General features: G+C 42.1%; 2 protein-coding genes, 1 long non-coding RNA gene and 2 other non-coding genes across 11 annotated transcripts; 3 read left to right on the top strand and 2 right to left on the bottom strand.

The window, feature by feature from the left end:
* Positions 1–27327: 27327 nt before the first annotated feature.
* On the bottom strand, positions 27328–27401 carry Trnas-cga (transfer RNA serine (anticodon CGA)). Its single transcript has one exon. It is a non-coding gene; the product is annotated as a tRNA-Ser (tRNA).
* Positions 27402–27629: 228 nt separating this feature from the next.
* Trnas-cga (transfer RNA serine (anticodon CGA)) lies at positions 27630–27703 on the bottom strand. Its single transcript has one exon. It is a non-coding gene; the product is annotated as a tRNA-Ser (tRNA).
* Positions 27704–65444: 37741 nt separating this feature from the next.
* Positions 65445–68930, top strand: LOC126213072 (uncharacterized). Of its 2 annotated transcripts, XM_049940661.1 has the most exons (3): positions 65445–65545; positions 67524–68287; positions 68377–68930. In XM_049940661.1, the coding sequence occupies exons 1-2, from the start codon at positions 65495–65497 to the stop codon at positions 68265–68267; spliced, it is 795 nt and encodes a 264-aa protein (XP_049796618.1). In that variant the 5' UTR covers positions 65445–65494; the 3' UTR covers positions 68268–68287; positions 68377–68930. The 2 variants fall into 2 exon arrangements, with proteins under 2 accessions (XP_049796618.1, XP_049796616.1); XM_049940659.1 differs by having other exon boundaries at positions 67524–68930.
* LOC126213074 (uncharacterized) lies at positions 68034–139970 on the top strand. 5 transcript variants are annotated; one of them, XR_007541064.1, is made up of 5 exons: positions 68034–68107; positions 136311–137903; positions 137979–138142; positions 139417–139558; positions 139824–139970. XR_007541064.1 is itself a non-coding variant. In XM_049940662.1 (5 exons), the coding sequence occupies exons 2-4, from the start codon at positions 137723–137725 to the stop codon at positions 139468–139470; spliced, it is 399 nt and encodes a 132-aa protein (XP_049796619.1). In that variant the 5' UTR covers positions 68034–68107; positions 136311–137722; the 3' UTR covers positions 139471–139472; positions 139824–139970. The 5 variants fall into 5 exon arrangements, 3 of the variants coding, with proteins under 3 accessions (XP_049796619.1, XP_049796620.1, XP_049796621.1); XM_049940662.1 differs by having other exon boundaries at positions 139417–139472; XR_007541065.1 differs by lacking the exons at positions 68034–68107; positions 136311–137903; positions 137979–138142 and adding exons at positions 69631–69718; positions 69794–69957.
* Positions 113632–136285, top strand: LOC126213076 (uncharacterized). 2 transcript variants are annotated; one of them, XR_007541067.1, is made up of 3 exons: positions 113632–113794; positions 113934–114044; positions 135478–136285. It is a non-coding gene; the product is annotated as an uncharacterized LOC126213076 (long non-coding RNA). The 2 variants fall into 2 exon arrangements; XR_007541066.1 differs by lacking the exon at positions 135478–136285 and adding an exon at positions 114153–114235.
* Positions 139971–144179: the final 4209 nt, after the last annotated feature.

Raw genomic sequence — 144179 nt, 5'->3', positions numbered from 1 at the left:
TTCGCGCCACGTGATCGGTTAGAGCGACCGCCACATTGATAGTGTACTTTCGGTCTCAAAATGTGTAGTAGATGATGAATAATCATACAGTTGTGGGCGAGTGTAAAATAGGGAAATAATAATCTTGTGTGTTGGTATGTTTCTGGTTTTCTGTTGGCTACCAAAACTTGGCCACGTGTGTGAAATAGTATGTGCTCCTCCCCCCCCCCCCCCCCCTCCTAAGTATTTGATTTGCTTGCAATGTTGTGCATTACGGAAAATACACGGTTTAAGCTCGTGCACCTAGGGAAAGCTCCAGTTTTAATGCCCATTGATTGGATAAAGAGTTACAAAATACTCTTCCGCCCTGACCTACTTCACTTGTAGCGTCTTTGCTGAACTTGTTCTACGTGACCTATAGCAATTAAATACCATAAGCATGGGTTTAGGTGTAATTGTAAGTTTGCTTATTTTGCATCGAAGCCAGGTCTGCGCTCCCCTCTCCCATTCCATAATCATGTGGCGAAACTGAACCATGGTAACTAGACACACCAGTTGTGATAAGGCATATTGCAACAGAAACACGGCTAGATGTTGAAATGCCATTGGTACTGAATAAATATCAATTAATCTATACCCTTGACTGATTATTTCCTCCATCCATCATAAAGAATCCTGGGCCATGAAAACAAATAAAAGCTATATATTCCCTTTTAATCACGGCACAGGTGCTTTCTGTAGTGGTTATAAAAATATTGCGTTATCCGTTGCTTTCAAATTTTTACCGGTTGGTTAAAAACCTTTCGCTAGAAATTATTAATATCCGGCAATAACTAGCAGGAGCCAGTAATTTCGTGGACCACACGAATTTGTGAAACCATTTACTACAGAGCATAGCTTGCAGGAGCTGTGGGACATGACAAAGCGACGGTAATCTACCTACTAGGTCGAGTTTTACCACCACCAGTACTGCAAGGTTACGTTGCAAAATTATTGGCATCAGAGAATGTGATGTATCCATCAGGGAAACTGCTGTTCGTGCGGGACGAAGTATTTCGGCAGTGCAACGGGTGTGTGCAGGATGGTTCACGGATGGCCGTAGAGCACGAAATCGGTCAAGTCCCACCCCCAGACCACCCCCCCGAGAACATCGAACCCTCATTCGAACGGCATTGGAGAGCAGATCTGTGTCCTCGGCTGTGGCGCAACAGTGGAGCAGTGGAACACGTCATACACTGAATGAGATTTTCACTCTGCAGCGGAGTGTGCGTTGATCTGAAACTTCCTGGCAGATTAAAACTGTGTGCCCGACCGAGACTCGAACTCGGGACCTTTGCGTTTCGCGGGCAAGTGCTCTAGCATCTGAGCTACCGAAGCACGACTCACGCCCGGTACTCACAGCTTTACTTCTGCCAGTACCTCGTCTCCTACCTTCCAAACTTTACAGTTCTGCAAGTTTCGCAGGAGAGTTTCTGTAAAGTTTGGAAGGTAGAAGACGAGATACTGGCAGAAGTGAAGCTGTGAGGACAGGGCGTGAGTCGTGCTTCGGTAGCTCAGATGGTAGAGCACTTGCTCGCGAAAGGCAAAGGTCCCGAGTTCGAGTCTCGGTCGGGCACACAGTTTTAATCTGCCCGGAAGTTTCATATCAGCACACACTCCACTGCAGAGTGAAAGTCTCATTCTGGAAACATCCCCCAGGCTGTGGCTAAGCCATGTCTCCGCAGTATCCCTTCTTTCAGGAGTGCTAGTTATGCAAGTTTCGCAGGAGAGCTTCTTAAAGTTTGGAAGGTAGGAGACGAGATACTGGCAGAAGTAAAGCTGTGAGGACCGGGCGTGAGTCGTGCTTCGGTAGCTCAGATGGTAGAGCACTTGCCCGCGAAAGGCAAAGGTCCCGAGTTCGTGTCTCGGTCGGGCACACAGTTTTAATCTGCCAGGAAGTTTCATATCAGCGCACACTCCACTGCAGAGTGAAAGTCTCATTCTGGAAACATCCCCCAGGCTGTGGCTAAGCCATGTCTCCGCAGTATCCCTTCTTTCAGGAGTGCTAGTTATGCAAGTTTCGCAGGAGAGCTTCTTAAAGTTTGGAAGGTAGGAGACGAGATACTGGCAGAAGTAAAGCTGTGAGGACCGGGCGTGAGTCGTGCTTCGGTAGCTCAGATGGTAGAGCACTTGCCCGCGAAAGGCAAAGGTCCCGAGTTCGTGTCTCGGTCGGGCACACAGTTTTAATCTGCCAGGAAGTTTCATATCAGCGCACACTCCACTGCAGAGTGAAAGTCTCATTCTGGAAACATCCCCCAGGCTGTGGCTAAGCCATGTCTCCGCAGTATCCCTTCTTTCAGGAGTGCTAGTTATGCAAGTTTCGCAGGAGAGCTTCTTAAAGTTTGGAAGGTAGGAGACGAGATACTGGCAGAAGTAAAGCTGTGAGGACCGGGCGTGAGTCGTGCTTCGGTAGCTCAGATGGTAGAGCACTTGCCCGCGAAAGGCAAAGGTCCCGAGTTCGTGTCTCGGTCGGGCACACAGTTTTAATCTGCCAGGAAGTTTCATATCAGCGCACACTCCACTGCAGAGTGAAAGTCTCATTCTGGAAACATCCCCCAGGCTGTGGCTAAGCCATGTCTCCGCAGTATCCCTTCTTTCAGGAGTGCTAGTTATGCAAGTTTCGCAGGAGAGCTTCTTAAAGTTTGGAAGGTAGGAGACGAGATACTGGCAGAAGTAAAGCTGTGAGGACCGGGCGTGAGTCGTGCTTCGGTAGCTCAGATGGTAGAGCACTTGCCCGCGAAAGGCAAAGGTCCCGAGTTCGAGTCTCGGTCGGGCACACAGTTTTAATCTGCCAGGAAGTTTCACATCATACACTATCAGGGCTGACAGTCCGTCGCCGTTTATTATGGCATGGATGACGTGTGTGCTGTCCACTTGTCCGCCTACCTTTGACGAGTGTGCAGAAACATGCTAGACGACAATGGTGTATAGAAGGACGTCACTCGGGACAGGAATGGCATAAGATAGTGTTTTCGGACGAATCAAGATTCCGCAAAATGATGGCCGCTTTTTGGTTCGCCGCAGACAGTGGAGCGGCGTCACAGTGACAGCATTCGAAGAAGGCATACAGTGCCAAATAAAGGGTCTTGTGGTATGGGGAACTATTGAGTACATCCACAAATCACATCTGGTGCTTCTTCAGGGCACTGTGACCAGTGTGACCTATGTGAACTACATCTTGCGACCAGTAGCCATACTCTTTGTACGCAACAGTCCAGACGCCATTTTTCAGCAAGACAATGTATGAACATATGTTGTTGCTCTCCTTCAGTAGAAATACGTAGTGTGGTATTCCATATCAGAGTATACATGTCAACTTCAGGTGTGTCTCACCACTCCTCTGCACCACAGTATACCACTTCCTTCCACACTTATCTTTCTGGATGATTCTCTTAAATTTTAGCCTACTCTTCATCGTTTTTTGATCAAAGAGTATATATATATATATATATATATATATATATATATATATATATATATATATATATATATATATATATCAAAAAAGTTTTGTATCACCTCGGTTCTGAGGATTCCGGAAGCTGTACAGAAAATTGGAATAGATATCAACATAAACAATATTTCCGCCTCTTTTATTGCTCGTGAAAACCACACTTTGCATGTTGTACCACCATACAGCGAGACCTTCACAGATGGTGATCCAGATTGCTGTTCACACCGGTACATCTAATACACAGTAGCACGTCCTCTTGCACTGATGCATGCCTGTGTTCGTCGTGGCATACTATCCACAAGTTCATGAAGGCACTGTTGGTCAAGATTGTCCCACTCCTCGGCGTAGATCCCTCAGAGTGGTTGGTGAGTCACATCGTCCATAAACGCTGTTTTCAACCTACCCCAGGCATGTTCAATAGGGTTCATGCTGACCACTCTAGTCGAGTGATGTCCTTATCCTCAAGGAAGTCATTCACAAGATGTGCACGATGGGATGCGAATTATCGTCCATGAAGACGAATGCCTCGCCAATATGCTGGCGAAATGGTTGCACTGTCAGTCGGAGGATGGCATTCACGTATCATACAGCCATTATGGCGCCTTCCATGACCACCAGCGGCATACGTCGGCCCCATATAATACCACCCCAAAACAGCAGGGAATCTCCACCTTGCCAAACTCGCAGGAAAGTGTGCCTGAGGCGTTCAGCCTGACTGGGTTGCCTCCTAACACGTCTCCAATGATTGCCTGGTTGAAGGCATGTGCGACACTCATCGGTGAAGAGAACGTGATGCCAATCCTGAGCGGTCCATTCGGCATGTTGTTGCGTCTCATCTGTGCCGTGCTGCATGGTGTCGTGGTTGCAAAGATGGAACTCGCTGTGGACGTCGGGAGTGACGTTGCACATCATGCAGCCTATTGCACACAGTTTGAGTCGTGACACGACGTCCTGTGGCTGCACGAAAAGCATTGTTCAACATGGTGGCGTTGCTGTCACGGTTCCTCCGAGCCATAATCCGTAGGTAGCCGTCATCCACTGCAGTAGTAGCCCTTGGGCAGCCTGAGCGAGGCGTGTCATCGACAGTTCCCGTCTCTCTGTATCTCATCCGTGTCCAAACAACATCGCTTTGGTTCACGCCAAGACCCCTGGCCACTTTCCCTGTTTAGAGCCCTTCCTGGCACAAAGTAACAATGCGGGCGCGAACAAACGGCGGTATTGACCGTCTAGGCATGGTTGAACTAAAGACAACCCGAGCCGTGTACCTCCTTCCTGGTGGAATGACTGGAACTGATCGGCTGTCGGAGCCCCTCTGTCTAATAGACGCTACTCATGCACGGTTGTTTACACCTTTGAGTGGGTTTAGTGACATCTCTGAACAATCAAAAGGACTGTGTCTGTGATACAATATCCGCAGTCAACGTCTATCTTCAGAGGGGTGATGCAAAACTTTTTTGATGTGTCTATACAGCGTAAGATGGCGGCGAAAGAGGGACTGATGTGCCCTTGCTCAGTTTACAAGTTTACCTGAAATTTGGAGGCGTTGTTAAGCGTGAGACTATTCTATATACTCAAGATTCGTGCACGAGTGCCTAGTGTCGTATTAGAAATTCATTTTCAGTATATGGTACGTCAGTTGGCTCTCAGAATGGAAAACCGTCGAGGATCGTGCAGCACCATCAAAGGCCAGGCTGCGGCTGTTTGCTGATGATGCTGTGGTGTACGGCAAAGTGTCGAAGTTGAGTGAATGTAGGAAGATACAGGGCGGCTTAGACAAAATTTCCAGTTGCTGTGATGAATGGCAACTAGCCCTAATTGTGGAAAAATGTAAGTTGATGTGGATGAGTAGGAAGATCAAACCCGTAATGTTCGGATACAGTATTACTTGTGTCCTGCTTGGCAGTCTCGTCGTTCAAATACTTGGGCGTACCATTGCGAAGCATGTGAGAACCATGATAGGTTTCATGGGAGAATTTTAGGAAAGAGTGGCTCACTTGTAAAGGACACCGCTTATAGGATTCTGGTGCGGCCCATTCTTGAGTACTGTTCGAGCATTTGGGGTCCGTACCAGGTTGCGTTGACGGAAGATGTTGAAGGAATTCATAGACTGCATGCTAGATCTATTACCGGTACAACACGTAAGTGTTACGGAGATACTTCGGGGACTCGAAGGCAACGTTCTTTCGAAAAACGCTACTGAGAAAATTTAGAGAAACGGCATTTGAAGCTGACTACTGCCGCCAACATACGTTGCATGTAAGGACCACAAAGGCTTCATATGGAGGCATACAGACCATCGTTTTTCCATCGCTCTGTTTGCGAGTGGAATAGGAAAGGAAATGGTAAGTAATGGCACAGGGTGGCGCGCGGTTTAACGCGCTGTTTCCCGAGCGGGAAGGCGTGCCGATCCCAGCACGAATCCGCCCGGCGGATTGGTGTCGAGGTCCGGTGTGCCGACCAGCCTGTGCATGGTTTTAAGGCGGTTTTCCACCTGCCTCGGCGAATGCTGGCTGGTTCCCCTTATTCCGCCTCAGTTACACTATGTCGGCGATTGCTGCACACAAACACTGACTCCACATACGTGCACACCAGAATTACTCTACACTCGTCTGGTATGAGACGTTCCCGGGGGAGCTGGCCGGGGGGAGGGGGGGTGGGAGGGGGGGAGGGGGGGGGAAGGCGAGGGGTACATTTGGGGCTGAACCGCACACGAACCCTGGGTTTGATGTGGGGTAGCGGTAGGATGAGTGGACTGCTTTAACTTGTTGTGGGGTTGTGAACCACTGAGGTCTACAGCGGCGACGAAACCATTGTTTCTAGGTCCCCAGTTCAATACACAACACACAATGGTACAGGGTGCCCTCCGCCATGCTCCAGTTCGGGATGTAGATGTAGATGCCAGGAATGCTGAGCGACGCGTCAGGTTTGAGGTTGATGCCACTCTACAAGCCCAGGAGATGCTCGGGCTCCTCGTCCTAACCATAACTGGAACTGTCGCAGTGGCAGTGATGGTCAAAGTACAGCACACTCGCGAGGTGAATGGGAGCGAGGTCTGTGCTCTAGATGAATCATTAAAAGGAAATGAGCACAGGGCACAATTGCTCGAACAGAAACTGGCTGGGAGGTCTGACGAATTTGAACTATATAAAAGACGCAATAACATCATACTATTCAGAACTCCACAGAATAGCAGAGAGAACACAGATGAATTAGTGACGAATCTTGTCTGTGAGAAACTACGCCTGCAGATGACATTGAACGATATTGACAGAAGTCATAGAGTGGGACGTAGAATGCCAGAATCTATAAATACTTGAACCAATAACAGTGAAATGCGTGTTGTACAGGATAAGATCCGAAATCTTCTGAGAGAAAGAGGAACTCGGGAAGTCGTGTCTCATCTCACTTCTGAAAGATTAAAATTTTTGAACAACGATTTCGAGGTTTGAACTACACAATGTATGGGCAAATGTTGTTCGTATAATGGTGATGGCTGGATATGGAAAAAGATCAGTTGACGATGCAATCGAACTTGGAAGCCTGTGATTTAGGAGCTAAGAGCATCCCAACTCTTACTGCCACAAGTTTATGTGTTTATAGTGTTCTTGTAGATTACAGTTAACCATAACTTCAATGAAGTCTTAACTGCTATCTTTTTCTTCTTTGTTAATTCCTGATTTTTTTATTATTTTAAATGTACTTTGTCAACTATTGTACCATCTTGCCTGCAACTCGTGGTCTGGTGGATAGCGTTGCTGCGTCTGGATCATGGCGTCCCAGGTTCGATTCCCTGCTGGGTTGGGGATTTTCTCTGCCCGGGGCCTGTGTGTTTGTGTTGTCCATGTGTTGTCCTCTTCATTTCTTCATCCTCATTATCATTCGTGTAACGGGGTGGCGACAGGAAGGACGTTTGGCCACCCCCTAAACTAACCCTGCCAAATCTGACCATAACCGTACCGACCCAATGACACAGTTGGACAAAGGTATCAGGAAAAGAAGAAGAATTATTGTATCATCTTATACATCCATTATTATTCAGCAGTTTATTAGCATATTATTGTTGTGACTCATAATTATTGCCATTAATTGTAGACTTCGTTTTTATTCTGTTTATCTCGCTTTTAATTATTCCAGCTCTGTTTAGCGAGTTTCTTTTCCTGCTTAACGACCGCTGCAAAGCTGGCTGCACAAGGCCTTCCTCCCCCCTGCAGAAACCTAAAACTAAACTCCGCCCGAAAAGGCCACGAAGGCCCAACGGTACCGACCGGCCTCCGTGTCATCCTCAGTACACAGGCGTCACTGGACGCGGATATGTAAGGGCCATGTGGTCAGCACACCGCTCTCCCGCCCGTATGTCAGTTTCCGAGACCGCAGCCGCTACTTCTCAATCAAGTAACTCCTCAGTTTGCCTCACAAGGGCTGAGTGCAGCCCGCTTGCCAGCAGCTCTCGGCAGACCGGATGGTCACCCATCCAAGTGCTAGCCCAGCCCGACAGCGTCTAACTTCGATGATCTGACAGGAACCGGTGTTACAACTGCGGCAAAGCCGTTGGTCCCTGCAGGTACCTGCCGCTTTCAATTTTAGGACCCCGCATTCCCCTATCTTACAAGGGAACCTCCCCATCGCACCCCCCCTCAGATTTAGTTATAAGTTGGCACAGTGGATAGGCCTTGAAAAACTGAACGCAGATCAATCGAGAAAACAGGAAGAAGTTGTGTGGAACTGTGAAAAAAATAAGCAAAATATAAAAACTGAGTAGTTCATGCGCAAGATAGGCAACACCAAGGATAATCTTAGCTCAGCAGCGCCGTGGTACCGTGGTTAGCGTGACCACCTGCGGAACGAGAGGACCTTGGTTCAAGTCTTACCTCGAGTAAAAATTTTAATTTTTTTATTTTCGCAAAGTTATGATCTGTCCGTTCGTTCATTGACGTCCCTGTTCACTGTAATAAGTTTAGTGCCTGTGTTTTGCGACCGCACCACAAAACCGTGCGAATAGTAGACGGAACCGAAAACATTTGATCGCAAGGTCATAGGTCAACCGATTCCTCCACAGGAAAACACGTCTGATATATTCTATACGACACTGGTGACGGCATGTGCGTCACATGGCAGGAATATGTTGTCGACCCACCTAACTTGTACACTCAGTGAATGGGTAAAAAGATTCTTCTTGTGGTGTCACCGCTAGACACCACACTTGCTAGGTGGTAGCTTAAATCGGCCGCGGTCCATTAGTACATGTCGGACCCGCGTGTCGCCACTGTCAGGATAGCAGACCGAGCGCCACCACAAGGCAGGTCTCGAGAGACGTACTAGCACTCGCCCCAGTTGTACGACGACGTTGCTAGCGACTACACGTACGAAGCCTTTCTCTCATTTGCCGAGAGACAGTTAGAATAGCCTTCAGCTAAGTTAATGGCTAAGACCTAGCAAGGCGCCATTTGTACCATTGCATGTATCTCAAGATAGTCTCACTTGTATCATCAAGAATGCTGTATACCAAAGGACGATATAAAAGTTAAGTGTTCCAGTAGCTACGTTCTTTTCTTTATCACATTCATTACGAATCCTGTTCCAGACTTCGCGCCAGTCGGCGTGTGTGTACGCGTGCCCTTTCGGCTACCCGTCTCTGTGGACTGGCTGCCTTGTCAGTCCACTACACTTCTACCTTGCCCGATTTTGGTTTTCTTGTGGATGTGATAATCACTCCCAAAAAAGTGATGAAAACATAAGAGTTTGTCACGTAAACTGCAACAAATGAATGGAACAGTTTCACAGTTTTCCCTGTGCTCTGTCAAAACATATGTTTTTAGCGTTTTCAAATTTTTCCTTGTGTAGACCGTCAAATCCTGCATATGTCCAAGCAAATCTGAACATGTCCTGGAATTTTGGAGAGCGAAGTTGATTATGTGTTAGTACCTGAACTTTGATAATTGTCTGAAAACAAAAAATTAAACTTTTCACTCGAGGGTAGACTTGAACCAAGGACCTCTCGTTCCGCAGGTGGTCACGCTAACCACGGTACCACGGCGCTCCTGAGATCACACTATCCTCGATGTTGCATATCTTGCAAATGGACTACTCAGTTTGTATATTTTGCTTATTTTTTTCATAGTTCCACACAACTTCTTCCTGTTTTCTCGATTGATCTGTGTTCAGTTTTGCAAGGCCTATCCACTGTGCCAACTTATAACTAAATCTGACGGGGGTGCGATGGGGAGGTTCCCTTGTCAGAGTGCTTTGCTTCCCCACCAGCACTGACCCAGAGTCGCTAACGACCAGCAATGACGCCTGTACGTACCAAATTCCACATTGCACATGCAAGTGCCCAATCTCTGCCAGCTTGTCTCGACGAGTTCCACTATTTGTTTCAAGACATACTGCTGTCGGAGACCTCGCTCAGAGCAAGTACTGCCACACGTAGTCCACAAAACTACCGTGCAAAATCCTTGACGTTCATTTGTTGATAGAATCTTATAACATATTCTGAGCTCAAACATAATTAGGTATCTTGAACAGAATGACCTTCTCAATGCCAACCAGAATGGATTTCGAAACCATCTACCTTGACAAGCCCAATTCACACTTTTCTCTCATGACATCCTGCAAGCGTTGGATTGAGGCAAACACGTAGGTACAGTGTTTCTTGATTTACAGAAAGCATCTGACTCAGTACCACACTAACGCTTATTGTCAAAACTGCGATCAATAGGGAGCAGTGAAATTTGTGACTGGATTGAGGACTTTGTGGTAGGGAGGACACAGAATGTTATGAGGGAAAGAAATTGTGAGATGTAGAAATAACTTCAGGTGTGCCCCAGCGAAATGTTTTCGGACCCTCACTGTTCATGTTGTATATTATTGATTTTGCAGATAATATTAGCAATAAAATTTGGCTTTTTGCAGGTGATACAGTTATCTACACTCCTGGAAACTGAAATAAGAACACCGTGAATTCATTGTCCCAGGAAGGGGAAACTTTATTGACACATTCCTGGGGTCAGATACATCACATGATCACACTGACAGAACCACAGGCACATAGACACAGGCAACAGAGCATGCACAATGTCGGCACTAGTACAGTGTATATCCACCTTTCGCAGCAATGCAGGCTGCTATTCTCCCATGGAGACGATCGTAGAGATGCTGGATGTAGTCCTGTGGAACGGCTTGCCATGCCATTTCCACCTGGCGCCTCAGTTGGACCAGCATTCGTGCTGGACGTGCAGACCGCGTGAGACGACGCTTCATCCAGTCCCAAACATGCTCAATGGGGGACAGATCCGGAGATCTTGCTGGCCAGGGTAGTTGACTTACACCTTCTAGAGCACGTTGGGTGGCACGGGATACATGCGGACGTGCATTGTCCTGTTGGAACAGCAAGTTCCCTTGCCGGTCTAGGAATGGTAGAACGATGGGTTCGATGACGGTTTGGATGTACCGTGCACTATTCAGTGTCTCCTCGACGATCACCAGTGGTGTACGGCCAGTGTAGGAGATCGCTCCCCACACCATGATGCCGGGTGTTGTCCCTGTGTGCCTCGGTCGTATGCAGTCCTGATTGTGGCGCTCACCTGCACGGCGCCAAACACGCATACGACCATCACTGGCACCAAGGCAGAAGCGACTCTCATCGCTGAAGACGACACGTCTCCATTCGTCCCTCCATTCACGCCTGTCGCGACACCACTGGAGGCGGGCTGCACGATGTTGGGGCGTGAGCGGAAGACGGCCTAACGGTGTGCGGGACCGTAGCCCAGCTTCATGGAGACGGTTGCGAATGGTCCTCGCCGATACCCCAGGAGCAACAGTGTCCCTAATTTGCTGGGAAGTGGCGGTGCGGTCCCCTACGGCACTGCGTAGGATCCTACGGTCTTGGCGTGCATCCGTGCGTCGCTGCGGTCCGGTCCCAGGTCGACGGGCACGTGCACCTTCCGCCGACCACTGGCGACAACATCGATGTACTGTGGAGACCTCACGCCCCACGTGTTGGGCAATTCGGCGGTACGTCCACCCGGCCTCCCGCATGCCCACTATACGCCCTCGCTCAAAGTCCGTCAACTGCACATACGGTTCACGTCCACGCTGTCGCGGCATGCTACCAGTGTTAAAGACAGCGATGGAGCTCCGTATGCCACGGCAAACTTGCTGACACTGACGGCGGCGGTGCACAAATGCTGCGCAGCTAGCGCCATTCGACGGCCAACACCGCGGTTCCTGGTGTGTCCGCTGTGCCGTGCGTGTGATCATTGCTTGTACAGCCCTCTCGCAGTGTCCGGAGCAAGTATAGTGGGTCTGACACACCGGTGTCAATGTGTTCTTTTTTCCATTTTCAGGAGTGTATAATGAAGCACTATCTGAGAGAAGCTGCATAAATATTCAGTCAGGTCTTGATAACTTTTCAACGTGGTGCAGAGATTTGCAATTTTCTCTAAATGTTCAGAAATGTAAAATTCTGCACTTCACGAAACGGAAAAACGTAGTCTCCTATGACTATAATATCAGTGATTCACTCTTGGAATCGGCCAACACATAAAAATACTTGAGTCTAACACTTTGTAGGAATATGAAATGGAATGATTACATAGGTTCAGTGGCATATTAAGCAGGTGGTTGACTTCTGTTTATTGTTTACTGTGAAAGTGTAACCAGTCTACAAAAGAGATTTGCTTGCAAAATTATTCGTGGGGTCGGTTCTAGAATAGTGCTCAACTGTGAAGGACCCATACCAGATAGGAGTAACAGTCCTGAGCCAATGTTGCACACATTCTGTACTATCTAGCTAGTGTCATCAGCAGACACTTACTTCACAACTGACCATATGGTTTTAATTTTATCCTGAGAATTAGGCATTCTATTTGCACACCACATACTCTTTGCCTTCTTAATAACATTTTAAACACCTTATAGTACTATTTGTAATGGACAGCTGTAGCATGATTGTGACTACTTCCCACATTTTGATATAATTTCCGCTTTGTTCTAAATGATATCCTTATTTCATTAGTCAACCACCCAAAGTGCCTTTTACTGCTAGTATATCGTTTAGAACGTTCTAGTGGAAAGCATCTCTCAAAGAGCATGTGAAATGTGTTAAGGAAAGCATTGTATTTGTCATCTATGTTATCGGCACTATAAAAATCCTGCCACTCTTGTTCTTTAACAAGATTTAAAAACCTGTCTATTGCCATTGGATTAACTTTCCTGGATAGTTTGTAATTATATGTGACATTTGTTTGAGTGCAAAAGCCTTTTAGTGTTAAAATTTGTGCATCATGGTGTGAAAGGCCATTCACTCGTTTACTAAAAGAACGCCCATCTAGTAAAGAAGAATGAATGAAAATATTGTCTATGGCTGTGCTACTGTTTCCCTGCACACTAGTTGGAAAAAACACAGTGTGCATCAGATCATATGAATTTAGGAGATCTACCAACATCTTTTTTCTTGCATAACCATATACAAAATTAATATTGAAGTCAACACTAATTTCTGGTACTCGCTAAAAAGTGAATCAAGAACCCTCTCTAGGTTGAGTTGAAGGGACCTATAAACAACAAAAATTAGAAGTCTAGTTTCATCAAATTCAACTGCCCCTGCAAAACGTTCAAATATTTGTTCAGTGCAGTACCGTGATATGTCTATGGACTCAAATGGAATACTGTTTTTTACATACATGGCCACTTCCCCACCCTGCAAGGAACTCCTTGGAAAACAGCCAGATAATCTGTATCCTGGTAAACGAAGCCTCTGAATTGTCAAATTATTTAATTGGTTACCTATATTCCAATAATTTCAGAGTCAACATTTATAAGCAGTTCACTAACTTTATCTCTGATACCTCTTATATTTTGATGAAATATGCTAACTCCTTCTCTACTTGGAAACATGACATCTCCTTAGGTACTCCTTTTAAGCAGATATACCTATCAGCTGACTTCAATCTAAAAAAGGTGTGGCTCTAACACAAACTACTACAGGAATTTTTCCATGAGTGATCCCAGCACCCTCCACTACACTGTCACCTACAAGCTTTGCCAGCCTCCCCTTCTCATACCTATTGAGGTGCAGGCTAGGCCTAGGGAAACCCGATCTACTGATAGACTCACCTGGCACCATTGTAATGGTGGGCGGCGTGTGCAGTTGGTGTAGTATGGGCTCCTGATACATATACACTCCTGGAAATTGAAATAAGAACACCGTGAATTCATTGTCCCAGGAAGGGGAAACTTTATTGACACATTCCTGGGGTCAGATACATCACATGATCACACTGACAGAACCACAGGCACATAGACACAGGCAACAGAGCATGCACAATGTCGGCACTAGTACAGTGTATATCCACCTTTCGCAGCAATGCAGGCTGCTATTCTCCCATGGAGACGATCGTAGAGATGCTGGATGTAGTCCTGTGGAACGGCTTGCCATGCCATTTCCACCTGGCGCCTCAGTTGGACCAGCGTTCGTGCTGGACGTGCAGACCGCGTGAGACGACGCTTCATCCAGTCCCAAACATGCTCAATGGGGGACAGATCCGGAGATCTTGCTGGCCAGGGTAGTTGACTTACACCTTCTAGAGCACGTTGGGTGGCACGGGATACATGCGGACGTGCATTGTCCTGTTGGAACAGCAAGTTCCCTTGCCGGTCTAGGAATGGTAGAACGATGGGTTCGATGACGGTTTGGATGTACCGTGCACTATTCAGTGTCCCCTCGACAATCACCAGTGGTGTACGGCCAGTGTAGGAGATCGCTCCCCACACCATGATGCCGGGTGTTGGCCCTGTGTGCCTCGGTCGTATGCAGTCCTGATTGTGGAGCTCACCTGCACGGCGCCAAACACGCATACGACCATCACTGGCACCAAGGCAGAAGCGACTCTCATCGCTGAAGACGACACGTCTCCATTCGTCCCTCCATTCACGCCTGTCGCGACACCACTGGAGGCGGGCTGCACGATGTTGGGGCGTGAGCGGAAGACGGCCTAACGGTGTGCGGGACCGTAGCCCAGCTTCATGGAGACGGTTGCGAATGGTCCTCGCCGATACCCCAGGAGCAACAGTGTCCCTAATTTGCAGGGAAGTGGCGGTGCGGTCCCCTACGGCACTGCGTAGGATCCTACGGTCTTGGCGTGCATCCGTGCGTCGCTGCGGTCCGGCCCCAGGTCGACGGGCACGTGCACCTTCCGCCGACCACTGGCGACAACATCGATGTACTGTGGAGACCTCACGCCCCACGTGTTGAGCAATTCGGCGGTACGTCCACCCGGCCTCCCGCATGCCCACTATACGCCCTCGCTCAAAGTCCGTCAACTGCACATACGGTTCACGTCCACGCTGTTGCGGCATGCTACCAGTGTTAAAGACTGCGATGGAGCTCCGTATGCCACGGCAAACTGGCTGACACTGACGGCGGCGGTGCACAAATGCTGCGCAGCTAGCGCCATTCGACGGTCAACACCGCGGTTCCTGGTGTGTCCGCTGTGCCGTGCGTGTGATCATTGCTTGTACAGCCCTCTCGCAGTGTCCGGAGCAAGTACGGTGGGTCTGACACACCGGTGTCAATGTGTTCTTTTTTCCATTTCCAGGAGTGTAGATACGACTCTGACAAGTGACACGTACGTAAGCATCCTGTCTGATCACCTGTATCCATTTATGTCCATTGTGCATTCCGATGGACTTCGGCAATTCCAGCAGGACAACGTGACACCCCACACGTCCAGAATTGCTACAGAGTGGCCCCAGGAACACTCTTCTGAGATTAAACACAGCCGCTGGCCACCAAACTCCCCAGACATGAAAAATTGTTGAGCAAATCTGAGATGCCTTGCTGGCCGGGATGGCCGAGCGGTTCTAGGCGCTACAGTCTGGAACTGCGCGACCGCTACGGTCGCAGGTTGGAATCCTGCCTCGGGCATGGATGTGTGTGATGTCCTTAGGTTAGTTAGGTTTAAGTAGTCCTACGTTCTAGGGGACTGATGACCTCAGATGTTAACCCCATAGTGCTCAGAGCCATTTGAACCATGTTGAGATGCCTTGCAACGTGGTGTTCAGAAGATATCTGCACCCCCTAAACTCTTACGGAATCATAGACAGCCCTTTAGGACTCACGGTGTGAATTCCCTCCAGAACCACTTCAGACATTAGTCGAAACCATGCCACTTCATGTTGTGGCACTTCTGCGTGCTCGTGGGGGCCCTACACGATTTAAGGCGGGTGTGCCAGTTTCATTGGCCCTTCAATGTAGCTGCTCTTCATTATGTGAGATATGTGTGCTTGCATCGTTTAATACATTTCATGACACCGTACCATCAGCTTACAGGAATCCATCCATTTTTATTTTCCAGTAAATCTGACGATAAAATTAAATTTTCTTATTTAAATAAGTAACCGGAACATTTCATATACTGCATTGTTAATGAAAAATGATAACTGCGTAAGTCTCAGTCCAGGGAAACTACTGAGCAGCCTCCAACTCTGACTCTGACTGCCGCGCGGGGCAGCCGCGTGGTCTGGTGTGCCTTGCCACGGTTCGCGCGGCTCCTCCTGTCGGAGGTTCCAGTCCTCCCTCGGGCATGGGTGTGTGTGTTGTCCTTAGCGTTAGTTAGTTTAAGTTAGAATATGTTGTGCGTAATCCTAGGGACCGATGACCTCAACAGTTTGTTCCCACAGGTACCTACCATAAATTTCCAAATCATTTTCCGACTCTGATTCCGACTAAACCACCTCCGCTACATCGTTTTAATGATCTGCTGGCTGCTGGCATTAAAAGTGATAACTGGGCGGCCTATGTGAAATACGATCGCCTGTCATAGACTTACACGCAATGTGAACCCTACTTTGTCACTGCCTCCCTTGTTATACTTTTTCTCGTTTCTTTTAGTTGCATGCACCGCACACGAAAACTGACAACGGCCGGTAGATCGGTGTGCTGACCATGCAACCGATGACGCCTAAGGCCTGAGGATGACGCGGCGGCCGGTCGGTGATGTTTGGCCTTCAAGACCTGTACGGACGGTGTTTGTTTTGTTCTAGTTAGTTGGCTCAAATGGCTCTGAGCACTATGGGACAACATCTGAGGTCATCAGTCCCCTAGAACTTAGAACTACTTGAACCTAACTAACCTAAGGACATCACACACATCCATGCCCGAGGCAGGATTCGAACCTGCGACCGTAGCGGTCGCGCGGTTCCAGACTGTAGCCCCTAGAACCGCTTGGCCATCTAGTTACTTGTGGGGTACATATTAACTTCAGAGGACTAATACTGACAGTTCCACCACTTAATCCATTTTGTCATCACGACATCATCATTATCTTCCTTCCAAGAATTAGGTTGTTGCACGTTCCGGACTCATAAACAAAATCATTCCGATCTTTTTCGAGGCCTTCCATCGTCCCTCTTCCCATTCGGCTTGTAGTCCAGGATTTTCTGGAGAATTCTGTGACCTGGAATCCCCATGAGTTGTTGTCTCCAATTTTCACGTTACCTGTGAATTTCTTTATTCCTGCTGGAAACGTTTAATTCTGTTCTAAAATCTTCATCTCTAATCATATACCTTTTTGTGCAGCCATTCATCTTCCTTAGGTTCCTCATCTTCGCTGTTTGGATTTTATTTTATTTTTTATTTTATTATACTTCTGTCAAAGTTTATTTTTTATTTTATTTTATTTTATTTTGCTTTTTTTTTTTTTTTTTTTTTTTTTTTTTTTTTTTTTTTTTTTTTTTTTTGGTAACCTATCTTTAGCGCCCGTAGCGTATCGCAGAAATTGCCATCACCTTATATGATTTCACGATGGGCTCTTTCTGTAGCCTATGGCCCAATGTTTTGCTAATGGTACCACAGGCAGCTTTGAATTTGCGTATTTTTTTTTTTTTTTTACAATGTCAGAGACAAAATAAAAACTTATAGCACAGCCTAAATAAGAGATTTGAGAGACTTGTCGAAAAACTAAATTATCCATAACGATTTTTGATCTGACTGGATATTTTGCCGGCCGGTGTAGCCGAGCGGTTCTAGGCGCTACAGTCTGGAACCGCGCGATCGCTACGGCCGCAGGTTCGAATCCTGCCTTGGGCATGGATGTGTGTGATGTCCTTAGGTTAGTTACGTTTAAGTAGTGTTCAGCGCCATTTGAACCATTTGACTGAATATTTTCCTCGGAATATCATTATTTTCGTTTCATTACCACAAATTTTGAAACTGCATTTTTCTGCATGTTTCGTTCAGTTGGTATACTGATCTTTGGAGGTCATCTTCAAATGGCTCTGAGCACTATGGGACTTAACTTCTGAGGTCATCAGTCCCCTAGAACTTAGAACTACTTAAACCTAACTAACCTAAGGACAGCACACACATCCATGCCCTAGGCAGGATTCGAACCTGCGACCGTAGCGGTCGCGCGGTTCCAGACTGTAGCGCCTAGAACCGCTCGGCCACTCCAGCCGGCAGGTCATCTTCATTCTTTTGAAGTAAACGAAGGCACATTCAGGTATTCCGTTATCTGACTTCCTTTATTTACTTCACATTTCGTTTTGCGAAGAATGAAGTCAACGGAAGTATTTAAAAGGGTAGGCGATAGTCCATATCCTTGTTTAACACCTTGGTTAACAGTTATTTATTGTAATCAGTTTCTACTTCTGTTTATTACAATAGGTGTCGTTTTGGAAAGGTTTTTCATACTTCTGTTTTGTGATAACGATACCCGCATGCAGACATTACCTTCCGTAGCCTGTCAAAGCTCACACGGTCAAAAACCTACTCAAGGTCGATAAAGGCCACAAAGGTTTCACTATTAAATTCTCTCCGTTTTTCTGTAATGTTCTCAATTACAAACACCTGCCATTTCATGGCACTAACGATTAGACTTGTCCGTTTGATTTTCATTCGTTTATACATAACTGCGCCTCATTCTGCTTATACAGTTTCATTTACTGAACACAAGAACTCAGGACGAGTAGTTTACAGCTTGTTCAAAGTACAGTTAACTGTTCCTGGTATATCCTTACTTCATTACGTGAGAAAAGTTGTCGGGAGATGAAATTCCACTCTTCTGATACTCCACATACGCGATGGACGGCCTGATAACGGTACTGAGCGCAAGTCACGTACAGACGCCGTTATGTGATAAGGGGCCCGAGTTACGGGAAAGTACGCAGTTTTTTGCGGCTTTTCCATTCTTCGAGCCTTCTCACGCGACTTACCCGTAACTGGCACTATGTTTTCCTTCTTTTTAAAACAGTCAATTTCTACTGTGGCGCAGCTTTCAAGACGCGCCTATATCAAAAAGTCGTCGGTGTCTGGAAAAGCGGCGTGATGCTGGTTGGCTCAAACATTGTGATCGGAAGAGAAGTTTTACGCATTCATTATGTAACAGATGTATCTGTGCGAAGGTGCTGGTCGTTAGAATTCGTTGTGGGCGTGTAGGTGCCGGCACGGTAGCTCAGCGTGTTCGGTCAGAGGTAATAATAAAATAAAATAAAATAAACCTGAGTGAACGGATCAACGGTGAACTTGAACAAATGCAACGAACAAAATGAGAGTGATAAAAAAATGAAAATAAAAAAAGTGAGCTTCGTAAAACGAACGCGTCCGAGGCGACGGCTCGATTCCCGCTCGACCTTAACTGTGATGTCACCGCCAGACACCACAATCGCTAGGTGGTAGCCTTTAAATCGGCCGCGGCCCGTTAGTATACGTCGGACCCGCGTGTCGCCACTATCAGTGATTGCAGACCGAGCGCCGCCACACGGCAGGTCTAGAGAGACTTCCTAGCACTCGCCCCAGTTGTACAGCCGACTTTGCTAGCGATGGTTCACTGACAAAATACGTTCTCAATTGCCGAGACGACAGTTTAGCATAGCCTTCAGCTACGTCATTTGCTACGACCTAGCAAGGCGCCATTATCAGTTGCTATTGATATTGTAAAGAATGTACAGACAAGAGCTACGTTCAACATTAATAGATTAAAGTTAAGTACTCCACCAGCTACGTCCGTTTTTCTAAATTCTAATTTCCTTGTCCTGTTCCAGACCTCACGCCATCCTGCGTGAGCTAAAACGCGTGCCTTTCGGCTTCCTCTATTAAGCCTGGGTTGGCTCTGCTCCCAATCCACAACATTAACTATCAATCTTTTTTCCATTGCTGACATTATTATTTCTTTTATATAACATCTGAAAGGTAATGTAATGAAGAGAACGAAGTGTATTTGCATGAAGTTTCGATTTATGTTTTCCATGTGCATATGGCAAATACCATCCTGCAACGTGTGATGCCGAGAGCACATACTCATCTACATCTACGAGGATACTGTGCAAAACACATTTAAATGTCTGGCAGAGGGTTCATCGAACCGTCTTCACAATTCTCTATTATTCCAATCTCGTATAGCGCGCCGAAAGAATGACCACCTACACTACTGGCCATTAAAATTGCTACACCGTGAAGATGACGTGCTACAGACGCGAAATTTAACCAAGAAGGTGCTGTGATATGCAAATGATTAGCTTTTCAGAGCATACACACAAGGTTGGCGCTGGTGGCGACACCTACAACGTGCTGACATGAGGAAAGTTTCCAACCGATTTCTCATACACAAACAGCAGTTGACCGGAGTTGCCTGGCGAAATGTTGTTGTGATGGGAGGAGAAATGCGTACCGTCACGTTTCCGACTTTGATAAAGGTCGGATTGTGGACTATCGCGATTGCGGTTTATCGTATCGCGACAATGCTGCTCCCGTTGGTCGAGATCCAATGACTGTTAGCAGAATATGGAATCGGTGGGTTCAGGAGGGTAATACGGAACGCCGTGCTGGATCGCAACGGCCTCGTATCACTAGCAGTTGAGATGACAGGCATCTTATCCACATGGCTGTAATGGATCGTGCAGCCACGTCTCGATCCCTGAGTCAACAGATGGGGACGTTTGCAAGACAACAACCATCTGCACGAACAGTTCGACGAAGTTTGCAGCAGCATGGACTATCAGCTTGGAAACCGTGGCTGCGGTTACCCTTGACGCTGCATCACAGACAGGAGCGCCTGCGATGGTGTACTCGACGACGAATCTGGGTGCACGAATGGCAAAACGTCATTTTTTTCGGATGAATCCAGGTTCTGTTTACAGCATCGTGATGATCGCATTCGTGTTTGGCGACATCGCACATTGGAAGCGTGTATTCGTCATCGCCATACTGGCGTATCACCCGGCGTGGTGGTATGGGGTGCCATTGGTTACACGTCTCGGTCACCTCTTGTTCGCATTGACGGCACTTTGAACAGTAGACGTTACATTTCAGATGTGTTACGACCCGTGGCTCTACACTTCATTCGATACCTGCGAAACCCTACATTTCAGCAGGATAATGCACAACCGCACGTTGCAGGTCCTGTACGGGCCTTTCTGGATACAGAAAATGTTCGACTGCTGCCCTGACCAGCACATTCTCCAGATCTCTCACCAATTGAAAACGTCTGGTCAATGGTGGCCGAGCAACTGGCTTGTCACAATACGCCAGTCACTACTCTTGATGAACTGTGGTGTCGTGTTGAGGCTGCACGGGCAGCTGTACCTCTACACGCCATCCAAGTTCTGTTTGACTGAATGCCCAGGCGTATCAAGGCCGTTATTACGGCCAGAGGTGGTTGTTCTGGGTACTGATTTCTCAGGGTCTATGCACCCAAATTGCGTGAAAATGTAATCACATGTCAGTTCTAGTATAATATATTTGTCCAATGAAGACCCGTTTATCATCTGCATTTCTTCTTGGTGTAGCAATTTTAATGGTCAGTAGTGTATATTTTTCCGTACAAGCTCTGATTCCCTTATTTTATCGTGGTGATCGTTTCTCTCTATGTAGGTCGGCGTCAACAAAATATTTCCGCATTCGGAGAGAAAAGTTAGTAATTGGAATTTCGTGAGAAGATGGCTCCTGAACGAAGAACGCCCTTATTTCGGTGATGTCCATCCCAAATCTGGTATCACTTCATTGACACTCTCTCCCCTATTTCGCGATAATACAAAACATGCTGCTCTTCTTTGAACTTTTTCAATGTACTCCATAGATTTGGCTGATTTATCGTGTAACCCAGGGGTCTCCAAACTACGGCCCGCGGGCCGAAACCGGCCCATGAGGTCCGGCAAACCGGCCCGCGTTAGCTGGCGGACACCCCCGGTATCCGGCCCGCGAAGTATTCGAGGTGGTGCCTATACTGCCAACAACTGAGTTTCTAGGCCTATCGCGACCAATACACCGCGACATTGTCGGAGCTCTATCTTTACAAAGCGGAAGGTCACGGTTAAACTTGTGGCTATCCACAACAAACAGACAGATCATTCTCCGTGCGATAGTGAAAAAAAAAAAAAGAACGGTTAACAGGCTAGTTTGGCGAAAACATTTTAAGTAAAAAAATTCTTTGCATTTTATTGTACTCACGAGTCTGGTGCAAGTCTTTCAAATGGACGCCACTTCGGCGACTAGCCTTAGTAATCAATCATTATGGAAGACGCTTCTTAAGCGAGGTTTCACTTTATTTTGATTAAAATATTTTTTTAAAGGCAATTTAAAGAATATACAATACCTGGTGTATATAATGATATTGGATATTTTAGTTGTAACTGATGTATAAAAATAACTGTAATTAATTTATATCTTGAAAACTCACAGTGTTAGAGTATTCACGAAATTTAACATCTTAGTGATAATTAGTGACTTTTATGTAGCTGTAACTTTCCTTTCATAATTACCTCCAGTTGTGGATCAAGTATACTGATAGAGATAATCAGCGATCTCAAATGCTCATCACTTAATTTTGATCTGCAAATACTTCTAACAGCTGTATTCACAAGACGGATAATTTTTCCGACAGTACAATACGCATTTAAACTTGTGTCTGTACTTTGAAATATTGCATTAGTACCATTCCCAATGTCAACTGTAAAATCAGTGCTTTCCGCTGTTTTCACTTTCACATCTACCTTAAAACACGCAACCCTCCAACCTAACCTAGACCTTGGGCTACGCTACAGGTCAGTCTGTCATCGCAACAAACATTCAAGGCGGGAGGAATAATCGGATCAGTATCACACTCTAGCAAGTCTTCACCATTAAATACATGGCAGAAAATTTTGGGGTATAGGATGAGAGGCGAGAGTGGAATTTTCATTATTCACTCACATTATAGTTCACATTTATTTATCATCCCTTTCACATAATGACTTCAATGACACACTGTACAAGTACTCATTCTGGACACTTATGTTATCAACTATGGCTCTTTTGCGCTGCGAATTCTTCAAGAGTCGTCTTGAATCTTCACGATTATCTCTTCTAGATGTGGTTGGGCACATAGAGCAGCCAGTAATCGGAATGAGATATGCTTCTGGAAAATCACCAGGATTATTAAACTTTTATATTGCTACTAATTACTAGTAATATAATTCACATTAGAGGCCGTCAACTGTCGCCGTATTCCCGCTCGTTCTCGTAAGCGAGACTGAGCAGCGAGAACACTGCCTGCGAGAATATCGTGTTCCGAGAGCGCGGTCTCGAGAACGAGGCGACTCGACACTCTCGGCTGGCCACCCCGCAGCGCCGCCGGTCGCATGGGGCCGTTCCGAACGCGGGTCGCACTGTGTGCGGCTGTCCGAGTTACAAGTATACCACACTCCTGGAAATGGAAAAAAGAACACATTGACACCGGTGTGTCAGACCCACCGTACTTGCTCCGGACACTGCGAGAGGGCTGTACAAGCAATGATCACACGCACGGCACAGCGGACACACCAGGAACCGCGGTGTTGAACGTCGAATGGCGCTAGCTGCGCAGCATTTGTGCACCGCCGCCGTCAGTGTCAGCCAGTTTGCCGTGGCATACGGAGCTCCATCGCAGTCTTTAACACTGGTAGCATGCCGCGACAGCGTGGACGTGAACCGTATGTGCAGTTGACGGACTTTGAGCGAGGGCGTATAGTGGGCATGCGGGAGGCCGGGTGGACGTACCGCCGAATTGCTCAACACGTGGGGCGTGAGGTCTCCACAGTACATCGATGTTGTCGCCAGTGGTCGGCGGAAGGTGCACGTGCCCGTCGACCTGGGACCGGACCGCAGCGACGCACGGATGCACGCCAAGACCGTAGGATCCTACGCAGTGCCGTAGGGGACCTCACCGCCACTTCCCTGCAAATTAGGGACACTGTTGCTCCTGGGGTATCGGCGAGGACCATTCGCAACCGTCTCCATCAAGCTGGGCTACGGTCCCGCACACCGTTAGGCCGTCTTCCGCTCACGCCCCAACATCGTGCAGCCCGCCTCCAGTGGTGTCGCGACAGGCGTGAATGGAGGGACGAATGGAGACGTGTCGTCTTCAGCGATGAGAGTCGCTTCTGCCTTGGTGCCAGTGATGGTCGTATGCGTGTTTGGCGCCGTGCAGGTGAGCGCCACAATCAGGACTGCATACGACCGAGGCACACAGGGCCAACACGCGGCATCATGGTGTGGGGAGCGATCTCCTACACTGGCCGTACACCACTGGTGATCGTCGAGGGGACACTGAATAGTGCACGGTACATCCAAACCGTCATCGAACCCATCGTTCTACCATTCCTAGACCGGCAAGGGAACTTGCTGTTCCAACAGGACAATGCACGTCCGCATGTATCCCGTGCCACCCAACGTGCTCTAGAAGGTGTAAGTCAACTACCCTGGCCAGCAAGATCTCCGGATCTGTCCCCCATTGAGCATGTTTGGGACTGGATGAAGCGTCGTCTCACGCGGTCTGCACGTCCAGCACGAATGCTGGTCCAACTGAGGCGCCAGGTGGAAATGGCATGGCAAGCCGTTCCACAGGACTACATCCAGCATCTCTACGATCGTCTCCATGGGAGAATAGCAGCCTGCATTGCTGCGAAAGGTGGATATACACTGTACTAGTGCCGACATTGTGCATGCTCTGTTGCCTGTGTCTATGTGCCTGTGGTTCTGTCAGTGTGATCATGTGATGTATCTGACCCCAGGAATGTGTCAATAAAGTTTCCCCTTCCTGGGACAATGAATTCACGGTGTTCTTATTTCAATTTCCAGGAGTGTAGTAAGGAACATCCACGTGTGACATGTCACAGTTGTGCTGGTATGTATGAATGCATTTTGGGAGATTTAAGACACATTTCGGTCGACCGAATCAAAACTGAGACATTCGAACAAATCCAGTCCACGTAACTATAAAAGTAAAGCTGCCAGTTTCCTGTAAAAGTGCTATCAGTGGTGGCATTCAGGTTACTCAGAAACTGTCATGTACTGGCGACAAGGGAAATCGTGAAACCTTATGATAAAGCAAGAGATAAAGACTGTAAATTATTTTCTACATGAAGATGCGCTTATCGTGGGATCTGAGCTAAGCATTAACACGAAGTCATCTCTTACAGTAGTAAGGAAAACTAGCCACCCACTTTCCTGCCTACCATAGATATTAATGCTGAATTTTGTGTGTGTGCGTTTTGTACTTACGGTTCTTTTTAAAGTGACGTCTCATTTTACAAATGTTTCCTATTTCGTGTGTAACTGCACACACGCAAGATTTCATTTCGCGGAATTAGTTTTGAAGTTTATTGCCTTTTTGGGTTGGCTCTGAGCACTATGGGACTTAACATCTATGGTCATCAGTCCCCTAGAACTTAGAACTACTTAAACCTAACTAACCTAAGGACATCACACAACACCCAGTCATCACGAGGCAGTCTTGCCTTTATGCTTGTGTTTATTTCTTCCACTTTATTTAGCTATTATCCCACTGTTTCTTCACTCTTCGACGACTTAATACGGTTCATTGTATTTATTACCACCTCCGTCAGCATTAAAGATTGCCGTCAACTAGGGCAAGGTTGTTAACATATCTGTTTCAGAGTTAATTTTGTAACGTTTACTATCAAAGCTAACTGTGTAACTTTTGTGTTTTATTTTTATTTTGTTGTAGATCCTAGTTCTATAAAAGATATTTCACTTTTGCAACAACGCTGTACAGGCAGAATGTTCGAGAAGGCAGGTGCTTTGGACTCTACGAACAGTCTTTCGCAGGCTCTGTAGCTATATACTTGGAACGCTTGAAGGAAACGACCACCTTCTGAGGTGCTCCACTTTTCAGGTCATAGGTGCTTAATGTATTAATCACTGTACATAGTTATCGTTTGATATCCTTCTGTTAACCATCACTGCCTTGCAATTTTATTTTTATATGCAGTGTTTCCTGACTGAAAATATACAAATCACAGCAACATACATAAGAAAAACTACAAAAAGCCGGATCCACCTGTTGCTAAACCTGAAAGAACCTTAAGATTACGATGCTTGAACTCAACAAAGAGAAATGCGTTATGCAATGATGTCCTGAGGTAACTCATCATTTGGAAAGAAAATACTGATTGCACAATAGAGAGCAGTAAAAATAATATGCGATGTTCACTCACGGAAATCATGTAGGCACAATAATCTTCAAGGAGGTTGGCATTTCAACTGCGCCGTCAAAATACATATATTTGCTTATGACATTCGTTATAAACAGCCCATCACAGTTTGAGAAGAACAGTGTTGTCCATAGGGAGAACACTGGAGGGAAAAAAGATCTTACCCTTTGTTAAAGCTGTCAGTGGCTCAGAAAGGAGTTCAATATGCAGCAACAAATATCTCTGATCACTTGCCCAAAAACATAAAATGTCTGGCAGGTAGCAAAGTAAGTTCAAATCGAACTTAAAAATTAAAATGTCTGGCAGGTAGCAAAGTGAGTTTTAAATGGAACTTAAAAATCACTTCTCCTGGACAACTCCTTCTGTTCCATTAAAGAATGTCTATTGAAAAGGTGGTAGCCAGAGAAAAAAAGACGATCTTTCCACATCATTTCCATAAAACAATCATTCAAATGATTTATCGAACATTTAACTAACTGACCAACCAAAGACTGTTGTACAGGCAGTCGTACAATAGCACCCAAAAGAAAAACGATTTAAAGCAGCAGCTGAGGATGCGATCCACCTGCTAAACAGTACGTTGGAATAAATCTGTTATTTAGTGAAGAAGTAGCGTCTTATACACAACCAACTTTCTTCTACTCAAGCGATGTAAACGACCGTAGTACACAATAATAAATTCATTTTGTTAAAAGAAAGTGTACATATTCAAAATGAATAATGTAGAATATAGTTTCGCAAATTAATCTGAAACCTTAATTCAGCAGTCCCATTTCTGAAGATATTGCACTGCAGTTGAGTCTGTTCTCCTGTTAGTACTATAGCTACACAACAATTTACATTACTTAGTACGAAGTATATAATATTCGCTGCATAATTGGGCAGTCAATACTAATCACTTCTCAGTATGATATCTGATTACGTACACACCTCAGAAAACAAGTTGTCAGTCGCCTTTGCTTCTGTGATTCAAATTTAGCTTATTTGGTTCTCTTATTGTTATGGATGATGAGAATATCATTAATGCGATCGGAGTCTAGACAACTTCTTTTCTGAGTCAGTACCAACCCTGCCTTATTAAAATTTCTTTCACTCGAGGCACTACTGGCAGGTGTACAGAAAACCTGTTTGCTGAGTTTCGACAGGGTCTGTGAACTCATCGTTTGGACTCTCCATGTTCATATATTTCTCAACCTCATCTTTCGATTTTGAGGTGAATGATCGCCAATTTTGAAACTTTTTTTGTGGGAGAAGGCATGACATCTTTGGTTACGTTCGTATCAACAACGTTATTTAACATTTTTCGCACATCTTGATGAATCCAGAATGAGATTTTCACTCTGCAGCGGAGTGTGCGCTGATATGAAACTTCCTGGCAGATTAAAACTGTGTGCGCCGACCGAGACTCGAACTCGGGACCTTTGCCTTTCGCGGGCAAGTGCTCTACCAACTGAGCTACCGAAGCACGACTCACGCCCGGCCCTCACAGCTTTACTTCTGCCAGTACCTCGTCTCCTACCTTCCAAACTTTACAGAAGCTCTCCTGCGAACCATGCAGAACTAGCACTCCTGAAAGAAAGGATATTGCGGAGACATGGCTTAGCCACAGCCTGGGGGATGTTTCCAGAATGAGATTTTCACTCTGCAGCGGAGTGTGCGCTGATATGAAACTTCCTGGCAGATTAAAACTGTGTGCGCCGACCGAGACTCGAACTCGGGACCTTTGCCTTTCGCGGGCAAGTGCTCTACCAACTGAGCTACCGAAGCACGACTCACGCCCGGCCCTCACAGCTTTACTTCTGCCAGTACCTCGTCTCCTACCTTCCAAACTTTACAGAAGCTCTCCTGCGAACCATGCAGAACTAGCACTCCTGAAAGAAAGGATATTGCGGAGACATGGCCGGTCCCGAGTTCGAGTCTCGGTCGGCGCACACAGTTTTAATCTGCCAGGAAGTTTCATCTTGATGAATCTTTTCTCTTCTTTCTTCGGGAAAAACTAATAGTTCCTTGAAACAGGGATACAAGAACGTTGCCACGTAATGAATGTCATGTAGCTCAGTTAGAACTTTCTGTTTTATAAACAGTTCTGGCCTTTTCTTTAGCTTACACATTGTCACATCGTCGGTTCCAGTTTTGCAGAGTCCTATCAGTTTCAAAATCCACGGCACTACAAATGGTAGTTTTGGCTCATTGTCTCCTTCCATATCGTCCGTGGCCTCTTTGAAAACCTTCAGAAATTGAATAACGCTTTCCACAGTCGCATTCTGATACGACGTCATCATCTTGTGTTTGTTTGAATCATACAAAACGGTCTCTATTTGGTCTTCCTGTGAATGGAATGAGTCTAACATCATGTACACACTGTTCCACCTGGTTTCTACATCATGGTGTAAGGTTTTATCTAATCTCGCGACTAAGCCAGATCGCTTCATAAAGCCTACTAGTTTACATACTGTCAGGATGGAGTCATACACTGCAGGAATCTCATCCATTAAGAAACCTTCATTGAATGTGTGCCTCAGTGCTGTATTAATACAGTGCATCACACATGGGAGTCGTTTGTGTGCTTCTAGTGCTTTCTTGATGTTAGCTCCCTGATCTGTAACGAAAGTAACCTGTCTTAGTTCCGAGGACGTTATCAGCAACTCTGCCATTTGTTCATGATTTCCGTAATGATATGTTCACCAGTCTTGGCAAGACCAGAAAAACCTCGTAGTTAAGAGTACACTGTTTTTTAGTTTCCATTTGTCCGTCGACTGATCAATATAGCTGGATGTGACAGTCAGGTAATGGGTCTTACGATAACTGTCTGTCCACAGATCGCACGTCATTGAACACTGGTTTTTACCAATTGCGTCTTTCACTACTGGAATAAGTTCACTCCTGACTTGATCAGCCAATTCCTTAATATGTCGTGCTACAGTCCTTGGGGAAAGTATTACGTCTTGGGCGATGATTTTTCCATATTTTGTTCCTGTATTTATGAGTTCTTGAGCTAAGCTTATGAATTCTTCACCACTTACCGTATTAAATGGTCAGAGGTCTGTTGCACACATTAAAACACATTTGTCCCTAGTAGATATTTTATCAGCACTGGCAGCTGCAACGCTTGACAAGTGTCGATTATCCTTACATTTATGTCTGTTCATACCAGTTGTGCTTCCTTTGTAAGCAAGCAATGCTCCACAATTTCCATTTTGGCACTGAACGTAACCAACTGGAAGACGTGTATCTCTTTCAACAACCACCTGAAACAGTCGTAATAAACACCCTCATGTATGTTTCACGAAGACAATTTTTCTTTTCGTTTACGGACACAACAAACGTATCAATTCATTACAAAATACTACACGAACGAAGCGATTCGATTAATCAAATACTATCACGTATCGAATTCGGAGGCTCTATTCTGTAATTACTTAGTAATAACTGAAGAGCTAACCTTAAATTTTTCCCAACTGGAGCTGCCACTCCTTACTTCCGCTATATTTATCAGAATGTACGTCGCATCAGCAAGTTTCTTCAACACAACATCTTTTGAGATGGTAGTCACCGCATTGTTCCCGGTTCCGGAACCACTCAAGCTGAGTTTACTGCCTACCACTAGGTTACGATAATGCGAGTCTCTCTCGGCAAGCTCACGGTCTCGCAGTCCCGGGCCGGCACGTGTCCTATTCGACAATCCTCGTCTCAGATCAGTTTCGTACCGTGACGTAATCATCCCCACCTCACGCGCCTGTGCCAGCGATAATGAGCCGCGTACTCAGCGAGAAGCGAGCGAGACTGAGCAGCGTTTTGACGTGCTCTAATTCACATTATACAACTGCTGATACTTCTGGTAATGAAAGCACTTGAGTGGGAGGAGGTTTCACACATTGCATAAACGATGCCCCTACATTCAGGGACAAACTTAGAGACTAAACTTGCTACCGACGAAGACGGTGTAAAGACGCTGTGACAACTTTTCCAGTTCTGCTGACACTTGATATTCTGAATTATCGCTATATCGAGTGACTGCTAATGTGGTTCAGATACTTGTGAACGTAGCAACGTGGTTAGAATCCGTATTCTAAACATAAACTTCTGTGGTACTGTGTGGTAATTTGTGTTACGATTCTCAACATGGACACTATCAATACGTTCACTCTTGTTCCATTAATTTAAACTATAGCCAAACGAAGAACAGAGGTAGAAAATACTTAATACTGATTGTTTTGTTGAGATGACATTTTGTCTGTGGGCAAGAGTTTCTTTTGTATATCATATAACGACTGATGAAGAATAGTTGGTAATATTAATAATACCGTTTCAGGTAACTTTTCGTCAGTTTATTTACTGAAACATTACGTGAGGCCCTCACAACTAAACGCCTATACAGGCGAGAACATAATTCTGGTTTGCACTGAGACAGTTCACTTCTTAGTTGCAACTAATGACGGTGTTGAATAGCAGAAATAGCGTAAAGCGCAGAAATCGCGGAAATCGCAGAAATCACAAAAATCGCGTAAGCCGCAGAAATCGCGTAAATTACAGGAGTAGCAGAAGTCGTAGAAATAGCGGAGGGATACAAGTTGTGAATTCGTTAACTGTGATTCTTAACTGCGACCCGAAAAGTAGCATTCACAGAAATCACTGATATCGGAAAATTGCCGGTTAGCCCATCCCAACTACATACATACTGACGCGGGAGAGCTCCTTTTCACCCGAACGACCTAAGGAAGTGACGTCAAAATGACGTAGCCCAGCGTTCGCGAAGTATGTCGATATGTCGATCGGCGGGTACAAATCGAGTTGACGTGAAAGCTTAGGCCAGGCACGGCCGTTCGGGTGCAGTCTCACACGGAGTCTCCGCGAAGAAGGTCTGTGTGTGTTAACTACGCAATAAAAATATGTAGTTAACATGTGGATAAGTTATCGAGTTTTCTGTTGTATTCTAACTAACTATACTGAGTCTGTTCATCCATCCGTGGCAAAATTTGCATACGACCTGTGTTGCAATTATATTTGCCAAATTTTTCCCTGTTGACTAATGAAGTGCCATATTAACAGACGTACTCCAGAAAAGTGCATATTGAATCGAAAAACGCGCTAACTGGTTTGTTGCAACGTATCTGACACAGATTCAAAGAGTTCTTTCTCTATATTTGCTGCTGTATAAATGGAACGACTCGTGTCAGCACATCATTTAGAACATTCATTCCCACACTGTATCCGCAATTTCAGAATTGAACGTGGATGTTCAGACAACTATTAAAAAAGAAATGTGAATGAATTATGAAACAATTACCCGTTCTCTCATGTGAATGCTATTTCTTCCGAAAATGTATGTATTGTTTTATTGTTTTCATCAAGAGCAATGTACAGTCTCCAGCCACACTCATAATCATGGCTCCATACATACTGAACTGTGTAAATAGTGTGCAATAATGTGTTAATAAAAAGTGAAAATAATACATGGCTATCTTCTGAGTGGTAGTACGTGATTAAACATAATTCACAAGCTAAATATTGCGGTAACTGTGTGATTTGACTGGCTGTTTGTCGGCATAGTATATGCTGCTTCTGAACCTTTTTTACCCTTAGGGTTGGGGTGGATTTTGTAAACAGTAACAATTTGTATTGTCTGAAAAAAGTGCACTACTGAATTAGTTTCTTTGTGTACTGTATCACATACAAAGTGCTCATCTCTGTTTGGAATGTATTCTCATAAGCCAATACTGAATGGAAATTGCCAAAGTAGTTGGCTTCTTTGCAAAGTAGCTGGGTAGCCCAGACAAGTATGTCAGTTACACAGCCAAAAACGTGTTTCATTTCTTTGCATACAGATACTGATATTGGAAACTTGGATAAATTCTAGTGTCCGATACCACCCGTCGGCTTTGATCAATGACATCATATGTAAGACAAAGATGATGCAATGGACAATCTATGAATGGAACAGATCATACTCTTAAACAAACGAATGTAGCATGCCATAAAATAATGCATTTAACGTGACTATCATTTACACGCGAATTTCATTTAAACGAGTTGAAGATGACTGAAATAAATAAGAACACAAGAGCAATTACGAGTGCATAAATGATTATTTAGTGGAAGGCAGCAAGATGAAGAAGCCCACGAGATAAGTCGTGTAACAAATTTCATAACACCTCACCAAAACGTTCAATCTAAAATAAACAACAATTATGATCTTAAAATTTGCTATCTGAATGTTCAAGGACTAATAGATAAAGAATTTATTGTAAACAGTTTAGGACTAGATAACAAATTTGATATTTTCTGTCTGAGTGAATATTGGGTTACTGAGAGTGTACTTCTAGTTGTCAAACTTGATAACCATAATGTAGCAAATAGTTAGTGTAGAAAATTGCATATAAGAGGTGGTGTGGCAATATATATTAATCAGTCATTCAGCTGCTCCATTGTTAAGTTAGACCTAGATTATTTATGTGAGGAACAGAACTTTGAAGCCACTGGTATAGTTATGGACAGTTTTAAGTTAGTAATAGTATCCCTTTACAGGTCACCTAAGGGTATCATCAATGTATTTCTAGAAAAATTGGACATGCTGTTAGATGTACTAAGAGGGACCAGATGGTTGCATTATGACATAGTAATCGGTGGAGATCTGAATGCAGATTTTGGCATAACAACACACAAACGTACTGTGACTGAGTTGAAAATCCTTCTAAGACAGTGCAATTTGTACTCAATCAATAACAGGCCCAAAAGAGATAAAGCATGTCTATTTTTGTCAATTTTACAACTACAGAAGAATCGTGATGTTACAGTGTTTCCATTTTCAGACCATGACTCTGTGTCTTTAAACTATACAAGTAGGTTCTGTATTGATAATAGTAATATTCCTAAGCCTGTCCCAAAAGTTATAATCACCAGACCTGTCACAGATGACAAAATTGTTCAGCTCTGTAAGTCCCTTGCTGAGAGAGACTGGTTCAACCAATGTCATGGTGACACAAGTTATAGTCTTAGTGCTGATTTGTCAGGGAAACTATTATTAGAGATATTTTTTAAAACATTTCTGACACTATTTAATGACAACATCCCCATAAAGAAATGCAAATTAACTGACAAAGGCTTTACAAACAGGGCTACAAACAGACAAAATTCATGGTTTACTAAACAATTATCAAATATGAAAAACCTAGTTATGGTGTTGCACAATATATGTAGCAATCGGAAAACAGAACATGCCAGATTAGACTATATAAAATGCAGGAATTAGTATAAAAAAGCCATCATGGAAGCCAAAAAAGCACATAATTTCAATACCATTAATAATTCCACAAATAAGTGCAAAGCTGCATGGAAATTAATAAATGGTGTTGCTAGAGATGTAAGAAGCAAAAAAATTAATGTAAGTCCCCAAAAATTCAATGATTTCTTTATTAAATCTGTTGAAGATGTAGGAAATACTATAATCAGACCTGATATCAGTTCATCATAGTTACTTTCTAAAAATGTTTGCAGAACACCAACAGACACAGGTACGTTTATGTATTCCGATGTCTCACCTAGTCATGTACTAAGCATTGTAAAACGGTTGAAATCTGCAGACAGTGTAGATATATATATGACATATCCTGTAATTTACTAAGGAAAGTAATAGACTATATTGTGTACCCCCTTAACATTCTGTATAAATAAATGCACATCTGATGGATATTTTCCTGAAGAACTCAAAGTGGCTAGGGTAGTTCCAATATATAAAAAGGGAGATATAGACTCACCTTCCAGTTACAGACCAATCTCCATAGTCCCAGCTTTTTCTAAAATACTGGAATGTGTAATTTACCAACAGCTATCTGTTTATTTAGAAAAATTAGGAATAATTAGTGAATCTCAATATGGTTTTAGGAAAAAGTTGTCTACTGTGGATGCTATAGACTTTGTAGTCAAATACTTACTTCAAGTGTTTGAGGATAAGGGCTATGCTCAACTCACATTTTGTGATCTAAGCAAAGCTTTTGACTGTGTAAAGTGTAAGCCACTCCTAGAAAAACTGGAATTCTATGGCATTAGACATAACAGCCTTAAATTAATAAAATCATATCTTCAGAATCGTAAGCAAGTTGTTTGTGTAGGGAAAGAAATGTCGAGTATCGAACAAGTCAAGGTAGGTGTTCCGCAGGGATCTGTCCTGGGCCTCTTTTTGCTCCTGATAATGATAAATGATCTGCCGTCATTTATCAAGTACACCACTGTGATGTATGCAGATGATACAACATTTTTTCATGCTAGTGATGATTTCAATAGCCTTAAAACATGTGCAGGAAAGACAATTGACCAAGCATCCTATTGGTTCAAGGCAAATGGATTCCTGCTGAATGAAAACAAAACACAGCAGATGGTTTGTAGTCTTAGAGACAAGTTTCTGTCAGATGATCCAAGTTATGTCAAATTATTGGGGGTATACATAGATGATAAATTATCTTGGGGTCAACATGTACAATATACAGGGTTATTACAAATGATTGAAGCGATTTCACAGCTCTACAATAACTTTATTATTTGAGATATTTTCACAATGCTTTGCACACACATACAAAAACCCAAAAAGTTTTTTTAGGCATTCACAAATGTTCGATATGTGTCCCTTTAGTGATTTTGCAGACATCAAGCCGATAATCAAGTTCCTCCCACACTCGGCGCAGCATGTCCCCATCAATGAGTTCGAAAGCATCGTTGATGCGAGTTCTGGCACGTTTCTTGGTAGAGGAGGTTTAAACACTGAATCTTTCACATAACCCCACAGAAAGAAATCGCATGGAGTTAAGTTGGGAGAGCGTGGAGGCCATGACATGAATTGCTGATCATGATCTCCACCACGACCGATCCATCGGTTTTCCAATCTCTTGTTTAAGAAATGCCGAACATCATGATGGAAGTACGGTGGAGCACCATCCTGTTGAAAGATGAAGTCGGCGCTGTCGGTCTCCAGTTGTGGCATGAGCCAATTTTCCAGCATGTCCAGATACACGTGTCCTGTAACGTTTTTTTTCGCAGAAGAAAAAGGGGCCGTAAACTTTAAACTGTGAGATTGCAAAAAACACATTAACTTTTGGTGAATTGCGAATTTGCTGCACGAATGCGTGAGGATTCTCTACCGTCCAGATTCGCACATTGTGTCTGTTCACTTCACCATTAAGAAAAAATGTTGCTTCATCACTGAAAACAAGTTTCGCACTGAACGCATCCTCTTCCATGAGCTGTTGCAACCGCGCCGAAAATTCAAAGTGTTTGACTTTGTCATCGGGTGTCGGGGCTTGTAGCAATTGTAAACGGTAAGGCTTCTGCTTTAGCCTTTTCCGTAAGATTTTCCAAACCGTCGGCTGTGGTACCGTTAGCTCCCTGCTTGCTTTATTCGTCGATTTCCGCGGGCTACGCGTGAAACTTGCCCGCACGCGTTCAGCTGTTTCTTCGCTCACTGCAGGCCGACCCATTGATTTCCCCTTACAGAGGCATCCAGAAGCTTTAAACTGCGCATACCATCGCCGAATGGAGTTAGCAGTTGGTGGATCTTCGTTGAACTTCGTCCTGAAGTGTCGTTGCACTGATATGACTGACTGATGTGAGTGCATTTCAAGCACGACATACGCTTTCTCGGCTCCTGTCGCCATTTTGTCTCACTGCGCTCTCGAGCGCTCTGGCGGCAGAAACCGGAAGTGCGGTTTCAGCCGAACAAAACTTTATGAGTTTTTCTACGTATCCGTAGTGTGTCGTGACCATATGTCAATGAATGGAGCTACAGTGAATTTATGAAATCGCTTCAATCATTTGTAATGGCCCTGTATTAGTGGTAAGTTGTCAAGAGTTATTTACCTGTTAAGGCGACTTATGGATTGTGTTTCTGAAAAATATGTTAGAACATCCTATTTTTCATTCTTCCAAAGTATAGTAACATATGGAATTATTTTGTGGGGGAACTCTAGCTGTGTACATGACATATTAATACTGCAAAAAAAAGCTATTAGGATAATTACTGGTTCTGCGTATAAGGCACACTGTAAACCATTGATCTGTGAACAGAAAATCATGACTGTTATAAACTTGTAAATATACTATGTTCTAATTTATACGAAGAAGAAATTACTAGAAACAAAAACCAGAGAAAATGTACATAGCGACAATACAAGAAGGAGTAGGTGCCTCTATATTCCTTACCACAGATTATCAAAGTCACTCAACAGCTATGAAATCATGGGGTACAAATTATTTAATAATCTTCCTCAATCTGTTCAAGAATTACCTGAACAATTATTCAAACAAACAATTCATGACGGGCTAGTCCTCCACCCATTCTATGATCTAAGAGAATTTATCAACTGTAATATAATACTATAATGTTAAGAACAAACCTGTTGTTTCTTTCAAACTATTAATTGTATTTTAGTATGTATATGACGTTGTCTATTGCTGTAATGGCCGAATGACAATAAAATTATTATTATTATATTCTCTGCACGTACTGTGAAACGCTCTAAATAATGAACCGTCAAACAGTTGGAATTGATAACTAGAAGCAACATATGTAGGATGTCATTTCCAGTTACCGATTCTAATATTGTTGTTTGTTGCACAAAAATCATATCAGAAACGCGCTTAAAAAATGATCTTGTTAGTAAATTTAGACTTTCAAAAAATGAAAATCTTTACGCACATTACTGCACACGCAAAGAAATAAAACGCAAAATGACCAAACCTTGCAACCGATAACTATACGACACGAAAATCACACCGACTACAGTAGCTCCAAATAACACCCAGTAAAATTGATACACCAGTAGTGACAGTAAAAATAAGAGAAGTGTAGCAGAAACATCGAAAAGGAAAACATGAAAGTGGCTACATAATAGGAAACTTACCGCATATGAACTTCCAAAGGAGCCAAAGATTGAGGCTGACAAGAACGAAATAGATTGAGGCTGACAAGAACGTAATTAGGACATAAAAAGAAATAATAATGTTAGAAGGTCAAACTGTAACGAAAGAACCAAAATCCAGAAAAACTAATGAAAAAAAGAAACACAAACTTCCATGCACAAATGAGGTACCACCCAAATCAGTTCTTCCCTACCACCCGCCATCTATCACACGAAAAATTTTAAAATAGTAAAAAGAATGAAACCACGAGTCAATAACATAAACTTCCTTCAAAGACACAGCAATACCCCTCGGCCCACCATTGTAACCAGAAAATATTAAAACGACAGAAAAACCTGCCTCCAGAGAAACCAAAAAAGTAACACTGGCACAATGCAGTAACATAAAAAACGTAATGTAAAACAAGAAAAAAGTATCAGACCCACCAACACCTAACTAACAGAACGAGGATTGTACATTTTGCTGACTACTTTCATAAATGCGAGAAATAAACAATAACCTTTAGGAATACTCTTCCTACAACAGTATTCATGTAAATCGCCTTGCAACACAGAAATCCTTCTCTTTCCACACCTGACAACAGATTTTACAGCTGCTAATACCCCTTTCTAGTATTAGTACATGCCAGGTCCTATAATCTTTAAACTGAATATTTTGATTCACGACCAAGTGATCATAACCCCTTGTACGAAGCAAACGCATCCGATATGACTGCAGAACCGTCTATACCATGTTATTCTGTTAAAGATGTCAAGACTTCCTTTGTCCAATTTGGTACAACTCTAAATACATCAGCACAATCTCCTCCAGAAACTACTACTTCAAAAACCCAAAGCCCAACAACCTCGTGCTCCCTTTCGTACTTTCTCTTTCCAAAATGTGACTCATCTACTTCAATTATAACCCCTGACCCTCCCAATGACCCCCTATACTTTATAAATTCCCCGCAACTTCTCTACAAAACTAGAACCAGTCGACTAGTGCCACACGAAACTCCTGCTTTGTGCATGGCAGATTTGCAAGAATAATCATAGCAAAAATAGTAGGTTAGCATGACAACAATTACTTCTAAATTCAGCCTCATTCTTTCGAACCACGTCCCCCTGTGTGGATCTCCATATGTTATTTTTTCTGCACCTCCACATGAATTCGTCGGAAGTTCGTGATGACGCAACCTTCATCAAAACCATATGATTTCCACAGACACTGCACTTGCAAAATCCAACAATGACGCCCAATGATTGCAAAACTTTTATAGTTGATTTACGGTCACTCAGTTTCTGAAGCAGAATTTTCGCAGTAAAAACAACTGACTTATCCATAACGAACAGCGTCAGATTCGAGACCTTATAAATCACGACTACTTTCACTAACAAAAGATGCCGAAAACAAATTGCGAGATGAAAACAAAACAATATACATCGAATTTTTAATATACTCGCGTAACGAGGAAATCCAGAGAAATCATTTAACGCTCATCGACAGCAATCTGCGGCACAAACAAAATAACATCACACATTACGTCATTGGTCAAAGCCGGCGGGTGGTATCGGACGCTAGAATTGACCCAGAAACTTTTTTAATAGAGTGACAACATTGTTTTAGTACTGATTCTTCTATGCACCCCCACAGAATTTAGTACGTGTTGTTCACTGCTGTTCTCTCAGCAACAGTTTTAGCCACATTTGTGACTATTTTATGCTAGGACTCCGAGAACCTCATTCTTCGCTGGCATAAAACCAGTCAACTTCGTGGCATGAAGTGAGATATAAAACAAAAGTCACAGAGCTTGGTCTCCTCTACAAATGTAGTAGGATATCAAATGTCCAGTTCAGTCTGGTGTCAATCGTTCTCTGTTTTATTTATTGTGACTTAAATTATGTTTGATAACTGTTGGCAAGACAGACTGGCAGGCCCAGTACAGACATTAATGGTAACAGTAAACAGTGGGTGCACAGAATGCTCTATCCTCATCCTTTGGCCATATTTGCTTATTCATGGAGGAGATGAGGGAACCGAACACCAGTATGGACAAAGCTCCTAGCTACACTTTTACAGAACAGCATGGAGGAAGGGATGCAGATCAAGACGGTAATGGCCAGGGTACGAGAGGACAGAGTTTCATGGGGCTGCACTTGTCTGCTCTGTTCCCAAAGGAGTTTTCATTATTTTTCCGACATCAGTTTCCTTTTCAAATACTAACCCTTGATACTACTTGTAGCGAATAATTTTGTCATTTTAGATATTGAAATTAGGTGGTTGTGGAAATACCTCTTGAAATTGTGATGAAAACTCATTTATTCATGTTTAATATTAAAATTGTCAGTACTATATAGACTGTCATAAGCTAGAGTTTATAGTTGCAGATTTTTCACTGTACCTCTAACTGATTCTAAACTGCAAAAACATTGAACAACTAAGGTCTTTCTTAGCCTATTCAGTTAAATAATGTACATTACAAACTGCCCACAAGATTTTCTTTTTTAGTACTAGGGGAAGCAGGTTTGTTTCTTAACCATGCAAGTACTGTATGGATATATGTGCGATTCATAAACTGCCAGCTCTTACCAGTATACCATCGATTTTCATCTGTGTACAGGCCTAAAATTGTTAGTGTCCATGTAGCATCCTGTGGTGTATTATGAGAAGCAAAGAAAATGACTGTGGTCTGCATGCTCCATTGTATTGTTCAAGCACCCAATGAATAGGTTTGTGATGTGCTTTCCAGCAAGAGGATGGCCCAGCTCTAATACAAGCTACATTTTTAAATTATAACAACTTCAATAACAAATACTTTTTTATTTCTTGAACACACTGTCTGCCTCTGGAGGCCACAGCAGAGCCTAGCCTCTAACGCTGTGTGCTTGGCAGTGAAATACTCATCAGTACGTGTGTGCCAGTCAATGTGTTAAAACATAACAAAACTTCAGTCTACAGCCAGTTGCAAATGTGTTACATTTTTTAAAGAAATGTAATATATTTTCAGCTTGTAACATTTTGTACAGTGTAGAGGTAAGTGATTAACTTGGGTTGAATGGGAGCATGTCCCATTGCACACAGTGTGTAGTGGAGGCTCAGGAGTGCTTTCTCCTTGTAATAGTGCTAGAGCAGCATTTCTATCATCTCTCAGACCAAAAACCGACCATAGTACTTCCTAAGGGTGAAATGGAACATCTGCAGTGAGAATTCTGTTAGCATGTTCTTGTTTTAAAGGACTTCCATTTTGGTTCTTTCAGATAATGAGATACAAAGCCAAGGCGGCCCACTTACGTAGATTTTTGTTTACTTGATGTTCTAGCTTCAATAGTGAAGGAAAATATGATTTAAAATAATATGAAGTACCACAATCAAAACATTGCAGACATTTTTTAGAATCCTTACCACACTGGTGCCACCATGTTACACAAGAAAACTTTAGTGGCCAATGATGAAACTGAAGTGCTTGTAGTATCTAAAATTTGAAATGTAATGTATCTCATAACATACAAGACAAATCACATGATTTGTTGTAAAAATTGGCATATTGGATGCAAAAGATTGTGAATTACAAAAGTAAAATAGCTAAATTTTAAAACCATTATTTGATAGAATTGTAGCAGCTTTTGCTGGGCTACCAACATTTCTAATAACATTCAGTAGCCTTAAGTTATTCTCCCCAGAAAACTCCATGCTTGAATTACTGTCTGGTGCCCATATGGTGATACCAAGGAAGAGTGGTAAGGTGAGTAAGAGTCACCAGAAATGCAAAAGGAAAGGGCAAATGACAATGACGAGGGCAATATTAGGTGTAGAAATTCCCCTGTAGTAGGCTCCTTACTAGGTGTACATGCCATTTTTAAAGTTCTAATCCTCTTGTGAAGTAAACAAATCTAAAAGCTGTAAGTTTGTTAGGAGGGTTACATTACTCAGGCACCACAATCAAACTACCTTACCTTCATACCTGTGGATTCTAGTGGGTAAATGCAAAATATCAAGAAAACAGTTCATAATTATTGGTACTACGTTGTTTTACTATCTATAACAAGAAATGCATTGAGTTTCGTTTTCACTCAAAAAAGATAATTACACAATTAAATTTATTCATATGTCCAAATCATCATCCACATCATCCATGTATGCTTACATAAATGTGAAACATATAAAATACATTAATATGTACAATAGTATTAACATTTTAAAAACACCATAACTACTAGCCATTTTGAACAACAGATTGTGTGTAAGCTTAAAGGAACATTGCGTATATAAGAGTATACACTGACGAAGATGACTTGAAAATTGCTATTCCCTCTAATCTCATATCTGACTCATATGATTCATCACCAAAGGAAATGATAATTACATAATTGAATTTCTTCATTCCAATAGGGCATAACAAAAATCAGCATGTGTATTCTGACTACACAAAACATTATAGCAAAGCCTAAATGAGCAATGCACATATGTGTTTTGACTTGATTACTGTTTTCTAAATGAAAAACCTTTTCTCAAATATTGTTTCATCACACACATTAAACAACTTACACCCATGTGTACAGAGCTTATTTGTTGTAAGGAAGTCAGTGAGTGGCCAGGATGCAATACAGAAAGACACACACTTGCTGCAAATAAAACATAACTAAAGTTTATTGGTTAACACTTTCAGGGATTGTGCAGTTTATTGTTGCTGGAAAAACAGACTAGATCAGATGAAAATGTTTTACACAACTGAAGAGCCTGATATGTATGGTCATAAATTGTACTATCTGAGTTAAAGAAAACTGTTATTGACCAAGTTGCATTCAGGAATCAAATTAATAACTGGGAAAAGAAATCGAAGGCTGACAGATTTTTTCAGACCATTTTCAGGTGACAACGAAAAAGTGCATCCATTGCTCTTTGTTACCAGCACAGGTGGCAAAGGGAACTTTTGAAAAAGTATGGTAGGGTATGTTTGCTTGCTGCAACATACAAGACAACGAAGTATGACATTCCATTATTTTTCTTAGTAGTGAAAGCTAATGTATGCTGTTTAGTAGTTGGCATATTCTTCATTCATGTAGAAAACAGTAGATCAGTTAAAGAGGCTCTAGAAATTTTCAAGGTTAATAAACATAAACATGGTCCATAGTAGGCTGTAATGCAATGTTTAATTGTCTGATCAGCTAATTTCGACTAAGCATCGTCAAGCACATTTGAAACAGTTATGTTGCATATAGAGCAAAGTTCAGAATACAATCTTAAAAGGTGTCACTGCAGTGTGCATACTTTTGTGAAATGATGGAATATGGGTAATTTTTACTTCTAATTAAATGATCTCAAAATGACATGAAATACAGATATTACTAATGTACTGCACAATGACAGTCAAAATTTGTTAATCGCACGATCAAACAAACATTGTATTACAGCCTACTATGGACCATGTTTACATTTATTTAGTATCTGAAAGCTGGGATCCCCATAAATACAAAATTTCCAGTTACAGATCTTTCCAAGCATGAGATACAGACAATTGAAGGAACATTTCCAATGTCAAGAGTAAATCTTTGTTTATTTCATGGAAAGCATACATGCTAATGGTGGCTTAGCAAAAATTCAGTTTGTGCTGAAGAATATCTTTTCATTATGCGATTCACAAATTCCTGTGACTTGTTATGTAAGAAATGAGGAATCTCTCTGTTGTAAGATTTGACAGCTGAATTCTTCAGACAATATTTTTTAAACCGGCTAGGGAGGAAATCATTTATTAAAACTTTAACATTACCTGTCAATGTTTTATCTGTTGAATGTCTAAGAAAAAAATGTTTCACTCTTTTATTTACCGATTCAACACCATAAGTAGTAGTTAGATTGGTGAAGAAATTCTCCTTGTCCTCATAGGTCTTCACCCACCTTTCAGATACTGAAAGCCATTTCTTATTAAAATAATCAAGTGCATAAGAAATTCTAGTTAATAATTCATGAGATTGAAGTTTTTGTTTTGCAGTTAAAAATTGTTATTCAGATGGTGAACAATTTCTTCCCACAGTTTCAGAATTTGCTCACTATCTCCTGGTACGTCGAAATTGTTCTTTTTGCTAAGCCACTGGTGACAGCTTTGCTTTTGATGAAATAAACAAAGATAAACCCTTGGCATTGGATATATTCCATCAATTGCCTGTATCTCAGGCTCAGAGAAATCTGTAACCCATGAAACTGGATTCCAATCTGGGCTCCATGTCTTGAAAATTTCTAGAGCCTTTTCAATTGGTGCTGTGTTTTCTACTTGAATGAAGAATATCCCAACTACTAAACAGCATGCATTAGCTTTCACTACAAAGAAAATTAAAGGAATGTCATACTTCGTTGCCTTGCATGTTGCATCAAGCAAACATATCCTACAGTACTTTTTCAAAAGTTCCCTTTGCCACTTGTGCTGGTAACAAAAGAGGAATGGGTGCACTTTTTCATTGTCATCTGAAAACAGTCTGAAAAAAAGGCTCTCATCCTTAGATTCCTTGTCCTACTCATCAATTTGATTTTTTAATGCTACTTGGTCAATAACAGTTTTCTTTAAATTAAACAGAGCCCGATACATATGGCTATAAATTGTACTATCTGTTGGGTAAAACATTATGTTCATCTGATCTTGTCTGTTTTCCCCAGTGAAACTGTTGGCCACAATTCTTTCCAGTTCTAACTTAACAATCCAAACTGATTATGTCCCCTTTGCAACCACATCCCTGATCTATTTTGAAAGCGAAGGGTGTATGTGTCCAATTGCTTTCACACATTCAATGCCATGATTATGGCAGCTTGCTTGGGAGGCAGCCACATAATACCACAGATAGCTTTTTGGTGTGTGTGTTGACTCCAAGTCTCGTTTCAATTTCTCAATAACCTTTAACCCAATACAAATTTATCAATAAATTACAAATATTTATATACAAGAGCTAGTCGAATGACATACATGTAACTGATCAGGCTTATATATCCACACACATTGTTCAATTGGATACTCCCTTCTTCTTTTTTTTTAACTGTCTGTTGGAGACTTTATTGCATAATCTGCATACCTGACACACTTAACGTCCAGTGTTGCTGGACAGTCTTTCTTTCTCTGGTGTATCCATGATCACTTTTCTCTTCTTTTTTGGGTTAACATGGTCCACCTTTATGAACAAAATTTAATATGTCCTTTCCTGTAACTACTGCTTTTTGGTTGAAAATATATACAGAGTGTTTATAAATGAATATACATTTATAACATTTATTATATTAAATTTACAGTTATAAATGATATGTCAAACGAAAGAGCAACTCAAACAGTTTTACCAAGAACCTTATAAATGTTCAATGTGAGCACCGTTTGTCACACAGCACACACCACGTCTATAGCCGAGTTCTTCCCAAACATTGACAAGTGTGTCTTCAGTGATTGTAGCAACAGCTGCTTCAATCCGGTTTCTTAATTCGGGGAGGTCTGCTGGTAGCTGACGCATGTACACATGATCCTTGATGTAGCCCCAAAGGAAAAAAATCGCATTGCGTTAGGTCAGGTGAACATGGTGGCCATGAAAAGCGAGCCCTGTCATTGGCCCCCTTGCGGCCTTTCCAGTGCTTGGGTACAGAGATGTTCTACCTACCACGTACTTCGCTATGCCAGTGAACATTTATAAGGTTCTTGATAAAGCTGTTTGAGTTGCTCTTTCATTTGACATCTATAACTGTAAGTTTAATGTAATAAATATTATAAAGCATTACCACTCCTATATTCATTTATAAACATCCTGTGTAATTGGTACTTAGAGCTTTATTTTACTTATCAGATGATCTGCAACAGGGATCTCCTTTTTACTGTGATAGAATGGGCCAAGAGTACACACTTTTTTTATGAGGCTTTCTACGCAGGAAACAGGGCAAAAAAACTGTATCTGTACGTTCCCTCTTGTATGGCTATGGAAGAAGCCTGTCTCGTCTGGTAAAAGCATAATTTTAATTAAATCTACAATCATGTGATTGCACATACATGAAACTGGGGTAGGCCACTGATGTACATGGAAACTACTATGTAGCAGGCCTATGTAAAATATGAATGATAGCATCTTGAAAAACCAACAGAATTTAGTGCAAAAACCAATTACCTTGTCACAACAGGTCATCTAGCACAATTAAGATCAGTTTATTCATATATGGATGGATATAGTTTACTATTGGATACAAGTAGTTGTCTTTGACCACTGAAGCAATCAGCATGGAAATGATGTCAGTACTTAGTTGCAGTATTTTCACACACTAATGGGTAGATAGTTTTGTAAATTTAGCTGTTTTAACTGTTCAGGAACTATGTACAAAATGACCAACAGATACACAATACAGAGTCACCTGTAGTCAATGAGGTTTAGGATACACTGTAAAGAAGTTTGCCAGAGTAGAGGCAGGAAGACTGACGTTTCATGCGTGGATGCTGTTGTTACAATACTCAATGAAAAAAAGTGTATCAGTATCTACTCTTGAGCTACATTTTAATCCCTGCATGGCTTAAATGTTTCCAAAATCAAATTCTTTCATTTCTTTCATTTCTGTGGCTCACACGGCTACAGCCTGTGGCGGGGCCACGGTTCGACCAACGCTACCTAGAGAGAAGGTCTAAGCGCTCCCTGCGAACAGCATGACGGGTATACTAGAATAGTCATTACAGAAAGAAGGAACAAGTGTTGTATACAGTTATGCTGAGCATAGGAGTACGTGAATGCAGCAGTGTAACTGTTTTAGAACGTTTTTAACGGTATTTATGTGATGCACAGTTGGAATTTGTGATGGTAAAATGCTGTACAGATATTGTGAAACTGGGTGTAAAGATACCCAACGAGACTGAGGTGCAAGTTTAGTCGATTCCAAAGCAAAAGAAATTATTAGGAAAATGGAAACAGGCTATCCCAAGGGAAAATTTAACAATTAGCAAAACAAGGAAGGTAAGTTAAACTGCTGGCCATTAAAATTCCTACACCATGAAGATGACGTGCTACTGACGCGAAATTTAACCGACAGGAAGAAGATGCTGCGATATGCAAATGATTAGCTTTTCAGAGCATTCACACAAGGTTGGCGCTGGTGGCGACACGACATGAGGAAAGTTTCCAACCGATTTCTCATACACGAACAGCAGTTGACCAGCGTTGCCTGGTGAAACGTTGTTGTGATGCCTCGTGTAAGGAGCAGAAATGCTTACCATCATGTTTCCGACTTTCATAAAGGTCGGATTGTAGCCTATCGCAATTGAGGTTGATCGTATCGCGACATTGCTGCTCGCGTTGGTCGAGATCGAATGACTGTTAGCAGAATATGGAATTGGTGGGTTCAGGAGGGTAATACGGAACGCCGTGCTGGATCCCAACAGTCTCGTATCATTAGTAGTCGAGGTGACAGGCATCTTATCCGCATGGCTGTAACAGATCGTGCAGCCACGTCTCTATCCCTGAGTCAACAGATGGGGACATTTGCAAGACAACAACCATCTACACGAACAGTTCGACGATGTTTACAGCAGCACGGACTATCAGCTCGGAGACCGTGGCTGCGGTTACCCTTGACGCTGCTTCACAGACAGGAGCGCCTGCGATGGTGTACTCAGCGAAAAACCTGGGTGCACGAATGGCAAAACGTCATTTTTTCAGATGAATCCAGGTTCTGTTTACATCATCATGATGGTCACATCCGTGTTTGGCGACTTCACGGTGAACGCACATTGGAAGCGTGTATTCGTCATCACCATACTGGCATATCACCTGGCGTGATGGTATGGGGTGCCACTGGTTACACGTTTCGGTAACCTCTTGCTCACATTGACATTCACTTCATTAGATCCCTGTGAAACCCTACATTTCAGTCATTTTAGCAGGATAATGCACGACTGCACGTTGCAAGTCCTGTATGGGCCTTTCTGGATACAGAAAATGTTCGACTGCTGCCCTGGCCAGCACATTCTCCAGATCTCTCATCCATTGAAAACGTCTGGTCAATGATGGCCGAGCAACTGGCTCGTCACAATACGCTAGTCACTACTCTTGTTGAACTGTGGTATTGTGTTATAGCTGCATGTTCAGCTGTACCTGTACACGCCATCCAAGCTCTGTTTGACTCAAAACCCAGACGTATAAGGGCCATTATTACGGCCAGGGGTGGTTCTTCTGGTTACTGATTTCTCAGGATCTATGCACCCAAATTGTATGAAAATGTGATCACATGTCACTTCTAGTATAATATATTTGTCCAATGAATACCTGTTTATCATGTGCATTTCTTCTTGGTGTAGCAAATTTTAATGGTCAGTAGTGTATTTAGAACATTTACGATTATACCGTAGTTATGAAGTAAACAATGTGAGCCATAACCTTAAATTTATGCATCCCCTGGCACTTACTTGTTAATCTTTTGAGAGTATTACATTATTAGTAGTATTATTGTTATTACCGCTACTAATGTACCTTAAATTCTGTAAGGGGAAATTAAAGTTAAACACCGTTCATAAAGGGTATCCACTGCAATTTCGATTTTCCTATGTTGTTGCTGAATCCACAGAAGTTACAGGACACTAAACGCCAATTTCTGTTGTGTTATGATCGTAACACTAATATTTACTTATGGGTTTTTATTTCCTGTTCCATTTTAGTTGTTTGCTTTCCATGAACGTGAAGCCTGATATGGAACAAGAGCAAATCATTATGTGCTTCTGCGTTTTCCACATAATGTGTTTAAAGAGATAGTTTTTTTAAGTATCTCTGCAATATGGTGAGTAGCAACTTTCAATCTCTCGTATTGTTACACCCCATCCTGGATTTTCCGTTGTATGAAGGCATTGTGTTTAGCAGTTTAGATGTTTGGGCCCGTTAGCTTTTTAGCAAGTTTATCATAGCTTCATCAGTTGAAGTTTATCATAGCTTCATCAATTGAAGTTATACATGTATGCATCTCTGTAATTTTAAATAGGCTATTATAGAGACAACTGATATTGGTCCATAGTTACCTTGTATGTCTCTCTCACCATTTTTGTGTATTGAAAGTGTAAAATAGAGCATTGGCTTTCTAATTTCCATAATTATACATTTTAGAACATAGTTGCTGTGCCCATGGTAGTCCTCTGTGCTGGATCTGTTCAGTTTGTTTTCTGAGTTGGGAAGATCAGTAGCAGTAATTTTACTCCAAGTGATTATTTTATTTGTTTTTCTCTGTAATTGCAAAAGGAAGGCCTCCAGATCAGATGTATCTGCACTTCGTGATATAAGGAAACTTTCAGAGCTCACAAAATAGCCATTGAAGTTAATTGGGATAGTAATTTCTTCCTTTCCTATGTTTGATTCCCTTTTTACCACATTCCAGGATGCTTTACATTTATTTTTAGAATTTAAAATGTATTTCTCATTAGGTTTGATTTTTGCTGCTTTAATTTCAAATATGTAGCTATAATTCTCTTAAGCTTAAAGAGCTCTTCTTGTTCTTACAACTGTCAGAAGTTATGTTCTTCAGCATGAGTAAAAGATCCTGATTTTACTGAGTTGTGGTGTGTTCCATTTTTTGGTGTGTGGTTTGTGATTATGGTATTGCCAGTGTTGCATCTTTTAGAAGCAAGAGGTCAGTTACTGGTTCAAATGGCTCTGAGCACAATGAGACTTAACATCTGAGGTCATCAGTCCCCTAGAACTTAGAACTACTTAAACCTAACTAACCTAAGGTCATCACACATATCCATGCCCGAGGCAGGATTCGAACGTGCGACCGTAGTGGTCATGCAGTTCCAGACTCAAGCGCCTATAACCGCTTGGCCACACCAGCTGGCCTCAGTTACTGCCTAGTGTATGTTTCATGATTGAAAGGAATATGAAGAAGCATTTGTTAATATCTATCCCATTGGTCAGTATAATGGACTATACAATTAGTTTGAAGTCACTTCTCATTCTTTCAGTGTTCTCTTCTTTGAGAACTCTGCATGTAGTTAAAATCTAGAAATTATCAGTAGACAGGTTTCCATATTGGACCCATATGCCATCATTGTCATATATTCCTAAATTGATGATATCATATGGTGCTTATTTCTACACATTGCTAATTGTCAAGCCATGCTTCAGTCCTGCTTGGTTTTTAATTTAAGCAACACAAATTCATTGAGCTTACCATATTTAACAAATAACATTTTTTTCTCTTCACTTTTTATTTCTATGTTAATATCTTGAGTGATAAAAATTTTGTAATGCTTATATTTCGCAGTCATTAGAATTTAAATGGAGAACCTTCTTGTGAATCAGTAGCTGGCATTTGGTAAATAGTTGCAGTAAGAAGTCTGTGAGAGTGAAATGCCACAGCAGATGCTTCATAAATATAACTTGTGGTCACTAAGTAAGCAAATGGTACAAAAAAGTTTATTTCTCTACTTTTAATCCAGTGTTCAGTCACACGGAGATTGCTGCACGTAATTTCACTCAGCCAGTATCGCAATTAACTAACTATATTATTTAAGGGTTGCACATTTACATGCAACAAAATTAGATCATTTTCGCTACAGCACGGCGTTGGGCCTAGTTTTTTAATTTAATTTTAGTGTGTCTTTTTTCTATGTTCTGATGTTCTTTGTCATTGCCAAGACCGGTATATCTCTGGGTTGGTCAGGCTTATATATTTCTCTGATAAGGTTCTGATTGTTGAGACATGTGGTACTACTTGCTAGGGCAGGCCAATTTATTATTTCCCATGTTAAATATTTTTTGGGTTAGTTTTAATGAATGATCTTGTCTGAGAAGGAGAATGTGGTACTCACAGTGGCAGCAGGCACATTACAGCTTGGAAGAAGCAAGGTAAACCTCGAAATGTGTCAATAAAAACTAATACATACTGATGGCCTCCTTTAGTGTGAGGTAAGGGCTCCACATAATCAATATAGAGTTTGTCCATGGGGCAAGATTCACACTGAGAACTGAGGAACCTCTGTTGAAGAGTGTTATTCGGTTTGGCCACACGACACAACTGACACCGAGGAACCATTTCTCTAACGTCTCGGTCAATAGACTACCAAGTCAGATGCTACTTAATCTTCTGCAAGGTCTTGTAGGTTCCTAAATGCCCGCCAATCAACAAGTTGTGAAAATAATGGAAAATGGGGCGTACTAGTGTGCCTGGTAGACAGATCTTAATCTCCTTGGTACGTCCCACCTTTTTACACAAAATGCCTTTCCTGATAATGTAATCCAAACGCTCCCCTGCCAAAAACCGTTTCTTAACGAGTCCCCAAGTGGGGTCCTGATCCTGATGGTCGGCAATGTCACTATACAAATGAGGAATACTGCCTATCATGACACAATGAAGATTGCCTCCTGCAGCTTCTTGGGCGCCCTCACTATACAAATGAGGAATACTGCATAACATGACACAATGAAGATTGAGTTCTGCAGCTTCTTGGGCGCCCTCACTAGATGGTTGTTCGGTAAACATACGGCTGAGGATGACTGCGAGCACAGTCTGTGCCTTTAATGTGCTTAACTTCAAACTGAAATGCCGAAATGCGTACTGCCAACCTCGTGATACGGCCGGTTTTACATCGCCTGGCTAGCACCCAGATGTGTTGGTTTGGACAATAAATTTCTTTTTAAAATCGGGCACTCCGAGAACTGGAGGATTGGCTATAGACGCTTTAATGTGCTCAAACGTGGCCTCTTGAGCGGGTCCCCACTCAAAACACACCCCTTTTCAGCACAGTTCATTTAAAGGAGCCGCCAACTGAGCAAAATTTAGGACAAAATGCCTAAAATAATTTGCCATCCCTATGAACTTGGCAGGGCAACGGTCTTGCCGCAGTGGATACACTGGTTCCCGTAAGATCACCGAATTTAAGCGCTGTCGGGTGTGGCCGGCACTTGGATGGGTGACCATCCGGGCCGCCATGCGCTGTTGCCGTTTTTCGGGCTGCACTCAGCCTCATGATGCCAATTGAGGAGCTACTCGACCGAATAGTAGCTTCTCCGGTCATAGAAAACCATCGTAATGACTGGGAGAGCGGTGTGCTGACCACACGCCTCTCCTATCCGCATCCTCAACTGAGGATTGTCCCGATGGGCCACTTGTGGCCTGAAGATGGAGTGCTTATGAACTTGGCAATCCCTTCCTTATCAGTGGGCGGTGGATGGACTCTCAACGTCTTAGTCCACTCCTGATCAATGCGAATACACTTGCCTGATACTAGGTGACCTAAGAAGGATACCTGCTGCCTTACTAATGTCACTCTATTGGGTTTAACAGTCAAACTGGCTCCCTGCAACCTAGCAAAAACTTGCTGGATATGTTCCAAATGCTCCTAAAACGAACGACTATAAATTACAAAACGTCCAGGTAATTATAAACACAGGCTAATTTCAAGTCTCCAAGAATATTATCCAACAAACGAGTAATGATCGCTGTGCCTGTAGCCAAACCGAAGGGGACCCTATTAAATTCAAACAGATTCCAATCAGTACAAAATGCTGTAACGTGATTACATTCTTCGCCTAAGCGAATCTGATAATAGGCTTGATTCAGGTCGAGCACAGAAAACCAATTAGCCCCAGCCTGTGGCTGTAGCAAAACCAAAGGAGACCCTATTAAATTCAAACAGATTCCAATCGATACAAAATGCTGTACCGTGATTACATTCTTCGGCTAAGCGAATCTGATAATAGGCTTGATTCAGGTCGAGCACAGAAAACCAATTAGCCCCAGCCTGTGGCTGTAGCAAAACCAAAGGAGACCCTATTAAATTCAAACAGATTCCAATCGATACAAAATGCTGTACCGTGATTACATTCTTCGGCTAAGCGAATCTGATAACAGGCTTGATTCAGGTCGAGTACAGAAAACCAATTAGCCCCAGCAAACCAAGTAAAAGAGTTATGAAGAACAGGTAAAGGTACCGATTCGAGTACAACCTTCTTATTTAGGCGACGGTAGTCAACAACAGGCCGAAAGTCCCGCCCCTGATCCTTGGGGACAAGGAATATAGGGAGGCATAAGCGGATGTAGACGGCAGATCTTTCCCCTTAGTATCTTCATCTTAGGCAGTGAGAGACTGTATGGGGACTGCCTGACAGGAATATAGTCAGACAGACTAATATGTTAGTCAAGAACATTAGTGACCCTTAGTCTGTCACAGTGAAGCTCTGGGAACCTCTCCAGCAAGCCCCCTAGTTCAGAGGCCTGCTGGGAAGAAAGATGGGTGAGATCAAACTCGTTAACCTTACCATCAACAGCCATCATTCCCACATCTCGATGAACCTTACCTTTAGTACACTCACAGAACCCAAATTTCTGACCAGAAGAAAACTTAAAGAAGGTGTACCCCAAATAATCCAAGACAAGGCCAGTTTTACGAATAATATCACATCCCAAAATCAAATCGACTGGCAGCTCCTTAACGAAGGCCAAATACAAGGGCCACGAGAAATCCCCAACCGAGATACTCCCTCGGACCCAACGATGCAGAGGCAGCACCTGCCCCTTGGCAACCTGACATCTCTGCGCCGAAGAAGGGACCGGCCTAAGTCTCGCAAGATGACGAAATTCAAGAAACCATTCCAAGCTCAACAATGAAAAGGAGCTACCAGAATCCAAAACGGCACAAATAGGTTCGCCACCAACTCAAGAACAAATATAAGGCAATGGGAGTGATGATCGAGCAGCGACACGGGCACACCAGGGTCTAAAGGCTCGACCCCGGTGTCGCTGCACAACCGGGTGTGTTTTATTGACTCCGGGTGTCCGCGGCTGAACACAAGTATGAACTAAATGCCCTGTTTGACCACACCTAAAACAATGCCGTGATTCCCCTTTAACATACACAGCTGATGTTGGTAATCTGGAGTTCCCCTCAGTGACACCCACACACTGAACTTCAACTTCGCAGTGTCTATCGTCTGAGAGTGGCAATACAGATATAGCTACAATGGTGGCACGAAGGTCTTCCCAAGTGGAGGGACGACCAAGAAAAACAAAATGTGACTTACCCACCACTCGCATTCCCCTCAGGACAATTAAACTAACTCCTGTTCTGGCAAGTCGACAAACAAAGGCAAACAGGCCATCTTAACTCTTTCAATGTACTGATGCAACTCCTCCCTATCTTGCTGCATCCGGCAAATATAGTGACACTTGCACTGTTTACGAACTCCCATGGTCAATCTTTCGCTGATCACTAGCTCCCACAACTACTGCAATGAAAACCTTTCTTCCATGGCCCTGGCTGCCCGAGTTCTCAATTCACCTCTAGTTAAAGGATACAATAGAGACAAAATTACCTGATGCAAAATACCAAACGCATCAGAGAGTTGCTCAAAGCGAACATACAACCATACCAACCTTTCAGTTTGCTCGAGTTGGTTGTAACAACATAGCTCAAAGGCTTTACTGATTCATTTTGCTTTCTGTTTTGTTCAATATCCCATCACTGACTTTCTGTAATTATTGTATGATTAATTCGATACCATATAAAAGTGTACACTCTTTTCTCTGTTAAAAACTTTGATGCCTTTTAGATTGTATGAAATGTTTTATCTTCATTGGTTAAATTCTTTGCCTGAGTTGGAGGGAAACAAAAATTATTATATATAACTGGAAATTTGTTAATCAACATTTTGATAACTTACTAATACGTGCAAATGATATGTTTTACTTAAAATGGTTGTTTACTACTTTGTATTTGCTAATCCTCACTTAGGATTCTCATTTTTTTATATGTAAAAAAGGTGTTGTGGTTCCCCTCTGGAACGGAAACTTGCAGCATGTGCAAAATGTGGCTGGCATCAATGAAAAGGTGGACCAAGCAGTTAGTCGGAGACTAGCGACTGAACCATTGGCAGCTAATGCTTGAGAAGTGCATCTTACTGGTGCCGAGGGAGGCTTCTTGTGGTTGTCCATACAATGCTGAAGCCTCGGGTGGATTGAGGGATTATTATCCTCTGTTACTCGAAATTACCTTAAAATCTGAGGAATTTCCCTAAGAAAAATATGACAGAGCACATCAGTTACATCTGCAAGTCCAGCTACTATCATATACTCGCCATCAATATTGCACAATCACTGCAACGAAGAGGGAGAATTATAATTTGTAAAGTGATGGATCAGCACTTACAGTGTGGTCAAATATAAGGTAACTCATACCTGAATTTATGTACCTACCTTGATTTTTTCCTTATCACAACACTTTTCAGGTTCCTCCCCATTTTAACTTTGATTACTGAGTGTGCTTGTTACGGAAAAATGGAAGTCTCAAAGCATAACAGCTATTTAATTAATGTTGTTTGATATTAAGTGAGAAAGAGTAGTTAAAAGTACTGTGGATTTAGCAAAACTGAGGGAGGTAGTAAATGTAGTTTTGTGAAAGCCTCCCAGTGTTTGAAACAGTTCAATTTAAAATTTTATGGACTTTCAAAATTATTTATTTAATCACTGATTTCAAAAGAAAAGAACTATGATGGTAACTAATAGGCAACTATCCATTTTGAAGTCAGTTTAAAGTAAATAGTCTTAATGATGGGTTTGAAAAGCAATATCTAGTGAATGTATTGACTGTAAAATCCATTAAAAATGCATACAAGGTAAGTCAATTTATTAAGAGCTGTTTATCAAAGTTGATATTCTTTAGATTGTTCTTGAAAGCGTTTTAGTTTGCTTTACAACAGTGGTCAAGATTAAGGGCCCCCCACAATTGAAAATTGCTCAAATGGACAAAGTTACTTGATTATAGAAAGGTCTCACTACTCTTGATATTTATGTTGAGTTCTGTGCACATTGTGTTCTAAAAAGTGTAACATCAGTTTATGAGCACCCACTTAGTCAAGGTAAAGTTACTATGAACAACGTTTTCCATAAATACAGTTACTTCTTTGACTTTAAAGAATAGTGTGAATATTTATGCAAGTGAGATTTTATTAAAATTTGTACTGTGCAGAAAGTATCTGATGAAGTAAGATTTGGCCCATGCCCAATTTCCAGTTTAACAGTGACTTGCATTTGGAGTGTTGATGAAGTTATTCAGTTTTGACAAAGTATTCAATGTTGATGATTGTAACAGTGTCCTATGTGTTTGTGAGAACGTGAATAACTTTCTGCTACTGCTTTTATGCACTATAACATTTTTGTTTTTACTTGTGACTGGGTTCATTGCACTTCCATACCAGAAAAGTATAGGTTGACTCTTTCCAATGAAGTTGCGTATATCTAATTCTTTCAAATGAGATGTTACATATTTCTGTGCCTAATTATGGTGGCGACCGTTCTCTTTATCATTTGAGCAGTTTGGACAGTTAAAACAGTTTCTAAACAGTATCACGGTCAAAACTACAAAATTACTTACAGAGGGTAACATTGTATTGCTTATATATACCATAATTGGTTAACAAAATAGTTTCAGAACATAAACGAGAGGCAGCACGTGTATTATACGCGACTTTTCCCGTGACGGGACCATTTATTTTCCTTTGACATAGTACGTGGTAAACCAAATTTGGCAATTGATAGCACACGCTACGGAAGCAGTTTAATGTTATACGTGACAGGACGTTTGTTCATTTTATCGCTACAGACTGAAAACATGCGGCAACTTTTTTTTTCCTTTATTGAGTTTCAATTCCCCTCGAAGGGGGCGGGCTGGCAGCAGCTTAGTACGCTGCTCTACAGCCTACAGACTTTTTAAAAACGTAAGAAGAAAGAAACAAGAAAAACAGGCGATAAAACGGTGACTTAAATTGTAAAATGGCAGAAAATTGTGGAAAGGTAAAACATAAAGCAAAGTGGGTTGGTAATGTTAATAAAATACACAGGAATCAGACAAGTAACATAGTAGACACACAATTAAAAAAACATGGCGACAGTCTGGTTTCTGTTCGCAAGAGACAAAAAAAAATCACACCCATCGACAATATGATGGCCGTTCGCAACACTTTCCAAAAGACACACAACACGGAACACTCACTGTACAACACTGCACGAAAATGTAGGCACAAAAATGACACTCCCTAGCCAAGGGCTGATGGGGGGAGGGGAGGGGGGACCTGGATGAGGGGGATGAGAAGTAGGGAGGACAGACGAAACGAAAGCGTGAGAGACACGGATACAGACTGTAAAAATTAAATACTAAGTGTTTTGCAAAAGTAGTGTGCATAAAACGTCCATCCGCATGAACTTGCAATCAATTTGAAAGAACGAATAGTAAAAAGTTAGCTAAGATTAAAACTGAAAGGTATTTAAACTTAATAGTAACTAAAATGGATAATAAACTAGAAATGAATCCAGACAAGTGATAACGCAGTAAACAAAATGCGGCTGACAGTAGTTCACGTAGCGCACCCACAGAGGCCACTAGGCGCGTACTGAATTCCATAGAATTTCACTCAAACGTTAACGTACAGATTCAAGCTATGAATATCATGCGTACTAAACGAGACAAAACAGACAATGTTATGATTATGCAAATCAGTCAAGGCGAAGTAGAATTTAAACATGAAAAAGCAGCAGAACAAAAAAGCGAAAAGGCTCCAGGTATGTGAGATTTGTTCAGAATGCTATCTCCACAAATTTCAGAACAAGGCCGAAATATTAATAATCAACTTGCGGAGCAAAACCAAGAGATTACAGCACAAAGCCAACAAGTGAACATCTCCGGCGGTACTCCGAAAGGATACCGCCCTTCGATTGTGCCATTCCAGCACTAATCGAAGCGCTAGGTTTTCAGGTGCCAGCCAGCCAGCCAGCCCGAGCAGCAGCGGTCCAGCGGAGCAGCAGCGGTCCAGCCGAGCAGCAGCGGTCCAGCCGTACAGCAGCAGCATCAGCGGTCCCGGCCAGCAGCAGCGGTCCAGCCGGCGGCAGCCAGCCAGCCCTCCAGCAGCAGTCATCCAGCCAGCCAGCCAGCCAGCCCTCCAACAGCGGCAGCAGCAGCGGTCCCGGCCCCGTCCGCGGCAGCAGCAGCAGCTGCGGCATTCCTGCCAGCTGTCGCCACCGTCAGCACCAGCAGTGTGGGATTGTGGTCTTCGTCCGTCTTCGTCTTCATCCGTGTTGGTCTTCATCCGTTTTCGTCTTTGTCTGTCCACAGTTTATTTTCCTTTCCCTTTCGTCCTGTGCATTTTTGTTTATCCCTGTCGTCATGTCAGCCCCCACCACTACCACCACAGCCATAGTTTATACTTCCTCCTCCGCCGCCACCACCATTACATGGTGTGCCCAGTCACACCCCCCTCTTTCCATCCCTCCTCTTCTCACTCTCCCTTCGCCCTCGCTCTTTGTCGCCCCCTCTCCAGCTTCTTCCTCCCGCTCCTCTGATCCTTTCCCCCCACTCCCCCAGGCTGTCACTGCAGCTCCAGCTAGGGTGGTGGCCCATCGGGCCACTGCCCGTGCCCAACTCTCCCCATCGCCTTCACCATCACCGCCACCACCATCGCCATCGCCGTCGCCTTCACTGTCACCATCTCCGGCGCCGACTGCTGCGTCCGCACCAGGACCTGCCCCTTCCCGCCACCTCCCTATAGCTCCTGTCCCTCATGTCACCACCCACCCTTCTGCCGCCGTTAAACGCCCCAGTGGCACCACCACCTCCTCCGCTCTCAAAAAGACCCCGCCCCGTCCTCCTTCCCCGCACCCCCCAGGATGCCATGGATGTCTCCCCACCTGGCCCTGCTCCCTCCGCCTCCTCCTCCTCCTCCTCCTCCTCCCCCCCCTGTTTATACAAATACCTCCTCTCCCGTCCCGATCCTTCCCTTCTCGAGGCCCGGAATCTCTCCCTCCTCCTCCGCCAACACTTCCCTGGTGCCCCCATCTCTCTCCTCACTCCCCGACGGGATTCTGTTCTCATCTCCTCCCCCAGCCCAACCCTCCATGCTGACATCCTCTCCCGCCTCCTCATCACCTGTTTTGGCCCCAACGCCTCCCTCGCCCCTGCTCCTTCTCCATCTCATACCCGCCAACCCCCAACCCATGCATCGCCTGCTGACCCTCACTGCCGTGATCACTCGGCTCAGTCCGTCGATCATGGAGGAGGAGGTGTTGGCGGAGCTCAAGGCGCATCCCACGCTGGAGATGTGGCCGGTCCACCGCATTTTCAACTCGACCGGCCCCACCCACCTTATGCGGGTTTTCTCCGAGGACACCCCTCCGTTGACCGTCTCCTGAAGGAGGGTGCCCTCTTCAACCAGCGCTATAAGGTCGACCCCTCCCGTTCCCCTCCTCAATCCCTGCACTGCCAGAGGTGTCTTCGCTATAACGCACACCCAACAGCCGAGTACCATGAGGTTCCCACCTGCCTGCATTGTAGGCAAGCGCACTTCCTCCGGCAGTGCCCTAACCTTCAATCCCCTCCCTCCTGCAATACCTGCAATCTCCCCATCCCACCTACTCCCAAAAGTGTAAAGCCCGACCCCCTCCAACCACTCCTGAACTCACCATACCTGTCCCTCCTCAGGACACCTCCACCCCTCCTGGCAATTCCCTTCATCCTCCCACCCCCCCCCCCACCGCTGAGGACATTATCAGGTTCCTCACCATGGTCCTACAAAACGTCCACCCTTTCCAGCGACCTCACACCCTCCAACAGGTCTCCTTCGCCGCCCGTTCCATTTTCCACTTAAAAATGTATGCCACCTACTCCAGCAACCAGGCCCATTTCACCTTCTCCCGTCGTGACACCCTTGTCTAACTCCCTGTCATGGCGCAACAGCACCGTATCCTTTTCAACAACATCCGCTCCCTTCCCACCAACAAGAACCTCTTCCTGCACACCCTTGCCACCCACCGCGTGGATGCCTTCCTCCTCAATGAAAGTTTCCTCCAACCCCACCACACTGTCCACACGTCGCCCTACCTCCTTCACCACTCCAATAATCTCCTCCCGATTGTGCGTGGCGGAGTTGCCATTGGTCACCACCGCCAGATCCCAGTTCGGCTCCAACCTCTCCTTCCCGACCCCACTGAACACCTGATCCTTAGTCTCTTCTTCCCCGGCCTTACCATCACCTGCACCACCATCTATGTCCGCCCTAACGTCCTTATTCCCTTCGACTTCCTCTCCCACATTGACCGTACCTTCTCCTCCTACGTGATCGCGGCCGACCTCAACATCCACAGTCGTTCCGCCACCCAGTTACGGTGGTGGCATTGGTTCCTCTCCTCCCTTCAAGGCGACCTCATCCTCATCCCCCAGCACACCCGTCCCGAATCCAACTCCACTCCCGACGTTATCCTTTCCTCCCCTAACCTCCTTGGCCACATAACGGTGGATGTCCTGGAGCCTATTGGTAGCGACCATCTCCCTGTCCTCCTCACCGTTTCAGACGGTCGTCGCCCCTCGTAATGACCCTCCCCCAAAGTACGTCCATGAGTATTCCTGTGCCAACTGGAATGCCTACCGGGATACCCTCTCCACCCAGGTCGATAGCCACCCCTTCACCTACCACCACCCTGACGATGTAACGCATGCCGCCTCCTTTCTCCAGCAGACCTTGTCTGAGGCTGTGGAGGCCCACGTCTCTACTGTCGCCATCCACCCCCACCATCCTACCTTACCCCCACACGCTGTCCTCCTCCTCCATGAATCCCGCCGTCTCTACTGTGCCTTCCTCCACACGCGTGACCCGGACACACTCCGACGCCACCGGCAACTCCAGCGACACATTCGTAATTTGCTCGTGGCTAAGAAACACCGGAACTGGCGACAGACATGCATCCGTTTAAATGCTACCCTACCTATAAACTCGTCCAAGTTCTGGTCAGACTTCCGTCGCCTTACCGAAACTAAACACTCCCCCTACTACCCTCTTCTCCATGATGATCATCCCTTCCCTGACACCCTTAGTAAGGCCAATCACTTTGCCTCTTACCTCTCCGATGTCTTTTCTATCCCTGATGATCCCCATTTCGATTACTCCCTCTTCCCGGATGTCCGCGATCGAACTGACACCTCTGTCCCTCCCCTCTCCTGGTTTCCAATGCTTGGCCAACATAGCACACACGGATCTCAATGTCCCTATCACTACACAGGACGTCATTGCTACACTCCGCACAAAAGGCAACACCGCTCCTGGTCACGATTGTGTCACCTACTGTCACCTACTGTCACCTTCGTGAAGCCCCTGTCTCTTTCCTCTCCACCCTGGCCAGGCTCTACAATGTAGTCCTGTCCACTGGTTACTACCCTGACCTGTGGAAAACCTCCCGTATCCTGATGTTCCTTAAACTTGGTAAACCGCCGTCCGCCGTCTCCTCCTACTGTCCCATCAGCCTTACCTCGGTCTTCAGCAAGGTCCTGGAATCCATCCTCACCAGACGCATCCACCAGCATCTCCGCCAGCACCACCTCCTTCCCATTACCCAGTGTGGCTTTCGGCCGTCCTTCGCTTCCGACGACCTTCTCCTTCACTTCACTCATCTCCTATCCGAACAGCTTAATTCCCGTCGCTCGCAATCTTCCTCTCCCTGGACCTCAAACGTGCTTATGACCGCTTATGGCATTCCGGTCTCCTCTTCAAGCTCCAAACCTTCGCCCTTCCCATTAACTACATCCGTCTGATCGGCTCCTTTCTCTCACACCGTCCTTCCTACGTCACCATCCATAACACAGATTCCTACACCTTCTTTCCCTCCGCCGGTGTGCCCCAAGGCTCCGTCCTCTCTCCCCTTCTGTACCTTTTATATACGGAGGACATGCCGCCGCCGTCACCCCCCGTCCACCTCCTCCAGTTTGCCGATGACACTGCCTTCCTTGCCCTTGCCCCCACCCTGCAGCGCTGCCAACACCTTCTCCAATCCCATCTTGACCGATTCACCGCTTGGTGCAACCAGTGGTTGCTCAAGGTCAATCCCTCCAAAGCCCAGGCGATCATTGTAGGCAAAACCATCCCTTCCTTCCGCCTCCTTAATTTCTATCTCACCGTCTATGGCCGTCCTATCGCCCTCACCCCCACCCTTAAGTACCTTGGCGTCACCCTCGACCATCGACTCTCCTGGACCCCCCATCTTCATACAATCCAAGCCAAGGCACGCTCCCGACTCCGTCTCCTCAAGTTCCTTTCCGGCCGTACGTGGGGTCTGGACACCTCCACCATCCTGCACACCTATAAATCTCTCATCTGCCCTATCCTTTGTGACGCCCATCTGGCCTGGATCTCTGCCCCCCCTACCTTTTATAAATCCCTTCAAATCCTTGAACGCCATGCTCTCCGCCTCGCCTATCGCATCCGTCTCCCCTCCCCCACGCGGATCCTGTATGATCTCATTCTGTTCCCCCACCTCCTCTTTTTCTTGAAAGGATACGGATCCTGTACACCTCCCGCAAACTCGATCCTCCTCACCAGCTTGTCTCGCCCATCCTCTCCCGCCCCCGCCCGCTGCCACACCTGTATTCCCACGTCCCACCCGGTCTCCATCTCTCCACCCTCCTTACCCTCGCCCAAGGTGGCTTCCGCCAGCTCTCCCTCCCTGATGATGCCCTCCTCCCCCCCATCTACCCCTCCTACCAACTTTGATCCACCCTCCCTCTTCCTGTGTTTGCTCCTTTGGGCACCCTCCCACTCTTCTCTCCCTCTTCCCTCCCTCCTCCGTTTCTCCCCACTCCTCCCCCGGGCGTCCTCTCCCCTGTCCCTCTCCTCCTCCCCCCCCATCTCCTCAGCCATTGGCATCCTTGTTCTCCCCTCTCCCCCCTCTGCCCCACCTCACCCTTCTTCCCCTCTTGGCAGGTCCCCAGACTCACACCCACTAAGTGGACATTCACGCGCCGGAGATCATCACCATCAGTGTCTCGTGTGTACCATCATGTTTAGTGTTCAGTGTTCACCGCCGCACTCCATCGTTCACCTGTGCCATCGCCATCTTCAGTGTTTGTGCGTCATGTCAACAGTTTCCAGTGTGGATTATTGTCGAGTGTGAACGGCTCCGTGTTTGTCTTTATGTGTCTACTGTTTTATTGCCCACCATTCTGTAACTTTTGTGTATTCCTCCTGTTTTTTCTCATTGTGTATTCTATGGCTGAAGAGCAGCGTAGAATGCTGCTGACAGCCTGTCTGTTGTACAGGTTTTAAAATAACAGTAAAGAAAAAAAAAACAAGTGAACGTTCTAAGTAGCGATATTGAAATGCAATTGATACATCCGAGAGCTAGGCGGACTGAAGCTGAAATCATTTGGGAACTTTGGAAGAAATTATCGGGAGATTCGAAACAATATGTCGGAAGTGACCATAGGAGTTTTTCAGCATTTTTGGAAAAAGGTCGATGGCGAAGACCCTTCGCAAGGATATCGCATGTCTCGTCCTGATAATAACAACCGATCGCGAGAAGATAATGACCAGAAGGAACGGACGGAAAATGACAGATTTCACGTAAAAATTCTACAAAGAGATCATGGAAGAGGAAGAAGCAATTTTACGCCGTGCGGCAGAGGATTCATTTTCAAACTAGAGACGAATTGGAAAACTAAAACCGCGTGTGTTAAGGGCCAGATTCACACGGAGGGCTGTTTTAGGCCCAAAGCAAAGATGTCAAATAAGAAATTCGAGTGGGAGGAATGCAAACTATGGGGCACAAAGATTAAGAATGTGGCGGTGGAAGACGTGCGTGGAGTGATACATAGTGATGTGCATCGATCGGAAGCTGGCAGTAGTTAAAGTGGCTGCCGCTTGCATACAGGGTGATACTGTAGAGGGCGCTTGGTGAAGTGGTTAAATGGCCGGCATGAGAACAAGATGGCTGCCATAGAGAGAGAAAGAAGAGGTGGAATCGGACATTTCCGTTGACCAGTTTCAATAATACATGTATGTGAAACTGAGAATGAAGCTGTCATGTAATAAATGTAATCCGATATTAGGATAGTGCGAAAAGACATTACTGAAGGAAAAAAGGGAACAGGAAATTACGATTATTTACTGCCAGTAATGTATACAAGAAATAAGACGTAAATGTAGAGGAAATAGTGATGAGTAGAAACGAAAGGAAAATAGGATTTGCCACGCAAAATACGTGTGCAAAAATAATACAGGAAAGTGATGTAAGCCAGGATAACAATAAATATGACGTTATGAACAGTGCAAATGAAATAATTCTTGAGGAAAATGTTTTTTGTGAGGCAGATACCGTAAAATCAGATAGGAATTTCACACAGTCCTTTACAAATAACAGTGAGGAGGAAAGTGTAACGAAAAAAAAAATGTGTGTGAAATCTTATGGGACTTAACTGCTAAGGCCATCAGTCCCTAAGCTAACACACTACTTAACCTAAATTATCCTAGGGACAAACACACACACCGATGCCCAAGGGAGAACTCGAACCTCCGCCAGGACCAGCCACACAGTCCATGACTGCAACGCCTCAGACCGCTCGGCTAATCCCGCATGGCCAAAGTGTAATGAAGACTATCGGAGTAAATGGCGATTATATGAAGTATGAAATCAAAGCTGATGTTGCTCAAAGTGATACCACAGAAATGCTCGAGTGTTTAAACTATATTCAGTGTGCAGAAAATAATCGGAAAAACAAAGTGGCGAAAACATCTAATGATGGATTGCCCCACTGTCTAAAAATTGCATTCCTGCTCAAATCTAGTGAAAGTAAGAATACATTTGCAGAAAGAGGCTACGAAAGAATTAATGACGTTTTTTCAGAACAAAACCCAGAATGGGAAACTGAAAAAAAATCCAAAGGAACCTATTAATACTATACTATGGTAAGCTTTATTTAATGTTCTGAAATAATTTGAATTACAGAAAGTAGTAGAACCACACGAGAAAAATATAAAAGAACAGGAACTGCTAAAGGTCTCTAGAGACAGATGTCAAGAAACCTAAAAACCCACCTGATATAAAACAAAAATCAGTAGGTAACATCTGTTGGAAAGATATAATTGTTGAACAGGATCTATTGTGGGAAGAACAGGAGGAGAAAGAACCTAAAGTTGTTAAACAAACTGTCATTCCCATAAATGTTTATAACATTGAGTTAAAAGTACTTTTAGATACAGGATCCTAAATCAATGCTATATCAGAATCATTTTTTGAACATATTTCATGTCAGCCATGGGTAGTAATTATGTCTGTGAGTGGAGTAAAGATTATAGGAGCTACTGGCAAATCCAGTAAACCCATTCGAAAACAAGTACTGAATGAATCTCAGTTGTTTAAGATGGCAGCCATTAAAGTTGTACAATTCGTAAGCTCCACTTTTAACGAAAAAAACGCGTATTTAATTGTTCCCCGTGTGAGAAATATAATGCTGTTTATAATAATCTGTGTGTGTTATGCTAAATTTCAATGAAAAACACTGGAAGTCAAGATGAATTAACAGATAAACCACATGTAAATACAAGGAGCTCATATCAACTTGCAAAACGTGCGCCCTTGCTGCGAAACATTGAAGAAATCCGTTGTGAAATAGCTACAAAAGAAAAAATAATCAACACTCTCTGTGACGACATAATTAAGCTGCAAAAGAACTTGATTTATTTGGAATCTTCAAACTGTGCAAATATTTTGCAAGCTTTACCGGTAACAAACAAGAGTTATTCTGAAGATCATTTTAGGCTTAAAAAGTTCAATCGCCCATTTCAAAGTGAAACAATGTTTCAAGTTACCGATACACCAATAAACATTCGCAGTGACTTAGAGACTATCAAAGGTGCAGAAGATAAGTGTGCAAATGAAACTAAAAACACAAGTGAGTTAACAGAAGTGACAATAATGACAAGAAAGCAAACTTTTAATGTAAATATTCATTCGGATAGTCACGGACGCGAACTCGCGAAAGTTCTACTTTCGGATTATAGTGTTAACTCTTGTAGCTACGTTAAACCTGGAGCACCTATGTGCGAAGTCACAAATAATACACTACTGGCCATTAAAATTGCTACACCACGAAGATGACGTGCTACAGACGCGAAATTGAACCGACAGGAAGAAGATGCTGTGATATGCAAATGATTAGCTTTTTCAGAACATTCACACAAGGTTGGCAAAGGTGGCGACACATACAACGTGCTGACATGAGGAAAGTTTCCAACCGATTTCCCATACACAAACAGCAGTTGACCGGCGTTGCCTGGTGAAACGTTGTTGTTGATGCCTCGTGTAAGGAGCAGAAATGCGTACCATCACGTTTCCGACTTTGATAAAGGTCGGATTGTAGGCTATCGCAATTGCGGTTTATCATATCGCGCCATTGCTGCTCGCGTTGGTTGAGATCCAATGACTGTAAGCAGAATATGGAATCGGTGGGTTCAGGACCCAATGCGGAACGCCGTGCTGGATCCCAACGGCGAGATGACAGGCATCTTATCCGCATGGCTGTAACGGATCGTGCAGCCACGTCTCCAACCCTCAGTCAACAGATGCGGACGTTTGCAAGACAACAACCATCTGCGCGAACAGTTCGACAACGTTTGCAGCAGCACGGGCTAGCGAGTACTGACTTGACCCGGGGTCTAGCCATCTCCCCTCCACACTGTCTGAGCACTGTAGCTAGTGACCAATAAGGAGCCACCAGACGACTACCAATGAAAAAGTGCTGTGCATCAGGCGCGCGCGTGCGAAATTTTGTGTGTCACTACTCACTATTGTGTTTGTATCGAGGCCAACGAGCCCGTTGGCCTCGGTTTGTATGTGTATGCGTTTCCTGCGTCAGCGTGTCCTCCGTACTGTATTTTGGAAATGATTTCGTTCGAAGATAGTGTTGTGTACAAGCGAAAGGCTGAAGTATTTGTAAGTACCATATTTAGTATGAATTTTCTGCACTTAATGTTTTTTTTAAGCGTTGAAATTCATTGCTTTCAATGGAAATGCTGTCGGCGAACGAAAGGCAGAGTGAAATAGTTAATACTATTTCTCAAGTGGGTGTATTCTCTGCTTGCTTTTTGAAGCTATTAATCCCGACTGCTCACTTGACAGTTGTTATTGGCAACTTGGTAATGTTGGCTACTTAAGATTATAGAATTATGGGGATCAAATAAAACATGAAAGATAAGGGTATTGGTAGGGTAAAAATAAAATAAGCACGATCAGGTAATAATAGCTATTACTAGAGTACATTATGGAAGGAAATAAGATGAAGGTACAGCCAACTTGTTTACCTGATCAGAAATCCTCATTTAAAAATCTTGCTGTGGACTCCAGTAATTTAAATGGTGTGATAGTAAGCAGGAGATTTAATAACTGTATGAAACAGCGCGCGCAAATCATAATATAAAACAGCGGTATACCTATTTTGACAGATTTTCATTTCTCGGTACTGGAAAATTACCATTTAATACATGTTTCTGTACGAATTTGGTTTTTATGTTTCTTGTTACCCACATAGACTTTTAATGATCCTTTAAAAGAAGGCTTTTTTCGTAGGCCATTTTTTCTTTATGTTTCACATATATGTGAAACATGTATATGTGTAAGAAGTTTCATAATCAGCTAAAACTTATTAACATTGTGTACTGGAATTATAAAACACATTTGTATACTAAACTGTGAGTTGTTTTTTTCCATTGTTTGGAAAGGTGGAGGAAAAGTGGAGTAAACAGAAGGCAATCATATCTTGAGCAGCTGACTACGTACTAAGTTCAGATTAATTACAAATAGTGTTTGCTTTTTTTAAAAATTAGTAACTTTTTTGTTTACTCTCTGTATTTCAATTTGGAAATCATTAGACTGTCAGTAGTGTTGAATGCCTAGAAATTACATTAAACTGCAACCTTTAAGAGAAAGACACAGAGTATGCTGTGGTAGTTTAAAATTAATGCCAGGTGTAAATAAAAGCTGTTACTCAACTGTAATTTAAACATACCACTGGTATCTGAGAGTAATACTAAAAAGTTCTGAATACACAAAGATCTGTTCTCAGTAAAGATGAATATACTTGCTTGGCTACATGGGCCTTCCTGTAACTTCATTCAAGGTAAAACAGTTTGTTGCTGAGTTTGTTCAGGTACTACAGAAAGCATATTTACCAGTGAAAAGAAGTTTTGCCAGTAAGGATTGCTTTTCAGATTTTACCAAACACCCAGCTCTAATCACCCAGAAACTTCACAAATTTTAAATAATCTATAGGAGCACACCAACATGTCCATTTGTCTTTCCCTTAAGATTTGGAATTGGAACTATCAGACTGAAGTGTCTAGAAAAATTTGTTTAGGCCAAAATTATTAGTTTAAATACTGTTTGTAACATTAATGGACATAGTTAATATTTCCTCTGTATAAAAATCTACCCTTTTCCTCAAAGCTTATACTACATTAATTTGTTTGATATATATATGTCTAATAGACCATTATATGAATTCTTTTTATCTTGCCTCATACTTTTATTGTCCTGTCACCTGTGTAGGCACTTTCTTCAATTTAGTCACTAGGTCTTTTTTTGTGCCCCCCCCCCCCAAGTATTTTTTTCTTTTTTCAGTGAAATGTTTGTGTGAATATGAAACATTTTTAACCATATTCTGACGAGTACAAAAGCTTTTCACCCAAAATTTCGAAAGTTTAAATATTATTTTGTTTTTACCCCTCCCTACCCAAGGTAAAATGTGTACTTATTGGTGGTTTTTATGAAATTGTGGTCTGGTCTACCATGTGTCTACATACCTGCTGCACTTCTTATATCAAATGTATGTTACTGTAGGGAGGAAAATTCTGACATAATTTAAATGAAGCCAAGTACAGAAGTGATAGTAATACATGCACTTCTCTCTTAACAGGAAATTCTCCCGCAGTGGAAAACACGTGTGTTGGAGCTGCACAGAAATGATTGTAATGTGCAAGAAATTAAATCTTTAAACATCCTTGTTGATGTTAAATCAAGGGAGGAGTTTGGACAGTGGTTGGCTCAGTTTGAAAACATAACAAAAACAACTTATACAATAAGGTGCGCTGAACCTGCATCAGGAAAGTATGTTGTTTGCAAACAAAGGCTGGTCTGTCACCACAATACTCGCAGTATAAAAGTTCACGGTTCAGTGCAAAGGGCAACAAAAAACACTGACTGTCCATCAAAAATGACAGTGACAATTCACACTGTGCGTGATAGATACAGAGGTAAGTCTGTAGAGAAAGCAATGCTCTACAAGGAAATGCCGTGTGAGGTTAACTTGGTGTTGGGTCATAACCACAGTGTTGAGAGTGCTGCTGCTTTAAGATTTAGACAACCATCAAGTGATGTCAAAGAAAAATTAATATCCCTGTTTGAAAGAGGTCATTCACCAGCCACTGCTCTTGAGTCAATAAAGGTTGAAATTCAGCTGAATTGTTCAGATTACCCTTTAGTCCTTGCAGACAGAAGCAGGTGTCCTGATTACAACTTTTGCCACTATTTGTTCAACAAAGTTTTTAAGAAAAAGTATGGGCCAACAGACTTGAACAAAGAAGGAAAGCAGCTGTTACAACAGAGGTTAGAGGAATACAACAGCGAAGTTGGAGCTGTGTGTGCCAAGATGATTCAGTAAGATGATGATTATATAGTATGGTAAGAGTATATTTACAAATTTGTAGTCTGATGAAAACTTTATGCATATACATTTAGCTACTATTAATATTTGTATAATTGTTTTTCAGCATTTGCTCACCACTGATGCAAAAAGTCCATACTCGTGTAAAAGCTGCTTCCAAACTTGTATTTATGGATTCCACTGGTTCTCTGGATCATGACAGCAGCAGAGTGTTCGTTTTACTTACTCACAGTGAGTGTGGAGGTTTACCACTAGGAGTTCCGATTATGTCTTCAGAAAGCTGCGGAGTTATAGAAATGGGACTAGAGTTGCTGAAAGAGATAGTGGGGGAAAATATTTTGGGGGAAACATCAATGGCCCAAGTGTGTTTCTGACTGACGACAGCCATTCAGAACAAAATGCAATTAGAAGGTGCTTCCTAAACACAAAAGCTTTGTTGTGTATATTCCACGTCCTGCAGGCAGTGTGGCGCTGGCTTCTCAAAGCAAAAAATGCTATACCACAGCAAAAACAGTGAGAGTTCTTCCAGAATTTCAAAAAAATAATGTTTGCGCAAACAAAAAAAAAAAAAGGAAGCAGTGGTAAATTATAATGTAACAAGAGCGAACATCGGTGAAAATAATCAAAATTTATTGAAATACTTGGAAGGGTTTTGGGATAGGAGAGGACTGTGGACCCTTTCACGTCGGCGAGGTATGCTTGTAGAAGGGCACAACACAAATAATATAACTGGGGCCTTCACGAGAATTTTAAAGGACAGGATTTTTGAGAGGGTGCGTACCTTCAATGTGGTTCAGATGGTGGACTTTTTTCTCACAAAGGTGAATTTGTATTTTCAGAGGAGACTTCTTGATGCTGCTAATGGAGCAAGTCCTTAGTCTTTCTGTAGGCCTACAAAGGCTCCTTCACAGGAGATTCTAGCAAAAATCAGACAAGTCAATGAGGATGTTCTGCTCGTTCCCAGTGAAGAAAGGGAGAATCATTATTACATTGTTAATATGGCTGTTCTTGTTTGCACTTGTTGCCAAGGCAATACAGGGAAGTTCTGCAAACATATAGACTGGGGCACTACAGGGAGGTGACGGACAGTGACAGTGTACGTAGACTGTATTATTTTATTGCTACAGATGAGGAGCCTCCTGAAGGGTGGCTAGAGCCTCTGTATTGCTCTCAGAATGCAGGGGCTTCAAGTTCTTCGGAACGTTTGGAGCAAACGGACACAGGTTTGCTCTGTGAAAGCCAAGCAGAGATGCCAGAGACACTTCACACAGAGACAGTTCCAGACAATACAAATAATGATTTAATCGATGAGATAAAAGCTAGTCTCATAGATTTTTCAAATAAATCCCCTGAGGAAATGAGGAAAGGCCTTGAAGATATGTGCGAAAAATTGAGAAAGCTTAAAACGCCGTCTGCATGTGCATCTTATTTGGCAAATTTTGGTGAAGGTAAGTAAAACATACTTTTACATAAATGTTATGGCAAGTGATTCAATATTGTATGAATTCTAATTTTTGTTACAGGAAAATCTAGAAAAAATCGTGGTAACTATATTCCCGTTCAGTCCACTGCAATAAGCAGAAGAAAAAACAAGTTGGCAGGTCGCAGATGTCATCCGGGGGGAAGACAAAGACCACACTCTAAGCAAAGCGAGGAATTTGTAAAGACAGTAGAAATTTCTGAAATGGTAAGTATTACATTTCTAAAGTCATGTATGGCATTTTGAAATTTATCTAGCAACTTTCCTTTCCCCAAAGGGCATATTAAGGAATAAAGTAATTATTATTTATTTAACATTTTTAAGTTTGAGGGAGCACTGCTGGACATACAGTGCTATTGGCTAACTTGCATAAATTTAATACTGTGTGCTGATGGTGGCGTAAAGACCGAAACAATCCACAAAAGAAATAAGAAATTGCAACTGAAAACTGCCTCCAGACTGACCTCACATCCAGTATTGATAAAGGCTATGGCATGCAAGTTTCTGGCACCATCTTTAAAGTAATTCTTATTTTATCTGAAGGTAGCTCTGTTAGTATAATTAAAGGAAAAGAAAATACTTAATTATGATTTGATGTGACTGTCACGTGGAATAATTTGTAGACATTGCTATTGAAAAAACTGAAGTCACTCCACACCTTGAACTTGGTGTGGATAATTCCATTACACAGCAAGCCAGCTGAATGATACACTGCAAATCAGTCATAAAGTGTTTACACATTCTGTTTCATTCGGAAAAAAAAATTGATGTATGTACAGGATGTTCCCTTCTGTGCAAGCAGCATTGCATATTTCCATTGGCTTGTGACTTTCTCATGCAAATGTGAATGTTCAAACATAGTTCACAACACGTCTTGTTCCAAAGCAGTGGCATTAGTACATTATGGAATAATTGCTGATGGGTAAAAGTGCTCATATCTTGTGTTAACACAACTTCCTGATTGGCAGTTGCCTCAAGTTCCCCATTAGCTTAACATCTCAGTCCTGACTATAACACCATCTAGGCAGAAAAATTACATCTGGTATTATCACCCATATTAATATACTCACGTTCATACTGTTTGCTAATCTTGTTTAGATGTTACGTTATTAACATCATGGCATTTCGTTTCTTTGGTCCAGTATGTCTTGCATGTACAGTAAAATTCTCATTACATGACATCTAAATTGTAACAATTAACTAGGACTATATTTTTTGTTATTAGTTATCTAAGTGTTTTTTAAGGTGTGGCATATACATATTATGACTTTAAGTAGCTAATTACAATATAAAGATGTAAATACACACAAATGTGGAGCCACTTTGAGTTTCATTCCGTCATTGAATATTTCGGTACAGAAATGGATAAGAAAAGCCATGTTACATAAACATTTTTCCCCAACATTAACCCAGTATTAGTGCAACAAACTTAGTAATCCATAATTTAGAAATAAAGGTTTTCAGTAATGTTAATGTGGATTTTAATTTCTTTTCAGGCTACCTTTCCACCACCAGCTACGTAGTCATCCCAGTCAGCTCCAGACTTTTGAAGGTGCGCGACTGTTTACTGCAGCATAGTGTGTAGGATTTTCTTAATCTGAGATCCAACGTAATGGAACTATTAAGGGAATGATTGTAGTAAGTTTTTTCTTAAAGCTCAGGCCTAGCCTTACTGCTGAAATATATTAAGTTTTTTTGTTGTACCTCGGGTCTGACCCGATTATTCCCGGCAGGGTCAGGGATTTTCTCTGCCTCGTGATGACTGGGTGTTCTGTGATGTCCTTAGGTTAGTTAGGTTTAAGTAGTTCTGAGTTCTAGGGGACTGATGACCATAGATGTTAAGTCCTGTAGTGCTCAGAGCCATTTTCTAACCCGATTATTGAAATAAGTTTTTTGTTATAGCTCAGACAAAACTTACTATTGAAATATAGAAGTTCTTCTTTAAATTGGGATATCCCAACAATGTGGATACTTATTGTGTATGTTGCACAAGTTTTTGGGAAATGTGAATTATCTTTTCTTAAAATGTAAACTACATTTTATATTCTGCATATGACTCTTTTTTTTATTTACATCTGTTCCTTCAGGTTACATGTAGCTTATTTGATTTGTCATATTATGTCTGCTTTCTGAAGTAGTTCTGTCAGCTGATAATGAAAAATGTTTCCTGCATTTTAATATATAATGGCAATAATATACTGTAATATTGGCAGGAACGAACTGTTATTTTATTAATTGGTATTAAAACTTTATTTTAGAAGATTAAGTGAAGACATTTTGCAATGTTAATATAAGCATTACATTTAAATAGGAATTATGAACAGATTGCCCCGATTTACACCAAGGTTGGCATAAAGGAATTGCTTATGATGATAGCTTCCTCTGGCATGTAGAGTCTAAACAAAAATTTTCCATCTCAAATTAACTAAAAGGGAAGTAAATTATTTTTTTGCTGGGAGAACGCACTTTCAGGCAACCATCCTAAACTAAACAAAAAATGCATTAATGTTGTAAAAAACTTAATTTTTTCATTAAATGCCCAGCCAACTAGTCAGACTGCATGTCTTCATATCACAGTTTGTGACTTCATTCTGAAAATGAAAGGACAATGAATCTCTTTAAACTTTTATTTGAATAGCAGATAGAAAGCTGAACTAGGTAAGTGTACTCGCCATGAATGTTTACGTCCAGCTTTTGGTGACGCAATGTTCTGCTTCTGGTAAGTGAAGACAAAGGGGAAAAGCAAAGGAGTGTGGAAAAATTGTGAAATATGTGAGTAAGTAATAAGACAGAATCAGGGTCCAAAGAGACCTATGCATGTGTGGTAAACAACCTGCAGATGAGGGTTGGCATGAGTAGGTGGATGAAAGCCAGATTCTTGTAATTTAACTGGGTGTTTCAAATCACTGCCTAGTCTACAGAGAGCTATTAACTGGACAGGAGAGAGTAATGATTTGTTTAATTTTGTATATGTATTAATGTCCAACTGCATGCATCGATGACAAAGACTAAGAATATGGATATAGCACTGGGACACATTTACTAAATTCAAGAAACCAATTTAAGAAAGGTATTCACTATAATGATTACAATTTGTACATAACTGCCACAAAACAACACTGACAGTAAAACACGATTTGGGGTTATTCACATTACAGCATTTTAAAAAAATGATACTGTATTGCTATACAGACTGTTGTGTTATTTAAACTAATTGGGATTTCATGTAATGTACTGTAGTGTTTCTGTCCTAACCCATACCAAGCTCACTTAGACCTAGATGTCTGGTGCTCTTAAAGCCCCACTCAGTGCTGCCTTCAAATTGCCAGCAAGCTTATACATACATCTCTCACTGCCATTTGACTAGTGGAGTTATGTTCAACTTTAGTGGTATTACCATCAACAAAAATGCAGAGAATGCAATCATATGTCCAAATTAATTTGTGATTTGTTGCACATCACTACAATCTATATTGCAAAGTAATCCCTGGAACATATTACTAACGAACTGACAGGCTATTTAGTTCACAAGATAGTCCTTTAGGTCTTCAGCATAGTAAAATCTTGTTTTAATTGCTCTTTTCATAAAGATTGCCTATTAAGGACTAAAAACTGAACCATGTAATGTCTAAGTAACTTTGATTTTCTAATTTTGCAATTACACACACACACACACACACACACACACACACACACACACACACACACACACACAGAGAGAGAGAGAGAGAGAGAGAGAGAGAGAGAGAGAGAGAGAGAGAGAGAGAGAGAGAGACGCACACCACACATTTACGGATTGCATGCTGTTTGTGTGATCCGTATCTGAGGAGGAGATCATGCTCATCCACCACTGCCAGATATCAGCTTTCAGCTAAGTGACGCACTGTATTTCCTTTATGTATATACATATACAATCTTCAGTCATTATCTTGTGACATTAAGGTGCACAGGAAACAACAGTATGTATCACGAAAGAAACTGGAATGAGTTACAACAGGGCAGGTATGCCAGCTTGCCCAGGAAAATGCATTAACCATAACTAATATTATATCAGCTTCACTTTTAAGACTTACGCCTTACACCATTAAGTCTCGGTCATTGTCTTCCTAATGAAACTCCTCCACCACACTTGTCAAACAGGGTGCTTCAAGTTGTTGAGATATCTCACTTCAAAAAAACTTAGTAAAACATTTATCATAACCTAAATAGGTGTGTGTCACTCAGGGGACCATATTATACAAAGTCTTTTTCTTCACGAATGTTTCCCACAAACTATCATGCATGGAGGATAAATTCCATTCACTAACGATGGTACTAAGTAATCCCAAATAAAAATCCGAGCCAGCTGACAGAGAAATCAAATAAATGTCTCAAAGATGGTTAAAATTCATCACATAAAGACAAAGTGGCCCTAAACATAAAGAAAACTAACTGTACGAACTTCCATTCAAATAAAAACCATAGTGAGGTTTGACTAATAGTTAACAAAGATCGATTAAAACGTGTGAGAGTAAATTTGTGGGCATTAATGTGTTGCCAGCTGGAACAAGGAGAACATGTGAAAATTTTAGCAGAGCACATGTTACACTACTCTGAGAATTCTCAAAGTGATCTACTTTCTAAACAAACATTCAAACATCAGTTATGTGATAATATTTTAGGATACCAGAGCTTGGAATGTATAGATTGTCTTCAAGGCATACACAAACAGAAAAAAGCACTATTGCCCACAGAAAAATCTTTAACTGTATGGAGTAATACTAGACAAATTTTTCCAGATAGATGTAATTTTTAAATCTGAGACAATATGTGGAACAAGCAACTGAAAGTATATTTCCACATTTTCTGTTGTTCTTAAAATTATATGTAGTATAATACAGTTAAAACAAATATTAGGGCCCATTTTTAGATTCAAAGTTGAGGTAAAAATAGAAAGTGGAAGACAAAAGATGGACAGATGTAAAACCTCCATATCATTTAACAGCAATGGGGTATAAAAAAAGCTGACACCCAACACCTTAATCTGTACTGCACACTCAGTCTGGCATATTTATTTTTAAATCTGAAAGTTGTTACCATTTGAAAAGTCTTAGCCTATTTTGTTTTGCTAAGATCCAAGGTAACTGGTGTTATCGTAACATGTTTCTTTACACTTAAACTAATTTAGTAAAATTCTTTAATTTGTATAAAAATAACACAAGTAAGACTTTTGGACCCGTATGAATGTAGTTTTATGAGCTTAGCCTGAACTATTACATGAGCACATGTTATTTTCTGATTCGACTAAAAAAAATGTATTGAAGGTAAGTACATTCTACGCTTCTTTATAATGATTCCATCACAACACGCGTATAGTAAGCATATTTTACTGTGCCTTAAAAGCCTTTGAGGTCTGGTACTGGCAATTTACCTAATGTATCATGGCTGACTGTGCTACATTCAACTTCTATTGGGGCAAACAGATATATTAACAAACTGGAAGATTACTTCATTTGTTAATGTGTCCATGTTTCATCCTACGTGCATGAAAATGATGTACAGTCCTAGAAACAATTAAAGAGGAAAGAGTCAGTTAAATAGTAACATTTAATACTGTAAAAAGGTCATGAAAGAGCAATACACTAATTAGATGCTGCCATGGAATCATTTTTAGCAAAATTGGGATAAGATGTATTGTATTATATTCTACTCGTTTTTATCCAGGATAATGCCCCAAAAATCCCCATAGGTACTGTTGCATACTTACATATGTTGACCTCTCATACATATGTTGCGTGTGCTTTGGAAAAAAATTTTTTTTTGTGTAGGATGGATAGAAGCAGTAAAGAAAGACACCAACAAAATAGGTGTTACAGAAGAAATAATACGTGACAGGAATAACTTTAGGCCACCTATAGAAAACGCAAGCTATGAAGAAGATGCGCCAAAACCTCGACCCAAGAGAGTGTGGACAGATGAGCAGAGACGAGCAGTTGGCGAGAAAATGATGTAGTACTGGGAAGAACGGAAGAAAAAGAAACACCATAAGTCTTAAGTTGTATGCGGCCCATAACTGGCCAAATTCATAATAATAATAAAAAATGTATGAGTAATACACCAAAATACTGGTCAGCAGCTGTGAAACTCTATGTATGGTTTTATTGAGCCTTGGTCAGTCTTTTCTGAAGAGATTACTTTTGCACAGTAAAAAGTTGAGTCATAAGATCAAAACATCTGCAATACAAACGCAACTTCGAAAAATACTTTTTTAAATGGGCACCTAAAAAAAAGAAAGTAAATTTAAGACAACTTTGACCATATTTCATAAATGTCTGACAATAGAATGATGTTCTTACAGATCCAGATGTCTTAGTTTTCTCATAATAAACCAGCTCATAGCTCTGTGCCATAATGACGTGTCACACCACAACACCCTTATGTTGCGAGTGAAGGCGCACAGGTGGGATCAGACGCTTCCATTGACCTCTAGTTTCTTACAGTTTGCGGTTTCCTGGAATTAGGCTGGCATTCCTGATTATGGCACATGTTGTTACATAGTACTGATGAATATGTGGTTGTCCACAGGTATTTCAAATACTCATTTACAGTGCAGTAGCCCAAATTTTAGTTAATAAATTTGTTGTATACCTTTGACCAAATTTGTGGGAATCATTTACACCAATAATGTTCTGTGGCATCCTTTGCACTCTTATAGACTCAAAACTAGTAATCTATGTGTAATTTAAAAAATAAACACGTACCATTTAATTAATATTTCTCTGCGGACACATAAATTTTAAAAATTAATAAAAATACCGCAATAATTTGATTTTATGCGTTAGACATGGCTTGTGAAAGCCAGCAACGACTGTGGAAACAATGGCTTTGTTTATAAATAACTGCTACCACACGATTTTTACTTTTATTTATATTTTTCACGACGCGTTTCGAGAAATAATTCTCATTTTGAAGTGCATTGTTCTGTATACTATGCCATTTTTTCGTGGTGTTTGTGTGGGGTTCTGGTTCTTCTGTTGTCCTTAAATTCTTCTGTGGTCCAATTTTCTGAGCACAATACAGGCATACGTAAAAAAAAAATAACAAACGCACATATATGGTTACAAGCGAAAACACCACGAAAAAATGGCACAAGATGGTGAAGAATGCAATTGATAATGGTTATTATTTAGCACAACGATTCGTGCAAAATATAAAGAACAGAAAAAATTGTGACTGGTAGCTTAGTTATTTATAAACAAACTCTTAGCGCAACAAAATTTGTGATTTGTCACGTTTTCTTAAGCTGACAGTTTTATTGTTCTATAGTAGAATGATTATTATATTTCACTGTGTTAATACAAAATCAAGAGTAAATTACATTCAAGGTTTATAGTAACAACCACACCAAAAGCTTTACGTTCTACGCGATAAATCGACAGTTCTCCGATTTTACGGTGGATAATCATCACTAAGGCACAACATATTCGTACTTGTAATCTTAGCACACTATTCATAAAGAAGCACGTACAATTTCCGCGAAGAAATATAACTTTCACAGGAAAAAAAAACAAGTTTTCACAACTAAATATAAATATCCACGCCTTTGTATGTACTTTCCTACTAGGCTACAACAAACATCAGCTGTTCCCATCTTTTTTTTTTTTTTTTTTTTTTTTCCTTTATTGTAATTTTAAACACCTATACAGGCGGGCTGTCAGCAGCATAGTACGCTGCTCTTCAGCCTTAAGTGGAACAATAAACATGACAGAGAGGTGATATATACAATACAAAAAACGGCGGGCAAAAAATGGAGATTAAAAAAAAAACAATAAACAAGAAGCCGTTCACGTTGGACGAAAAAAAACACTAACACTTGGAGACACGGCGCACAAAACACGGAGAACGGCGACGGCACATGTGAACAGTTGAGTTGTAACTGCACGAAACACAAAATGAAGCACACACACTAAACACTGATGGCGATGATCTCCGGCGCGCAAATGTTCACTGAGCGTGTACGAGTCCGGGGACCTGCCAAGAGAGGAGGAGGAGGAGGAGGAAGGGGAAATGGGAGAGGGGAGAGCAGAGATGCCATGGGCAAAGGAGAGAGGGGGAGGGGAAGCCCGGGGGAGAGGGTAGGAGGGAGGGGGGAAAGGAAAGAGAAGGGAAGGGAAAGGGGGGGAGGGAGGGTGCCTAAAGGAAAGGACACAGGAGGTGGGGGGGGGGGGGAGGATCAAAGTTGATAGGAGGGGTAGATGCAGGGGAGGAGGACATCATCAGGGAGGGGGAGCTGGCGGAAGCCACCTTGGGAGAGGGTAAGGAGGGTTGAGAGATGGAGACCGGGTGGGACGTGGGAATACAGGCGCGGCAGCAGGCGGGGGTGGGTGAGTATCGGGGAGACGAGCGGGTGAGGAGGATCGAGTTTACGGGAGGTGTACAGGATCCGTATCCTTTCAAGGAAAAGGAGGAGGTGGGGGGAAGGGGAGGAGATCGTACAGGATCCGCGTAGGGGAGGGGAGACGGATGCGATAGGCGAGGCGGAGAGCATGGCGTTCAAGGATTTGGAGGGATTTATAAAAGGAAGGGGGGGCGGAGATCCAAGCCGGATGGGCATAACAAAGGATAGGGCGGATGAGGGATTTATAGGTGTGGAGGATGGTGGAGGGGTCCAGACCCCACGTGCGGCCGGAGAGGAGCTTGAGGAGACGGAGTCGGGAGCGTGCCTTGGCTTGGATTGTCCGGAGGTGGGGAGTCCAGGAGAGGCGACGGTCGAGGGTGACGCCAAGGTACTTAAGGGTGGGAGTGAGGGCGATAGGACGTCCATAGATGGTGATGTAGAAATCAAGGAGGCGGAAGGAAGGGCTGGTTTTGCCTACAATGATCGCCTGGGTTTTGGCTGTTCCCATCCCGGCAATACAGCTTTTATAAGGCGCTATCTGATTGGATACTCGGTTTCGCCCACTTCTGAACACTCATTGGTCGCTAGCTTGGTGCTCAGATGGAATGGTAGACCCCGGGTCAAGTCAGGAGTTGCGATACATTAACTGCTGCAGCGTGTTTAGCAGTGTTTACTGAAGGAGTACACTCAGCTCTCCATTGCACTGCTAAGACTAATCAGTGGCTGCAAAAGGAACATGTCGGATATTTTGCAACAAAAAATCTCAACAAATTAAAGCTAAATGAGTCGAAAAGCATTTGCTGCTGGGAGCACAATAGTTTTTTGCCTGCTATTCTTTATTAGTAGCGAAAGCAGATATCGCAGTTCTTGATGCGGTATCGAGTTTGAACACCTGTTTCGTAATTAGCATTAAATCGGTCCTATCCAACTGTTAGTAAGTCCAATATTAGGTCGCAAGTGCAGGGAAAAAGAAGTCGCTAATTTAAAGCTCTATATCAGCTTACCTCTTGTTCCTGTTACTTCGTAGTACGAAAATTCACCCAATGTCTCTTTTGTTATATGAAATGAAGCATTGCGCGGTACCCTAGTAAATAGAATTGACAAACGTGGCTTTATGATTAGGCATGCTTTATATCTTTGTCAGCCCTATCCCACAACATTTTTTCTGCAAATTCTTCATAGCATTAGGAGAATGATTACGAAAGTACAAGAGAATACAATTTGTTTCAAATGTGTTGAGGTAAAACTAGTCGTATGATCAAAAGTAGGCTGTAGGGAACTGTAACAACTGTACTCTTATTAGTATACTACAAATATTTGGCCAGGTTCCATCAGAAATAATGTTGTTGTTGTTGTTGTTGTGGTCTTCAGTCCTGAGACTGGTTTGATGCAGCTCTCCATGCTACTCTATCCTGTGCAAGCTTCTTCATCTCCCAGTACCTACTGCAACCTACATCCGTCTGAATCTGCTTAGTGTATTCATCTCTTGGTCTCCCTCTACGATTTTTACCCTCCACGCTGCCCTCCGAGGCTAAATTTGTGATCCCTTGATGTCTCAAAACATGTCCTACCAACCGATCCCTTCTTCTAGTCAAGTTGTGCCACAAACTTCTCTTCTCCCCAACTTATTCAATACCTCATTAGTTATGTGATCTACCCACCTTATCTTCAGCATTCTTTTGTAGCACCACATTTTGAAAGCTTCTATTCTCTTCTTGTCCAAACTATTTATTGTCCATGTTTCACTTCCATACATGGCTACACTCCATACAAATACTTTAAGAAAAGGCTTCCTGACATTTAAATCTATACTCGATGTTAACAAATTTCTCTTCTTCAGAAACGCTTTCGTTGCCATTGCCAGTCTACATTTTATATCCTCTCTATTTCGACCATCATCAGTTATTTTACTCCCTAAATAGCAAAACTCCTTTACTACTTTAAGTGTCTCATTTCCTAATCTAATTCCCTCAGCATCACCCAATTTAATTTGACTACATTCCATTATTCTCATTTTGCTTATGTTGATGTTCATCTTATATCCTCCTTTCAAGACGCTATCCATTCCATTCCATTCAACTGCTCTTCCAAGTCCTTTGCTGTCTCTGACAGAATTACAATGTCATCGGCAAACCTCAAAGTTTTTACTTCTTCTCCATGAATTTTAATACCTACTCCGAATTTTTCTTTTGTTTCCTTTACTGCTTGCTCAATACATACAGATTGAATAACATCGGGCAGAGGTTACAACCCTGTCTCACTCCTTTCCCAACCACTGCTTCCCTTTCATGCCCCACGACTCTTATAACTGCCATCTGGTTTCTGTACAAATTGTAAATAGCCTTTCGCTCCCTGTATTTTTACCCCTGCCACCTTCAGAATTTGAAAGAGAGTATTCCAGTTAACATTGTCAAAAGCTTTCTCTAAGTCTACAAATGCTAGAAATGTAGGTTTGCCTTTTCTTAATCTTTCTTCTAAGATAAGTCTTAAGGTTAGTATTGCCTCACGTGTCCCAACATTTCTACGGAATCCAAACTGATCTTCCCCGAGGTCCACTTCTACCAGTTTTTCCATTCGTCTGTAAAGAATTCGCGTTAGTATTTTGCAGCTGTGACTTATTAAACTGATAGTTCGGAAATTTTCACGTCTGTCAACACCTGCTTTCTTTGGGATTGGAATTATTATATTCTTCTTGAAGTCTGAGGGTACTTTGCCTGTCTCATACATCTTGCTCACCAGATGGTAGAGTTTTGTCAGGACTGGCTCTCCCAAGGCCGTCAGTAGTTCCAATGGAATGTTGTCTCCTCCGGGGGCCTAGTTTCGACTCAGGTCTTTCAGTGGTCTGTCAAACTCTTCACGCAGTATCTTATCTCCCATTTCATCTTCATCTACATCCTCTTCCATTTCCATAATATTGTCCTCAAGTACATCGCCCTTGTATAAACCCTCTATATACTCCTTCCACCTTTCTGCCTTCCCTTCTTTGCTTAGAACTGGGTTTCCATCGGAGCTCTTGATATTCATAGAAGTGGTTCTCTTCTCTCCAAAGGTCTCTTTAATTTTCCTGTAGGCAGTATCTATCTTACCCCTAGTGAGACAAGCCTCTACATCCTTACATTTGTCCTCTAGCCATCCCTGCTTAGGCATTTTGCACTTCCTGTCGAACTCATTTTTGAGACGTTTGTATTCCTTTTTGCCTGCTTCATTTACTGCATTTTTATATTTTCTCCTTTCGTCAATTAAATTGAAATATTTCTTCTGTTACCCATGGATTTCTACTAGCCCTCGTCTTTCTACCTACTTGATCCTCTGCTGCCTTCAGTATTTCATTCCTCAAAGCTACCCATTTTTCTTCTACTGTATTTCTTTCCCCCATTCCTGTCAGTTGTTCCCTTATGTTGTCCCTGAAACTCTGTACTACCTCTGGTTCTTTCAGTTTATTCAGGTCCCATCTCCTTAAATTCCCACCTTTTTGCAGTTTCTTCAGTTTCAATCTGCAGTTCATAACCCACAGATTGTGGTCCGAATCCGCATCTGCCCCTGGAAATGTCTAACAATTTAAAACCTGGTTCCTAAATCTCTGTCTTACCATTATATAATCTATCTGATACCTTCTAGTATCTCCAGGATTCTTCCATGTATACAACCTTCTTTTATGATTCTTGAACCAAGTGTTAGTAAAATTCTACAAGGCTGCTTCCTCTTTATTTCCTTCCTCCCAATCCATATTCACCTACTATGTTTCCTTCTCTCCCTTTTCCTACTGACGAATTCCAGTCACCCATGACTATTAAATTTTCGTCTCCCTTCACTACTTGAATAATTTCTTTTATCTCGTCATACATTTAATCTATTTCTTCATCATCTGCAGAGCTAGTTGGCATATAAACTTGTACTACTGTAGTAGGCATGGACTTTGTGTCTATCTTGGCCACAATAATGCGTTCACTATGCTGTTTGTAGTAGCTAACCCGCACTCCTATTTTTTTATTCATTATTAAACCTACTCCTGCATTACCCCTATTTGATTTTGTATTTATAACCCTGTAATCACCTGACCAAAAGTCTTGTTCCTCCTGCCACCGAACTTCACTAATTCCCACTATATCTAACTTTAACCTATCCATTTTCATTTTTAAATTTTCTAACCTACCTGCCCGATTAATGGATCTGACATTCGACGCTCCGATCCGTAGAACGCCATTTTTCTTTCTCCTGATAAAGACGTCCTCTTGGGTAGTCCCCGCCCAGAGATCCGAATGGGGGACTATTTTACCTCCGGAATATTTTACCCAAGAGGACGCCATCATCATTTAATCATACAGTAAAGCTGCATGACCTCGGGAAAAATTACGGCTGTAGTTTCCCCTTGCTTTCAGCCGTTCGCAGTACCAGCACAGCAAGGCCGTTTTGGTTAATGTTACAAGGCCAGATCAGTCAATCATCCAGACTGTTGCCCCTGCAACTACTGAAAAGGCTGCTGCCCCTCTTCAGGAACCACACGTTTGTCTGGCCTCTCAACAGATACCCCTATGTTGTCGTTGCACCTACGGTATGGCCATCTGTATCGCTGAGGCACGCAAGCCTCCCCACCAACGGCAAGGTCAATGGTTCATGGGGGGGATCAGAAATAGTAGTCTGCCAGTAACGTCAATATTCACTGAATATAAGGTTGTAGGTTCGGTACGTGCACCGTGCATAATTTTTTTTTACATTATAATGTGTTGAACAAAAACAATTTATTGTCGTGAGCATCCTAAATATACATTTAAACCATACTCTACAGTCAACCAGGTCAAATTTTTTTACCAGTCATAACTTTGTACAATACCACTCACTATTTTTCGTTGTATCTGCTAACAGAGGCAGTTTTGTCTCTAAGATTTCTATTTTGTAATTAGATTACCTTTAAAACGTCCTATTACCTCTTCTGACTTTTCTTTGCTGTTCAGATGGATTGGAAACTAAGTAACAGAAATGTAAAATAAGACAAAAGACCAGAAATGAATGAAATTAACTGAATGGTTAAATCAAGTTCCTGCAACCTTTCCCATTGGGACCAAGATAAACGCAAAAACAATGAAATGTGTAAGAACTCAAGCTGCAGTGTTCAGACACACAAACTGAAATAATGAGCCTGGAGATGCTCCAGATAGTAGCATGAAATCAGCTGAATTAGGTGTAAACAGCAGCCTCACAGGGAACTTATAAACGTCATGTCTGTCACTACCAATAAGGGAACATGGTTCTAGGCTTGTTGATAGAATTCTTCACTAAATTTACATTTATCTTTGAGTATGGCTTTCACATAAATATGTCATTACACTGTATGAAGGTAAATCATACGCTGGAAATGTCACTGTAGCAGATACGTAATGCAAGTATATCTCATTTAAAATAAGTTGCAAATGCAGGATCAAGAAAGGGGAAAAGAAATAGGTTTTGGCTTCAAAGCTAAGGTGGAGTCTTGTACTGTAAAGACAGTGTATTAACAGAAAAGCTGAATCTCGCCCAATACCTGTTAACAGAAAGGGGCGTGGTCCATAATAGCAGTGAACATCTACGCTAAATAAGTGAAAATGTTTGACGGAATGTATTTAATATATGGTATTACTGAAAGTGTTGTTCTACTTTGAAGCCAATGTGTGCACTATTATTTGTAATACGTGTTATCAAAAATATCCTTAACGAATGTGTTATTTTTACATTTACAACCCCTTAGCCTAAAAACTGTTAATAACATCTTTAAATTTCAAAGTAAACCTGCATTACTGAAATAGAACAATTTATTTAGGCTACTTATTAACCACCGATTTACTTTTGGAATGGCTTAAAATTACCCAGAGTATTTTATGTAGGTAAAATAATGTGTTGTCCAAGACTGACATAAACTTAGCCAGAATAGCAGAGCAACTTTATCAGTATAAATATTAAAATATTACAGCAAACAGTCAATTTGTCTATATTTTTACTATAAAAAATGCTCAGTAACTGTAACTACAACATGTGTTGCAACAAGTAACATATTTTGTGGGCAGTATTTTCAAAAAATGGTCTAAAGTGGGGCAAAGTTCCCCCAGTTGACTGCATTTCCATTCACATATTACCGGTCTTCAACATAAAATGCTAAATTTTGATAATAAATAAAAATAGCTGTTACAATACAAAATATGCATGACATTTACTTGTAATGACATTTACTTTTTACCTTGTTTGGAAACAAGTATTCTTCAGCAGATTTTGCATATGTGCTATTTCATTCTGAACTAGAAAAGAGTATAGAGTACAAGCTAATGTTCTTACTGAGTGAATGTATACTTTTGTCCTCTCTACAATATTATATAAAATATGGGTACATTGTATGTATAAAAAGCTATTAAAATCCAGAGAAAAATATAAACGACATAAATGAAACACAAGGAAGACACAAAGTTGGTGGCAAAGCACAGAAGTCAAATATGTACACAGGTCAGAAGGGTGAAGTTTTTATTTATATATGCCTCAATCTGAAACCTGGAGAGCAACATAGTTTACTTGCAAATAATATATGATATAATAAAAATACTCCATACTCAGCAAGAAACATAGAACAAAAATTTATAAAAATCACTGTGATTTAAACAAAAATGAGACCACTTGAAGAGAAATTGGCAACCAAATGAAGTTTGGATGTCAATTTTTCAAATCATTTACTAAAGAATGATTTTGGAAATCACAGTTTCTGCAGTAACTTTCTCATGGCCTGCTTCTACTGCCTTGTGTCACTACACCCTGGTATCTTTTATTTCCCTCCCTTGGAACCAGATGAATTCTTGTTGCCAGGAAACTGTGAATTATTTTCTCCTGAGCACTGTGGCAGGCTGGGAAAACTACTTTCTCCTTCACTGATGCAGGCACGGCAGTGGCTACATCAGAGAGCAACAATTCACCTGAGAGTAATTTCTTCTTGTTGCTTCTCAAACACATCTCTGCCTTTTGCAACACACTGAAAACCTCACTTGATGGCTCAATAAGTGAGGTATCTGTGAAGGACTTCAGATGTAAAAGCACGTTCAGACAGGTACAGAGATTTTCTTTGCACAGTGTGACCACACAAATAGTATTGAAACTGCTGCTCTTCATCACACACAGTGTTACAAAGTGGCTCACCAACTTCCTCAGCACACACATCCCCATCTTCACTTACAGATTCCCCCAGTAGTTCTGCCTGCAAACTACTGCCTTCATTTCATTATTATCAGTGACAGTATTAAAGAACTGAGAGAGTAATAACCCTCAGTGACGATTTTACTTCTCGTAGTGTTGGTACTGGATTTTTGAAGTGGGGCATTGCTAACAGATTTTCCAAGGTATCTTGTGTATATCTACTTATTAGCAAAAATTTAAATTTCTTCTCATTCAGGAATGTGTTCTGCAATTCCAAAATACCTCCAGCTGTCAAAACTACACCACACTGAACTGGTTTCCAGGCACTGTTCAGGCCAATTTTCAAGTTTTCAAATAATCACAGAGTGTCCTAAAGATGACAGAGAGCCTCACTGTATGTTTGTTCATCAGAACGACTAAGAGCCATAACTGGAGCTCTGGATGTCATGAGGCAAGACCACTTACGAACGTGCTTTACAAACCGTGCTGTGGTTAAAGTATTTTTCTGCAGTTTCTCTGTCTTGACAGCATACTCACTGGCTGCTGCAGTCTGGCTGTTAATTATGGCAGTAGCCGAGCCAACTTTCATTTTCTCGTAATGGTTTGGCCTCAGACTTCCCTCACACAGTTTTGGTGCCAGTTTAAGACTTAAACCACTGTCTACCTCAAGCCACTGCTATACACGATTTATATGTACCTCATTACAAGGCAGATCACGTCCCTCGACAACATTTCGTCAGAGGAAGACCGATTGCCCATTGACTAAGTGAATCCTCGTTTTTCAAAATGTGTGGTGTATCTGTGAGGAAAATTAGTTTCCAATTATCATCACAAAGACACTGGCAGAAACTAATTTTGAAAACCTTTTGATAACAATTGAAAATTCTCGCCATACAGCTCAATTTTGCCCTCCCGTCACTGACGCGATGCAGCGAACATTGTACGAGTGCCTAAGATTCCCTAATAAAGCTTATAATGATGTCTGGCGTGAGAACTTGAAAAAGATGGCCCTGTGTTATGGTAACCAATTGTTTGTTTCCATCTTGAGGTAATACCACCCAGCATAACAACTAATACATTAGAAGCTATAGTTTTTGCAAGGGCGAGATCTGGTGGAGGTGTCGTATCATTATCAATGGTGCAGCCAATGCTCAATCATCTTTGAATGATGGAGTGATACTAACATCATCCATCATCAGAACAGCATGTTTCTCCACTGGTAAAATGAGGTCAAGCTTGTCTTTCAGGGAACTCACAAGCTCCCTCAGCACACCAGGTCTAAATTTTATGCTCTGTAGCGAACATATTGGTGTTCTATCTCAAGGAAATGGTAATTTATTTTCCAGCAGGACTTTGTACCCCATACTACTACAAGGTGGTCTAATTTTTAGCCCTTTCCACTGACCATTTGCTACCTTTACGTGTCCCCTTCGCTCATACTGCAAACTGATCTGCACCGAATAAACAGCGCAGACTCGCAAAGAGGCTGTCTTTTTCTAAAGACACTCTTCTCTCCCTTTTCTGAGAGAGGATGAGTTTTCTCTTGAAAGCTTCAATTCCAGCCTGAAGCTAGGTTCTTCAGGGTGGTCACTTCATCTTCTGTTGTGTCCAAGTTCGCTGCAGGACTGATGTCATTGGGCACATTCGAAGGCTCTCCAACCTCTGGAACACATATTTGCAATATTACAATCTTCAAACATAAAAAGCATTTAATACTGTAATATGTTTTTAGGTAGCCAGTAATTGTTTCTCAGTAGGCTGTGGTATGTAATTTAAAGATTCGTAAGATGCCAAAATCTTACTTTCAAAAGACTGAAGCAAGTCTATGACAGTCTGAGTGGTAATATTCCAAGTATACTCTTAATACTATGAAATGGTAAAGTAATGTCATATCCTAAAGTGCAATTGTAGATGACCAATTATATTTAAATCACAACAAACACTACTATAGTGTTTCCAAAAATATGTAGGCTCTTTGCTAGGCATCACAGGAACCTGACAGCAATAGATTGTAAAAGAGCTTCACTTTACAACACTTCAATAATAACGCAGCACGTGAGAACTGAATACTTAAATTACAAGAGCTGTGAGGCAAGTGTTACTTCCTGATGTGGGTTTTAGTGGAGATTACCTGTAAGTGCAAGTAATTATTATTTAGAATAAAAGATTAAATAATCAGGACCAGACCTAACCACAACATTGGACACCTTAGCACCTGTTGTGCTACATATTACCAATAAAGGCAAAGCTCTGTATACAGAGTCTGAAAAACACAAATGGTATGGGAAACACTACAGGCTTTTAAGGAAACTTTAGCCAGCTGTGGTAACAAATCAAAGCATCAGTTTTCCCATTTGTGTATAACATTTAACTGTAAATTAGAAATACGGTATATACAGTGTCCAATGGCAAGCAGTTGAAACGATATAGCATAAAGGTACGAGAAATTACATTACTTTATATTTCATCAGATACCAATACAAGCGGACTGTGTGTCTGAGACATGTGGTCCTGTTCACTAAATTGCCTTGTGGTGAAGTATTTTGTTCCCTCCATCAACAGACCCTGGACATGTCAGTTTCAAAAATATACAGCTCTTGCAAATGAAATGTTTTAGTCTTCTTCTGTACACAACTCAGGGTTAAAATGAGTGTACAAAATATAACTTCTAAAGAAGGAACTCTAAGCAACACATTTACAACAACTTTAAAAAGGTATATGCTTACTGTACTCAACTGACAAAGTGTTTCCTACGACAATTACTACGATACTAGTAAGCCTACTTTCTGCAAGCATAATGCTGTGAAGGGAAATTCTGTGTGTCCTACTGATCAAAACAACAAATGTGTGCTGTTAGCAGTCACACGAGATTTTCAGAGTGTCATAATTCAGGAGCAAGTGAAAGCATGACGTATGCATATAGCAATTGAAGCTGTGAGCGTTATTTTCCAGTTACCTGTATCCTCAGTTCGTTTCTCTAGTAGGCCAACAGGTTTCCTCTCGGCAAGAGCCTTACGATCACCAAAAATGGTTGGCACAGCATTTGGTTTACCACTTGGGAACTTTGATTTCAAGTTACTTTTAAGTACATTACGGGAGTGAACAGTGGTCAATGTGTTACAAATATTTACTATCAAAAACAGTCTCGATCACGATTTATTTATTACAGTGACCGGTTTCGACCACTACTGTGGTCATCTTAAGAGCAATGAGTAAGAACCTCCTTCTGGTGGTAAATCACTACCACCAATCGGTACTCACCGTAATAAATAAATTGTGATCAAGACTGTTTTTGACAGTAAATACTGGATTTCAAGGTTGAGCGCACGGTGCAGCGAGTGTAAACATTGGACGATTGAACAGCGGAGAAACGTTGTGTGGAGTGACAAATCACGGTACACAATGTGGCGATCCGAAGGCAGGGTGTGGGTATTCCGAATGCCCGGTGCACGTCATCTGTCAGCATATGTAGTGTCAACAGCAAAATTCAGAGGCAGCGGTGTTATATGGTGTGGTCGTGTTTTCCATGGAGTGGGCTTCCACCCCTTGTTGTTTTGCGTGGCAGTATCACACGCCTACATTGATGTTTTAAGCACCTTCTTGCTTTCCACTGTTGAAGAGCAATTCGGGGATGGTGATTGCATCTTTCAACACGATCGAGCACCTGTTTGTATTGCACGGCCTGCGACGGAGTGGTTACATGACAATAACATGCCTGTAATGAACTGGCCTGCACAGAGTCCTGACCTGAATCCTAGAGAACATCTTTGGCACGTTTCGGAATGCGGACTTCGTGCCAGGCCTCACCGACCGACATCGATACCCCTCCTCAGTGCAGCACTCCGTGAAGAATGGGCTGCCATTCCCTGAGAAAACTTCCAGCACCTCATTGAACGTATGCAAGCGAGAGTGGAAGCTGTCATCAAGGCTAAGAGTGGGCGCCAGGAACGTTTAAGTCATTTTCAGGCATGTGTCCGGATACTTTTCATCACATAGTGTAGTATTTGTATCTGAGACTGTTGAATATACAAGATGCCGTATTAAAAGAGTTAATTATAAATATACTGTACTGTTACGACTGACGATACAATTCAACTATGCTATTCTTTTTATTTATTTCAATGTTTGTCGAAAGGGTAGGCCTACACTATTAAATGCAAGTAACAGGTACTTTACAGGGGCACGTCAGTATCATGCCAATTATTTTCACAAAATTTACTGAAAATGAGGCACTGTTAATTGATCTTTGAAGTACACATAGCCGTAGCCAACAACATACATTAAAACATCCAAATACTTTACTTTCCATCTTCGACAATTGGACCTACACACTGAATACTAAACGAAAAACCGTGTTTACCTATTACACCTTTCGTGTTGCAAAAAATATGCCTCTATAGCAGTCAGTACATTACAGATTAACTAGAGACGTGTAGCTTTCAGTATGGTTTGTCCAAAAAAATGGGCTTGCACACAACGTACCTTTTAAAAACAAATGTGACCGGTTTGAGACGAACCACATGTAATGACACACCAAATCTGATCACTAAGCGAGTCGAAATACAGCAATTCTGTTACACAGCGAATGTTGAACCTTAAGATTATTTGCACTAATGAATGAAAACTGTACTTTCCATACAGAAGCGAGAGTCTCATGTGGGCTGCCAGTTGACTCTGCTGGTTTTCATCGGCCATATTCTCCTTCTTGCTGCATCTCTACCTTCAGAAGGAATTCTGTACAGTTTACCTCCCTTTCTGCCTCAGAACAAAAAGCCAAAAGCACAGCACTGAGGCAGTATTCTACTTAAAACTACGAAACTACACAACACTGCCCATGCCTCACACACAATGCTTGGGCCCACAACGGCTGCTAATGTTACAAGATGTGATTTCAGCCAACTGTGGATGGCGGCGAACGCAGCAGAATACGATGGCTGTACTTCCCTTTATACGAGGCTGTACTGCCCTGGTAAACACGCCACGACTCCAGCGCTGCAAAGTGGAGTGCATCTCGACTTGCACTGCTGCCAACTTTGGACTTGCTAGCAAAACGGCTTCCTCGTGGAAGAACGGGGATGTGTGTTTAAAACCTTCAATCGTGCAATCGGATAGATCAGCAAAGTTTCACAAGTGAGAAGATAGTACGACACTTGTATGTGGAACAGATTCTGTAAGGAATCAACGTTCACCTTTTGCATTATAAACAGCCCACATACGGTACTTGATAGTATATCCTACAGCAGTCTCCAAATAAATTCTTGCCCTTGTGCTATTAGGTGCTAATTATTTTCAACTGTTTGCGCTGGCTGTACGCTACCATCAGAACTTCAATTTCAAAAAGAGCATTACTTACATCTAAATAGGTATTCAACTTCATTAACAATTACTTAACATAATTCCAGTTTATAAGTTACTATGATTAACCTACTGAAACGGCTTTGCCCTCGCATTTTTTGCGAGTTAATTTCATGCATGAACTCTTCAGTTATTTATGTACCATTCAGGTTGTGGATTCTTTGCAGCTTTTGCAATTAGTGTTTTGCAAGGCTTGTATGTAACACATAAATGAGATACTTCATGACCTTAATTCAAGATGGGAGTGTCAATCTGTAAAAATATAATTCATCCAGAAATCCCATCCAACCTTGCTATCTGAATCAGCACTTAGTGTGTCAAAGTGAAAACTTTGTATCTCTCTTCACTTCTGCTGCCACAGTATCTGTATTCCTCAGGTAAGTTTTCATATTTGTATATGTCTCTTTGTGACCTAGTAAGTAAATACAATCTTTAATTGATGGCAGTATGTTTGAGCACTGATTTTAATAATTACCAGCAGCAGGAATGTACAGATTACTCAATTCAATTAAACATCTCAATATCCTAGTTTATTGCTGTCAAGGCTAAATATAATTTACAGAAATGCAATTTTTGCAACTGCTAGTACTACTGCTAAATCTACTGCTGCAGCTACAAGTTATAGAACCACAGACATCAGAACTTTATGTGTGCATTTATTGTGACGTGCAGATACTACGTAACAAATTTTTTTTTTCTTCACTACCCACAACACCAAACAGGCTACTATATCTAAATTATGCTGAACGAGGTGGAGCAGTGGATAGCACAATGGAATCATATTCAGAAAGACAGTGGTTCAAACCCGTGTCCAGCCATCCCATTTTAGATGTTCTGTTATTTCTCTAAATCACTTCAGCGTAATGCCGGGATGGGTCCTATCAAAGTGCAAGGCCTTACTTCCTTTACCATCCTTTGCTAATCTGAGCTTTTGATCCAATCATTATTTTGTACATTTGAGAGAGATGCAACCTCGTGACAAGATAGTGATGCTGTAGCAGCTTCCACCAATAGTGCTGCAGAAGGAAATGACATGGAGGCTTCTGGGTGAATCAGACTGAATAACGGAAAAACTATGGCCACCACAAACGACATGGAATCAGGAGGAATTGCTACACCAATCCACACCAACAAAATCTAAGGAGACTGAAGATTGCTATTTTTGTGCAGCGCAACTACTTGGACAGATACCCTGAAACAAAATGAGAATGGTAATGTGGGCAGTTTCATAAAATATCTGGCATCAGTTTGTGCAATCAATTAGAAGGCATAGAGCAAGACCACTGTTAAAATGTGTGTGTTACGTGTATGCACACTATTTAAACAAAATTTGATTGCTGTCTTGGAAATAAACTAAACCCTTATTACTTCCTGAGAGAACTGAATGTGAGTGTTTTCACATGACCCTCGGCTGTGTTCAAAATGACTGCTGTCAGCTATTGTAATTATGTAGCTCTGCACTATTAACCCCCCCCCCCCCCCCCCTCGTGAACCTTGGACCTTGCCGTTAATGGGAAGGCTTGCGTGATACAGATGCAGATAACCATACTGTAGGTGCACCCAGAACAGAGGGGTATCTGTTGAGAGGTCAGACAAACGTGTGGTTCCTGAAGAAGAGTAGTAGCCTTTTCAGTAGTTGCAATGGGCAACAGTCTGGGCAATTGACTGAACTGGCCTTGTAACATCACGCAAAATTGTCTTTCTGTGCTTGTATTGCAAACAGCTGAAAGCAAGGGGAAACTACAGCCGTAAGTTTTCCTGGGGGCATACAGCTTTGCTGTATGGTTACATAATGATGACATCCTCTCGGGTAAAACACTACAGAGGTATAATACTTCCTCAATTGGATTTCCGATCAGGGACTGCTCAGGAGAACATCATTATCAGGAGAAACAGAACAGGGGTTTTATGGATTGGAGCGTTGAATGTCAGACCCATTAACTGGGCAGATAGGTTGGAAAATTTAAAAATGGAAATGGATAGGTTAACGTTAGATATAATGGGAATTAGTTAGTTGATTGGCAGGAGAAACTGAACTTCTGGTCAGGTGAATACAGGGTCATAAATACAGAATCAGATAGGGATAATGCAGGGGTAGGTTTATTAATGAATGAAAATTAGGAATGCGGATAAGCTACTAAAAACAGCAGGGTTAATGCTTTTGCACAGTAGTACAGGTTTATATGCGAACTAGCTCTGCACATGATGCACTGAAGAAATGTATGATCAGATAAAAGAAATTATTCACATAGTTAAGGGAGAAAAAAATTTAATACTCATTGGGGACTGGAATTCAGTAGTAGGAAAAGGAGGAGAACGAAAAGTAGTAGGTGAATATGGAGGTTTAAGAATCATGAAAGAAGGTTGTATGTGTGCAAGAGACCTGGAGACACCAAAAGATTTCAGATTGATTATACAGGGCATTACAAAAAGGTACGACCAAACTTTCAGGAAACATTCCTCACACACAAATAAAGAAAAGATGTTATGTGGACATGTGTCCGGAAACGCTTAATTTCCATGTTAGAGCTCATTTTAGTTTTGTCAGTGTGCACTGTAATTCCTCGATTCACCGCCAGTTGGCCCAAACGAAGGAAGGTAATGTTGACTTCGGTGCTTGTGTTGACATGCGACTCATTGCTCTACAGTAATAGCATCGAGCACATCAGTACGTAGCATCAACAGGTTAGTGTTCATCACGAACGTGGTTTTGCAATCAGTGCAATGTTTACAAATGCGGAGTTGCCAGATGCCCATTTGATGTACGGATTAGCACGGGGCAATAGCCGTGGCGCGGTACGTTTGTATCGAGACAGATTTCCAGAACGAAGGTGTCCCGACAGGAAGACGGTCGAAGCAATCGATCGGCGTCTTAGGGAGCACGGAACATTCCGGCCTATGACTCGCGACTGGGGAAGACCTAGAACGACGAGGACACCTGCAATGGACGAGGCAATTCTTCGTGCAGTTGACGATAACCCTAATGTCAGCGTCAGAGAAGTTGCTGCTGCACAAGGTAACGTTGACCACGTCACTGTATGGAGAGTGCTACGGGAGAACCAGTTGTTTCCGTACCGTGTACAGCGTGTGCAGGCACTATCAGCAGCTGATTGGCCTCCACGGGTACACTTCTGCGAATGGTTCATCCGACAATGTGTCAATCCCCATTTCGGTGCAAATGTTCTCTTTACGGGTGAGGCTTCATTCCGACGTGATCAAATTGTAAATTTTCACAATCGACATGTGTGGGCTGACAAGAATCCGCACGCAATTGTGCAATTACGTCATCGACACACATTTTCTGTGAATGTTTGGGCAGGCATTGTCGGTGATGTCTCGAATGGGCCCTACATTCTTCCACCTACGCTCAATGGAGCAGTTATGATTTCATACAGGATACTCTACCTGTGCTGCTAGAACATGTGCCTTTACAAGTACGACACAACATGTGGTTCGTGCACGATGGAGCTCCTGCACATTTCAGTCGAAGTGTTCGTACGCTTCTCGACAACAGATTCGGTGACCGACGGATTGGTAGAGGCGGACCAATTCCGTGGCCTCCTCGCTCTCCTGACCTCAACCCTCTCGACTTTCATTTATGGGGTCATTTGAAAGCTCTCGTCTACGCAACCCCGGTACCAAATGTAGAGACTCTTCGTGCTCGTATTGTGGACGGCTGTGATACAATACGCCATTGTCCAGGGCTGCATCAGCGCATCAGGGATTCCGTGCGATGGAGGGTTGATGCGTGTATCCTCGCTAACGGAGGACATTTTGAACATTTCCTGTAACAAAGTGTTTGAAGTCACGCTGGTACGTTCTGTTGCTGTGTGTTTCCATTCCACGATTAATGTGATTTGAAGAGAAGTAATAAAATGAGCTCTAACATGGAAAGTAAGCGTTTCCGGACACATGGCCACATAACATATTTTCTTTCTTTGTGTGTGAGGAACGTTTCCTGAAAGTTTGGCCGTACCTTTTTGTAACACCCTGTATGATGGTAAGACAGATTTGGGAAACAGGTTTTAAGTTCTATGACACATTCCAGGGGCAGATGTGGACTCTGTACACAATTTACTGGTTATGGACTATATATTAAAAATGAAGAAATTACAAAATGGTAGGAATTTCAGGAGTTGGGACCTGGATAATCTGAAAAAAATCAGAGGTTGTAGAGTGTTTCAGAGAGAGCATTAGAGGACAATAAAAGGGGAATGGAATACAGTAGAAGGAGAATGGGTAGCTTTGAGGGATGAAATAGTGAAGGCAGGAGAGGATCAAGTAGGTAAAAAAGGACGAGGGCTAGTAGAAATCCTTGGGTAACAGAAGAAATATTGAATTTAATTGATGAAAGGAGAAAATATAAAAACGCAGTAAATGAAGCAGGCAAAAGGGAATACAAAAGTCTCAAAAATGAGATAGACAGGAAGTGCAAAATGGCTAAGCAGGGATGGCTAGAGGACAAATGTAAGGATGTAGAGGCTTATCTCACTAGGGGCAAGATAGATACTGCCTACAGGAAAATTAGAGACCTTTGGTGAAAGGAGAACCACTTGTATGAATATCAAGATCTCAGATGGAAACCCAGTTCTAAGCAAAGAAGGGAAAACAGAAAGGTGGAAGGAGTATATAGAGGGTCTATACAAGGGTGATGTAGTCGGGGGCATTATTATGGAAATGGAAGAGGACGTAGATGAAGATGAGGTAGGAGATATGACACTGTGTGAAGAATTGGTGAGAGCACTGAAACACCTAAGTAGAAACAAGGCACCGCAAGTAGACAACATTCCGTTAGAGCTACTGATACCCTTGGGAGAGCCAGCCCTGACAAAACTCTGCCATCTGGTGAGCAAGATGTATGAGACAGGCTAAGTATCCTCAGACTTCAAGAAGAATATAATAATTCCGTATCCACAGAAAGCAGGTGCTGACAGGTGTGTGAACCACCAAACTATCGTTTTAATAAGTCACCATTGCAAAACAGACAAAGGAAGAAACTGGTAGAAGATGGCCTCAGGAAAGTCAGTTTGGGTTCTGTTCAAATGTAGGAACACGTGAGCCAATTCTGACCCTACTACTTATCTTAGAAGCTAGGTTAAGGAACGGTAAACCTACATTTACAACATTTGTAGGCACAGAGGGCTTTTGACAATGTTGACTGGAACAAGCTCTTTCAAATTCTCATGATAAATACAGGGAGCGAAAGGCTATTTACAATTTGTACAGAAACCAGATGGCAGTTATAGGAGTCGAGGGGCATGAAAGGGCAGCAGTGATTGAGAAGGGAGTGAGACAGGGCTGTAGCTTTGTGGCACAACTTGGCTAGAAGAAGAGGCAAGTCGGTAGGAACATTCTGAGGGATCGACAATCACCTACTTAGTACTGGAGGGAAGCGAGGAGGGTAAAAATTGTAGATTGAGACCAAGAGATGAATTCAGAAGGATGTCGGTCACAGCAGTTACTCTGAGATGAAAAGGTTTGCACAGGATAGAGTAGCACAGAGAGTTGCATCGAACCAGTCTTTGGACTGAAGATCACAACAACACCTCTGTACTACCAAATCACAACATATGTGGCCCGCCAGAAGACTGTGTGACATGGCGCACATTTATGGGTACAACTATCAGGTTATAATCTCTTGTATTAGTGCACGGTGAAGTGCTGTATGCCACACGTGTCCAGAAACGCTGCATTATTTGTAGATCTGAGTAACTCTACGGGAACCAGATTTTAGGAATGCACAAGTGAAATAAAACACAGCTGTGTGCTTTGTGTGTACATGCACTACTGCTCTGGCTTTCAGTGCAGATTTTGAAAGGCAGTTCAGTTAATTTGTTAGTTGCCGCTTGACTCTTAGAGGGATGTGTAGCTGGTTCACATTTCACAGCCACGTTCTTATTACAGCTCCACGGAAGAAGGTCTGAATTGATTGGTGATTACTGTGGAGCTCAAAACGAATCTCCTACATTTAGTAAAGTGTATGATACATGAGCAACATCATTACACAGTGTTACTGTATGAAATTCAGCTGTCATCTCTGTAGCCACCGACAACGAACTGTTGTTACTGTTAACGAGGCTGCCGTTGCTACTGGCAAGTATAACAGCAAATAAATGAGAATGCTATATGTACAAAAATAATGACTAGTAAGCACTATTATATTCTATATCTACATACATACTCTGCAATCCACCATACGGTGCGTGGCGGAGGCTACCTCGTACCACAACTACCATCTTCTCTCCCTGTTCCACTCCCAAACAGAATGAGGGAAAAATGACTGCCTATATGCCTCTGTACGAGCCCTAATCTCTCTTATCTTAACTCTGTGGTCTTTCCGTGAAATATAAGTTGGCGGCAGTAAAATTGTACTGCAGTCAGCCTCAAATGCTGGTTCTCTAAATTCCCTCAGTAGCGATTCACGAAAAGAACGCCTGCTTTCCTCTAGAGACTCCCACCCGAGTTCCTGAAGCATTTCCGTAACACTCGCGTGTCAATCCAACCTACCAGTAACAAATCTAGCAGCCCGCCTCTGAATTGCTTCTATGTCCTCCCCCAATCCGACCTGATAGGGATCCCAAACGCTCGAGCAGTACTCGAGAATAGGTCGTATTAGTGTTTTATAAGCGGTCTGTTTTACAGATGAACCACATCTTCCCAAAATTCTACCAATGAACCGAAGACGACTATCCGCCTTCCCCACAACTGCAATTACTTGCTTGTCCCACTTCATATCGCTCTGCAATGTTCCACCCAAATATTTAATCGACGTAACTGTGTCAAGCGCTACACCACTAATGGAGTATTCAAACATTACGGGATTCTTTTTCCTATTCGTCTGCATTAATTTACATTTATCTATATTTAGAGTTAGCTGCAATTCTTTACACCAATCACAAATCCTGTCCAAGTCATCTTGTATCCTCCTACAGTCACTCAACGACGACACCTTCCCGTACACCACAGCATGATCAGCAAACAGCCGCACATTGCTATCCACCCTATCCTAAAGATCATTTATGTAGTCAGAAAACAACAGCGGACCTACCACACTTCCCTGGGGCACTCCAGATGATACCCTCACCTCCGATGAACACTCACCATCGAGGACAATGTACTGGGTTCTATTACTTAAGAAATCTTCGAGCCACTCTCATATTTGGGGACCAATCCCATATGCTCGTACCTTAGTTAGGAGTCTGCAGTGGGGCACAGAGTCAAACGGTTTCCAGAAGTCAAGGAATAAGGCATCCGTCTGATTTCCTTCATCCACGGTTCGCAACGTATTGTGTGAAACAACGGAGAGTTGCCTTTCGCAGGAGCGATGCTTTCTAAAGCCATGCTGATGCATGGACAGCAACTTCTCTGTCTCAAGGAAATCCATTATATTCGAACCGAGAATATGTTCGAGAATCCTGCAACAAACTGATGTTAAGGATATTGGTCTGTAATTTTGAGGATGCATCCTTCTTGCCTTTTTATATACAGACGTCACCTGCACTTTTTCCAGTTGGGCAAGAGATTCGCGATAAATGCAAGCTAAGTAAGAAGCCAATGCATTAGAGTTCTCTTGGGATCCCATCAGGACCTGGCAATTTATTTATTTTCAACCGATTCAGCTGCTTCACAACCCCAGGCATGTCTATCACTACGTCCTCCATACGGGAATTTGTACGAGACTCAAACGGCGGTATGTTTGTACGATCCTCTTGCGTGAAAGATTTCTCAAATGCTAAATTTAAAATTTCAGCTTTCGTTCTGCTGTCACCGTTGCCAGGCCAGACTGATGAGTGAGTGACTGGATGGAAGCCTTCGACCCGCTTACCGATTTTACGTAAGACCAGAATTTCCTTGGGTTTTCAGCAAGATCTTTTGCTAAGGTACAACGGTGGTAGTGGTTGTATGCTTTGCGCATCGCTCTTTTTACAGCAACACGAATCTCTACGAACTTTTGCCTGTCCTCATTCTCCCGATCTTTCTTGTACCGCGAGTGCAACTGTCTTTGCTTCCTGAGCATTTTCCCAATTGCACTGTTAAACCAAGGTGGGTCTTTTCCGCCCGTAACCCACTTTTTCCGCACATATTTGTCCAATGTGTGATTTACAATGTGTTTAAAATTTGCCCATAATTCTTCCACGTCCATCGTACTGGAAGTAAATGAAGTCGATTCATTTACTAAGTGGGATGCTAACAACTGCTTATCCGCACTTTCTAGTAAGAACACTCTCCTAGCCTTCTTGACCGACTTTTTAACTTTCGTAACCATAGTCGTAATGACAACATCAGGATCATTAACCCCTGTCTCAACACTGACACCATCGATGATGTCTGGTCTGTTCGTGGCTACCAGACCTAAAATATTTCCATTACGCATTGGCTGTCGATTTAGCTGCTCAAGACAGTTTTCGGATAATGTGTTCCAAAGTAATTCACACCACAGCTTGTCTGTACCACCTGTAATGAATCTATAGACATCCGAGTCTATACTAGATAGGTTGAAGTCACCTCCGACTAATATAGCACGATCCACGTACTTCTGCGATACAGAGTGTAGACTCCCTCTGAATGATTCTAGAACTGTCACGGTGGAACCTCGTGGCTGGTAATAACACCCAACAATTAACTTTATTTCTCCTTGCTCTGTTAGACGTGTCCAGATAACTTCACAATCACACTCTACTTTGACCTCAGTAGACACAATATTTTTGTCAACTGGAATGAAGACACCACCTCCTACGCTGTCTAATCTGTCTTTCCGATACACATTCCGACCCTCACTAAATATTTCAGAACTTCCTATCTCAGGGTTCAGCCAGGTCTCAGTCCCGAGAATAATTTGCGCGCCACACGCTTCCTGGAGGGAAGTAAATTCGGGAACTTTATTCCGAACACTCTGAAAATTTACTGCTAATATCTTGATAGCTGGAGTGTATTTAAAGTGAGCGCGTCCCGATTTCCCTGCCCGCACATCGACTGGTGAGTGTTCATCGGGACACCTCGCACTGCTGCCTATCCTAAAAAAAAAAACACCTGTGCACGCCGCAATTACTCTGCTACCCGAGTAGCCGCTTCCTTTGTGTAGAGCACCCCTGACCTATCTAGGGGCGTCCTACAATTCCCCAACCAATAGGGCAAGTGGGAACACGTAGGAGGGTTTTCGCAGTTGGGAGTTAAATGATCATTGTAGATGATGAATCTGTGGTAATGACAGTCTCTGACTAGGTATGAGGAAGGCTCTACTTTGTGTTCTGGTAAGAGACGAGCACCGCAGTCCGAAGGTGGCGATCTACGGTTGAGGGGTCATCAGAAAAGATGCGAATGAGGAATATAGGGCCAGAATTGTGACAATTCAGTGGGCTTTTTGGATCTGCATGTCAGGATTTGGACTCGGCTTCCACACAACTGCCCCCACTGTGATCTCGGGGTCCACCACCGTCAATCGCAAAAATGAGTCAGCAGGAGGTGGGGCGTCGGGGTCAGCTCGGTCACAGTGGACTGTTTTTGAGGAGGTAGGCATGTGGACCTAAGGTGACGGCTGGTAGACATTGCAGGAGGCGGGTAAGGGAATCAGAATCGGTGGATTTTACTATTACCGAGGCTTTGCAGGGTATGAGTTGTGATATGTTGTCTGGGACTATCTTTGTTTTTTTTGTTTTTGAGGAAAAGTGTTTTAGCACTGGGGAATCCGAAATCAGAGTGTGAGAGCATTAAGGAATGTGATGTAGGAGACGTGTGGGCTGGGATGGGATGTGACCGCATAGGTTCGGGTGTGGGGGGGGGGGGGGGGGGGGGGCGGGCAAATGTGGGAGGGTGTCACAGATAGGGGGGGGTACCTCTCTTAGGTGGGTTACTGGCATCGTTTGAGGCTACGGTGTCAGAGGATATTGACTGTGCAGTGGGACAAGATTTTGAATGCCTTTTCTTACTTTCCTACCTTTAGCACGTGGGTTCAGGCCAATGCAGACGGAGCCAGTGCGGTAACAACTGTGGCACAGCTTGTAAGTGTCGGTCTGTTGTTGCTGGAGTAGGTGGGGGATGCCGGGAAGCTGCTTCCGAACCCAGACGTAGTCATGACGATGCTGGAAGTGGAGCAGCTGGCTGCTGCAACTGTGAGATACGTGGCACGGTCAGCAGTTTTGGCAGCACTGGCAGTGGAGCTGTGGTCCGTGCTGGACTGATGTCATCTGCAAATGAGCAATCGGTTACGTGTCGGGATGGTGTGTGCCGGTGTGTGGGAATATGTGAGCAGTCGGTTACGTGTCGGGACGGTGTGTGCCGGTGTGTGGGAATATGTGAGCAGTCGGTTACGTGTCGGGACGGTGTGTGCCGGTGTGTGGGAATATGTGAGCAGTCGGTTACATGCCGGGACGGTGTGTGCCTGTGTGTGGGAATATGTGAGCAGTCGGTTACGTACCGGGACGGTGTGTGCCTGTGTGTGGGAATATGTGAGCAGTCGGTTACGTGTCGGGATGGTGTGTGCCGGTGTGTGGGAATATGTGAGCAGTCGGTTACGTGTCGGGACGGTGTGTGCCTGTGTGTGGGAATATGTGAGCAGTCGGTTACGTGTCGGGACGGTGTGTGCCTGTGTGTGGGAATATGTGAGCAGTCGGTTAAGTGTCGGGACGGTGTGCGCCTGTGAGTGGGAATATGTGAGCAGTCGATTACGTATCGGGACAGTGTGTGCCTGTGTGTGGGAATATGTGGGCAGTCGGTTACGTGTCGGGATGGTGTGTGCCTGTGTGTGGGAATATGTGAGCAGGCGGTTACGTGCCGGGACGGTGTGGGCCTGTGTGTGGGAATATGTGAGCAGTCGGTTACGTGTCGGGACGGTGTGTGCCTGAGTGTGGGAACATGTGAGCAGTCGGTTACGTGTCGGGACGGTGTGTGCCTGTGTGTGGGAATATGTGAGCAGTCGGTTACGTGTCGGGACGGTGTGTGCCTGTGTGTTGGAATATGTGAGCAGTCGGTTAAGTGTCGGGACGGTGTGTGCCTGTGAGTGGGAATATGTGAGCAGTCGGTTACGTGCCGGGACGGTGTGTGCCTGTGTGTTGGAATATGTGAGCAGTCAGTTACGTGTCGGGATGGTGTGTGCCTGTGTGTGGGAATATGTGAGCAGTTAGTTACGTGTCGGGACGGTGTGTACCTGTGTGTGGGAATATGTGAGCAGTCGGTTACGTGTCGGAACGGTGTGTGCCTGAATGTGAGAATACGTGAGCAGTGGGTTACGTGTCGGGACGGTGTGTGCCGGTGTGTGGGAATATGTGAGCAGTCGGTTACGTTTCGGGACGGTGTGTGCCAGTGTGGTTGAATATATGAGCAGTTGGTTACGTGTCGGGATGGTGTGTGCCTGTCTGTGGGAATACGTGAGCAGTCGGTTACGTGTCGGGACGGTGTGTGCCTGTGTGTGGGAATATGTGAGCAGTCGGTTACGTGTCGGGACGGTGTGTGCCTGTGTGTGGGAATATGGGGGCAGTCGGTTACGTGTCGTGACGGTGTGTGCCTGTGTGTGGGAATATGTGAGCAGTTGGTTACGTGTCGGGACGGTGTGTGCCCGTGTGTGGGAGTATGTGAGCAGTCGGTTGTGGGAGTATGTGAGCAGTCGGTTACGTGTCGGGACGGTGTGTGCCGGTGTGTGGGAATATGTGAGCAGTCGGTTACGTGTCGGGACGGTGTGTGCCGGTGTGTGGGAATATGTGAGCAGTCGGTTACGTGTCGGGACGGTGTGTGCCGGTGTGTGGGAATATGTGAGCAGTCGGTTACGTGCCGGGACGGTGTGTGCCTGTGTGTGGGAATATGTGAGCAGTCGGTTACGTGCCGGGACGGTGTGTGCCTGTGTGTGGGAATATGTGAGCAGTCGGTTACGTGTCGGGACGGTGTGTGCCGGTGTGTGGGAATATGTGAGCAGTCAGTTACGTGTCGGGACGGTGTGTGCCTGTGTGTGGGAATATGTGAGCAGTCGGTTACGTGTCGGGACGGTGTGTGCCTGTGTGTGGGAATATGTGAGCAGTCGGTTAAGTGTCGGGACGGTGTGTGCCTCTGAGTGGGAATATGTGAGCAGTCGATTACGTATCGGGACGGTGTGTGCCTGTGTGTGGGAATATGTGGGCAGTCGGTTACGTGTCGGGACGGTGTGTGCCTGTGTGTGGGAATATGTGAGCAGTCGGTTACGTGTCGGGACGGTGTGTGCCTGTGTGTTGGAATATGTGAGCAGTCGGTTAAGTGTCGGGACGGTGTGTGCCTGTGAGTGGGAATATGTGAGCAGTCGGTTACGTGCCGGGACGGTGTGTGCCTGTGTGTTGGAATATGTGAGCAGTCAGTTACGTGTCGGGATGGTGTGTGCCTGTGTGTGGGAATATGTGAGCAGTTAGTTACGTGTCGGGACAGTGTGTACCTAGGTGTGGGAATATGTGAGCAGTCGGTTACGTGTCGGGACGGTGTGTGCCTGAATGTGGGAATACGTGAGCAGTGGGTTACGTGTCGGGACGGTGTGTGCCTGTGTGTGGGAATATGTGAGCAGTCGGTTACGTTTCGGGACGGTGTGTGCCAGTGTGTTGGAATATATGAGCAGTTGGTTACGTGTCGGGATGGTGTGTGCCTGTCTGTGGGAATATGTGAGCAGTCGATTACGTATCGGGACGGTGTGTGCCTGTGTGTGGGAATATGTGGGCAGTCGGTTACGTGTCGGGACGGTGTGTGCCTGTGTGTGGGAATATGTGAGCAGTCGGTTACGTGTCGGGACGGTGTGTGCCGGTGTGTGGGAATATGTGAGCAGTCAGTTACGTGTCGGGACGGTGTGTGCCTGTGTGTGGGAATATGTGAGCAGTCGGTTACGTGTCGGGACGGTGTGTGCCTGTGTGTGGGAATATGTGAGCAGTCGGTTAAGTGTCGGGACGGTGTGTGCCTGTGAGTGGGAATATGTGAGCAGTCGATTACGTATCGGGACGGTGTGTGCCTGTGTGTGGGAATATGTGGGCAGTCGGTTACGTGTCGGGACGGTGTGTGCCTGTGTGTGGGAATATGTGAGCAGTCGGTTACGTGCCGGGACGGTGTGGGCCTGTGTGTGGGAATATGTGAGCAGTCGGTTACGTGTCGGGACGGTGTGTGCCTGAGTGTGGGAATATGTGAGCAGTCGGTTACGTGTCGGGACGGTGTGTGCCTGTGTGTGGGAATATGTGAGCAGTCGGTTACGTGTCGGGACGGTGTGTGCCTGTGTGTTGGAATATGTGAGCAGTCGGTTAAGTGTCGGGACGGTGTGTGCCTGTGAGTGGGAATATGTGAGCAGTCGGTTACGTGCCGGGACGGTGTGTGCCTCTGTGTTGGAATATGTGAGCAGTCAGTTACGTGTCGGGATGGTGTGTGCCTGTGTGTGGGAATATGTGAGCAGTTAGTTACGTGTCGGGACGGTGTGTACCTAGGTGTGGGAATATGTGAGCAGTCGGTTACGTGTCGGGACGGTGTGTGCCTGAATGTGGGAATACGTGAGCAGTGGGTTACGTGTCGGGACGGTGTGTGCCTGTGTGTGGGAATATGTGAGCAGTCGGTTACGTTTCCGGACGGTGTGTGCCAGTGTGTTGGAATATATAAGCAGTTGGTTACGTGTCGGGATGGTGTGTGCCTGTCTGTGGGAATACGTGAGCAGTCGGTTACGTGTCGGGACGGTGTGTGCCTGTGTGTGGGAATATGTGAGCAGTCGGTTACGTGTCGGGACGGTGTGTGCCTGTGTGTGGGAATATGGGGGCAGTCGGTTACGTATCGTGACGGTGTGTGCCTGTGTGTGGGAATATGTGAGCAGTTGGTTACGTGTCGGGACGGTGTGTGCCCGTGTGTGGGAGTATGTGAGCAGTCGGTTGTGGGAGTATGTGAGCAGTCGGTTACGTGTTGGGACGGTGTGTGCCGGTGTGTGGGAATATGTGAGCAGTCGGTTACGTGTTGGGACGGTGTGTGCCTGTGTGTGGGAATATGTGAGCAGTCGGTTGCGTGTCGGGATGGTGTGTGCTAGTGGTTGGGAATATGTGAGCAGTCGGTTACATGTCGGGACGGTGTGTGCCTGTGTGTGGGAATATGTGAGCAGTCGGTTACGTGTCGGGAGGGTGTGTGCCTGTGTGTGGGAGTATGTGAGTGGTCGGTTACGAGTCGGGACGGTGTGTGCCTGTGTGTGGGAATATGTGAGCAGTCGGTTACGTGTCGGGACGGTGTGTGCCAGTGTGTGGGAATATGTGAGCTGTCGGTTATGTGTCGGGACGGTGTGTCCCTGTGTGTGGGAATATGTGAGCAGTCAGTTACGTGCCGGGACAGTGTGTGCCTGTGTGTGGGAATATGTGAGCAGTCGGTTACGTGTCGGGACGGTGTGTGCCTGTGTGTGGGAATATGTGAGCAGTCAGTTACATGTCGGGATGGTGTGTGCCCTTGTGTGGGAATATGTGAGCAGTCGGTTACGTGTCGGGACGGTGTGTGCCGGTGTGTGGGAATATGTGAGCAGTTGGTTACGTGTCGGGATGGTGTGTGCCGGTTTGTGGGAATATGTGAGCAGTCGGTTACGTGTCGGGACGGTGTGTGCCGGTGTGTGGGAATATGTGAGCAGTCGGTTATGTGTCGGGACAGTGTGTGCCGGTGTGTGGGAATATGTGAGCAGTCGGTTACATGTCGGGACGGTGTGTGCCTGTGTGTGGGAATATGTGAGCAGTCGGTTACGTGTCGGGATAATGTGTGCCGGTGTGTGGGAATATGTGAGCAGTCGGTTACGTGTCGGGATGGTGTGTGCCGGTGTGTGGGAATATGTGAGCAGTCGGTTACGTGTCGGGACGGTGTGTGCCGGTGTGTGGGAATATGTGACCAGTCGGTTACGTGTCGGGACGGTGTGTGCCTGTGTGTGGGAATATGTGAGCAGTCGGTTACGTGTCGGGACGGTGTGTACCTGTGTGTGGGAATATGTGAGCAGTCGGTTACGTGTCGGGACGCTGTGTGCCTGTGTGTGGGAATATGTGAGCAGTCAGTTACATGTCGGGACGGTGTGTGCCTGTGTGTGGGAATATGTGAGCAGTCGGTTACGTGTCGGGACGGTGTGTGCCTGTGTGTGGGAATATGTGAGCAGTCGTTTATGTGTCGGGACGGTGTGTGCCTGTGTGTGGGAATATGTGAATAGTCGGTTACGTGTCGGGACGGTGTGTGCCAGTGTGTGGGAATACGTGAGCAGTCAGTTACATGTCGGGATGGTGTGTGCCTGTGTGTGGGAATATGTGAGCAGTCGGGTACGTGTCGGGACCTTGTGTGCCTGTGTGTGGGAATATGTGAGCAGTCGGTTACGTGTCGGGACGGTGTGTGCCGGTGTGTGGGAATATGTGAGCAGTCAGTTACGTGTCGGGATGGTGTGTGGGAATATGTGAGCAGTCGGTTACGTGTCGGGACGGTGTGTGCCTGTGTGAAGGAATATGTGAGCAGTCGGTTACGTGTCGGGACGGTGTGTGCCTGTGTGTGGGAATATGTGAGCAGTCGGTTACGTGTCGGGATGGTGTGTGCCAGTGTGTGGGAATATGTGAGCTGTCGGTTACGAGTCGGGACGGTGTGTGCCTGTGTGTGGGAATATGTGAGCAGTCGGTTACGTGTCGGGACCTTGTGTGCCTGTGTTTGGGAATATGTGAGCAGTCGGTTACGTGTCGGGACGGTGTGTGGGAATATGTGAGCAGTCGGTTACGTGTCGGGACGGTGTGTGAGGGTGTGTGGGAATATGTGAGCAGTCGGTTACGTGTCGGGACGGTGTGTGCCTGTGTGTGGGAATATGTGAGCAGTCTGTTACGTGTCGGGACGGTGTGTGCCTGTGTGTGGGAATATGTGAGCAGTCAGTTACGTGTCGGGTCGGTGTGTGCCTGTGTGTGGGTATATGTGAGCAGTCAGTTACATGTCGGGACGGCGTGTGCCCGTGTGTGGGAATATGTGAGCAGTCAGTTACGTGTCGGGACGGTGTGTGGGAATATGTGAGCAGACGGTTACGTGTCGGGACGGTGTGTGTCTGTGTGTGGGAATATGAGGGGCAGTCGGTTACGTGTCGGGACGGTGTGTGCCAGTGTGTGGGAATATGTGAGCAGTCGGTTACGTGTCGGGACGGTGTGTGCCAGTGTGTGGGAATATGTGAGCAGTCGGTTACGTGTCGGGACGGTGTGTGCCTGTGTGTGGGAATATGTGAGCAGTCGGTTACGTGTCGGGATGGTGTGTGCCGGTGTATGGGAATATGTGAGCAGTCAATTACGTGTCAGGACGGTGTGTGCCGGTGTGTGGGAATATGTGAGCAATCGGTTACATGTCGGGACGGTGTGTGCCTGTGTGTGGGAATATGTGAGCAGTCGGTTACGTGTCGGGATGGTGTGTGCCGGTGTGTGGGAATATGTGAGCTGTCGGTTACGTGTCGGGACGGTGTGTGCCTGTGTGTGGGGTTATGTGAGCAGTCGGTTACGTGTCGAGACGGTGCGTGCCAGTGTGTGGGAATATGTGAGCAGTCGGTTACGTGTCGGGACGGTGTGTGCCGGTGTGTGGGAATATGAGAGCAGTCGGTTACGTATCGGGACGGTGTGTGCCGGTGTGTGGGACTATGTGAGCAGTCGGTTACGTGTCGGGACGGTGTGTGCCGGTGTGTGGGAATATGTGAGCAGTCGGTTACGTGTCGGGACGGTGTGTGCCTGTGTGTGGGAATATGTGAGCAGTCGGTTACGTGTCGGGACGGTGTGTGCCTGTGTGTGGGAATATGTGAGCAGTCGGTTACGTGTCGGGATGGTGTGTGTGTGTGTGTGGGAATATGTGAGCAGTCGGTTACATGTCAGGATGGTGTGTGCCTGTGTGTGGGAATATGTGAGCACTCGGTTACGTGTCGGGACCTTGTGTGCCTGTGTGTGGGAATATGTGAGCAGTCGGTTACGTGTCGGGACGGTGTGTGCCTGTGTGTGGGAATATGTGAGCAGTCGGTTAAGTGTCGGGACGGTGTGTGCCTGTGTGTGGGAATATGTGAGCAGTCGGTTATGTGTCGGGACGGTGTGTGCCGGTGTGTGGGAATATGTGAGCAGTCGGTTACGTGTCGGGACGGTGTGTGCCAGTGCGTCCGAATATGTGGGAAGACGGATGGAGTCATCCGAGTACTACGATAGGAGGGAAGATCCGATCACTGCCGAAACGTCTTTTGGAATAAACGACAATAACAACCGCCACCTATGTCAATCGAGTTCCGTGGCAGTATTGCAATGGCCTCCTGCCTTGTTACTGACTTTGTGACTTCAGCAGCCTTCAGTCTGAGATGAGAATACTGCAGTTCTGTGACACACACATATATGATTTTAACACTACCTTGCACGTGCTTTGCACTAACGTATGTTACAAAGGTAATCCTCACTGACTTTTCTTCTTTTGAGTCCAACTTAAAAAAGTCTGTACCACTGTAGTGCTCAAGTCTGCTTTCTGTCACTGGAAATCATTCATAGTGAAATCAAATTCCACTATTTGACAGGGGAAAACAGTTTATAGACATTTTACCATCATTTGCGTGAAATGTGGCGCCCTCACCCACCCTGTTTTGGTAAGGGTGAGAGGAAAGTTAGCTCATGTGCGGCATAAAACCCAAGAGTTTCAAACAATAGTTTAGAAGTGGAAACTTTTTCTTGCACTGGTGTCAATAGTTGCATGCCCTGTGCTCACCAAGACGATACATAACTTTGTTTATTACCTATATGTGTGACTCGAGGTGGTTGACAATTTTATTATTCATTAATTGAGTAAAACCTGCCAGTCAAGAGATTTATCTTTTTATAAAGCCAAGACAACTCTGGATTTTGAACTGTGGCCTCCAAATTTGCTGCAAACAGTTGGCATCCTTAAGGATGTGTTTGTGATTCAGATATATTAGCATGTGATATCTGTAGTTATAGGTACAATGACATATTTGTGGTAAATAGAAGTAGCGATTTCAAAACATTTCATCTATCATCATCCACTTCATTGTATACATGACTGATGAGTTGTCATGTGTGGAGACACGGAAAGAACGAGTTTACAATTTGTAGCTACAAATATTTATAACAATATAAACATTTCAGTGAATCATTTGTAAGTTACAGTCATAACAAACAAAATTTCTTCCCAGGCAGTCAAAGAAACAAATTTTTGCCTCTCGATATATTTGTACAGATAAGTGAGGTCTTTATACTAGTTGTAAGCATCCTACGGTTGAGCATGTGCAGATTTGAATAGCATGCAGAGAATCTAACTTAAATAATAGTTAAACGAGCATTGTGTGTTTTGTTAATTAAAATATCACTCAGTGCTGTAGGCACCTCATATAACCATCATGTCTTCTGAATTCTTTCAAGTTAAGTGAGTACAAAATATATTTCCAATCTCTGAGATGGAAAGTTTTTGGGTGTATTATTTCTGGACTATTGGACCTCAGAGTACAGCTTGAATATACAGAAGAGTAAAAATGGGCGAGGAAGCAGACCGACGGGATGGACATAATTACAGCTATACTGGGAATGTGTTACAGATGGGCAGGGCATGTACCCAAGGGAATCAACGGTTGATTTATCAAGTAAGGTTATCTCGCATTCGAAGACACACGGTCAAAATATGGATATGAGGACTTCCCGTGGGACTCGTATTCAAAAACAAATACCTCTTCATGGGTTATCCAGTCTACACATCTGATCTTCAGCTTTCTTCTGTAGCACCACATTTAAACAACTACCTTTCTCCTCCTGTCTACGGTATTTGTTGTCCACAGTTAACTTCCATACCTAGTAAAACTCCACAAAAATTCTTTAAAAAAATACTTTCCACTACTCATATTTACAATTACGTGATGTAAACATCTCAGTTTTTTCACTGCCGCACTGCAGTTTTCATGCTCTCTAGTTTGGGCATTGCTGCCAAAATAGCAAAATTCGTCCAGTCCTAGAAGTGTGCCATTTCCCACTCTTAATCCCTTGCGCATTATCTGCCGTAATTTGACTACAACCCTTTACCTTGTTTTACATTTTCCTGTGGTTTCTGTTTACTTGCATTCGGAGTCCTACAAGACATGCTGAGTGATTCAGTTAAGCCCTTCACCCCAATACTTCTGAAGACACTTCAAGTAACTATATTAATTCAACTGAAGCAATGTGTTTACTGTTACCAGTCACTGTTTAATTTATTTCCTCGCCATGTTTCAAAGATTTAAACCTCCATTACCAGGTGGGTTATTTGTATTAATATGATGTTTGTATTATGTTATGATTTTTGGCTAACCTGAGGCACTGCCTGTAGGGAAACAAATCACTATTTGGAACACGGCTCTGTGGAGATCTCCGACTAAAACGTGGACGTAAATCTAAATGTACAAATAAAACAGTTACAATAGAATACCTCTGGTCTTCACAGGCTAGTTTGTGCATCATATACAGCACAATAAACTGACACACTTTCTAAACAAAGACGATATTTGGAAAGTGGTACATACAAACAACATACAGCAGAAACACTACTTCAAAATACTAAGAACATATAGTGAAACAGACCATTATGTCTGAGTAAGTCTTAAAGTATTTTGCATATCTGTGGTTGAGCACATGAATAGATATTAAGTATTTAAAATTGAACATGACTTCTTTGAAGTTTACATAATTCAAACGTTGTATTCATTTGTGTGTTCAGGTGACCTGTTGAAAACATGAAATGTGATAATTATATTGCTAGAAATGATATAATTATACATAAATAACAATTCAGTTTGGGACTCAGAGATAGAGGATGAAAGGAGTGACAGAAGAAGAGCGAAATATTGGTCACCCCAGAGCTATGGGTTTGCTAGGCTTCCACCTGTAGCATGTTATAGCCAACTATATTGACAATGATCCAAACTGTGCTGTCATTTTAAGTAGATCTAATGAGTACTGGGAGTACGCTAGTCAAATGTTCATTTAGAAAATATTAATGAAACACAAATTACGAAATTCGTAGTAAATATGAAGTGGGGCAAAAACTTAGTGTATGTGATACGAGAGAGAGAGAGAGAGAGAGATTGGACATGTGCATTGCAAATCTAATGGTGCAGGCTGCTGTTAAGACCAGAGATGACAAACGCTTTGGTATATGTTGTCAATTAGGATGGACTCAGTCTGCTTTGTTTGATATTTGTACATCTGCGGTGGTTCAAGGATGCACTATTTTCTGCCCAATCGCGTTGCATGTGACATGTTTATGCCTTTACGTATCACGACATTGGCAGTCTGATACCAAATACTACCCACAAATTGTACTGTTTAGGTGGTCTTATTTTACGTTTGTTTTGTGTGCTGCGATTCTTTTGCAACTATTTGTGTTTTTCAGGGATTCTGCTATTCTGGTGTTTATTTCAATCTCTTGTTTACATTTATCTTCAGAGTGTTGCAGTTGGGTTGCTGTTCCTCTTGACAACATACCAGAATGCTGCCATTCTGGGGCTGTGGGATGACAAGAGGAGTTGTGGATGGCGGAATGCTGTTGTAGACTTCCAATACATTTCAATTTTATGTCTACTACTTGTTATTCTAATGGTCAGGTCTAGTAAGTTTACAATGGTGCCTACTTTGTCCTCAACTGTGAACTTAATACCTTTATGTGGGGTGCTGAACAATTAGATAACTCATTGCTAGTTAATTGTGATGTATATGGCACAGAAAGGAGACTCTTGGTGTCCCCCTGCATTAGAAGCACAAAAACACCCTTAACAGACGTAATAAATGAGTTCTCATCAGGTTGTCTCCCCGATTGCCTGACGTAAGCAAAAGTCCTTCCCGTGCATAAAAAAGGTGATACAGAAAACATAGGTGACAACAGACCAGTTTTATTGCTGTCTTACTTTTCAAGAAAATGATAGAAATTATTATGAAAAACAGACTTATGGGTTATTTTCATAAGTGGTAACTTGGGTGCAAAGAACAATTTGGCTTGAGGTCTGGAGAGTGAACACTAGAAGCTATAGCAAAATTTACAAAAGTGATAGCTAGCTCTAGGTAAAGGAGAACAAGTAACAGATATTTTCCTAGACCTCAGTGAAGCATTTGACACGATTGATCATGAAATACTTCAAGGTAAAATTGAAACACTAGTGATTAATGAATGATTTGGTCTTACCTAGCAGACAGAGTACAGAGATATCCCAGATCTCAAGTGGCCCTAATTATATGGTGAAACACCTTTCAGATCACCAATATGTCAACAAGAGAGTGTGTCAGGCCAAACACTGTTTCTCATTTCCATCATGACTTCCCACTGTTGGTCACACTAGGATAAACTGTGTTACTTGCTGCTGATAGCATTATAGTAATTACAGATAGGACACCAGAAATATTAGAAGTAAAAAATGAAAAGGACTTGAGTCGTTGTGTAACTGGTCAGATAACAATAAACTTCTACACAAATTCAAAAGATAATATAACAAAACTTAAAGAATGTGGTGAAACCATAGACTGTGTAGCTGGCACATAATTCTTAGGTATCCATGTCGATCAACTATTAAAATGGTGTTAACACATCAGCATACTTGGACAAAGAATTAGCACAGCATGCAAAGCCTTATGAATATTAACCACAGTGTGTAATGGCTCACGCCTAAAAGTTTAGTGTTAAAAATTCGTTTATTCGTTTTCCGTGAAGCAGCCGTGTTGCCAGCACAGTGAGTTGAGAATTTGAGATGCTCTCCGCTCTGCGGCGCTGCATTTGCGGTGTGTTTACTAGGGCAGCATGCCGGTGTGCCATCTATCGGCGACGATCAGCAACAGTGCACTCGGGAGCATCACTCGTATTTCTTCGCCTCATTTCCAATTTAGAACTTTGACAGGAAACTCTTAGAGGTAATAAACAATTGCTTGGTGTGTTCTAATGTTTAGTTATAGCTTTTTTACTAATAAAACTGCTGTACGTGCCCCTGTCTGTACAAGGTTTGTGGCGAGAATTTCTTACACCCAGGTACAAGTTTGGTAGTGTATTCTACATATTCGGTCAACTCCAGTAATGTCTGTACACCCTACAACAATGTTCTAATTCGAATTTTTGAACGGCGTGGTTTATGAAACCGCGTCAAACGATGTAGCCGAAACTTGGTACACAGCAATCAGTAGCACAATGCAGATGTGTTTGAGAATGCGCGAAACATTGAAAGTGCAGCTATGCGCAATTCCTGCAGCTCCCTGCTTTAGTACAGCAGCTGACAGTGCGCATCTCCACATTGCTGTGAGACCAACTTTCAGTGTTCTAATTCGAATTTTTGAACGGCGTGGTTTATGAAACCGCGTCAAACGATGTAGCCGAAACTTGGTACACAGCAATCAGTAGCACAATGCAGATGTGTTTGAGAATGCGCGAAACATTGAAAGTGCAGCTATGCGCAATTCCTGCAGCTCCCTGCTTTAGTACAGCAGCTGACAGTGCGCATCTCCACATTGCTGTGAGACCAACTTTCAGCTCCTGACCAGTTCTCGCAGTTAACGTTGACCGGCATATCTCGATACTAAAAGTCATAAGCAGTAATCGTAGTGCCTCCTAACTTACTTTCTCGTACAAATCGGAGGCTCAGTATATTCGATTAGTGATGGAAACACTGCCGAGTAGGCCGGGTTATTTTCGCTCTCCTATTTATTTCGTTCGCCACGCATTTTTTTTTTTCCTTTATTGATTTTCAATTCCTCCCGAAGGGGGTGGGCTGGCAGCAGCTTAGTACGCTGCTCTACAGCCTGTTGTTGTTGTTGTTGTTGTGGGGGACGTGAGGTGTATACAGAAGGCGAGGCGCAGTGCACGACGCTCAAGGATCTGGAGGGACTTACAGAATTCAACATATAAACGTGCCACGTAGATGCTGTATGCCTACTTTCCACAATTTTCCGCCGTTTTACAATTTAAGTCACCATTTTATCACCTGTTTTTCTTGTTTCTTTTCTTCTTACGTTTTTAACGTCTGTAGGCTGCAGAGCAGCGTACGGTTGTGAAGGTGGGGGGGGGGGGGGAATCGAAATGCAGTAAAGGAAAAAAGAAGACTTTATGCCTGCTTGTAGAGGCAATTATACTGCTCGGGAAAGAGTCAGTACATTCCATTTCCCTCGTGATGAAGATGCATGGAGAGAATGGATAAGAGCAGTTCACCGTGATAATTTCATCCCTTCAGATCACTCTGTGGTAAGTAGCAGCTTTAGTAAATAAACCTATGAAATGGTTCTGTTTAGTCTGAGTGTTAATTGTGATTTGTAAACATAACCTGTATACATAGGCCAAACTTTTCTCATATTAACATAACGTAATCCATTATTTTTAACAGATTTGTGAGCTGCATTTCCATGCACACGAAATAGAAAGAAGTACATCGTCATATGATGCTAAGACTGGAAGATTAATTACACGCCTCTTGATCGTCCACGTTTAAGGAAAGGTTAGTTGGTCGTTTACGGACTTTGAGTTAGGTTATATAATTATTGGATGAATCTCTTACACTCTTGGTTTATATGGTAAGGTACTGAGAATTAATATTTGTTTATAGGTGCAATACCAGCACTATTGCCAGAATGTCCTGATTATTTAACTACACCACAAGAAGGAAAATATCATTCTTTTCGTTGAAGGTATTATGTGATAAAATTAATAGTAGCCATTCAAATGAGTGGACCTGTGTCAAAAAGTTGAGTAGTGTGTATTTTCTTTTAATTAGTGAAATGCCATTTTTGAGAGTTCTGTGGTATGTTACAATTAACGCAAATCTCACTTTCACTGTCCATGTCAATGATTAACAGCTTCGTCAAATAGGGAACATAAAGTTTCTAGTAACCGTAAGTACCAAAACACAGTTAGCTAATATTCTTAATATTGTCGAGTTAAAATTTAGCAACAGAGAAGATCAGGAACCTAATGAGGGTATTGTTTTCATAACCACTATTTTGAATAATTTATCTGAAAACTTGCCAGATAAACATGAAATTATAAACTTTATGGAACAACAGATTCCATTGCTAAAATGCAAGAAGAAAATTGCAAGATATTCGTGGGATATTTTAGTTTTGTGGTCATTAGTTCATTCTATTTCTCCTCAGTGTTAAAAGTTTTTAAGAAGCAGTGGTATAATAACTATGTCTAACCCTGCTACTCTGACTAGAATATGTGGTGGATTTGCTAGTAATACTGCTCTTGAACAAGTTCCTGCACATTTTCTGGGATATATAACTAGGACAGTGAGATTTTTAACTGAAGAAGACCAGGCAGTCTCCTCTCGGTGCATGAAATCCATTTAAAGTCACAAAGGTGGAAACATAGTTGGCCAGGCCTACAATAGTAGTGAATTTGCATCTGCAGCCTACGTATTCGTGGTGCGTGGTTTGGATACACAGTACACCGATGTAGCTCATATTCTGCCGGTCAAAGTCTTGCACGCCCCTGCTCTTTTCACCTTCCTTAAAGATATTGTATCGAAGTTAGAAAGCATGGAGTTTGAAGTTGTTGGTATTGTATCTCATAATAATACCATCAATAAGAAAGCTGTATCTTACTCCAGTGACCAACCCGAACTTAAAATTAAGTACCGACACCCTTCTCCAGGTGCTGGAAGGAGGCCATTTTATTTTCTAATCGATAGTGTGCGCCCATCAAAATGCATAAGAAACAACTGGCTGAATCAGAAAGAAGAGATTATAGAGCTTCCGGATTTTAATTATGAGCTGGGTGATGGTTTTGCGTCTTTCAACAGCTTGAAATCTCTTCATTTGCTGGAAAAGGCAAATTTATTGACATTTGCAAACAAGCTATGTCTTAAATCACTGTATCCCTGAACCATAGAAAGGCAGAATGTAAAACTTGCTCTCCATATTTTTGACCATACAACAGCTATTGCTCTCAGAGAATTAGGCTCTAAACACAATATTGAATACTGCAACTTTCATTGAGATCATTTGCAAGTGGTGGATGCAGTTAATGTAAAAACATTATTAAAAGGTGAAAGGTTATTAAATAGGATTCAACAGCCAATACCCAGGAATTCTAAGCACATACTGGAGTTCCTACATCAGTTTGCAAATTGGTTAATAAAGGAAAATTCTCAGGGTTTAATTGGTCTTAGCAGACAAACACATTTAGCTCTTGGGCATACCATTCTCACATTGGTGGATCTGCCTAGGTATTGGCTCAATGAGAAAAAGAGGCAATACATTCTAACAGGCAAGGTTCAAACTGATGACCTGGAAAGCAGGTTTGGTAAATTTTATCAGATGAGTGGTGGTAATTACCATGTGTCAATTAGACAGATTTTTGAGACAGAAAGAAACTGAGGGTATGAAGCTATGTATCATTAATATTAAAGTCCCAAAAATGGGTGGTGTTGTAATTGCCAAGGATGACATTTTTTCTACTGAGACAGACATACATGACCTTCCAGGAGTGACATACAATGAAGAGTTAAATGTAGTTGTGGAAGATGTTGATATACAGGAATTGGATGAGTATGTGTGGCCTGTACTCCACTACATAAGTGGTTACTGCTCATATGCAGTCATTAAGAAACTTAAATGTGATTATTTATTTTATTTATTTGCCTGTAGACAACTGTTGTGTTGTGTAGGCATCGTCAGATGGTTATACAAATGATTATACATAAGGTCAGTAGTTACATAGTTATACAGATTGTGGTACTAAAGATTACACAAAAGTTAACATATGGTATATGATTATACAAAAGGTCAGTGTGGTTGTATGACATAAATTACAGTTCCTTTGATCACAATCACATTTATAATAATAGAGAATCATATTTTTTCATCATGTAGGAATTCACTTATGTTATAGAATGCTTCTCTTTCAACCATGTCTCTACTACCATTTTAAATCTATTCTCATGCAATTCCGTCATTCCATGTGATGTATTTTTGTAAAATGTTTTGCCAGCATGTAAAAAATTATTTTGGATTTAACTCAAACGTGTCCAAGGAATGTCTAATAAGTTCCTAAGTCTGGTTTCATATGAGCGCACATCTGACCTGCTTTCCTACATGTGGGAATTCTCTTTGGCATGCATAAGTGCTTTAAGTATGTATAGACTGGGAACTGAAAGAATTTTGTGCTCAATGAAGCACTGTCCGCAAGAAGTTAAATTGCTCACACCAAAAATACATCTAATGGCTTTCTTCTGCCAGAGGAAAACATCTTTTGCCCCAGCAGAGTTTCCCCAAAGAATTATTCCATAATGCAGATGAGTATGAAAATAGGCATGGTATACCATAAGTATGCACTCCTTACTGACACAATGCTTCAGTTTCCTAAGGAGATATAGAAATCTTTCCAACCTACTGCACAGCTTTTCTGTGTGAGTATTCCAGCACAATTTGGTATCAAGACAAATGCCTAGCAATTTTACTGAATGTCTGATTTCATTAGGTACATCATTAATATCTCTATTTAACGACAGTCTATTTTCATGGAACAAGTGAGCTGCCATTTCCTTCATAGATTTGTTCATTTGTTTGACAACATCCACATCATTATGTGACATGATAAAAGGTGTCATCAGCATACATTACAGATTTATATGGTAATGTGTTGGGCAAGTCATTCACATACACAATGAATAAGAAAGGTCCCACTCCAGACCCTTGTGGGACTCCATATTTTACCTTGAGAAGGTCAGATTTGTTGTTTGAATTTATATAGATCATTTGGTTTGTGTTTGTCAAATATGATTTCAGCAGTAATAGTTCTGTTTCAGTTATTCCATATTTTTCTAGTTTCTTAATTAAAATACTATGTGAGGCAGTGTCAAATGCCTTGGTTAAATCAAATAAAATGACAATTAAATGGACACCCTAGCTGCAACATGTCCCCAATGAAGTACATCAACACCTGTTTGCAGCATTTCATTTCTAGCAAAGCTGCATGGTCATCCACAGTAACTGTTCTTTCGGGATCAGATACTACCGTCATATATAGTTAAATCAAATAAAGTTGTATAGGTATGTTCCCTTTTCTCAAAACCTTGTAATATTGATAAGACAACTTCCTGAACTGCTTTTATTGTTGATAGCCCAGTTCGGAATCCATACTGAGCCTTATTGAGACGGTTGTGACACTCAAAAAAATCGTTTAATTGGACTTTCAATAATTTTAGATAATATAGGTACTATTGCTATAGGTCTGTAATTTTGGTGTGAATTTCTGTCTCCCTTTTTGTATATGGGCAATACAATTGTCAGTTTAAGGCAGTCTGGAAATGTTCCCTCAGTAAACATCCTATTGATTAAGTAAGACAGTGGAATGCATATAGTGTCATATTTTCTTTATGGTAAAATTAGAAAAACCATGGATGTCCTCAGTTGTGGAGTTGTTTAGTGATCTGACTACATCCAGCATATCCTTAAGATAAATGGTTCTCCATTCAAATTTTGGCAAGTTGCCTGTCAACTCTGTTTCCTGCAATTTGGGAAGTCTGTCCTCACTATCATCTAAATTACTTTCATCTGTCATAGCTAATTCTCCAGAATTTATGAAACTATTATTTAGTTCAACTGCACTTAGAGGAACAGGTAAATTTTCTGCAATTAGCCCTGTTTCTGCTTTAACTATTTTCCATGCTGCTTTATATTTGCTGCTGGAATGATAAATATAGTTATCATTAGCTTTTTTCTTTGCAGAAATGATTTCTTGTCTGTACAGCTTTTTTGAATTGGCATATCAATTGCCACATCATATTCCCCAATCTGTAATGTGCTATTGCAACTCGTCAAGACACTTCAGTAGTACAACAAATGTGGCTGTAATCACTAGATGCTGCAGTAAAACAGTTCTCCTCTAACAAACTTCTGTCTAAACCTGACAAGAACCAGCATTTTCTGTCAGAACTATCTAAAGATATAGGAAATTGAACAGCTAAACTTTTAGGAGTCCATATTGACTCCAAGTTGACCTGGGAAGAACACATTAGTCACATCTGCAAAAAATTGTCAAAGGTATCACATCTATAATGGAAACTGAGAGATTTATGTACTATAGAATATTTAAGATTCACCTATTTTGCACTGCTCCAGTCCCACACTTCTCATGGACTGCTGGTGCGGGGCCACTCTATACATTAAGCCATCTATTGACGATACAAAGAAAATCTTGGTACTAAATGCTTTTCATTTCTTGACTGTGAAAATGATATAAGCTTACTGAATTTATAATTCGATGAAATGTAAACACTTCAGATGGCTGGCTGGCAGATATCTGGTGCAACTGAAGTAATTGTCTTTTCTTCCTCATTTTCCCGAAATTTTTGACAAGAATAGGATATGAATCTAAGGTCCAGTCAGCATAGTAAGTGAATAGAGTAAACAGTATATGCTTTTATAGATATCAAATTTTTACTACCCCCCCCCCCCCCCATGAACCATGGACCTTGCCGTTGGTGGGGAGGCTTGCATGCCTCAGCGATACAGATAGCCGTACCGTAGGTACAACCACAACGGAGGGGTATCTGTTGAGAGGCCAGACAAACGTGTGGTTCCTGAAGAGGGGCAGCAGCCTTTTCAGTAGTTGCAAGGGCAACAGTCTGGATGATTGACTGATCTGGCCTTGTAACAATAACCAAAACGGCCTTGCTGTGCTGGTACTGCGAACGGCTGAAAGCAAGGGGAAACTACGGCCGTAATTTTTCCCGAGGGCATGCAGCTTTACTGTATGATTAAATGATGATGGCGTCCTCTTGGGTAAAATATTCCGGAGGTAAAATAGTCCCCCATTCGGATCTCCGGGCGGGGACTACTCAAGAGGATGTCGTTATCAGGAGAAAGAAAACTGGCGTTCTACGGATCGGAGCGTGGAATGTCAGGTCCCTTAATCGGGCAGGTAGGTTAGAAAATTTGAAAAGGGAAATGGATAGGTTAAAGTTAGATATAGTGGGAATTAGTGAAGTTCGGTGGCAGGAGGAACAAGACTTCTGGTCAGGTGATTACAGGGTTATAAACACAAAGTCAAATAGGGGTAATGCAGGAGTAGGTTTAATAATGAATAGGAAAATAGGAACGCGGGTAAGCTACTACAAACAGCTTAGTGAACGCATTATTGTGGCCAAGATAGATACGAAGCCCACACCTACTACGGTAGTACAAGTTTATATGCCAACCAGCTCTGCAGATGACGAAGAAATTGAAGAAATGTATGATGAAATAAAAGAAATTATTCAGATTGTGAAGGGAGACGAAAATTTAATAGTTATGGGTGACTGGAATTCGAGTGTAGGAAAAGGGAGAGAAGGAAACGTAGTAGGTGAATATGGATTGGGGCTAAGAAATGAAAGAGGAAGCCGCCTGGTAGAATTTTGCACAGAGCACAATTTAATCATAGCTAACACTTGGTTTAAGAATCATGATAGAAGGTTGTATACATGGAAGAACCCTGGAGATACTAAAAGGTATCAGATTGATTATATAATGGTAAGACAGAGATTTAGGAACCAGGTTTTAAATTGTAAGACATTTCCAGGGGCAGATGTGGACTCTGACCACAATCTATTGGTTATGACCTGTAGATTAAAACTGAAGAAACTGCAAAAAGGTGGGAATTTAAGGAGATGGGACCTGGATAAACTGAAAGAACCAGAGGTTGTACAGAGTTTCAGGGAGAGCATAAGGGAACAATTGACAGGAATGGGGGAAAGAAATACAGTAGAAGAAGAATGGGTAGCTTTGAGGGATGAAGTAGTGAAGGCAGCAGAGGATCAAGTAGGTAAAAAGACGAGGGCTAGTAGAAATCCTTGGGTAACAGAAGAAATATTGAATTTAATTGATGAACAGAGAAAATATAAAAATGCAGTAAATGAAGCAGGCAAAAAGGAATACAAACGTCTCAAAAATGAGATCGACAGGAAGTGCAAAATGGCTAAGCAGGGATGGCTAGAGGACAAATGTAAGGATGTAGAGGCTTATCTCACTAGGGGTAAGATAGATACTGCCTACAGGAAAATTAAAGAGACCTTTGGAGATAAGAGAACTACTTGTATGAACATCAAGAGCTCAGATGGAAACCCAGTTCTAAGCAAAGAAGGGAAAGCAGAAAGGTGGAAGGAGTATGTAGAGGGTCTATACAAGGGCGATGTACTTGAGGACAATATTATGGAAATGGAAGAGGATGTAGATGAAGATGAAATGGGAGATACGATACTGCGTGAAGAGTTTGACAGAGCACTGAAAGACCTGAGTCGAAACAAGGCCCCCGGAGTAGACAACATTCCATTGGAACTACTGACGGCCTTGGGAGAGCCAGTCCTGACAAAACTCTACCATCTGGTGAGCAAGATGTATGAAACAGGCGAAATACCCTCAGACTTCAAGAAGAATATAGTAATTCCAATCCCAAAGAAAGCAGGTGTTGACAGATGTGAGAATTACCGAACAATCAGTTTAATAAGCCACAGCTGCAAAATACTAACACGAATTCTTTACAGACGAATGGAAAAACTGGTAGAAGCCGACCTCGGGGAAGATCAGTTTGGATTCCGTAGAAATACTGGGACACGTGAGGCAATACTGACCTTACGACTTATCTTAGAAGAAAGATTAAGGAAAGGCAAACCTACGTTTCTAGCATTTGTAGACTTAGAGAAAGCTTTTGACAATGTTGACTGGAATACTCTCTTTCAAATTCTAAAGGTGGCGGGGGTAAAATACAGGGAGCGAAAGGCTATTTACAATTTGTACAGAAACCAGATGGCAGTTATAAGAGTCGCGGGGCATGAAAGGGAAGCAGTGGTTGGGAAAGGAGTGAGACAGGTTTGTAACCTCTGCCCGATGTTATTCAATCTGTATATATTGAGCAAGCAGTAAAGGAAACAAAAGAAAAATTCGGAGTAGGTATTAAAATCCATGGAGAAGAAATAAAAACTTTGAGGTTCGCCGATGACATTGTAATTCTGTCAGAGACAGCAAAGGACTTGGAAGAGCAGTTGAATGGAATGGATGGTGTCTTGAAGGGAGGATATAAGATGAACATCAACAAAAGCAAAACGAGGATAATGGAATGTAGTCGAATTAAGTCGGGTGATGTTGAGGGTATTAGATTAGGAAATGAGAAACTTAAAGTAGTAAAGGAGTTTTGCTATTTGGGGAGCAAAATAACTGATGATGGTCGAAGTAGAGAGGATATAAAATGTAGACTGGCAATGGCAAGGAAAGCGTTTCTGAAGAAGAGAAATTTGTTAACATCGAGTATAGATTTAAGTGTCAGGAAGTCTTTTCTGAAAGTATTTGTATGGAGTGTAGCCATGTATGGAAGTGAAACATGGACGATAAATAGTTTGGACAAGAAGAGAATAGAAGCTTTCGAAATGTGGTGCTACAGAAGAATGCTGAAGATTAGATGGGTAGATCACATAACTAATGAGGAGGTACTGAACAGGATTGGGGAGAAGAGGAGTTTGTGGCACAACTTGACCAGAAGAAGGGATCGGTTGGTAGGACATGTTCTGAGGCATCAAGGGATCACCAATTTAGTATTGGAGGGCAGCGTGGAGGGTAAAAATCGTAGGGGAAGACCAAGAGATGCATACACTAAGCAAATTCAGAAGGATGTAGGTTGCAGTAGGTACTGGGAGATGAAGAAGCTTGCACAGGATAGAGTAGCATGGAGAGCTGCATCAAACCAGTCTCAGGACTGAAGACCACAACAACAAAACAACTACTCAAAGATACACAGACGGTCCTTTGCAAATGTCAGATCAACAGTGAACAGTGCGAACCTCAACCCCACCTGTTATATATGTTTTCAAACAGTTGTTTGATAGTATTGCTCTATTTAGATATTACAAATAAAAATGATCAAAAGTCAATTTTCCATACGTGTAGAATTTTCAAAATTCATCTTATCATTTTCAGACATTCAATTTTGGGTAACAGCAAAACAGAGCAATGTGCTACAATGCAGTTTTAGTATATGCTAATTACAAGACAATGTAACAGTTTCAGATGCTTCTACTATTTTATCGATTTTTATGTGTTTGATGTGTTACTGTTTCATAATCATTTAGATACTATAACATCTAGAATGAAAGATTACTGTTCCTAACATTATAATTATTTTGTAAATTGGAATCTTGCCACAAATGAGCAGAGAGTTGTGGTATCAATCTGCGTGATACCCTTTCTAATGTTTTCTCTTACACATCAACACTTTCAAATATTATTGCGTGTCACCAGGCTATTCACGAAATGGAGAACTGGTAATGAGAATAAATATAAAGGTAAAAATAAGGTTTCCTGAGCATAAGCGAATACAGAGGATACATAGTAAACTGTACTGCCTACATAGTTAGCTGGTAATCAGCATCTTACTGCCACATGTATTCTGTGAATAAAAATATATTTTATACATCCAAGACTTGTAATTTTGGACTATATGATTTCTCACTCACACAGTTTCTTTTCTCACACTGTAGAAGCTAATTGTCTCCTCTATCATATCATATGTCATTTATTGTTAATCCTTGAAAAATTGCACACAAACTGGATGACTCTTTCTGTCAACCAGAGCACTTGCGTAAAATAACATGCATATGTGATTAACGACACAGTGTGAAACATCGGGTAGACAACACACAACGAAACACGTAAAGATTAACCGAAACTTTAGAACCATCTACAATAATGTATGGGAAAAGTAAAATTTCATATCTTCTGACCCAGTAATTTTGATGTGTTTCTTTGTACACTGTTCCATAGTTTTTAACTAATCCTGGTCGCGCCAGTGACCTATATGTGGTCTCCTTCACAGATGAACCACACTTTCTTACTGATTAAAAGAAAGCATTTAAATTACAAATATTTACACACAATTCAGCAAAAAAAAATTATATAACGGTATCAGGTGCCATGAATCCTGCATTTTCGGTGTTACAACCGGAGTGCCTAATAAGGAAATCACTGCATTAACAATTAACGCAACTGCTGACAGTGGATGAAGTACACTGATCAGCAGATTACTGCAGACTGAGATGGTCACTCCTTTGGGACAAAAAGGTAGACACACCTGGAGCTGAGAACAAGACTGGTCGTATGTGGGTGCCAAGTTATTTTGAGCTAGATGTAACGTAGTGATGTGTAGAGTTGCACGATGTCTGTGTTTGTGCCCTATTTAGTGCACTTTTTGTTACAAAAACGAACTGAAGGTAAATTCAGAAAGCACATACAGGATAAAAGACATGTACCCCATTTGTGCATAACATATATTGTACGTAACTACCAAAAATGCAGTGGGCGAATGGTATACTGACTTTTAACCACATACAATAAATAATTCTACTTTGTTTCATGATAAATAGTTCAGAATGTCTAACTGGTATTATTACACGAGTTTAATATGTCACTTTTTGTTTACATTTTATGCTTAATATAAGAATTTAAGTATTATATTATTTTGCTGTCTTGTCATATTTACTGTTACCTCTATAAATGCATAGACAAATCCACGAAAAAGTAAAGAATCACATTTTTTTTTCATAGGAAAGTATTACAAATGTACAATTATATTAGTAATAAATTGCAAAACAAACAAATGTAGAGAATTTGGATGAACACAAAGAAGTCATTGTATGAGAGTCTGCCAGAACAAGAAACGAACAGCGATTATTTTATGGGTGGTTCTGAGCAAATCACTTTGCTGGGAGTGTCTGGATTCAATGCAATCAAGCAACTAGCTTCTGTTGAATGTACGCAATGTGAGGACAATGATGTGCCGCTGGCTACGAATCCACCTTTACCCCTTTGTGGTCATGACTCATTATTATTCTTTTATATAAATGTCAGGTCATATTCGTAATCCTAGTATTCTGTTAGGCATAGACAAGAAAACTGCATTACGTGTTAATAAACTCTGGCTTAGTGAAGATCAGCTACAACTGCCATGTATCACAGGGGATGGACCTCTGATGTATGTCAGTCATGGCATACTGTGGCAGATGAAGCTGGCACCCTCTGCCTGTTCCAATTATACCCCAACTACTACCAATAATTTTTTTCTGTCTTTTTCTGTCTATGGACATCTTTTGGTTCTGATTTTCAGTGATATCCATATGAGAGGTAGGCATAAATCTGCCCATTTGTTATTTAGGTCAGATATCATTGTTACAATTGTAGCCTAAGGATCTGACAGCAAAAATACAATTACTTTTGTTTCAAACCATGTTAATTAAAAGTTATGTCCGATTAAAAATTTTACTGTAGCAAATAGCAGAGAAATATATTTTGAGCTACTTTTGGTAAGGATGCGCAAACTGGCTCGCTTCATTAACTGACTGAGCCATTAGTTATAAATTTTGCATAATCTGCCACGATGCTCAGTATTTTGCTTGTACCCACAAACGGATCAGTGCCACTGCAGATGCATAAAACGATTCCTTATACTTTTCCAAAGTCCTAGATCACTACACTTTTTACAAACCAAATTAATATTGACAGTTATAAGCAAATTTTTTTCCAACAATGAAACGTTGAAAGCAATATGTGAAAAAATGAAACCAAAATTGTGGTGGGGCATACATTTTTTAGCAAACACCATCCTGTACTCATTAAGATTTTGAGCTTTATGACTTCAGACTGATGTGCTACCGAAGAGGCTCCACAGAGGAGAAAACATAAATCAGGTTGGCCGGCTTACAATACTTGTGCAATACAGTGTCCTTACTGTGGCTGATACAAGCATAGAAAATGCAATGGAGGCAGCTGCACCATTACGGCCCATGTTAAAAATGATAACTATATTTTTGTACTGTATGCCAGACACTAATATTGAAGCATTTGCTCTGTCCTTGAAGAAAATTGACCTCTTTTTTTTTTTTTTTTTTTTTTTTTTTTTTTTTTTTTTTTTGAAAATGATCTAAGGACAGAATATGTATTCATGGAGACATAAATACTGATTTAAGACTAAAGGAACCACACAATTTAGTTTTGTTAAAATCCTGCGACTGGATGACTTGTACTGCATTAATGATACTTCATAACAATTTTTCTGTCATCATCAGTGTTCATTAGTGATACTTCGGAAAATGACAGCGACTTGACAACCTCTCATCATGTCACGAAATGAAAAATATCTCGCCGCCCCCGCCCCCCCCCCCCCCCCGCCTACTAAAGTATTCAACTGCTTACCCAACTTACGCGACATACTTCCCTGCCCCTATTCCAAATCAATTGCCCCCTGGGGCTTATCCTGCAATAGATGCAAAACCTGATCCATACCACAACACACTCCAGTCCTGTCCCGGGCATCTCCCATCCCATCAAAGCCAGGGACAAATGTGGAAGCAGCCGTGTGCTCCAGCAAGTTACCTGTAACCACTTTCTGGCATTCTACACGGTCACGACCACAAACAACTTGTGTGTCCGCACGAATGGCCACCGCCAAACTGGCCGAGAGACAGCTGGACCACCCAGCTGCTCAGCATGCCACCCAACAGGATATGCTCGAATTTTCTAGATTCGCCAATGACCCTAAAACATTGCTCTTCACATTGCACAAGTGGAGTTTCAATATGTTTACACAAACAATTTTTGTCAGTTCTACATGAGTACATAAAATGCACAAATTTATTTTTCAGTGTAAATATTGATCACTCATAGTGGTATCATGATTTAATATATTGTTTACTGCAATAGGTGTGCAAATGTTGCCATTTGAAGTATTCTAAGATTCAGTTTTTGGGTTCTGCTATCTCTCAATTGTAAAATCACAGTTCTTTTATTTTGAACTATGCCATAAGGTACTGAGAAGTTCTAAATCCATGTTGCTTGTTCACTACATGTATGTTGTAATTTTACTTAAAACAAATTTCAGTTACTGCTCTTAAAATATTTTGGCAGGCTGTTGTACCACTTGTGTATATTCATAAATGTTTCTTAGTCTGAAGTAATGGTATTGTGCTCATGTATCTTATTACACATATGTTATCCTTAATGGTGTACAGGAAATAAAAAGTAACTGTGAAAATAAATATCTTTTATGTTTTCTTGTATCTCGTCCTGAAATGAGGTCCTTCCTAAACAAGCTTACAACTACTTAACCAAGAGTTCTTTTTTGTAGCTCTTTGTGTTAGGTAACTATCATAAAATATTAATGCTGGATAGTAACTTCACGAATGTAGATCTGATGCAAGTGTTAGTGCACTCTTTTACAACAGTGTTCTGTTACTGTGTGTACTAACCCAAAGAAATATTATTCTATGAACACTGTACCACTTTGTCAAAAGGAGGGAATTATGTTTGGTCCAAGAGCTATTTATCATACTACTATCTACAGCTATCTATCATACTACTATTGACAGTGCCATAATGTTACTATATTACCAGACACACTAATTCGGCACAGATGGTAAAATATAAAATAATGTTCTCGGGTATTGGCCATGGCCTATCCCTGGCAACCACCCTAGAAAATGAAGGACGGTGGCAGAAAACGTTTGGTTGTGCAATCCTGTAGTCGTTTTGTTGTGGTGCTGAGTTTGCGACGTGTCTCTCAAAATAAATCAAAGGTTTATTGACTAGTTTCTGATAGAACATGGCAGTAATGGAAAGGACAAACATAAGCAGAATAACATCATTCTGTCAAATCAGAAAAGAATTAAGTCTACACTGATTAGTAACATGATTTCTGTATGTAGAGTACACCACTCTGTCACCAGTGAGGTGCAAATCAATCTCAAATGAAGTACCTAGGAGTAAGAACTCCTGCATTCGATCAAATACCAAGTTATCAAGTGGTGCTGCTCACAACGATAACAATAAAAGTAATCTGACTACATGTTTTGCTCTGTTTGCGTTGCACGTGCAGCTCTTGTTCGTTCCAAGTATGTGGAATAATGTATACAACCAGCAACCGTTCACCACCACAGGTGACTGCCAGCCACAAAGTAGTTTTAATTGAAATTTAGAAGAAAACATAATAATCCTTTATCAATAAATCGCCAAAGGCTGATGAAAGGGTCAAACAATAGCCACAGAAGTTTTGTATTGTTTTCCCACTAATATAATCTGACAGGTGCCAAAAAATTAAAAAACCTTTAGTATCTGTCCATTATATATGTGGGGCATGGTAACTGTCGTGGATCAATCTCTCTAGAAATTACAGTTACCAGCCACCTTTTCTATTATTTTTCAATCTTTGTTTACCATGACCAGTTTTGAATCTTTATAATCACATGGTACATACTTATTGCATGTTTGCAGCATTGTTGGAGTTGCCCAGCTGTGGCCAAGTGTGAACCGCACATACTACTCACCACATTACATGCGTACATGTTTCGTTTTCTTGCCAAAGCTACATGAGCCACAACAATGCTGCAAATATGCAATAAATATGTACCACCTGATGATAAATCGCTTGTCGATTCAAAACCAGACACGGTAAACAGAGGGGTACATGGAAGATGCCTCAGTGAAGATCGCAACATGAGGAAGATAAGACACACAATGTCGTCGTCAGCGCTCGGGCGTACCCAGGGCAATGCTGGTAGAAATTCCAGTGGCAGATCCTTAGACCACCAGAACATGACACATTAAAGAAAAATGGTAAATAGAAACTGAATAATAAAACTAAAGGCTACTGGCTGCTGGAAACCATCACACAACATTAAATCTGAACTGAAATTGCTTCTTCTGGCAACATCTGCCCTGAAGATAGATATTTAACAAAAATCTTGTGGCACGAAACACTACAATGATTGCTTGTGCTATTGAGAAGTAGATGTAAATGTTACATGAGCAGTGACAGATCAATATGTTCATTATTATTACTTTTCAGCCAGTAATCTGTAAGAAGCTGGTATGTAGCCATAAACACAAAGAAAATTAATATTAAATCTCCGACCATAAGAAACACATGGCACTGATTGTTCCAAACATAAAAATTGATCCATCAGCTATAATATGTAAATTCAAAGTATCTCACCAGTAAACCAGCACAAATTCTTCCAATAGCAGCCTGAAACATTCAATTCATGTCAACCAATTCACTAACCAACATCCAACTCAAGAGAGGGCCCCCAAATGCTACAGCACACCATCTACAAACACAGAGACAAAAACATCAAACCTCACCATGACATAACACACCACATCACAGTTATGTCACGGGCCTAAGCAGATGGGTGTAGCATCAGACCCGACCGAGTGCGAATAACCTTACGTTATCCCCAGATAGTAAATGGTGACAATGACTGCCAATTGGCAAGAAAACAGGAACAAATTATCTAGCATGAAGCTTAAATGCTGTTGGAACTTTTGTTCAGAGTGTGAGTCTTTTGGTACAATCCAAGAATATCAGTACTGGCTGCTTTGCACTTGGAAATCTTTCTCACTGTACTGGCCCACAAACAGGACCCACAGCATAATTTTATTCAATCTGTCCTGCAGCATTTTCTCTTTATGTGACACAGCTAGGATATAAAATTGTACATTCTAACACTGAAATTGTTATACTTACACCCTAAACCATTCACTCCCTAATTGTAATTGTTATTAATAATGAGTGCGTTTACTACACACTGATTTGATTTACGAATTTTCAGAATATCAGTCGAGACATTCGTATGAGGACTTACCTGCTATTTCTTCAGCATCTTGTTTTGAAAATGCAAATTTCCCACAGTATCTCCAGTTCTGCTGCATCTCTCCTTCTACTGTTGGCGAGTTTCATCGTTAAATACTTGGTGAATGAAGTTCAATAACTCCACTACTTAACAAGTCAGAATGTTTAAGTGAGAGATAACTTTCAAGAAGCCTTGCACACTCTTTAAAGAAGTACTACATTGCATAAAACACAGCTTTCATATATGCACACAATTACGAAACTAAATCTGCAGTTTATGACGTCCATCAGTGCAACACAACACTTGCAGCTTGAGTACATACGTCACAGTGTTACATAAATGCTATGCATTTATATTCTACGGCAAAATAAGATTTTCTAACCACAGCCCCTTTAACCGATCAACTAATTCGGATCCCAAACATGAATGTATATTACATTTTTTATTCTCTCTCCAACTATTTTGCGTTCCGCTTTTCGTGTCTTAGAAATCGGAACAGCGCAAACCCTGTTGCTGTGCTACTACTACAGTTCAACGCAGCATCTACTTATCTTGATGAGAACATCAACAAACACGGATCATTCTCCAGAATGAGTTTTTCACTCTGCAGCGGAGTGTGCGCTGATATGAAACTTCCTGGCAGATTAAAACTGCGTGCCGGACCGAGACTCGAACTCGGGACATTTGCCTCTCGCGGGCAAGTGCTCTACCAACTGAGCCACCCAAGCACGACTCACGCCCCATCCTCACAGCTTTACTTCTGCCAGTACCTCGTCTCCTACCTTCCAAAGTTAACAGAAGCTCTCCTGCGAATCTTGCAGAACTAGCACTCCTGAAAGAAAGGATATTGCGGAGACATGGCATAGCCACAGCCTGGGGAATGTTTCCAGAATGAGATTTTCACTCTGCAGCGGAGTGTGCGCTGATATGAAACTTCCTGGCAGATTAAAACTGCGTGCCGGACCGAGACTCGAACTCGGGACATTTGCCTCTCGCGGGCAAGTGCTCTACCAACTGAGCCACCCAAGCACGACTCACGCCCCATCCTCACAGCTTTACTTCTGCCAGTACCTCGTCTCCTACCTTCCAAACTTTACAGAAGCTCTCCTGTGAACCTTGCAGAACTAGCACTCCTGAAAGAAAGGATATTGCGGAGACATGGCATAGCCACAGCCTGGGGAATGTTTCCAGAATGAGATTTTCACTCTGCAGCGATGTGTGCGCTGATATGAAACTTCCTGGCAGATTAAAACTGCGTGCCGGACCGAAACTCGAACACGGGACCTTTGCCTCTCGCCTACAAGTGCTCTACCAACTGAGCCACCCAAGCACGGCTCACGCCCCATCCTCACAGCTTTACTTCTGCCAGTACCTCGTCTCCTACCTTCTAAAGCTGTGAGGACGGAGTGCTAGTTCTGTAAGGTTCGCAGGAGAGCTTCTGTTAACTTTGGGAGGTAGGAGACGAGGTACTGGCAGAAGTAAAGCTGTGAGGATGGGAGACATTGTTTTCGCCCGAACGAACTAGCCCAGTTCGGAGGCAGCGTGTTGAGCTGACATCTGTTGGCAACACCGAGCAACACTACATTACTCAAGCGCTGCGTATTTTACATCGCATTGGCAAGTTTAGCACGAAAACGTTGGACGTAAGACACATCTTTGCAGGTATATCAATTTCTTATTTACAGTTTGCTAACAAAATAGCAATAAGTGCCAACGTCTTTTCATTATTTGTGAAGGATATACTTCATACCCACAAAGTTTCTTGGTAAGGCGTTCTTTAGATATGATAACTTGGAATGATGTGTATCACCATCTATGGCCGTCCTATCGCCCTCACCCCCACCCTTAAGTACCTTGGCGTCACCCTCGACCGTCGCCTCTCCTGGACTCCCCACCTCCGGACGATCCAAGCCAAGGCACGCTCCCGACTCAGTCTCCTCAAGCTCCTCTCCGGCCGTACGTGGGGTCTAGACCCCTCCACCATCCTCCACACCTATAAATCCCTCATCCGCCCTATCCTTTGTTATGCCCATCCGGCTTGGATCTCCGCCCCCCCTCCCTTTTATAAATCCCTCCAAATCCTTGAACGCCACGCTCTCCGCCTCGCCTATCGCATCCGTCTCCCCTCCCCCACGCGTATCCTGTACGACCTCATTCCCTTCCCCCACCTCCTCCTTTTCCTTGAAAGGATACGGATCCTGTACACCTCCCGTAAACTCGATCCTCCTCACCCGCTCGTCTCCCCGATCCTCTCCCACCCCCGCCCGCTGCCGCGCCTGTATTCCCACGTCCCACCCGGTCTCCATCTCTCAACCCTCCTTACCCTCTCCCAAGGTGGCTTCCGCCAGCTCCCCCTCCCTGATGATGTCCTCCGTCCCTGCATCTACCCCTCCTATCAACTTTGATCCCCCCCCACCTCCTGTGTCCTATCCTTTAGGCACCCTCCCTCCCTCCCTTCCCCTCCCTTCTCTTTCCTTTCCCCCCTCCCTCCTACCCTCTCCCCCGGGCTTCCCCTCCCCCTTCCTCTCTCCCCCTCTCTCCTTTGCCCATGGCATATCTGCTCTCCCCTCTCGCTCTCCCATCCCCCTTCCTCCTCCTCCTCTCTTGGCGGGTCCCCGGCCTCGCACACGCATAGTGAACATTCGCGCGCCGGAGATAATCGCCATCAGTGTCTAGTGTGTGTGCTTCGTGTTGTGTTTCGTGCAGTTACACCTCAACTGTTCACATGTGCCGTCGCCGTTCTCCGTGTTTTGTGCGCCGTGTCAGCAAGTGTTAGTGTTTTTATCGTCCAACGTGAACGGCATCTTGTTTTTTGTTTTTGTATCTACTTTCTTTACCCGCCATTTTTTGTATTGTCTGTGTCACCTATGTCATCTTATTGTACCCCTTAAGGCTGAAGAGCAGCGTATTATGCTGCTGCCAGCCCACCTTGTATGAGGTGATTAAAATTACAATAAAGGAAAACAAAAAAATGATGTGTATTATCATTTGGGTAAGAGATGGAATCAATTTTTGAGTGGCTCGGAGAAGTATTCTCCGAGCACATGCTCTAAATGCAATAGTATCGGCGGCGTAAGGGTTCGTGTTTTAACAGCACAGCGCGCAGTTGGAATTGATACGTCACCGGAATTGCTGTGCCCATAATTTTCCATTCGTTAGCCGTACTTGCGACTACAGCCTGGAACTTCCTCGGTCGATAAATGATCTATCATCTATGTGCTTGGCTACACACACACATACATACACGAAACTCAAAACGGTTAACATTTCTTAACTTCGCCTTTCGAAGCAGCAGGAAAATCCGTTATGGAAAACCTATATCGAGTTTACAGTCAAGCAGCCCAGGTTAATTTTATTTTCCCGTTTACATTTCTCCTCTGCCCAACCCGCAACTTTATCGATTTGTTCGCTGCATATTAGCTGAGTTTTTGTATCGAATTTCAAGCATACTTTCCAACTTACTGTTATAGGGTCTTACTTCGAGTGTCTCCAGGTTTATGTGCTTCACGTAAAAACTCTTCCCACATTTCGTATTACCCAGTGGAAGTCCAGGCAAGCAGAAGACGGCAAGAGATGTAATGGCGATGCTAACCCAGCCAGCTGCACGTAGTGTAGAGTCGTGACGCGAGAGGGCAGCAGAGTAGCCGGACCCGTGTAGTACGGACTACCACCGACAGATGACAGGTGCGGACTGCAGTGCATAAATCTATGTAAAGGGAAATTATGGCCAACTTGCCAGTGAGCGACATTTTCGAACGACTGCGCCGATGGTGATACATTAAGCGAGTACTGACTTGACCCGGGGTCTAGCCATCTGTAGTGTAGAGTCGTGACGCGAGAGGGCAGCAGAGTAGCCGGACCCGTGTAGTACGGACTACCACCGACAGATGACAGGTGCGGACTGCAGTGCATAAATCTATGTAAAGGGAAATTATGGCCAACTTGCCAGTGAGCGACATTTTCGAACGACTGCGCCGATGGTGATACATTAAGCGAGTACTGACTTGACCCGGGGTCTAGCCATCTCCCCTCCACACTGTCTGAGCACTGTAGCTAGTGACCAATAAGGAGCCACCAGACGACTACCAATGAAAAAGTGCTGTGCATCAGGTGGGCGCGCGCGAAATTTTGTGTTAGTCACTACTCACTATTGTGTTTGTATCGAGGCCAACAAGCCCGTTGGCCTCGGTTTGTATGTGTATGCGTTTCCTGCGTCAGCGTGTCCTCCGTACTGTATTTTGGAAATGATTTCGTTCGAAGATAGTGTTGTGTACAAGCGAAAGGCTGAAGTATTTGTAAGTACCATATTTAGTATGAATTTTCTGCACTTAATGTTTTTTTTAAGCGTTGAAATTCATTGCGTTCAATGATAATGCTGTCGGCGAACGAAAGGCAGAGTGAAATAGTTAATACTATTTCTCAAGTGGGTGTATTCTCTGCTTGCTTTTTGAAGCTATTAAACCAGACTGCTCACTTGACAGTTGTTATTGGCAACTTGGTAATGTTGGCTACTTAAGATTATAGAATTACGGGGATCAAATAAAACATGAAAGATAAGGGTATTGGTAGGGTAAAAATAAAATAAGCACGATCGGGTAAAAATAGCTATTACTAGAGTACATTATGGAAGGAAATAAGATGAAGGTACAGCCAACTTGTTTACCTGATCAGAAATCCTCATTTAAAAATCTTGCTGTGGACTCCAGTAATTTAAATGGTGTGATAGTAAGCAGGAGATTTAATAACTGTATGAAACAGCGCACGCAAATCGTAATATAAAACAGCGGTATACCTATTTTGACAGATTTTCATTTCTCGGTACTGGAAAATTACCATTTAATACATGTTTCTGTACGAATTTGGTTTTTATGTTTCTTGTTACCCACATAGACTTTTAATGATCCTTTAAAAGAAGGCTTTTTTCGTAGGCCATTTTTTCTTTATGTTTCACATATATGTGAAACATGTGTATGTGTAAGAAGTTTCATAATCAGCTAAAACTTATTAACATTGTGTACTGGAATTATAAAACACATTTGTATACTAAACTGTGAGTTGTTTTTTTCCATTGTTTGGAAAGGTGGAGGAAAAGTGGAGTAAACAGAAGGCAATCATATCTTGAGCAGCTGACTGCGTCCTAAGTTCAGATTAATTACAAATAGTGTTTGCTTAATTTTTAAATTAGTAACTTTTTTGTTTACTCTCTGTATTTCAATTTGGAAATCATTAGACTGTCAGTAGTGTTGAATGCCTAGAAATTACATTAAACTGCAACCTTTAAGAGAAAGACACAGAGTATGCTGTGGTAGTTTAAAATTAATGCCAGGTGTAAATAAAAGCTGTTACTCAACTGTAATTTAAACATACCACTGGTATCTGAGAGTAATACTAAAAAGTTCTGAATACACAAAGATCTGTTCTCAGTAAAGATGAATATACTTGCTTGGCTACATGGGCCTTCCTGTAACTTCATTCAAGGTAAAACAGTTTGTTGCTGAGTTTGTTCAGGTACTACAGAAAGCATATTTACCAGTGAAAAGAAGTTTTGCCAGTAAGGATTGCTTTTCAGATTTTACCAAACACCCAGCTCTAATCACCCAGAAACTTCAGAAATTTTAAATAATCTATAGGAGCACACCAACATGTCCATTTGTCTTTCCCTTAAAAACATTTCCCTTAAGATTTGGAATTGGAACTATCAGACTGAAGTGTCTAGAAAAATTTGTTTAGGCCAAAACTATTAGTTTAAATACTGTTTGTAACATTAATGGACATAGTTAATATTTCCTATGTATAAAAATCTACCCTTTTCCTCAAAGCTTATACTACATTAATTTGTTTGACATAGATATGTCTAATAGACCATTATATGAATTCTTTTTATCTTGCCTCATACTTTTATTGTCCTGTCACCTGTGTAGGCACTTTCTTCAATTTAGTCACTAGGTCTTTTTTTGTGCCCCCAAGTATTTTTTCTTTTTTCAGTGAAATGTTTGTGTGAATATGAAACATTTTTAACCATATTCTGACGAGTACAAAAGCTTTTCACCCAAAATTTCTAAAGTTTAAATATTATTTTGTTTTTACCACTCCCTACCCAAGGTAAAATGTGTACTTGTTGGTGGTTTTTATGAAATTGTGGTCTGGTCTACCATGTGTCTACATACCTGCTGCACTTCTTATATCAAATGTATGTTACTGTAGGGAGGAAAATTCTGACATAATTTAAATGAAGCCAAGTACAGAAGTATTAGTAATACATGCTCTTCTCTCTTAACAGGAAATTCTCCTGCAGTGGAAAACACGTGTGTTGGAGCTGCACAGAAATGATTGTAATGTGCAAGAAATTAAATCTTTAAACATCCATGTTGATGTTAAATCAAGGGAGGAGTTTGGACAGTGGTTGGCACAGTTTGAAGACATAACAAAAACAACTTATACAATAAGGTGCACTGAACCTGCATCAGGAAAGTATGTTGTTTGCAAACAAAGGTGTTAGAACTTCCAGTTTAATAAGTATATTCAGAAACGACACAACAACACATATATGTCACAGAGTAAGTTGACATGTGAACACGTTAGCGTTCAGATAAGCACTGAGTCTCAGTCTAGCGGCCGCTGCTCGGCTGGCCGCTTAGGTGGCGCCGCTGCTGCATGGCTGGCAGGCAGACAGCGCCGCACGTAGAGGACGTGCGTAATTGCGCGGCGGCACTTTAAATGATCGGCGAGTCACAACAAAAGGCTGGTCTGTCACCACAATACTTGCAGTATAAAAGTTCACGGTTCAGTGCAAAGGGCAACAAAAAACACTAACTGTCCATCAAAAATGACAGTGACAATTCATGCCGTGCATGATAGATACAGAGGTAAGTCTGTAGAGAAAGCAATGCTCTACAAGGAAATGCCGTGTGAGGTTAACTTGGTGTTGGGTCATAACCACAGTGTTGAGAGTGCTGCTGCTTTAAGATTTAGACAACCACCAAGTGATGTCAAAGAAAAATTAATATCCCTGTTTGAAAGAGGTCATTCACCAGCCACTGCTCTTGAGTCAATAAAGGTTGAAATTCAGCTGCATTGTTCAGATTACCCTTTAGTCCTTGCAGACAGAAGCAGGTGTCCTGATTACAACTTTTGCCACTATTTGTTCAACAAAGTTTTTAAGAAAAATTATGGGCCAACAGACTTGAACAAAGATGGAAAGCAGCTGTTACAACAGAGGTTAGAGGAATACAACAGCGAAGTTGGAGCTGTGTGTGCCAAGATGATTCAGTAAGATGATGATTATATAGTATGGTAAGAGTATATTTACAAATTTGTAGTCTGATGAAAACTTTATGCATATACATTTAGCTACTATTAATATTTGTATAATTGTTTTTCAGCATTTGCTCACCACTGATGCAAAAAGTCCATACTCGTGTAAAAGCTGCTTCCAAACTTGTATTTATGGATTCCACTGGTTCTCTGGATCATGACAGCAGCAGAGTGTTCGTTTTACTTACTCACAGTGAGTGTGGAGGTTTACCACTAGGAGTTCCGATTATGTCTTCAGAAAGCTGCGGAGTTATAGAAATGGGACTAGAGTTGCTGAAAGAGATAGTGGGGGAAAATATTTTGGGGGAAACATCAATGGCCCAAGTGTGTTTCTGACTGACGACAGCCATTCAGAACAAAATGCAATTAGAAGGTGCTTCCTAAACACAAAAGCTTTGTTGTGTATATTCCACGTCCTGCAGGCAGTGTGGCGCTGGCTTCTCAAAGCAAAAAATGCTATACCACAGCAAAAACAGTGAGAGTTCTTCCAGAATTTCAAAAAAATAATGTTTGCGCAAACAAAAAAAAAAAAAGGAAGCAGTGGTAAATTATAATGTAACAAGAGCGAACATCGGTGAAAATAATCAAAATTTATTGAAATACTTGGAAGGGTTTTGGGATAGGAGAGGACTGTGGACCCTTTCACGTCGGCGAGGTATGCTTGTAGAAGGGCACAACACAAATAATATAACTGGGGCCTTCACGAGAATTTTAAAGGACAGGATTTTTGAGAGGGTGCGTACCTTCAATGTGGTTCAGATGGTGGACTTTTTTCTCACAAAGGTGAATTTGTATTTTCAGAGGAGACTTCTTGATGCTGCTAATGGAGCAAGTCCTTAGTCTTTCTGTAGGCCTACAAAGGCTCCTTCACAGGAGATTCTAGCAAAAATCAGACAAGTCAATGAGGATGTTCTGCTCGTTCCCAGTGAAGAAAGGGAGAATCATTATTACATTGTTAATATGGCTGTTCTTGTTTGCACTTGTTGCCAAGGCAATACAGGGAAGATCTGCAAACATATAGACTGGGGAGCTACAGGGAGGTGACGGATAGTGACAGTGTACGTAGACTGTATTATTTTATTGCTACAGATGAGGAGCCTCCTCAAGGGTGGCTAGAGCCTCTGTATTGCTCTCAGAATGCAGGGGCTTCAAGTTCTTCGGAACGTTTGGAGCAAACGGACACAGGTTTGCTCTGTGAAAGCCAAGGAGAGATGCCAGAGACACTTCACACGGAGACAGTTCCAGACAATAGAAATAATGATTTAATCGACGAGATAAAAGCTCGTCTCATAGATTTTTCAAATAAATCCCCTGAGGAAATGAGGAAAGGCCTTGAAGTCATGTGCGAAAAATTGAGAAAGCTTGCATCTTATTTGGCAAATTTTGGTGAAGGTAAGTAAAACATACTTTTATATAAATGTTATGGCAAGTAATTCAATATTGTATGAATTCTAATTTTTGTTACAGGAAAATCTAGAAAAAATCGCGGTAACTATATTCCCGTTCAGTCCACTGCAATAAGCAGAAGAAAAAACAAGTTGGCAGGTCGCAGATGTCATCCGGGGGGAAGACAAAGACCACACTCTAAGCAAAGCGAGGAATTTGTAAAGACAGTAGAAATTTCTGAAATGGTAAGTATTACATTTCTAAAGTCATGTATGGCATTTTGAAATTTATCTAGCAACTTTCCTTTCCCCAAAGGGCATATTAAGGAATAAAGTAATTATTATTTAACATTTTTAAGTTTGAGGGAGCACTGCTGGACATACAGTGCTGTTGGCTAACTTGCATAAATTTAATACTGTGTGCTGATGGTGGCGTAAAGACCGAAACAATCCACAAAAGAAATAAGAAATTGCAACTGAAAACTGCCTCCAGACTGACCTCACATCCAGTATTGATAAAGGCTATGGCATGCAAGTTTCTGGCACCATCTTTAAAGTAATTCTTATTTTATCTGAAGGTAGCTCTGTTAGTATAATTAAAGGAAAAGAAAATACTTAATTATGATTTGATGTGACTGTCACGTGGAATAATTTGTAGACATTGCTATTGAAAAAACTGAAGTCACTCCACACCTTGAACTTGGTGTGGATAATTCCATTACACAGCAAGCCAGCTGAATGATACACTGCAAATCAGTCATAAAGTGTTTACACATTCTGTTTCATTCGGAAAAAAAATTGATGTGTGTACAGGATGTTCCCTTCTGTGCAAGCAGCATTGCATATTTCCATTGGCTTGTGACTTTCTCATGCAAATGTGAATGTTCCAACATAGTTCACAACACGTCTTGTTCCAAAGCAGTGGCATTAGTACATTATGGAATAATTGCTGATGGGTAAAAGTGCTCATATCTTGTGTTAACACAACTTCCTGATTGGCAGTTGCCTCAAGTTCCCCATTAGCTTAAAATCTCAGTCCTGACTATAACACCATCTAGGCAGAAAAATTACATCTGGTATTATCACCCATATTAATATACTCACGTTCATACTGTTTGCTAATCTTGTTTAGATGTTACGTTATTAACATCATGGCATTTCGTTTCTTTGGTCCAGTATGTCTTGCATGTACAGTAAAATTCTCATTACATGACATCTAAATTGTAACAATTAACTAGGACTATATTTTTTGTTATTAGTTATCTAAGTGTTTTTTTAAGGTGTGGCATATACATATTATGACTTTAAGTAGCTAATTACAATATAAAGATGTAAATACGCACAAATGTGGAGCCACTTTGAGTTTCATTCCGTCATTGAATATTTCGGTACAGAAATGGATAAGAAAAGCCATGTTACATAAACATTTTTCCCCAACATTAGTGCAACAAACTTAGTAATCCATAATTTAGAAATAAAGGTTTTCAGTAATGTTAATGTGGATTTTAATTTCTTTTCAGGCTACCTTTCCACCACCAGCTACGCAGTCATCCCAGTCAGCTTCAGACTTCTGAAGGTGCGCGACTGTTTACTGCAGCATAGTGTGTAGGATTTTCTTAATCTGAGATCCAACGTAATGGAACTATTAAGGGAATGATTGTAGTAAGTTTTTTTCTTAAAGCTCAGGCCTAGCCTTACTGCTGAAATATATTAAGTTTTTTTGTTGTACCTCGGGTCTGACCCGATTATTCCCGGCGGGGTCAGGGATTTTCTCTACCTCGTGATGACTGGGTGTTGTGTGATGACCTTAGGTTAGTTAGGTTTAAGTAGTTCTGAGTTCTAGGGGACTGATGACCATAGATGTTAAGTCCCATAGTGCTCAGAGCCATTTTCTAACCCGATTATTGAAATAAGTTTTTTGTTACAGCTCAGACCAAACTTACTATTGAAATATAGAAGTTCTTCTTTAAATTGGGATATCCCAACAATGTGGATACTTATTGTGTATGTTGCACAAGTTTCTGGGAAATGTGAATTATCTTTTCTTAAAATGTAAACTACATTTTATATTCTGCATATGACTCTTTTTTTTATTTACATCTGTTCCTTCAGGTTACATGTAGCTTATTTGATTTGTCATATTATGTCTGCTTTCTGAAGTAGTTCTGTCAGCTGATAATGAAAAATGTTTCCTGCATTTTAATATATAATGGCAATAATATACTGTAATATTGGCAGGAACGAACTGTTATTTTATTAATTGGTATTAAAACTTTATTTTAGAAGATTAAGTGAAGACATTTTGCAATGTTAATATAAGCATTACATTTAAATAGGAATTATGAACAGATTGCCCCGATTTACACCAAGGTTGGCATAAAGGAATTGCTTATGATGATAGCTTCCTCTGGCATGTAGAGTCTAAACAAAAATTTTCCATCTCAAATTAACTAAAAGGGAAGTAAATTATTTTTTTGCTGGGAGAACGCACTTTCAGGCAACCATCCTAAACTAAACAAAAAATGCATTAATGTTGTAAAAAACTTAATTTTTTCATTAAATGCCCAGCCAACTAGTCAGACTGCATGTCTTCATATCACAGTTTGTGACTTCATTCTGAAAATGAAAGGACAATGAATCTCTTTAAACTTTTATTTGAATAGCAGATAGAAAGCTGAACTAGGTAAGTGTACTCGCCATGAATGTTTACGTCCAGCTTTTGGTGACGCAATGTTCTGCTTCTGGTAAGTGAAGACAAAGGGGAAAAGCAAAGGAGTGTGGAAAAATTGTGAAATATGTGAGTAAGTAATAAGACAGAATCAGGGTCCAAAGAGACCTATGCTTGTGTGGTAAACAACCTGCAGATGAGGGTTGGCATGAGTAGGTGGATGAAAGCCTGATTCTTGTAATTTAACTGTGTGTTTCAAATCACTGCCTAGTCTACAGAGAGCTATTAACTGGACAGGAGAGAGTAATGATTTGTTTAATTTTGTATATGTATTAATGTCCAACTGCATGCATCGATGACAAAGACTAAGAATATGGATATAGCACTGGGACACATTTACTAAATTCAAGAAACCAATTTAAGAAAGGTATTCACTATAATGATTACAATTTGTACACAACTGCCACAAAACAACACTGACAGTAAAACACGATTTGGGGTTATTCACATTACAGCATTTTAAAAAAATGATACTGTATTGCTATACAGACTGTTGTGTTATTTAAACTAATTGGGATTTCATGTAATGTACTGTAGTGTTTCTGTCCTAACCCATACCAAGCTCACTTAGACCTAGATGTCTGGTGCTCTTAAAGCCCCACTCAGTGCTGCCTTCAAATTGCCAGCAAGCTTATACATACATCTCTCACTGCCATTTGACTAGTGGAGTTATGTTCAACTTTATTGGTATTACCATCAACAAAAATGCAGAGAATGCAATCATATGTCCAAATTAATTTGTGATTTGTTGCACATCACTACAATCTATATTGCAAAGTAATCCCTGGAACATATTACTAACGAACTGACAGGCTATTTAGTTCACAAGATAGTCCTTTAGGACTTCAGCATAGTAAAATCTTGTTTTAATTGCTCTTTTCATAAAGATTGCCTATTAAGGACTAAAAACTGAACCATGTAATGTCTAAGTAACTTTGATTTTCTAACACACACACACACACACACACACACACACACACACACACACACACACACACACACACACAGAGAGAGAGAGAGAGAGAGAGAGAGAGAGAGAGAGAGAGAGAGAGACGCACACCACACATTTACGGATTGCATGCTGTTTGTGTGATCCGTATCTGAGGAGGAGATCATGCTCATCCACCACTGCCAGATATCAGCTTTCAGCTAAGTGACGCACTGTATTTCCTTTATGTATATACATATACAATCTTCAGTCATTATCTTGTGACATTAAGGTGCACAGGAAACAACAGTATGTATCACGAAAGAAACTGGAATGAGTTACAACAGGGCAGGTATGCCAGCTTGCCCAGGAAAATGCATTAACCATAACTAATATTATATCAGCTTCACTTTTAAGACTTACGCCTTACACCATTAAGTCTCGGTCATTGTCTTCCTAATGAAACTCCTCCACCACACTTGTCAAACAGGGTGCTTCAAGTTGTTGAGATATCTCACTTCAAAAAAACTTAGTAAAACATTTATCATAACCTAAATAGGTGTGTGTCACTCAGGGGACCATATTATACAAAGTCTTTTTCTTCACGAATGTTTCCCACAAACTATCATGCATGGAGGATAAATTCCATTCACTAATGATGGTACTAAGTAATCCCAAATAAAAATCCGAGCCAGCTGACAGAGAAATCAAATAAATGTCTCAAAGATGGTTAAAATTCATCACATAAAGACAAAGTGGCCCTAAACATAAAGAAAACTAACTGTACGAACTTCCATTCAAATAAAAACCATAGTGAGGTTTGACTAATAGTTAACAAAGATCGATTAAAACGTGTGAGAGTAAATTTGTGGGCATTAATGTGTTGCCAGCTGGAACAAGGAGAACATGTGAAAATTTTAGCAGAGCACATGTTACACTACTCTGAGAATTCTCAAAGTGATCTACTTTGTAAACAAACATTCAAACATCAGTTATGTGATAATATTTTAGGATACCAGAGCTTGGAATGTATAGATTGTCTTCAAGGTATACACAAACAGAAAAAAGCACTATTGCCCACAGAAAAATCTTTAACTGTATGGAGTAATACTAGACAAATTTTTCCAGATAGATGTAATTTTTAAATCTGAGACAATATGTGGAACAAGCAACTGAAAGTATATTTCCACATTTTCTGTTGTTCTTAAAATTATATGTAGTATAATACAGTTAAAACAAATATTAGGGCCCATTTTTAGATTCAAAGTTGAGGTAAAAATAGAAAGTGGAAGACAAAAGATGGACAAATGTAAAACCTCCATATCATTTAACAGCAATGGGGTATAAAAAAAGCTGACACCCAACACCTTAATCTGTACTGCACTCTCAGTCTGGCATATTTATTTTTAAATCTGAAAGTTGTTACCATTTGAAAAGTCTTAGCCTATTTTGTTTTGCTAAGATCCAAGGTAACTGGTGTTATCGTAATATGTTTCTTTACACTTAAACTAATTTAGTAAAATTCTTTAATTTGTATAAAAATAACACAAGTAAGACTTTTGGACCCGTATGAATGTAGTTTTATGAGCTTAGCCTGAACTATTACATGAGCACATCTTATTTTCTGATTCGACTAAAAAAAATGTATTGAAGGTAAGTACATTCTACGCTTCTTTATAATGATTCCATCACAACACGCGTATAGTAAGCATATTTTACTGTGCTTTAAAAGCCTTTGAGGTCTGGTACTGGCAATTTACCTAATGTATCATGGCTGACTGTGCTACATTCAACTTCTATTGGGGCAAACAGATATATTAACAAACTGGAAGATTACTTCATTTGTTAATGTGTCCATGTTTCATCCTACGTGCATGAAAATGATGTACAGTCCTAGAAACAATTAAAGAGGAAAGAGTCAGTTAAATAGTAACATTTAATACTGTAAAAAGGTCATGAAAGAGCAATACACTAATTAGATGCTGCCATGGAATCATTTTTAGCAAAATTGGGATAAAAAGTATTGTATTATATTCTACTCGTTTTTATCCAGGATAATGCCCCAAAAATCCCCATAGGTACTGTTGCATACTTACATATGTTGACCTCTCATACATATGTTGTGTGTGCTTTGGAAAAAAAATTTTTTTTGTGTAGGATGGATAGAAGCAGTAAAGAAAGACACCAACAAAATAGGTGTTACAGAAGAAATAATACGTGACAGGAATAACTTTAGGCCACCTATAGAAAACGCAAGCTATGAAGAAGATGCGCCAAAACCTCGACCCAAGAGAGTGTGGACAGACGAGCAGTTGGCGAGAAAATGATGTAGTACTGGGAAGAACGGAAGAAAAAGAAACACCATAAGTCTTAAGTTGTATGCGGCCCATAACTGGCCAAATTCATAATAATAATAAAAAATGTATGAGTAATACACCAAAATACTGGTCAGCAGCTGTGAAACTCTATGTATGGTTTTATTGAGCCTTGGTCAGTCTTTTCTGAAGAGATTACTTTTGCACAGTAAAAAGTTGAGTCATAAGATCAAAACATCTGCAATACAAACGCAACTTCGAAAAATACTTTTTTAAATGGGCACCTAAAAAAAAGAAAGTAAATTTAAGACA

The sequence above is a fragment of the Schistocerca nitens genome, chromosome 11 (genome assembly GCF_023898315.1).
Source record: "Schistocerca nitens isolate TAMUIC-IGC-003100 chromosome 11, iqSchNite1.1, whole genome shotgun sequence".
Classification (NCBI taxonomy): domain Eukaryota; kingdom Metazoa; phylum Arthropoda; class Insecta; order Orthoptera; family Acrididae; genus Schistocerca; species Schistocerca nitens.
Note: the sequence above shows the minus strand (reverse complement) of the source record. Positions and strands in the feature narration are given on the sequence as shown.

What these genes read in the sequence shown, in the direction of transcription:
- LOC126213074 (XM_049940662.1), top strand. Translation starts at nt 137,723, where the DNA reads ATGCCAGAGACACTTCACACGGAGACAGTTCCAGACAATAGAAATAAT. An exon ending in TTTGGCAAATTTTGGTGAAG is followed by an intron (nt 137,904 to 137,978) that starts GTAAGTAAAACA and finishes TTTTTGTTACAG; the next exon opens with GAAAATCTAGAAAAAATCGC. An exon ending in CAGTAGAAATTTCTGAAATG is followed by an intron (nt 138,143 to 139,416) that starts GTAAGTATTACA and finishes ATTTCTTTTCAG; the next exon opens with GCTACCTTTCCACCACCAGC.
- LOC126213072 (XM_049940661.1), top strand. Translation starts at nt 65,495, where the DNA reads ATGATTTCGTTCGAAGATAGTGTTGTGTACAAGCGAAAGGCTGAAGTA. An exon ending in AGCGAAAGGCTGAAGTATTT is followed by an intron (nt 65,546 to 67,523) that starts GTAAGTACCATA and finishes CTCTCTTAACAG; the next exon opens with GAAATTCTCCCGCAGTGGAA.